Source organism: Myotis myotis, unplaced genomic scaffold (genome assembly GCF_014108235.1).
Source record: "Myotis myotis isolate mMyoMyo1 unplaced genomic scaffold, mMyoMyo1.p scaffold_m19_p_9, whole genome shotgun sequence".
Lineage (NCBI taxonomy): Eukaryota > Metazoa > Chordata > Mammalia > Chiroptera > Vespertilionidae > Myotis > Myotis myotis.
Window position 1 is genome coordinate 54,589,537 of NW_023416401.1, and position 144,179 is coordinate 54,733,715.

Sequence of the window (144,179 nt, forward strand, 5' to 3'; positions counted from 1 at the left end):
ATAAGGCAAGCTTTTCTTATAATCAATGTTTATGATGTGAAAAAAAATCTGCACTCGAGTGTCTGGTATGCATTAATAACTGAATATGTTTAAGACAGACCAAACTTTATGTCATCATTAATGTCCATTAAAACTCAGCATTCTGAGAAGATGAGAAATTAAATTTTTTGGCTTCTGGAGATGAGTAGAATAAGTAGTCCTTGGGGTATTTGATTACCAGAGAGAAGGCTACTGAGGGAATAAGTTTATCTCTCACCATTCAGGAAATCTCGAGTTAAAGAACTTTTAAAATGACAAATTCACGTGCTATTTGCCATTTAAAACAAAACACTGACTTTCCATTACTTTCACCTGGCAGAGACGTGGAATGATTAATCTCCGAGGAGACAGCATTTTGTGTATGTTGGGGAAGATCCTGATGGGTCTCTTTTGGTACAAATGATACTCCCACTGTCTTAAGAGATAGGATGACAAAAAGAGAGCTAAACTGCATTAGTCAAAAAATCAACTAGAATTTGGGAATTGGTCACTCATGCCTTATTGTTGGATAAAGAAGGCTGAGAAACTTGGCAAGGAGACTGAGAAGAAAGACAGCCAATGTGAAAGTCATGGTGGAATGGATGGTTGAGGGACTTTCAAGAATAGTGGTGATTACTGTTCAATTGTCAATTACTTCCCATTCTGTGCTGTGGTGAAACCACCTTTTCCTAACTTGAGAGCTTCAGTAAAGATCTGTTACAGTAATCGGGACCTGGAGGTGAGTTAGGGGTGTTGGGATAGAATGGCAGAGAAGGGCTGTGTTCAGCCAGGGTCAAAGAGTGAAGAAAGAAAATGTTGGTCACTGGAACTGAGAGAGCTAGTTTGGCGGGAGGTGGCACAGAGACTGACCCAGGAGAACACAAGCCTTCCTTTGGTAAGCCTCAGAGTGTCTGAGAAAATGTAAAGGACTTTCCACTGGTCATAGGACAGAGACTTGAACCATTTCACTTGGAAAAGGAAATTATCAGGCTTCTGACATATAGGTTACTTCTAGCCATGATAACCCACCTGGCTGAACAAAATAATAACAAAATACCCATCCATCCATCCATCCATCCAACCAACCAACCAACCAACCAACCATCCATCCAGTCAACCATCCATTCAGTAACTATGAAGAAACTACTATGTATGGAAGAACATACTACAAGAGACAGCGTTTCTTTCTTCCAGATGTTAAGCTTTAATGTATACACAAAGCACATTAAAAAAAAAATCGAAGCATTTGAGACTAGCGTGTGTGGCATGCACCCCACACGTCTAGAATGCGGAGGAGAAAGAGAGCTGTTGGCTGGAATGGTTATGAAAAGCTTCAAGAAGATTGGACTTTACATGGGTCTTGGTCAATGACTTGAATTTGGATAAGAATGAAAGGAGGGAGAATACCATTCATAGTAATTCTTCATATTTATGTTCTACTTTATAATTCACCATGCAATTTCATGTATAATATTCAATTTATCATCATAACTACCCTGCAAAGTAGGTAATATTAATCCCATCTCTCAGATGAAGACACTGAGGCTCACAGTTTAAGTGACATACTCAGAAACATAAAACTAGAGCATATGACTGGCTCAATAAACAGAGTAATTGTCATTATTAATTTCCTCTCAGATTCAGGAACATTCTTTGACTTGCCTATCATTTTAACAGTTTGTAATGGGACCCCTCACAGAAGATAGAAATTAGGAAATATTACCTATGAAATTATTCATTATCCATCTGAATGTCCAATTTCCTATTTTATATGAAGTGATTTCAGACATGTTATGAATGTGTCACTTTCCTGGAATGCATCATAGAGATTTAAAACGGGAAAATTCTTTGAAGATTCCCTGTCTAATGGCTCACATCTACAGCAAAAAGAGACACTTTGGGCCTTGCTAAATGAATCTACCACCTACCAGCTCTGCCCAATACTACCCTGATGTTATGCATAGGACCAAAGAATTACAGACTGTAGTCTCTGCCCACAGAAGCCTCGAATCTGCTCTGTGAACCTTCGCTCCTTTCATGAAAGAACTGTGATAATGTGGCTTCCACCTAAGCGCTCAAACATAGAAACATCATACCAAGTTAAAATAAGCAATTCCTAACATTACATTACTGAAAACAGAAGAAAAAGCAGCTAACTAATATAAGCATGTCCTTTCCCTATTCTCATTCCGGGTGTAAGAAGCCAGAGTTGAATTTCCAAATGCTTGAGTTGTCCTATCCCACACCTGTAGGGGAAGTGAAAACATCCGCCCCCTCACCACTGCACCCCCTCATCCGCTCTCCTTAGGCCCTTGCGTAGCATGAAGCTGGGTGAGGGGAGACAGAGTTTTGAAGAGTTTGAGATGAAGAGGTAGGAACAACTGGATCCATAGGAAATGCAGAATGCCTCAGGTGGCAGCAGAGGAAGCGATGGATTTTCCAGCAACAGGCCTCATGCAGGATGTGAGCCAGTGAGGGATTTGGTGAGATGCTGTGAGAGAGACCAACACCGTGCACCACACTGGCCAGGAAGGTATCAATGACCTTCCCAGTGGGTAGGCTGTGGTCAGTTGTGTTGACTGCTGAGAAAGCATCCCCTCTATGTCCTCCCAAATCACAGGCCTGAGTGATGCTAGAAGACCAGCACTTGGCCCAATAATAGGTAAGCAGGTGACTAAAGAAACAATGGCAATAATGGAGACCAACAGAAGCTAAGGAAAAAACTTCCCTTGAGTTTTCTCACAGCACACACACTAACCAACATTTTAAAAATGAGTGAACAGAACCTCCTGCCAATCAGGTGTGGGGGCTCTCAAAGCAGGTTTAATTTTATAATGAAGGAAACTTCACATGTGCTATTCCTTGCCCTAAGTGCTGAACAGTGATAGACACACACATTTACGTACAACGGATCCTCATTATGCACAGGTTCCATACTTGTGAATTTGCCTACCTGCAAAAGTGTATTTCTAACCCCCACATCAATACGAACGGTGCTTTCGTGGTCACCCTAGACATACAGAGAGCAGAAAACAATCGGGTCTTCTGACACCCACGGTTCCAGCTGAAGTCGAACAAGGCAGCACTGCCCTCCTGTTTTAGCTCATACTAGAAACAAGTGTCCTTTTCGTGGCCTGTTTAGTGCCATCTTTTTCAAGCAAATTTTTGTGCTTTTGGTTGGTGATTTTTCTATTTAAAATGGCCCCAATCGCAGTAATCAAGCGCTGTCTAGTGTCTGAAGCAGAAGAAGGCTGTGATGCACCTTATGGATAAAATAGTCCTGTTAGGTAAGCTTGGGTCAGCATGAATTATAGTGCTGTTGGCCATGAGTTCAATGTAATGAATCAACAAAGTGTAATAAGTAAGATGTCTTTAAACAAAAACATAAATAACACATAATGTATCAATTGGTTGGCCAAAATGTTGACCAGAGGCTCACAGGAACCTAGCCCTGTACTTTCTCTAGGAGCAATGATCTGGGACTCACCAATTCAGTGTCCAGGGTGACTACAGAACAATGAACAATGAGAACAGACTGCATTTATATACTCTTATGTGCAAAGCATTGTTCTAGGCATCAAAATAAAAATGGGAAATAAGGTCTGAAATTTTCACCAGATCCTAATATCCTGGGACTATACCCCAGGCTACAGAGCAGAATTCAAGACAGAATCTCACTCGGGAAGTGTCCTGGGCCTCATCCAGAGGGGGGTTATTTCTGGAAGTTAGGAAGACAGCTATAGGCAGTCTCATTTATAAAAAGGCCCCTAATAAGAACCCAGAGGACAGCTCTGAGGACATTTATAGTGTTGCTCCCGTGTGCTCGGGGTCACTGTTTCCTGCCATAAACACCACTCTAATTTTCCAGGAGGCTCTGCGAGCATCTGAACTTGGATGAGACTTGGCATGCTGTATCCCAGCATGGGAGTTTATGTAAACAGGTTGTAAAATAATCAGCTTGACCCTTTCCAAATGCAGGCAATGTTAAATAACAAACAAGCCAACAAGAAAATGCACACAGACCTATGCCTAAGAGAATGCTGGGTTTTGCACCTGTATAAATGAAAACTGACAAGTTTACAGAATGAATGTGGCAAATGATCAGTGATAATTGACTTACAAGGGAGGAGCCCCCCCAAAGTCAGCCATGTGCTATTGGGCCATCATTAAGTCCTGAAGCATTTGAACTCAAATTGGTATTTTTGCCACACTTATGAAATTACTAGAGGCCCAGTGCACTAATTCGTGCACCAGTGGGGTCCCTCAGCCTGGCCTGTGGGATCAGGCTGAAACTGGCTCTCCGACATCCTCCAAGGGGTCCCAGATTGCGAGAAGGTTCAGGCCAGGCCAAGGGACCCCATTGGTGCATGATCAGGGCCAGGGAGGGACACGGGAGGTTGGCCAGACAGGGAGGGACCATGGGAGGGCTCCAGGGTGTGTCGGGCCTGCCTCCTCACTCCTGATCGGCCAGACCCCAGCAACAAGCTAATCTATCGGTCAGAGTGTCTGCCCCCTGGTGGTCATAGTGAACAGCTGAGCGGCTTTAGCATATCATTAGCATATTATGCTTTCATTGGTTGAATGGCTGACCAGATGACCGGACACTTAGCATATTAGGCTTTTATTATATAGGATGTTGCCGAAGGAGTGATTGCTGTCCTCAGGGAACCTTATGGATGATTGGGGCTAAGTGCTAGCACATTTCCAAGGCCTGATAGCACACTAATAATTAAACGGTTATAAAGAAGGTAAGCACCTGAAGGATGAAGATTTGGGGCTGTTTTGCACACTGCTGGATCCTCACAGCTTAGAACAGTGCTTGGCATAGGGAAGTCACACTATAAACACTTATTGAATTAGGTCCACTTACCATTTTAATGCACTGTGACACAGCCAGTGCCCATGTTTCTGGATAGAGGGTATCCTATACTGTGCCTTCTCCCCGGTAATGTGCTCTTTCATGCCTGAGCCCAGTCTGCCCCCCCACCCCCCGCCCCCTGAGCTGGCAGTGACTTCAGCCCCAGAGGAAACCAGAGGAAGAGGTGAAAAACCCCGTCATTCAGCAGAAAGCACCAGGTATCCCTCCAGCAACATTACGTGGACCTCCATTCCCAGGGGTCCTGGTCCCCACCATTTCCAAAGGAGTTTCTGCAACATCTGGATTTTTGCCAATCTGATATGTGAGAAATTGTATCTCGGGTATTATAATTTGCATTTTTCTTATTAGGAGCAAGGCTGCACATATTTTCATACGGTGAAGAGCCATTTGCCTTTCCTTTTTTAGGGAACAGTCTGTTCATTTCCCTCGTCCATTTATCTACCAAGTTATAGTCTTTTCCTTCTCTATTTTTAGAGGCACTTTGTATATTTGATACATTAACCCTTTGTGACAAAAAATTTGCTAATTTTTCCAATTTGTCACTATTTTTACATTGTTTGGAGTATTTCTTGCTTAAAAAATTGTTTTAAATAATATCACATTTAACTATATATTTCTTTTCATGCTCCTGGACTTTGTTAAATAGTTGAGACAGTTTTCTTCATCCTGGTTATTGGAGGAGAGCACCCATCTTCTCTTCAAATATGTATAGCTTCATTCATTTCACAGTTAGATCTCCGAGCCTTTTGGAATTTATCCTGGTGCACAATGTGAGAAATGGATCCAATTTTATCCTTTTCCATATGGCTATCCACTTATCCCAACACCACTTATTTAAAAGTCCATCTTTTGCCACCAATTTGAAATGCCATCTTTATTGCGTATTAAAATTTCCATATGCAATTAGGTCTATTTCTGGATTTTTCTGTTCATTGATCATGTGCCTGTACCATCCTTTATTAATTACAGAGGCTCTATAACATGTTTTAATATCTGGTGGAGCCAATCCCCATCCTCATGGCTCTTCTTTTGCAAGAATTTCCTGACTACTCTAGCTTACTTTTTCTTCAAAATTATATATTTTGGAAGACATTCAATTTATAAATTAACTAAGAGTTTAACTGACTCCTGACTATCCAAGAAACTGATATGTGTTTCCATTTCTTCAAGTCTCCTTTTACAACCTTTAGGAGAGTTTCTAGTTTTCTCCATATAGCTTTGGCACAATTTTGGTTTCTTTTTATGCCTTGGTTTGTTACCATTATTATTATCTTAAACATATCTGCTATATATCTTCTAACTACTTTTAGTTTGAATATATGAAGGATGTCTTTCTCTATCTGTGACTTTACTAAATTATCTTTTACCTGTTGTGCTTTTTGCATTGAGTTGTTTGGACTTTCCAGAAATGTCTTCTGCAAAAAGAGTTATTTTTGCTCTTCCTTTCCATGCTTTGTGTAATGCAGGTGTTACCCTATTTGTTTTTTACTAACCATCGTATTTTGACTGTTATGTAGTATCATTAAATAGTCTTTAAGGCATCATTTTAATGCTTGTATATATTTTTTATCATATGGATATGTCATTATTTGGTTAGCCATTTTCAACTTGAAATTTGGTGTTTCTCCTTTTTGCTCTGCAAATAATGCAAACACCTTCAGTTAGTATGTATTTGTACACATTTCTGATTTTGTCTTCAGTGTAAACTGCTAGGAGGCAAATCATTAGGTCAAAAAGCATGACAGTTTTTAAGGCTTTTAAAATATAAAATGCACTCCAGAAAGGTGAGCCAGTGTATGCTCACACCAGCAAATTTTTTTTCCTTCACTCACCCTCACCAACTTTGTGCTTAAGGAGTTTGCCAAATCAACAGGCGAACAATATCGCATCTTTCTGTGACTAGTTTGTGGAGCAATCTCAATTGAGTGTAGGTACAGCTATGAAACAATTTTATTAAGAAGAAGAATGTGAAGGGGAAAGACCAGTATCTTTTTACTTACATGGACACAATAGCAATATTCTTTATTTGAAGTGTGACTATTTTTCTGACTTAGGTCAACTGGATATTGACATCTCTATATAGAAGGCTTGCAGGTTGGGAGGGCTGGCTCTACCTCTCTCTTCCTTCTCAGTGCCCACCCTGGCATGGCCTCATCTATTAGGCAAGCTTCTTGAGCATCTCAATACTAGCTACAGTCCAGGGGTCCATGCAGCCGACCAGGAACTTGCGCATCCTTGGGGGTACCAGTTGGCCGAAGTGCAGGCTGTGCCTCTGTCCTCTTGCCTTGTGACTGTCTTATAGTTCTCTTCCCTGATTAGACAGGCACAGGGGCAGAGTTCCAGGGAAGGAAGTGAATGCCTGCCTGCCTATTTGTCAGCACCTACAATCTCAATCGGTGATGCTCTGGGAAGCTCCTCTCTGTTTAGGTTGAGTAGAATTGTGGGAGGGAAAGCAGCTCGCTCCCTGGCCCCTGGGAGAGAGGAGTAACCTCTGGTGAGGGACATTCCCAACTTGGATTCCTATTCTCCTACCTCCTGCCTGTCCTTTGCTTATATAATGGTGATTGGGGCTGGGGGCTGGCTGTTCTTGCACGTGTCAAGTACTTAGCACTATTGTTGTTGGCTGGGGGCCTAGTGCTGATTCTAGAGCAAACGTAGAAGCCCCACGCCACATCCTGGGATTGCTGGGTTTTATTTGCTCCTCTTTACTTGGAAGTGATATTAAACATTTTTCATCTGTTTATTAACAATCTTATTTCTCTTTTTATGAATCTCTGTTTATGGCTTGTTCTTTAGTCTTCCGTTCCTTCCTCTTTATCTTTTGAAGCTTCCTCCTTGTAAAGCAGGGTGACCAGGCCGCATAACTTTATAGGCCCATTGATTCTGAATGTAACACAATTGCTCTCCAGTTGTAGTTTCTGCCTTCAGGGCGTCAGTATTAATATTCAAGATACAATGTGCTAAGAAACAGGATACACAGATTCGCTATTTGATATTCAGCAGCTGGTTTATAAATTTATGCTAAATATGCACAAACAGTGATGTACATATTTACATGTATGCATGAATACCTATTATATAAAGACATGACATGAGGTTCAGAATCAGTTCTTGCCTCCCGTTTAATTTTTCTGTAATCTCTCAGTCATTCATTCAGGCTAATGACAACAATCTGAATCAGAGAATCAATTTATAACCCTACCAGGTGGCAAAAGGCTTCTCTCTCCAAGTGACCTCTTGGGGATCCCTTCTGGCTATCTTCTGGAAAATAGGAGATTAAAAACATGTGTGTTCCCACAATACTGAATTCTGAAGATGTTTCACCTCTTAGTCCTGCCCCCATGTAAGTTATGTAAGACCTTTGAAATCAACAAAGAACAATTCATGCCTTCACTGGGATTATTGTTGTGGTGTTTTTAAGGACAGACCTAAAATCAGAAGAGCAACTCAAATGCAAGCAGTTCGTACGTACTGTCCAGCTCATAGAAAATTCACTTCTGTCTTTTCTGCAGAGGATATAAGTGGATAAGAATTCTTGGTATTTTGTGAGTTTGGGATAGAAATAAAATGAACTTAATTTAATATCCTGAAATCTCCAGCCGGCAGAGCTGAAACCTGGGCAGCTGCACCTGAAAGGTGGGGAGGGCTGGGAGACACGTCCAGAGCGCTTGAAGGATGAGTGTGCGTGGCAATTTGATGTTACTATGGGGATTGCTATAGTAACAATTCTGCTCACCCTTCATTTATTAAGTTATTTTGTTGTGGAACGAAAAGGTAAACCAAACACCCAAAGAAACAATGGCTTTAAAGAGATTTTGCTGTCCCTGCAGCCCATGCTGAATACTTCAATGAAAGTACTTTGAGTGAAAAGGACAACATTGGCAGATCATTTAATATAATTGAAGCAATGAGATTCCTCAAGGTTTCCTCTGAGACTGGAAAAATAACAGCTGATCTATGTCATAATGCAGTGTCAAATTTGAGAATTTACCAGTTCTGATAGGTGACCCTCTGAGACAACAATGGAATTATCCTCACTCCCCCACACCCTCCCTCACCCTCTTACTCTTCTCTCACCCAATCAGACAACAGCTTTTTTTTTCCATAAAGAGAATGGGAAAAATTAAGCTAAATAGAAAAATAACTATAATCTTGATGGGCTCAATGACTTTAAATGCAGTATTCCACCCACTGCAGGCCGACAGTCTGCATTGGAAACAACAGACCAGTTAAAATTGGGAGGAGGAAAAGGAGGAGGCAACCTTGGGGATATCTTGATGAGGAATTTCCTCCTTCCTGTCCTCTCCTTGTATCCTTTCTTCTTGGTCCCTTGGGGATCTCAACCCCAGTAGGTGAATTATCCTGGAAAATATTCACAGACTCTCTGAAAGCCAAAAGGGGCTTGAGAAAAAGCATGTCTGAGGGTCTGCCCTATTGTAATGGAACATTATAGTAAGAAACTACTGGGGGGAAGAGGTTTTATAAAGGAGACAAATGAAACAGAGTAGCTAGGAAAAACCAAACTGCATCCATATGAGACAATATGTGAAAAACTCAAGCAAGTAACCACGTGGCTACACACACACACACACACACACACACACACACACACACCTTAATTATGAGGAGAGTGCATCCGGAGTGCTTCTAAGAAGTTTCCACTGATTTTATGCTTGTCATCATGACAAGTCAATCCATCGATTGTTTTGGTGCAGTAAATTCCAGATTTGCGAATAGAGACAGTCACTGAGAGAAAAACAGAGGGGTAAGTGGAGACAAAATCCATGGAGACATGGGGAACCCAGGTTAGTCTAAAAAGGGATTTCAGGAAACAAAACAAGTGCTTTCCCAAGCTTGTCCATGTGTTAATTCAATGATTCACACAATAGTCCCTGGAGGTTGTTCCTATCAGTATTTTTAATTTTCAGAAGGGAAAACTACAACAGAGATGATAAATGACTTTATCTGTAACAAAACATTCTGTAAAGAGAAGTACCTGGTTTTGGACCCAAACAGCTGATTCCAGGGTCCATGCTCTGACCATGACCCTGGACGGCTCTCCCAAACCCCCTTGTGCAAATCAGATGAGGCAAACGCCAAAGTTGTTTTCTAATGACTTGGTGCACGAGCAGCATGAAGGGGAACAGAGACTGGACTAACAAGGACAGGTGTGCTCTGACTGTGGGTGAGCAGAGGCAGATAGCCTCCCAGGGGCTGGGAAGCCAGCTGGGCAGAGCACCTCACACCTCAGATGAGAAAAAGCAAGCCTAGGACAGCACCCTTAGGAAGCTCTAAAATGCACCGAGGTCTAAACCTTCTTTCTCTTAACACCAAACTAAATCCTTGGGGATCTAAATCCGTGGGTCTCAAATACCTTGTTTATAGGAACAGAACAAGGTGTGATTCCATTTGCTTGCTTTTTCACAGGCTGGAAAAGTGGAGTTCTACAGAAAGAAAGCATCCAGCATTTGAATTTTATATTGCAACCATGCAAACTACAGCTTAGAAACCTCCTTCTGCAAGTGGGGAATAGAAGCACATTTAAAACCTCACGTGCAAATTCCTGGCATCTTCAAAGAGAAGCAGGAAAAAAAAAACACCCAAAGATCTCAGCCTCTGTTATACTTCCATAAAAAGTTGAAGCAGCCCCTGGCCTCACGTTTAGCAAGCCCTCCATTTTTATTTGGATCATTTTGTTATATTTGCTCTTTAAAAGTTTCAAGGCTTTCTCCACCAGTGGCTGGGGAAAAATCAAAGCCAGGTAGGAATAGCTTGTTTGGGGAGCTGAAGACGGAGAAGATGTGGGTTGCCACTGTCACTCTTACAGTCCTCTAAGGGGAGGGAAGGAGATGAGCTTCCAAAAAGAAATCACATGTGGATGGTGCCTGAGGACATGTGTGTGCTTGCAAGCATGTACGTGTGTGCGCACATGGGCAGTGGCAGCTGCTGCTAAGGAAGGACTCCTCTCCCTTGACCATGATGCAGCTTCCTCTAGCCTGGGCGTTCGCTCACAAGGCACGTTTCCCTGACTCTCAGAACTCCACTCAACGTGTGAAGTCTTCTGTGCCTCAGAGACCCTGGCCCTCCTTCCCACGTGGCCAGCGCCTGGGGAGCCCATGCCACTGCCAGTAGGGAGTTCCTGATCTCCAAGAATGGCTTAATATGGAAAAACTATCCCAGCCCTTGGGAAGTCTCTAGAAACCACACATCCAAATGCCTTGGGTGGAGCGCTGGGGAGAGGGAAAGGCCTGAAGGAGGAAGACGAGAGAGCACTAGCCACGTGGAATGCCCCTCCACTTTACAAGGTGCAAACACGAAGCCGGCGCTGTTTCGCCGCCACATAGTAAACACACGATTACTAGGCAATTCTATTGAAAACATTACAGAACCTCTGAAAATAACTGCCATGTTTAGGGCAGCTTTTCAATCCCCTGACAACAGTATAGTTTAATGGATAGAAACAACTATATCATTTATTCCTCTGACATAAAACGCTGCCAACCATGTAAGTACATGATCAATAATCGGGGTTTACAGTGGGAGTCCCTGGAGCTGCAGCTTCATGCGAAGCCATAAGAGGTAAAGCGAGAAGCGAAATATACAGAAGGGAAGTGCTTCAGCAGAGCAGGGACCCCAAAGACTTCTCGAGGCATTTATTTTTATGGCGCACAAAGAACAGTGTCAGAGCCCGACGTGGCACTTTCAAAGGGTTTGTAAATCAGCCGTAAAACGTTACCTCTGGGTTGGATGTTTCCATCTGGGTATCATGGAAACGAGGACGGGGGCTGTAGGAGAGGCCAGGGTGTGGGTGGAGAGAAAGAGGCCGCTAGAGATGAGAACATTTGTCTTTTAACTTCTCCCCATTTGTCACATACCTGGGTATTACACACACACACAAAAAAAAGTAAAGTATTGGCTTGGAGGTGGGCTGGAACCCTCTGCAGGTATTTATTTTATTGAAAAAGATATTGCCAGGTCAACCATTATGTACCCTGAGCAGCTTATCTGAAATAGATGCAATAATTGACTGCTCTTCTGGAAAAAAAAAAAAAAAAAAAAAAAAAAAAAGACGGCAGAGCTACAGCAGGAGGTCAAGGGTGGGCTGCTTTGGAAGAAGCCAAGAAAGCAGAGGGGAGGAAGATGACCTGCTCCCTGACATGGGTCATTCATTTTCAGAGTGGTACAGACTCCCGGAGATTATCAGTCTTAAGGAGAGAAAGACTGAGCAGACAGCCTTTCTCTCCTCAAGAACCCTGAACAGTTACTGAGGGCTTCCCAGGTGCCCAGCATGGTGCGAGCCGTTATACTTGCATGAGCTCATTACATCATCACAATAATCCCATGAGGTATGTGATATAATTCCAGACTATGACAAGTGGGAACTGATGTTTCGTGAGGTTCCATGGCCAAGGGGACACAATGTTTCGGTGGCAGCCTGGGATCCAGCCCAGCCCTCAGAATTCACAGCCTTCACTCTTAACCACTGCTGTGTTCCTTCTTATCCACTCCAATCACTGATTCCATCCATGGCGGCCAAGAGGGACCAGGATGTACCTGGATCTACCTGGGGCCATCCTACCGTAGTGCTTGTTAGCTTATGTTTGTGAGCTTGTTTAAACTTAGAAATAGCCTAGGAAAAATCATTATCCCTACTGTATAGAAGAGAAAACTGAAGCTCATAGAGGTTAAGCCTCACATCTAGTAGAAGGTTCTAATCCAGCTCAGCTTGCTTCCAAGCCTCTCCTATTGGCACTGTAACAGGCCGACTTTTACAAGCTAAAGTAGCCAGCTCAGCTAACCATGGAGAGTCAAGCTGCCCAAACTAGACTGGCATGAAGGAAAATACAAATCTGCCTTCTTGACTTGTATTTTGGGGCATCAGTGAGATGCCAGCTAGTTCGGTGTGCTTAGCTGGGAAGGTTGATGTGCCTCTCAGCTCTGCGTCAGCCTCTCCTGTCAGGTGATGTAGCCATTGGTATTCCTAAGGACCTTCTTTGCTCTTCATATTCTATCAACCCAATGACCCAAATTACATTCACACAGCAAGGCTCAGCTCAAGTTTGCCTTGCTCCATGAAGCATTCCAGGATTGCTCTTCCCATGTCTCTTATATAATTCCTATTATTCCCTTGACCTCCTGAATCAGTGTTTATAGGAGCAGCATATTGTCCCTTATAACTCTGGTTTCTGTCTTCTGACTCCTCAAAGGTCCAGAAATTATGCTAATATGTCATTTTTTAAAATCCTATATGATGCCTATGACAAGGTTGTGTTCACACATGAATACTTGTTGAGTTAGGGTGGAATTAGGTTGGCATCCTCAGAGCCCTGAATATATATGGTATAGAACATACAAAAACAAAACAAGAAATTGGCATAGAACCAGTTGGTATTCCTCTACTCAGTGGTTCTCAGATACACTGGAATCACCTGCAAGGCTTCTTAAAACGTATCTCTGCCTTTCCCTCAGCCCACCAGAGTTTCTGATTCAATAAGTCTGGGATAGAGTCTGAGAATTTGCATTTTTAACAAGTTAACAGGAGAAGCTGGTGCTGTTGGTCCAAAGAGCATGATTTGATAACCACTGTGATTTTCCACCCTGACCGCACATTAGAATTGCCTGGGATGGAGGCTGAGCAACAGTGGCCTGTCCCACACCAGCCCCATGAAATCAGAACCTCTGGGGAGTGGTCTGCTCTATGAGCCATCCACAGAAATTATCACAGTTTTGTACAATAACTGTCTCCTTGCTCCACTAACTCACCTCCTAAAACTGAGATCTTTGAGACTTTCATGGCCATGTTCATTTTCTAGAAATGCACTTGGCAAGTAGAAGGAGCTCAATAACGGTTTATTGAAAAAATAAAAAAAGGAATATGCTGGGTCAGTGTGGCGGGCAAGATCACTCTGCAGAAATATGGCAACCAGGGCCCCACCCCTGAGATTGAGGTAAGAGATTTACCCGAAAGCAAAGCAGGCTCCATTTGTGTTTATGTTGTTTTCTCTGCAAATGTCATTGTGGTCTCCACATATAGGATTATAATTATACAGGTAAACTTAACACACATTCTGTCCATGCTACTCAAACCAAGGATCATACAATCAAAGGCATACAGAGTCACACAGGTACAAGTGAGCACCTGGATTGACATAAGGTTCATGGAGGACTGCAACCAAATGTGCACGTCCTGTACAGACTTGAACTAAATTACTGTTAAGTGTTGACTCAGATTCCCTCGGTACATTATTTGTATATCCTCCTGGGAAAACAACAGGAAGGTCAAAGTCATTGACACTCCAATATTTATTGAGCAGCTTCAAATACTTTTTGAGTATCTATTCTTATTAAGCACCTATAGACACTTACAGACCATGTGCCACACATAGTGCCAGGCAAGTTTCTTTTCTAACCAAATCAACTTGTTGGCCATCCCTCCTCAAGGCTCAAATGAACCTTAATTCATGTCTGTTATCTCATTGAAAGAGTATCTCCTAACCTTTCCCCAATCAGGCCACAGCATTATTTAGAGTCTGGATCAAAATAAATCTTCAGTAGAATCCTCCCCATCTTGACTTCTCTTCTTTCCTTTCCTGGCCCTTCCCTGAATACTTTTCCTTGGCAATTCCCTTAGCAATTAGCATTGAGCCCATGATTATTGCTTTGACTCATTGATGATTGTCTCTAAGGTTCCCTCCTATTCATGTGTATCCAATTTACTAGATCCTCCATATTTGTCCAATAGCACCAAATGCAGCGCATTGTGGTTGGTTAATAAACGTTTGTGAATGAAGTGAACTGCAAGCTCCTTGGGTGCCCTGTCACTTTTCTTACATGCATCGTCAGGAGTGAGTCGGTCATAACCCTTTTATGCTCTGGAAACTCTTTGAAGTAGCTTCCTCTGGAAGTTCAATGAAGATGGGTCCCTGAACTCTGTGATTCTCTCAGCTCTACTGGGATATGTCTCTTCAAATATGACTATTCCTTATTTCAGAATTACTTCCCGAATACATTTTGTTCATGGGTATATTGATATTTCTCAAAGCATTAGGACATTTTTTCATAAAGACCTGCAGCTTAAAAAGTGAACATTTTCTTTGACCCAGAACAGTGAACAATTTCTACCTAATTGATAGTCCTGCTTGGATATTTAAATTAAAATTACTTCCATAAAATCTGCAACATATTTCTTTTATTGGGTTCTATACTGATTGCTTTTGGCTACATTCACACCCTAAAATTCCAATGGGTGTGAGCCAAAGCTGCATAGTTTTGTGGCTAATAATAACAATAATAATGAGCACCTTTCAAAAGCGCTAATTACAAATTCAATTGGATTGTGTTCTCATTATAAATGCTACAGGTTTTCTGCCAGGTTGCTACTTCATGACAGTATGTTTTCAAACACCTGTTTACCTTTATTATCACTAGATATATTCAAAAAGAGAAACTTTTGAAAGTTGAGATGCATATTAAATTTCTCACGTCTTTGTAAAATTTGGAATCTTTTACCCAGAGTCCTTAACTGCACAAATTGAAGAAAAATGAATAATTATCTATACTTTGTGTAGACAAAGCACAGAAATTTCAACAGTTCTTCATTTATCTAATAGAATCCAACAACATTTCAGGGGTGGGGGCGGGGCTGAGAGTGCAGAAGAAAAAACAGAATTATCCTGGTAATTTTCTTTCAACAAACCAAACTTTACTAAATGTCCATTATGATTAACTCTACTCCACGTGTGGACAAGTAAGATTACAAAGGTGAATAAAACACAGTCCCTGTGTAGACTCTACAGGAGACGGTGTCCCTGTAGACAAATGCTCTAAGGTGGTAAAGTCAGGAGAAGGAAGGAGACGCCAAAGGGTAAGGCTGCGTGTGGACTTAAAATGTTAAACAGAGGCTTTAGGGTTAGGGTCAGACAATGCTTTTGCTTTTTAAAATTAAGTTCTGGTAATGTGTTTCGTGACAATCTTCCTGGATGATGGGCAGCCTTTTGGCCCAGCTCCAGGTGCAGTCACTGTGAGAGATTCTTACTTGCAGAAGACCAGGGCTTGTTTTCTAGAAAACCCTATCTCAGGAGCATGACAGACAGTGGCTCTCACTTATGGTTACACATCAGAATCACCTGGGGAGTTTTTAAAGCACATCAGTGCCTCCAGAGGAAGGAATTAGTACCTTTGGAAGTGGAGACCTGACAGGATTCCCATGTGATCCTACTCCAAAATGAGGATTGAGAGTTACTCTATTAACAGAAGGTAGATGTTAGCTTTCTTAAGTGTCTTCAGAGGTCTTCATTTTTGCCAAAAGTTTAAAAATAATTTTTTTTAGTATGTGTGTTACACAAAGGGGTCCGGGATGCAGGTTAGCGTTTCATGGGTGGTTCTTACTCTTCAAATCTGGGGAACCCCCTCTCAGCTCAGTTGCAGGCTTTATTTGGCTTTTAAAAAGCAGATCAAGCTTGGAGGTGCTCCCATGATTGAATACATGACAAATTGAGGATCATAAAAATGATGATGGCAATAAATCAAAACTTACCAGATATATGAAAACCTATGAGTCTACAATGATACTTTAAACAGGAACAAAAATGTTCATTGGTCACCTTGGAGGTTGCTAGGGCACTGATCCATTATTCTAAAAGTGTATAAATTAAGCATCTCTCCTGTCTTTCCTCACTTGGACTAGAACTGAGGCTAGTCAAGTACTTGAGGAAAAAAGTCTTTATAGAAGAACCGCATGTACCTAATGGAGAAAAAAATGACAGAATTAGAAACTGTTGTTTTCCACTCCCTAATGAAGTAATAGACCTGGGCAACAGCTATCAATGGCAGCTAAAATTATTGGAAAAGTGGAGGGGGAATTGTATAATGGATGGATCAGGCCGATAACACATGTATTAATTTCCTATGGCCACTGTAACAAATACCACAAACTCAGTGGCTGACAACAACAGGAATGTATTCTCTCATTGCTCTGGAGACAAGAAGTCCACAATCAGTTTCATTTGGTGGAAACGGAGGTGTTGGCAGGGCTATGCTCTCTCCTGAGGCTCTAGGGGAAGGATTTGTTCCTTGACTCTTCTATTTTCTGGCAGCTGCTGGTATCCCCTGGTTTGTGGCTGCATCACTCAAATCTCTGCCTCCTTAGTCAGATTGTGTCCACCTCTTCTGTCTGTGTGAAATGTAACTTCTGCTTCCTTCTTATGCAGACACATGTGATTGCATTTGGATACTAACCAGATAATCCCGGATAATCTCCCCATCTGGAGATCCTTAACTGAGTCATATCTGCAAAGATACCCACTCCTCTATTGTTTTATTTATTTACTAGGGGCCCAGTGCATGAAGTTCATGCATGGGTGTGGTCCCTGGGCCTGGCCGACAATCAAAGGTGCAAGTGTCTGGCATGGAAGGGCAGGTCCCAGCTGACCTCTAGACCCTGGGAAGCACCTAGGTCCCTAGGCCCCTGTGTGGTCTCCTTCATCTGAGTCATAGTGCCCAAGTCCCCACACAAAGATTCGGTGAGCACAGCCCGACGCCGCGGGTCAGGGCACAGCATGGGCCTCTGGGCTGCTCAGTGGCACTGCACTGAAGCGGGCAGGCAGCACGCTCTCTCCCAGCTGACGTCGCAGACTGATCTGTGCAAACTCATGGGAAGCCTGATGGACCCCTGCGGTACTGGCAGCTGTGGCCCGGCTCACCCGGGAGACACCACACAGGTGCACAGCAACTCCCTGTGGGCACCTGAGCGCAGGGGCTTCGCTGGTGCGTGAGCCCTGGTGTCCCGGGGGGAGGGTAGCAGGGGGAGTGAGAGTGAGCTGGGCAGACACCCCACATTCTCACTGCACCACTGTCACCCCCGCCCCCAGGTAGCCAGTGAGAGGTCCCAGCGCATCACTGACCCCAGCCATGTTCTGTGCCTCCCCCTGGTGGTCAGCGCATGTCATAGTGAGCAGTTGAACTCTCGGTTGAACAAACGCCTGAGGGGACAATTTGCATATTAGGTTTTTATTATATAGGATTTTTTTGCATGTGCCATATAATATAACATTCATTGATTTCAGGGGTTAGAACCTAGATATCTTTAGGGAGACTATCTTTCATCCTATCACAGTACTGAACCATTATTGATCAATCTTTATAACAAGTAAAATGGGATAAATAAATTATTCCTTACCTCCCCTCCCCCAAACCAACTCAATCTAGTCAAGCCTTTAGCTAAAACTGCTGATTTATGGGTAATGGAGGAATATATTAAATGACATGAAAGAGATATAATCAGCCAAACCCAGCCATTTTTCAAGACAAAAGACCCAATTCTCAATTTCTATAATAAATGCACCAAACAAAGAAGGGAAACTATTACACATCAAAAGAGATATACCAGCATATTAACTATAATCAATATTGATAGAATTTTGCTTGGTTGCTGAATTAAAACAACTATTAAAAAAGGTATATTTAAGGCAATTAGGAAAAATTGAATACAAATTGATAATACTTAGGAATCATTAGTTTTGGAAGGGTCTGGTAATAATATTGTGGTTATTTAAAAAAATGAAAGTTAGACATGCCTACTAAAATATGTCAGAGTAAAATGATATGTCTAGAACTAGCTTTAAAATACCCCAACAACAAATAAATTTTTTAAAAAGCAATAGAAAGAAGTGATGGTAGGGGAATAGATAAAATAAGAACAGCAGGTGTTATTGTTGAAGGTAGGTGATGAATGCGTGGCAGTCCACAAATGTAGCTTTTCTATTTTTATGCATGTTTGGAAATTTACCCGCTCAGTGTGCCAATGCCCTCAAGAATCCCACGGGTTCCCAATCTTCTGGAGGACTTGTAGGACTAGAAGTGTTAATATCCCACAGACTGCTCCAAAACACGAGAATATTTCAGTCAGCAGGAAAGATACGGTCTTAATGCCCTCCTGCTTCCCAATGCTCCAGAGCCTTATCCCAGGTGGGAGGGGAGAGTCCATCTGCAAAGTGTAAAGATGGTGGCTTGGGTCCCCTGGACCCGAATCTGAACCTGAACATTCCATGATGTTCTCCCATCCCACAAATTGTGTATTTCCTGAAATGGCAAGTGCCCAGCGGACAGTACGCATACCTACATATGTTTTATTAGTGTCTTAAAGTCTTCATTTGAGCCTAAACTGGGTTCAGACTTGACTGTACATATGTGGTTAAATGTTGAGTAGGATTACCCTTTTGGTAGACTGAAGGTCTCCAGGGAAATCCTTTATTCTAAGGTGAGAATGCAATCTGAACATCAGACCCCACTAAAATATAAAAGGCTTCAATACCTGCAGGAAGAAATGATTTTGAACCACTCAAATCTATTTTAGAATCCATCCCAGGGACTCACTCCTCGGTCTAAGTAAAATTGAAAGAGCTGATTTGCTAAAAGTAAAAAAGCAAGCAAACAATAGTATTGCATTGATATCCTGCAAACCAGGGATGGTTTCTAAACGTTTATAAAACCAGGCAACAGTATCACCCAATCAGAACAGAACAAATGCCAGCCATGAACTGTGATGAATTCAAGGTCATTACTACCAAAAGATATCACAAACGGTGAAGAAGAGCCATCCCACCCACTCGGTCAGCAATCACAGGCACTCTCAGCACAGCAGATGCTCACTTCAGTGTGATTCCCTTTGTAGCCGTGGTGGGAGGTCCGGGTTTCTGTGGGCCGGCGCAATGGCGTGCCTCCTTTGCTTGCTGGAACCTCCCTTTGAACAAATTGGGAGACAGCAGGCTGAGGGGTCCCCCTATGAACTAGTTCATGCAACTCACTCCAATGGAAGACCAAGGGTTGGGACATAGGATTAAGATTTTGAAACTGTAGGGAAGGCCTTTTGCTTTTCATGAAACAAAACGATTAAATTGGAAGCATGAAATAGCTGCATGCTCAGACGGTATAATTAATTGGGGCACTTAACTCATTGGGATGCAATGGTCGAGCTGCTTTTAAAGGTAAATCCAGAAGTGAATATTGAATTTAAAAATGCAATTGTTTGTTTTCACAATTTTAAATCAGGAGGCTGGACAGAATCACCCATCCTTCAGCCAAAGACAATTCCAAGCGAAGAAGACAAAAGACCTTATGCTCCTAGTATAATCACTTCCCTAACCCAGTGTTCTGAGATGCTCATAAGGGTTGGCACTGAATTTAAGCTCCAAATCACTCAAATCAAAAAGAGCTACTCTCAGTCTGTCATCAGGAGGCAAGCTCTCTAAGGTGTATTTTTATCCCAGACTCATCTAAGTTATGACAACTCACCTGGTTGGTTTCTGCCATGTGAGTGGAGAGAGGCATCAAAGTGACAGGACATCACTCTGTGTTCCTTGTGAGGTGTGATGGAGAAGAAAAACAAACCTGGGGAAACAGATTTCAAAGTATTTCTAACACGTCTCCAGATTGGAGAGATATGGGGCACTGTTTATGCTTTTTCTTACCCAGGTCTCTTCTGAAGTTGAAACTCCTGCCTCTTTCACAGCGTTTATTTATTGTCTATTTGTTCCTTTATTTTACTGCTTTGATTTTGACACATCCCCCTAGCCTTACAGATCTTAAAACTGGCAGCCTTAATATGCTGGGTCATTCCCTCAAACCAGGGATTTGTACAATGAGCACCCTCTTCCTCTGGCTTAGCCATGTTAAGACTGGGCTAATTTGCCTTTCTGTGGACCCATATTCTTAGGCCACATTGATTTTCTACTTTGGGAAGTGATGGAATCTAGTGCTTGCTTAATTGATAGATAGATAGATAGATAGATAGATAGATAGATAGATAGATGATAGATTTGATAGGTAAACAGCCAGATAAATATATAATATATATACCAAATATATATGTTTACATATAACATCTATATCTATAGAAATATCTATATATGTATCTATTATATATAATCGGAGATGTTATTGCTGTCAATGACCTCCTAATCTATGTATTAGATGGTTGTCGAGTGTAAAAATTCCTAATTTTCCAGATGAAGTATATTTTGCTGTCACTGCTGGTATTATTTTAGCCGGTTTAGATTATAACTGCACACATATTTAAACTTTTTTCATCTTATTTTTTGCTTTCTTGCTGTACTTTTTAATAATTCTTTTTTCCACTTTTCTAACTTCATTTGAAGTGATTGAGTTCCCTTTATTCTCATGTTTTCCTCTACTGATTTGAAAGATATATATCCTATTTTTATTATTTTAGTTATTATTTTTATTTATTTATTTATTTTTTTTAAAATATATTTTATTGATTTTTTACAGAGAGGAAGGGAGAGAGATAGAGAGTTAGAAACATCGATGAGAGAGAAACATCAATCAGCTGCCTCCTGCACACCTTCCACTGGGGATGTGCCCGCAACCCAGGTACATGCCCCCGACCGGAATCGAACCTGGGACCCCTCAGTCCGCAGGCCGACGCTCTATCCACTGAGCCAAACCGGTTCCGGCAATTTTAGTTATTATTTTTAAATTTTTAACATGGGTTGTGATGTGATAGGGCCTTAAGTTAATTTTGCTCTAATATGGCAGAGCCTTAAAACACTTCAACTCTAATCACCCCCTCCCATCAAACATGCTATTTTGTCCAATATTTTGTGTCTTAACTTGGGGTATTATTATGAGTGAAGTTTGATGCCATTGAAAGGTTTTAATGATCTTGCTTATCTTTCAGAAGACTACGGCTGATTGCTCTGTTGTAACCAGGAGAGAAAAATGGAGGCTAGTTAGGAAGCTGATGCAATTGTTAGGCAGATAAAGGTTGGTGACTTGAGAATAGTCACTTCCGAGGTGGAAAGAAGTGAGTGCATTCTGGATTTACTTTGAGGGTAGAGTTGGCTGGATTTGTTGACTATGTCACTCTATTTCATGGCTTTAGAGCCAATTCAACAGATAGCCTAGCGTTGTATTTGTTGAATGAACAAAGACAGAAAGAATGAATGAATAAGTGGATGACTATATAACGCTCAGGCCCTCTTTGACACCATTTCCACTGATAAAATAAAAATCATCAAATACTGAGAAAATGCATGCTTTGCTGTTGCAGCTAAAGTGGGTCTAACCATACTTTGTAATTAGCAGGTCTTCATTTCTGGCCCAGTGCTCTGATTTTGTTACAAATTTTATATTTATTGTCCAGCTTCTGCTGGAATTTGGAATTGTTCTATGTCAACTCTATGAATGACACTCAATTAGGCCATCAGTAAATTTGCCTCAGTAATACATTTGTTCTGAAATCCTTATTTATGTTTTCAAGACAAATGTAATCAGCCATATAAACAACATACATTTTGGTTGAATGAACAGGTTCAGTTACCATTTTCTGTCAATTTGTTTCAGAATCATGTTCAATGGAACTAACAAAGGTAACTGCTCAATGAAAGACAGTAAGACACACATTAAAAACGATTGGCCTCTTAAAACAATATGGTAACTGTGGACATACTTTCTCTAACTTTTAACAGATTTCAAAGAAATTTAAAAGTGACAGAGATAAGTGCCTTAAATGAATCTGTAAATTCATCGATAATTTTCTAATCAATCCTACTTTTATTAAATTATCTTTTGAAAATTTAATTAAAATTTTAATTAATTCCATTTATGAACCGCAATAATGCCTTCTAACTACACGATTATACCAAGTGAAGTCTGCTGTTCACAGAACTACTGGTCTAAGATGTCTAAAATCACCAAGGATATATTATCTTCTCCTTATTATATACATATCATAGAAAATTGCCCTTGTGATTAGTACTCTTTATGCTTCATATAGTATATTAACAGAATCTAAAGTGCTGAGCCGATAACAAGTGTATAGGCATCTAACCGTGCCAAGCAAATCGGTGCCAAATGGGTCCAGCTTTCAGGGTGGCACTTCACACAAGGCACAAAGTAGTTAAAGAATATTGAGAGGAAAACCTCAAATATCACATCTTGGGTTGGACGGAACTTGAAAGACTATCTATTTCCAGTCCTACGTCGATCTTAGACTGCACTTAATTTGGAATTATAGTCCCTTTGCTGCACTGACCTTGACAACATATTTTGATGCCAGCAGTCTGCTGGGCTCTGTACTGGGGCAATTATAGGAGAGGATCAGCAGGCTTCCTAGCCTTGGCAATCTCGGAAGCTACCTTCACTAAGTTTTCTGCAGGTTGCCCACAGATGGCAGTTTGCTCCCCCACAGAAGTCAAATAAGATCTATAAGACTTCATCTCATTTAAGCGCAAGAACATTAAGGATGGGGTTCACGTATTATGCTGCGCTCTCTCTGGGCTGAAGAGAGAGAGCAGAGGTGGCAGGACCATCTCCAGCATTCATTAACGGAACCGGCCTTCCAGGATAACGCCACAGGAAAGCGAATCACCCTTCTCTTCTGTCCTTGAGAGAAATGGAGTGGCCTCAGCCACAGCACATTTTCTTCTCTGTGCAAAGCCTTCGCCCCCACTCTGGTACTGTGAGCAGAGCTCCGGAGCCTGTCTTCTCTCTCCCTCCCCCTACCCACCCATCACCACTGATGCTGCCCACGATTTCACAGCAGTTAACTCTACCAAGAGAGAGATTGCCTGAAACCAGTTTTTCATTAATGACAATAATCGCTACATCAGCCTTTTGCTAATGACGATAATAGTTCATATTTATTCCGTGCTAATCATAGCATAATACTACATCCCTGAATTCTACAGCACCCCATGAATAGCCCCTTTCTACTGATGAAGAACGCAGGAGATTCAGAGAGGTCAAGAGACTTGTCCAAATTTCTCCAGCCAGTCAGCTCTGGAGCCAGAATTGAAATCGGTGTCTGATGCCTGAACCAGGCTTCTACCCTCTTCTGGAGCTGCATTGGATCGTAGCAGGAGGACGGGGATGGCTAGGATGGAGGCACAAGCACCTGCCCGTGCACCTGGCCCAAGTTCTTGGAATTCCAGACACCCCTTAAAGTACAAGCTTATGTCAACAGAGTTTTCTAGAGAAGCTGAGGTTATCTGGGAATCTGGCTGCCAGCGTTCGTCTTCTGATCTGCCCTGCTCCATGCAACAACATAGACCCCACTTTCTTGCCAGCAGCCAGCAGCGCAGGGCAGCCAAGACTAACAAGTGTAGGCACTGTGCAGGGTATGGGTGCATGAATAGCACTATTCTTTGCTGGCCAACACTGGCCCCATTGTTTCAAGCGATGAATAGAGCTGTGTGGGGGGAAAAATTCACACACGAAGCAAAAGCAGCAGAATTTGTCTCTTTGTGATGGTTTCAAGACTGGGTGAAAAAGTCATTCTTCACCTGGTGCTATTTTACATATTCTTTCACAAACAGAAAGCACTTTCTGGCAAGGGAAGAGCCTCTTTCTAAAAATTAAAAAGTTACAGGTTGCCGTGCAGGTGGGAGACGCGTGAGCCGACCTCGAAGTTTGACGGCACTCATTCACGACAATACTGGGAGACAAGAGCGATGATACATCATTTGGATTTAGTGTAGTTGAGCGCTATTCCCACAATCGTCTTGACCTATTCCAGACACGCAGCTTTCTCCTGCATGTTCCCAGATAACAGAGGGAAAGTGAATCACACGGCATTAACTGCTGTTTATGATCGGATTCTCCTTTCCAGGTAAATAATTGTCAAACTCCTATTTCCCTTTCATAGGGTTAGGCTCAACCACTCCCAGAACTATCTCGGGGGTTGCCAGGCAGGGCCACAGTAAATGACAATCCAGGGACCTATCCCTATCTTTGTCCTGTGTGTACCATTAGATGAAGTCAGACTCCCCCAAACCATGAGATTAATTTATTATTTACATGTGGAAAATTTATTCCTCTCTTAAGAGCAGGCACTAACAGAACTCTATACAGACTTGTGTCCTCTACACAGAACCTCCTTGTTTTCAAACCATTTGTAAAATCGCTCTTGGAGGTGGATGTCTATGACACAAAGAATCCTCAATTGAGTGCTGAATGAATTATTATTTTGTATGCCTTGGTGTCATATAGTTCAGTGGTTTTAATTTCTCCAAAATTGATATCCTTATTTTTGTAAAACTTTCAGAGGCAGCCTAATACAGTGCCAGGAAATGTTTGGGCTTTGGATGCAAGTTGATTTAAATCAGTCTTAAAAGAAGCTCTACAGCAGTGGTTCTCAACCTTCCTAATGCCGCGACCCTTTAATACAGTTCCTCATGTTGTGGTGACCCCCCACCATAAAATTATTTTCGTTGCTACTTCATAACTGTAATTTTGCTACTGTTATGAATCGTAATGTAAATATCTGATATGCAGGATGTATTTTCATTGTTACAAATTGAACATAATTAAAGCATAGTGATTAATCACAAAAACACATATCATTATATATGTGTTTTCCAATGGTCTTAGGCAACCCCTGTGAAAGGGTAGTTCGACCGCCAAAGGGGTCGCGACCCACAGGTTGAGAACCACTGCTCTACAGAGTGACTCTATGTCCAACGTTGTCTTGGAAAGAACCAGTTTATACCCAATGTCTTGGTGTAACTGTTACTATTCCCCCCTTTCACTCTAAGAGAGTGTCCTGTAAATGAGGGTGATATGGTCACCCTATATTTATGCCACCTTGGGCAAGCAACTTCTGTTAGCTTTTCTTTTCCTCATTTATTAAATAATAACAATACTATCTGCCTGCTAGGATTAGTGTCAGTGTTAGAGCAAATATATGTGCATCACCCTAAATATCGTCTGAGGCATAGCATGGACCCAATAAAAAGTGACTACAGTTAATATTTCCTCTGCAGACAGTGCCTTAGAGCAGTGTGTCCAAGTGTTCGAAAAATCATCAACCACTGAAATAAAATGTAAAAAAAAAAGAGGGAATGGCATTGAGTCACCAACATTTTATTTTGCCAAGTAAAGACATAGGGGAAAAAATAATGCTGACTATAAACGTACCATGAAATAAAGGTTACTTTAAAAGCTGAAAATAAAGAAAATAAAATCTTAGAATAAAAGACAGTCCATTTAATTTAAAGCATTTATAACTATTTTTTAAAACAATATTACCTTTTGAAGATAATCAGACTATGCCAAAATATGCCACTTTGGTATAATTATTATTTTTGTGCTGAAGGTAGCACAAAATTGAGAATTGTTGGGGAGGAAAAATTTTCCTTCTACCTTTCTAGATTCTTTGGCCTGTCTAATGATCTAATTAACATAAGACAGATCAACAGGAGAAAAAACAAGTTTAATTTTGTACATATGGGGACCTCCATATGAATAGGAGCTAAGGAGAAGGGGGTAAGGGTCTGGAACTTCAAAGGGAAGGGAGACAATTCACAAGAATATGGAGAGAGTAAATGTTTGGTAAACAACTATTTGTCATGTCATGCAGAGAAGTCTTTCTAATGTAAAAAGAAGTTCTCTTGGGTAATTGCTCTCTACCTGGAACAGGTGCGCTATCTAAATTCTTTTAGACAGTTAAGAGAGAGGTAAAAAGAAAAACTTTCAGAGTCTTCTATTTCTTAAAAATAATCAGCCTAAAATAATCCTCATGCTAAAGAGACACATTCTACAGTGGTAAGTTTTGCTCTCCAATAGAATCAACAGATCCAGGCAAAATTCTCTGCCTTCCCCTTATCTGCTTAAAAGCAGTGCATAAATTTTTCTTTGGGGAAGATGCCTTCCACCCAACCAGGGAGAGAAGAGAGACTCATCCCTGAGGATCGAGAGTCAACACCAAAATAAGTTTGCATAAACAGACCTTACTACAATAGCCATTACCTTCCATTAGTTCTTCCAGATATTCTATCACTTCCCTATAATGTATTGTTCCTTGAAGCCCAATCTCCTTTTCCTTTGCTAAGAAGGATATATAACTACAATCAAGATTACGCTACCCAGCAAAACTATATTTAGAATTGAAGGTCAGATAAAGATCTTCACAGACAGGAAAAGCTAAAGGAATTAATTCATCACTACCAAACTAGTATTACATGAAATGTTGAAGGTATTCTAGAAGAAGAAGACAAAGACGAAAAAGAAGAAGAAGAAGAAGGAGGAGGAGGAGGAGGAGGAGGAGGAGGAGGAGGAGGAGGAGGAGGAGGAGGAGGAGAAGAAGAAGAAGAAGAAGAAGAAGAAGAAGAAGAAGAAGAAGAAGAAGAAGAAGAAGAAGAAGAAGAAGGAGGCGGCGGCAATAAATACATATCTATCAACAACTGAATCTAAAAATAAAACTAAGTGAACAAGAAATCTAATGAACAAAAAAAACTGATGAATAAAATAGAACCATAAACATGGTACAGACTGATGAATCTCAGAGGGAAGGGGATGGGGGCGGGGTGCGCAGAAAGAGATTAACCAAAGATCTTATATGCATATATGCATTACCTATAGACACAGACAATAGGGTAGTGAAGGCCTGGGGTGGGGCCGGAACCACATAGAGGAGGAGTAATGGGGTGGGGAGGGGTCATCTGTAATACTCTCAACAATAAAGATTTTTCTCTTTTAAAGAAGGGTATATAAGCCCCAAGCCTAATCACTTCCTTGAGTATCACTTCTTTTCTGTGAACTCCCATGAATATAAAAATTAAGAAAAATTCTGTGCCTTTTCTCCTATTAATCTGTCTTCTGTAGTTTGATTTGCAGACCCCTGGCTACTAAATCTAAGAGGGCAGAGGAAAAGCTTTTCTCCCTAACACTTTCTTTTCTCTCTTTTAGTAGCAGCCCCATGAATGCTCATAGACTCATAGAGGTCAAAAGTTGGAAAACTGGAGAAATAGCGGCCTTGTAACATAATCTGTCCCTTTCTGCCTGCTACCTTCCTGACCACTATCCTCTTCTTCCTGTTGTTTTACGCTCATACTTCCGAAACATTACTTTTATCATTTGATACCTCCATGCTATTAAGCACTCCTCAATCTTTAAGCTCAGTGCTCAGGAGGCTATGGGTGCTTTAAAAATATGTGGCTAATTTCCAACTTCATGTCATCTTAGGTAAAAGTTTTAATTTTGCCAGCTTAGTTAAAGATAATTGCTACTCTAATTTGCCTGTGTATTTTTCTGTAAGTTTTACACACTACCGGAGATTCTAATCAATGTAGGAAAAATTTATGTGGTTCAATAAAGAAATCAAAAGAGATTTTTGCATCATGCCCTTAAGTAGCTACATGCTTCATGTTTTTACGTTTTCCACATAATATGGACTTAGTTTGACTTTCAATCTGTACGTGATTCAAAAGCATAAACTCCTTTTTTTTTCCCTTTAGGTTTCTAAAAAACTCACCTTTGTTAAACCATTGGGAAAAATTGATCCAAGTAAATGGCTTTGAGAAAGGAATGAGAAACCTCCAAGAGGCCTCCCCACCTCCATTCCATTTTCCCTCTGAATGCCATTTAATACCTACAATGACTTTCCTAGCACTTAACCTAACAATGCTTTTAAAGATTTAATATTACCCTCTTTTCCCTCAAATGATATTTGCATAAGCCATAATTAAGTTTTTGGAGACTTATAAAGAAAAAAACCTATTGAAAGAAATAAAGCAGTGAGGCAAACATTGTAAATTGGAGGAGCTAAGCACACACAAAATGATAATAGCTTCCAAACTGTAGAGTCAAAATTTACTTATATTTCCTGACTATTATGACTATTAATATTTTAAGATCTATTTATACTAAGATATATCTTTGCTTTCTAATTTGCTCTTTTATTCAAAATGATCTTTAACAAGGAAAATCTTGTAACCCAATATCATAATCAAGCTATTGAACTTTTAAAAATTGAAGCCAGGTTCTTTTTAAGCAACTCATTTTCAAACATCAGGAGATGAAAGAGCATTTCTTCTAAGATGCAAATTTTTTGTTGTTTAGAAAGTAGAAGCTTCTTTGGACCTGAAATACCACTATGAAATGTCCTTTAACAAACAGGAATCTTTTGAATAGATGCAAATTCATCCTTCTGACTTTAACTCTACCATTAATTTCCTGTTTAATACAAAATATTACATTTCATTGTATTACCAACTTGTAGTTTTCTTTGTTGAAGTCCTCAGCAACCTCACAAATTCTTTAAGGAATGGGAATGTGTAATTTGAGTTATGCCTGAAACAGAACTCACAGTTTATAATCGCACAATTCTGTTCACATGAGGTTGATGAGCAAATGACAAGAACTACTGTACATTTCAGCCACATCTACTTCCATCAATTCTCTGTGACTGAAATGTTTTTGCAGGGCTTCACAAAGTTCATTAGATGATGAAAATACAAAGATATGGTAGGGTGCACATGTGACCAGCAGAGATGTGAAACATGAATGAGGGAAAACCACAGAGGTTGAGGCAAGTTGGTTGCCCCTGGAGTTGGTCTCAATAAAGTCCTCCAGACACAATAGTTTCTCAGAACTTTGGACAAAAATTGCATTAGTGGCTTCTTTTTTTTAAAATATATTTTATTGATTTTTTACAGAGAGGAAGGGAGAGAAATAGAGAGTTAGAAACATCAATGAGAGAGAAACATCAATCAGCTGCCTCCCGCACATCTCCTACTGGGGATGTGCTCGCAACCCAGGTACATGCCCTTGACCAGAATCGAACCTGGGACCTTTCAGTCCGCAGGCCGATGCTCTATCCACTGAGCCAAACCAGTTTCAGCAGGTGGCTTCTTCTTGAAGGTGACAGTTATTTTCAATATTTTATACAACCGAGTGATAAAATGACAGAAACTTTAAATTAAACCTTAGCCTGCTACCACACTAAGCTTTGTGTGCAGGGCTAGGTTGGAAATAGCCCTGCAGACATTTTTCTTCTTCTTCTTTTTTTATATCAACTTAACAAATGTTTGTTTTCAATTTGTTTTTGACAATGAACTTAATAAACTCTTTTACCTAGTTAAGATTTATGAAAAGTGTTTCTACCCGCCCCCCCCCACACACACACTTATCTCATTTATAGAATGTGTAATTTGCATAATGGTAAGACTGGGGCATTTTCATTCTTGCCTTTCAAGCACTTCCATTCTAATTTTCATGGTAATAGTAAGTGCACTTAACAACAATGGTCCATTGATCCAGCCTGTCTCCTACCTGCCCTGGAGCAACTGGGCAATTGTTAACCATAGAAGCCACAAAACAGATAACGGAATCGCCCATTAGTGTAAAAGCCCTGCCTATAATGGTTTCAGTAATAATTAATATGCAGGATAGCTAGTCCTGTCACACACCATTTCAGACTAGAATTGCATCTGTCAGTCCAAATCCTGACTCCATTTGAGGCATCCAGCACTGAATCTAGTTAGACAGCTAACTGAATTAAAACAAAAATCTACAGATGCATGATAAATGCACAGGATGCGATGTCACACATGAATGACTCCTGTACAGGCCAAATGACAGATGTATTTCCGCGACTCCAGGCCAGGCTCCAGCACAAACCACTCTTCATTTATCAATAATTGGGCCTTAATTTCATTTGGCAGTGGTGGAGCAGCATGCTCAGCTTCCTCTCCAATAGACTAACACTAATTAGACTTTTTTGTGGGGGTGGGGTGGGGGAAGGGTGGGCACAAATCTTTTGATTTATTTCAAATAGTCAACCATAAGTAAAGTTAGAGCTTGTCCTTTGATGGGAAGGGTCTGTTTCACCCACAGCTCATTATTAGAAATAATATCTTGCAATGGGAACTCTTCAATTATTAATGTTCCATTTTGATAAAGATGAGGAACATTGAAGAGGCCAAGAGGGAAAAAAAATGAGGATGGGTAGAGTTTACACATTAAGCCTCTTAAGCACTTGCTAACTCTTCTTACTCCTGGCAGAGTTTACTTTTTAGGCCTCTCCCAGTCTCTGGTTCTCTCTCTCTGAGAAAGATTCACAAACTTCATAGCCAGGTGGAGGCAATATAAACAGGGAAATTGTAAAACAATTCTTAAAGTTGTCATTGCAAAAGGAGAAAACTATTAGGATTATTTTCTTAGGTTATGTGAATTTTCAGACTAATTTTAATGTGGTTGCTTTTATTTTAGGTGAATTCATTGAAAGAATTAGTAAAATGCCCAAGAGTTCCTAAAAGGATTAGTGGTCCCCACTACCATCCAACTAGGAAAGCCCCCAAAGGATTTCCAGTCATATATACAAGAGAGCACAGCAAGTTTGTACCACATAAACCAGCCCCAGAATTCCAAAGCCACCTGGTATTGGCCACGTTCCCCCTTATCTCTACATTATGGGGGTTAACATTCCCTATCTCAATGCCCACAGAGTCCACGTATTCATTTTTTCCCCTTTTTTAAGCAAGAGGCACATTGGCATAGCGGACAATTGACTGTGACTTTTTCCCTGGGTGGACTTTTCCCCATTTAAGTGGTCAATGCCAGTTGCTCTTTTGGACTTAGAACCAGTCATGCTTTTCTGGTTCTTTTGAGCTTGTCGTCTCTCCTTCCAAATGCTACAGTGAGTGACAAATGGGTGACCTGCTTCTCTCTCAACTTCCAAACACGAGTTTAATGTCAGCAAGGAGCCCTATTGACCCACTCTTGAGATTACACTATTCCCTGCCACTCAGACTCTCCTCAATACCACATTTATTATCCTTCATTGGCATAGGTGATGGCAGTGATGTTGTCCTGAGGACTGATTGCTATGCCCAGATGATCTGTTGAAGTTGGCTGCCTGATCCAACATACACCATAATTGAAGAAGACGAGGAACAGAATCCGTTCCCATTTCACCCCAGTAACTATGCCAAATTCAACAGAGAGATCTCCATATGGCCGAACACAAGTGAGGTAATGTGTATATTATGCCATAATAAATGAAGTCTCATAGGTTTCAATGGCTCATAGTAGCTATCAGGAATCTTTCCTAGTAACTCATGGGAAACTGAGCAGCATGCCATAAATGAGAAAGCCATAAATAATTTTGCAACTCAGCCACCAGGGTTGTGGTGAAATGCTGTGCTTGCATTATCCACTCTAAACACTGACAGGCATGTGAGCATGTGTGCCATTTTGTACTCAGGATCCCCTGCAGAACGCAGGGGCATGGAAGGACTGGGGATTTACTTGGGAAAGATCCGAAAGCTGAAAGGGGTTGTGAAGACGATGGCCTAGTAGTGTGCTACTTATAACTTTAGAGTAATACAATTTTTCAAGACTGCTGACAATTGTACTTCTCAGCAGATATTTAATAAGATAAAACTGAGTACTCATGGGGTATATTGTATTATTACTACAAACACTTATTGACCCTATCTGTGGGTGGATTCTACATTCCTACCCCATTGACATTCACCTCGGCCAAGTGACTTGGCCAGTGAAAGTATCATGTGTCAAGTCTCAGCAGGAACTTTAAAAACTATCATATGATTTTCCCATTCTTTTCTCCCTCTTCCATGAGGCCAGTAATAGCCCAGAGAGGAGCTGCTCCATCATCTGGATCTTGGACTGAAGCCATGTGGAACAGAGCCACAGCCAGCCCATGATGGACAAGTAACATGAGCATTCTTACACTGTTATTATTGTAGCCACAAGGATTTGGTGATAATTTATTACTGTAGAATAATTTATCTTAAGATGGCTGATATAGATAATAGCATGTGTTTAAGATAAAATGGACTACTTAATTCTAATTACTTTAATACTTAACAATGGCAATCCATGAACCTAAACAGATGATGATAGGAGAATTGGTTTTCAATTATATATATATAATATATACACATATATATATAATATATATACATATACATATATATACATATAATATATATACATACACACATACATATACTAGTTTCTGCTACCATTGACCTTCTCTTCTACTTGTACATGATTGGAATGACTATAGCAATTTGCATCCAGCATGTGCCTGCACTACTCTTACATGTGAAGCTATGGGTGTGTCCTTTTTTCCTACTTGTGTGACTTCCTATGCATGCCTCCTATATTTGTTTAGCAGTTTTCCTCCCTCTTGGCCCCAGCAAGGAAAGAATTCAGAAACCTTACAGAGTATTTCAAGGTATGCTGGTCTATACTAGAGTACCAGTACATTAGTGTATTGGGCATGGTGATAAGAGTAGTCATACTGAGCTCACAATCTGTCATGCCCAAAGGGATCAAATTAGTTGTCCCAAATACCTTCTTGGAAGATGCAGGCCTGGGGAAACTGTACTTGGGCCAAGGTTCCTGAAATGTAGATTGAGGTCAAGGGTGGAGCAGACTTGGCTAGAGGTGTATCGTAGGTCTGGCCATAGTTTGTGGAGATAGAGCCCAGGAATCAGCACCTATGTGAACACACTGAACAGAGACTGAATTCAGGCATAAAAAAGAAACAGGGGACCTGGGTTCAAAAGGAGGCTGGGAAAGGGCACTGAGAACATCTCCTTAACTATATCTGTACTGGTTAGAACTCTTTGTTGCTAGTGTAGAGGGGGGAAATAATTTTCCCTCTACCCTTCTGAGTTCTTAGCGGAGAACCTTATAACAAAAGACATAATAAGAGAAAAACAAACAAAAGTTTATGAGACTGACGCGCTACCTACTGCGCTAACGAGGCACCTAACAAAAGTTTATTAACATATATGTCATACATGCATGGGAGATACCCAGGGAAAAAATGAGTAACTCCCCATGGTGGCTTAGAACTCAGACTTGAATACCATTTTAATAGGGAAAGGGAGGGGAGATCTAGCCTTCTGAGGAGACAGCTAATGGCTTTTAGGGAAGATGAATGGGCCCGCTGAGGAACAGATGGGAAGCACGATAGTACGTCACAAAGTGTATCTGGGTGTGGTGTCCACTTCTAGTCTCCTCTCCTGTGATCAGAGTCCACCCTCCCTGGCTGATGATACTCCTGGGGAGGGGATCTAGGAGAACTGACTTCCTTTTGTAGGATCTGTCTTTAGGCAGACAAGGCAAGTTCAGAGAAAGCTCTCCCTGCAATGATTGTTTTTCAAGTGCCTACAGCTTAAAATAATGAATATACCAGAGTGGAATATTTGGCAGTACCATGTCCGGCTAAACTTTACTAGAATCAGAAAATGTGTGACTACCTTAAACAAAAGAAAATTTTTGAAAGTATATCATATCCTTCCATTACCTACCTTTGGGGAAGCTCCTAAAATTAAAGATATATGGAGAAAATAGGCCTTGGAAAGATAAGAGCAGCCTAGGGATCTAAGTGGCAGGAACTAAGTGACAGCCTTTGCAGCATGCCTGCGCTGGGATGAAGCAATTCCAATAGCAATAATCATTATTAGTGGCACGCCCTCAATATTTAAATCCCAATGAAAGCCTAACATCCTGGCTAGTGGCCTGAGGAGGGCAGGACATCTTTTTTTTTTTTTTTTTTTTTTTAGAGGTACTAATATCATTTTATTTCGCATGAGAGTACAAACTAGCTCTCTCTAAAGAGACAAACAAGGTTGCCTTTTGGGCAACTATTGCAGTTTATGCTATGTTGCTTAAATCAGAACACAGGCTGTTTTGAATAGCCACAGCATGTCAGCCAACTCCTTCAGAGAATCCAGTCCAATAAGCACATCCCAACATTTGAGCTCAATGCATCCTTCAGACTATGGCCAGTCAAGTACAACCTAAGCAACTTCCGTTATTCTCTAAGCCCATCTACTCACACATGTTGTAATACTCAGCTTCTCCATCCGTCCCTAAGTCTCCATGTGCTGTCACTCTTCTGGAGGTCTAAAGTTCATCTGGAAATAAATTATCTTTTTTTTTATTGCTTAAAGTATTACAAAGAGTATTACATATGTCTCCTTTTTTTCCCCCCCGGAGGGCAGGACATCTTGATGGACAGTTTCACCGGGACTGGAGGCAATGGGAGAGAGGAAGTCCCCAAAAGGGAGGCTGCAGGAGGGGCCTGTGACCAAAAGGCAAAGGGTAGATCCTGGACGGACAGAACAACAGATGTCCACTTTAGTCTCCCAAGAGATCTTTCTTCTCTGGATTGCAAACTTAGACTTCCAACATCCCCCCAAACCAAACTTATCATTAGTAAGATGGTATGATAGCTAGAAACTCATAAACTCTTCAACTCACTGGCCTGAGGGATGCTTGCAATTTTAGCAAGAATAACATTTTAACTTAAAAATCATTTAATACTATCAAAATTTGACTCTGTCTAAGAGTAAAGCCAATAATGCATGACAGGTGGAATTGCTTGGGTTTTACCATGAGGGAATTTAATAAATCAGACCGATGACCTTAATGCAAACCTTTGAATATTAATAGGAAACGAAATTCTGGCTTCTAATCATATTACCACTCCCAAATCACTCACCAAGCTGAGCATTTTAACTCACCAGGTCATTGTAGCTGAGGCTCATTAGGGCTTTTACCATTTGACATGGAGACACCAAAGGAAAAAAAATTGTCCTTTTGAAGACTCTCTAATGATAGTTAGCTATTTAACACAATATTCTGAATGTTATGTTGTATGGGAAAGCTAATATAGATTTTTATTTCTTATTACTGAAGACTCCAAAAATTATTCCATTTATCCTAGATCAACTTATACCAGCAAACCTGGTTCTACATATAACTTTAGCAGAGGATTTCTTAAATGTAACTACGGCAGTGCAAGAGTCTATCTCTTCTTGTTTAGTTTTTTATTATTTAAGAATATTTGGGTTTCACATTATTTTATAGTATTTTGTGCACTGCCACCAAAAAAAAATCTTAATGAGTTTTTAGTGCCATAGGCCTTCATTGTTTTTTATTTTGTATACATAGCCAATTTAATTTTCAGCATAGTAGAAAACATTTTTTTTCACATTGCAAAGTGGAAAAACAGTTTGCTGAAATTGGATGCGTGAACATTTACAAAAGGAAGTAGGTGCCTTGTTTAAATGTATTATAATGGAATATGGTAATAGATTAATTAGTTCTTTATTTTCTAGCAAATTATTTCACGCTCACAGTTCCTCACACAGGTCCCATAAAGCTTAAACAAAAGTCAAAACTGATATCAATAACCTTTGCCTTCTGTGCGCTTGATAGTCATCTGCTTTCTCTTGTATTGATTACCTCACCAACTTGTTAGCTCCTGGATGCCTTGTGAGAAAGATGAATAAGCTGACAGCCAGAAAGCAGGCAGGAAGGTGGACCATGGAGATGTTCGCAGAAATACTACCCTTGCCCCTAATAATCAATCTACTTCCTTTTAATACTGCCTTCCCTTCCCATTCCATCTCCTTAGTCATTATGGTGTTTTAAAAACTAGCACTTTTATCTGAGATTTGAGGGTCAAGCCAACCTTAGTTCAGTCCCAGCTCTTTTATGACCTGGCCCCATGGGAGGAATTGAGTCAATGACTCAAGTTCTCTCAACCTGAGTTTTCTTGCAGTGGAACTTTGAGGATTGAGTGCAATAATATATCAGAAGCTTTTGATCTCTAGAAATCGTTTCTTTAGTGGCTTTAAAATTAACGACCATTTAATGAGAGCCTACATGTCTCAGGCACTTTACATGTACTCAAACCAGATGTAATCTGATCTGAAGATGGTATCATTATAACAATTTATGGTTGATGGTTGAACACGGCTATTGTTGCTGCTACTGAACACAACGATGATGATTATGATGATGATGGACTGGTGCAGCAAGGCAAAGCCCAAGGAAGACTAATGAGAATGTTTCCAAGGGCAGCTTCTTGCATGTCGTACTTCTCCCTCTACTTCCATTAAGTTCATCTTCCATGCCTGACAGGGATCCAAGGCTATTAGAAAGCAATGGAAGTCATGACGTGACTCTGTCCAGACTCCAGAAAGACAGGCATAAATTTGCAAGGTTTTATTGTTTTCCTATAGATCTTAAATCTGGATCCTTGGATTGAAAGATGTAATTGCCATGAGTTAAACATTCTGAATTCCCTTTGTAAAATATATTTTTGTTTGTTTGTCTATTTTCTGGGTAGAATTGATTCTCTATAAAGCATCATCCTCTGAGACAAGTTTTCTTTCTAAAAATTAATTTTTATTCTTAGGAGACTTGTATTTGTTACTTTCCAAACACTCAGTATCCTGTATATATTAGAAGGCGGCAGGTTCGAAATAGAATCCATTTTATGTTATGGTGGAGGCACTGACTATGCTATAGGCCTGAACAAAACCCTTACTGTTCTTTGAAAGTCCTTGTGTAATGTTTTGGAACCCTGGAACACCCAGATTTGGAGTTATACATTGATGTCATATATAATTGGATTCTAGTGGATTGTGTTAAAGGGAAATGCACCAGGCCAAAATTAATTAATTAATTAAAAATAACAAAACAGAACTTTGAAGGCTTTCCTTTGGGAATCCTTACAAACTCATGGATCAAGGATCCTGGACATACTTTAGTGAAGTATATTGGCAGTTCATTCTAATGTGATTTGGACATTAAAAGAAGTATGATCTCACAAGACATCTGGGACAGGTAAGTAATACTTGGATTCAGTTATTTTCTCACAATTTCATGTTAGGAACTATTACATTAGTTTGGAGTCTTTGAGATTTGTGTTTAAACTATTCCTTTATATCTTTGGTTTCCATCCCCCAAAATTGGGTCTCTTCCCTTTTCTTTGTGTCCCTCACACAGTGAGTAGTTAATGAAGCCTTTTAAACACATAGTTGAAAGAAGAAGTCTCACCAGATTAGATTGAGATGCCAAGGTTTTGAGTACCTTTTCATATTCAAAATAAATGAATGTAAGAATTATAAAAATATTTCTTAACTCACTTAAACCTCAGATCACTTGCTCTTTGCTTCTATTTATCAACTGCAGAAAATATTTGTCATGAGTTTTGTCATCTATTTGCTGTTAAATTGCCTTGCCTGGTTACCTACAGCAATGATTCTGAGCAGTAGCTGTGGCTTTAAGTAAACTATATTTATAGTAAAAATACCAAGTTTTTGTATAATTGTCTCATAACTCCTTGTTAAGTCAATTATTAATGTTCTCATAGATATTAATTCAGAAGACATGACATAAATTTTGACATTGCACTGTATTTTATTAGCAAGTCTCTACTCTCTCAAACCTTTTAAAAGTAATGAGATAATAACTAACCAACCAAATAATTAGTGAACAGGCTAAGCCTGAAAACCAAGTCTCCTGAATTTCCAGTCCTGGGGCGGAGTTCCACTTATATAATATATTCTTAATAAATACATTAAGGACATAAATTAAAAAATGCTCATTATGGTGACAACAATATTGCCTGGGAGACAAATTGTCTAATCTGTTGCCCTATAAATCCTAGCCTTCTATTCTGGTTAGCAAAAAGTCCTCACCTGTGTTCTTATAGGTTTATATTTGCTTATTAATGCTGAGAGCATATTCAGTTCTTGCATAACCATTAGGTAACATGCTCAGTGAAATAGCATTTGCAAATTCTCCTTTATTCATGGGTTTTTATCTCCATACCTAATTGTCCAAAGTGATCACAAATGAAAACTGTTTTAAGACCTTCTATCCATGCCTTTAAAGTATTTAAAGAGAAAAGAGGAGTCGACATTTATTGAAGACATGATATGGCAGGCATTGTGATCTACAAATACATCTCAATTAATGGAACTCCTTGAATAAAAGAATAATGGAAGCAAAAAGCAACTTTGATGTGCAATGATTTAAACATGCTTATTTTCAGTGGTTCTCCTTTGCAGCACCTCAGGATAGCAACTAGATTTGAGATTCTTTTTAATTTACCTCCTGTTAAAAACTTCAACTTGCAAAATAAAAGGTTTAGTCATACACATAAATGTTAACAACTTCACTTTCAAGGAAGAGTCTCTGAAAAGGGATTTTCTCCTCAAAATGGGAAAAAAGGTTTTTGTATCCAGACACGCTCAAAGCTGATGGTTCTTACAATAATGTGGAAAAATTTTAACTTAGAGCCTGAAGTTGTTCACATGATTTTGTTGTGTTTTTAAAGTGGCTTTAGAAGAAACTCAGATAGTAACAATGTGGGTTAGACAGAGTTTTGAGGTATTCCAGGTAAATTAATCAACCCCATATGAAATAAATCATCAGAAAGTGTATACAAGTTTAAATGGTTTGAACCAAGTGAAAAAGGTGAAGGGGTTAAGCCAAAAAACCCACAAACAAAAAACTCACAGACACAGACAACAGCATGGTGATTACTAGAGGGGAAAGGGGTGGGGGAGGTAGAAGAGGGTAAAGGGAAGATGTATGGTGATGGAAGGAGATTTGACTTGGGGTGGTGAACATACAATACAATATACAAATGATGTATTACAGAATTATATACCTGAATTCTACATAATTTTATTAATCAATGTCACCCCAAAAATTTAATAACAAAGAAAAACAAGAAAGATAAATATCCATGGCAATTCTCTCCAAGGTCTCCATCCAGCTACGAGGTTTTAAAATCACATTTGAAATTGTATAAAATGTTCTTAAAATTAGTTCATAGTTTTACCAAAAATCCTTTAAGTTTCCGATAGCATCATTTTAGTCCTCCATCATCTCTAACAGAATTAACAGAATTCCATTCGATAAATAATCAACTCAGGTTTGCCATAGAAGTTGCTTTTTATAATGTGGGCTTCCAGGAAACTTACAGATTTCTGTGTCCACATTTTAAACATCAGAGGAGAATGCTTAACAAGGTCCTCTGGACCCTACCTCATACTGTGAACAACAATGAACTCAAAATGAATATTCTACCTTAATGTAAAAGTGAAAACTATAAAATCTCAAAGAGAATAGAGAAGCAATCCTTTCTGACTTTGGATTAAGTAATAGTTTCTTAGATATAACACCAAAAGCATAATAAACAAAAGAAAAACAATAGATAAATTGAACTTTGTCAAAATGTTTGTGCTTCAAAAGACAACATCAAGAAAGTGGAAGACAGCCCATAGAATGGAGAAAAATATTTGAAAATCATATGATTTATAAAGGACTTGTATCCAGAATACATAAAGAATGCTTACCTAATTTAAGAAAGATGGACCAACAGTTTGAATAGACATTTCTCCAAAGAAGATATTCAGATGGCTAATATGCACAGTAAAAGATTCTTAACATCATTATTCATTTGGTTAGGAAAATGTACATCAAACCCACAATGAGATACCATGGCAAACATACTATTAAAAAGACAGGTAGTAAGTGTTGGTGAGGATGTGGAGAAATTGCAACCCTCATACACTTCTGGTGGGAATGTAAAATGATGCAGGTACTTGAAAAAATAACAGAAAGAAAAAAGAAAGAAAGAAAGAAAGAAAGAAAGAAAGAAAGAAAGAAAGAAAGAAAGAAAGAAAGAAAGAAGGAAGGAAGGAAGGAAGGAAGGAAGGAAGGAAGGAAGGAAGGAAGGGAGGAAGAAAGGAAGGAAGAAAGGAAGAAAGGAAGAAAGGAAGAAAGGAAGAAAGAAAGAAAGAGAGAAAGAGAGAGAGGGAGGGAGGGAGGGAGGGAGGAAGGAAGGAAGGAAGGAAGGAAGGAAGGAAGGAAGGAAGGAAGAAAGAAAGGAAGGAAGGAAACCTGGCAGTTTCTTAAAATGTTAAGCATAGAGTTACCATAGGTCCCAGCAATTCCACTCCTAAGTATATACTTAAGAGAACTGAAAACATATGTCCACACAAAAACCTGTACATGAATGCTCACAGTAGTGTTATTTATAATAGTTAAAACTTGGGAACAACCCAAATGTTCATCAATTGTGAATGGATAAACCAAATGTTATATATCCCTGGAATGTAATACTTAGCAATAAAAGGAATGAGGTATGGATACCTGCTACAATATGAATAAACCTTGGATACATTACACTAGCTAAGTGAAAGAAACCTGTCATAAAAGGCCACTTACTAAATGATTCAATTTCATTTATATGAAACTAGAGGTCTGGTGCACGAATTCATGCATGGGTGGGATCCCGCGGCCTGGCTGGTGACCGGGGCCGATCGGGGCCAGCCGGCCGGGGGAGGGACTGCGGGAGGTTGGCCGGCTGCAGGAGGTTGGCTGTGGGAGCGCACTGACCACCAGAGGGCAACTCCTACATTGAGTGTATGCCCCCTGGTGGCCAGTGCGCGTCATAGAGAATGGTTGACCGGTTGTTTGGTCATTCGGTCGCTTATGCTTTTATATATATAGATACCCAGAATAGACAAATCCATGGAGATAGAAAGTACATTAATAGTTTCCAGGAACTGATGGGAGAAGAGAATGGAGAGTCACTGCTAGTGGCCATGAGGTGCTTCAGACGCTTTGAAATTACATAGTAATAATAGCTGTGCAACTAGGAAATATACTAAAAATTACTGAATGATATACTTTAAAGGGTTGAATTTTATAGTATATAAGTTATATTTTAATAAAGCTATTATTTTTATAAAAGAGCCTCTTGAAACACATAGTTCTTTCTATATTATATATTATATATTATGGAAGGTGGTGGGCCCACAGCTTTTCACAAAAGTCCTTCTTTAAACAATAAATTGGTTAATTCAGGGCAGAGGAAAGGTGTTTAATCAGTCAAGCATGATGCATGGCATTAAAACCATCAACTTATGAGCCAAATGTTCCCCTTATAATTGGTTGTCATTGTACTGTAGAGACAACATCTTTATTTTAAAGTCTATAGAAAGCCTCTGTTCTTAACATCTGCAGGGACACTAGTGAATGCCTCTGGTACTGCTATTTCCAAGTAGCCCCAAGAGAAGCCAAATCAGATAAAGATCAACTTCAATTAGTCTACACTGGATATACTTCAATCCATCCCAGCTTTCCTCTCATTGCATCATTTCACTGTGCAGAGAATTATACAAACAACCACTGAATTACCAAAGGAGATATCCAATAAATCAGAGCAATAATTTAAATAATTTTTAGGAAAACTTTTGTAATTATAATCATTCTTTTATGAAAATGGCTATTTTTATTTTAAATATTATTTTAGGCATTTGATAAAATACATGAATCTTTGAGAAAAACATAAAGAAACTGAGTTTTCATCCAACCCTAACATTCTCAGATTTTATAATTTTATATATACTGTATGAAGAAGCTGTTACATACTCCGCTATATGGAGTAAAGATAAGAATCTGAATATGTGGTCTCTTTAATCATGGAACTGAATTTGCATATAGCTGCAAAAGCAAGACTGCATGTGAGACCATAGGATATGTTATAAGTAGATGCTGAAATGACCAATGTAATACAAATTTATTTGCAAATATTAGCCACTAGTAGGTAATGGTATAAATCAAGCCCTTTATTACCTATTAAAACATCAGCCTTTGAATAAATCTCCACAATGTGGAGTTAATGTGTGTGAGTTTTGGTTCATCAAAGCAGGGCAGTGCAGAAATCATAGGCACTCTTAGGTCATCTCATATGAGTCAGAAATGCAGATGTAGAGCAAAATTGGTTGGGTTATTAATATAAATGTGCCTGCCTTTCTTCTTACAAACCTGCTGTTTGATCAAATGATGACCTAATGAACAGGTCCCAAAGAAACATAGGACTTTTTCTAAGGCTCAACTCTACCACTCAAAGGGGAAGCACTCTTCGAAGAGGAATGCCCAATAATGAGGGATCCTACATTTTTCCCAATAGCAACACATCAGATTCTCCCACTCCCTACTGAAGATTGCTGCTCACATGTTTCCTTCTTAGGTAACTCCTTGAAAGTGCATATACACAGCCAGTCTCCATGGCTAACACAACACATGCTTGGAACTGGGAAGCATAGAGATCTGAGGTCATTAGAAGCTAAAAATACAGAACCCTCACACTTGCCCCAGAGCAACTTACTCTAGCAGAAATGTTGAAGGGATTATAATAAAGTAAAACAAACAGCCAGTCTCCTCATTAGAATCCTGTGCTCCACAGATACCAAAAAAACAGGGTGATTGCTTCATGCCCCCTAATTTCAGAGAGAAAGGGGCTGCATTTATTTAGTCTTTTGTTTATTCCATAAGTATTTATTGAGTTCCTTCTGTGAGTCAGAATCTATGCTAGGCAATGGGGATGCAAAGATGAATAAGACAACAGCCTCACGTGGTTCACCACTGAGCAAGAAAGACAGACATGGCAATAATGATTAGTTTTAGTGCATTGTCATTAGGTCTCTGGTAAAGGTATGTGTAAGTGGTTAAGGACAGACGGTCTCACACTATTGTGGTTTAGGAAAGTCTTCCTAGAAGGAATAATGCTCTAATGCAGTTTTGAAGAATATGGAGATTTCCAAGTTGAACAATGAGAGGAGGACACTCATGCCAGGGAGAGAAAACTGCACATACCTGTACATAAGCATGCGGGCAAGAAAGGGCATGAGCAGGAACCAAAGGTTGCATGGGAGAAAATGAAGATTAGATTGAGAAGGCATAGATGAATCACATTGGAAAGTGCTTAACTTTGCCCAACGAATAAAAACTTTGCTTTGAAATCAACAAAGTAACGTTCAAAGAATTTTAAAGAGGAGAATGGCATAAATAAGGCATTTTCCCCTTTCATTTAATGTCATTTTGTTTTTAAAGTCTATCCTAATGACATGCAGGATTGGCAAGGATTACATTGGATGTGAGTGAGGCAAAAAATATTATGAAGAAGAGTCTGGTAACTCAGGGGAAAGGTAGTGAGAATAATAACAAAGGCCACCAGAAATGAAGTGAAAATAATTAGATGTGTTCAAGAAATAGGAGATAGGCCATGGAAGTAAAGGACAGAGGCCAAGAAAGTAAAAAAGAGAGAGGAAGGAATTAAGAAAAATTCCCAGTTTCCCTAATAAAGAGGGTGTATAGAAGGAAAAGTTTGGGGGAGAAAAGAAATTATATTATTGATATGTTGCCTTTGAGGTATACAATAATCAATCAGAAACATAACTCTAGACTTCAGAAAAATGTTTCATTAGAAATATGCATTTAAGACTTGCTAGCATATTTAAGCTATTGGAGTAAATAAAGAATTGCAGGGAATGTTAAGAATAGATGAACTCTAGGAAATATCAATAGGTAAGGAGAAGACAATGAGAAAGGAGCCAACGGAGGAGCCAGTGGAGAAGCCTGAAAACGTGTGGTCAGACCGTTTGAACAGAAGCAAGGGACAACATTGAAGAGGGACAAAAGAGAGTGGTGCCCTCAACACCAAGAGAATAGAGTGTCAAGTAGTGCTAAGTTTTACCTACACTTAGGAAGTGTGAAATCCAGTCCTCGAAAGAGGCAATGAAAGTAGGTGGGAAGGTAATGGAATGATTTTGTTCAGTTCATTGGTTTGTTATCTGAAGAGACTTATGTTTATAGGCTGGGAGGAAGAGGACACAGGAAATGGGAGAGGTTGAAGAAATTATGTGATTGAGAAGAAAAAAATATACAAATCCCATACGCTTAAAGAGCAATACAAAATAAGTCAATATAACAGGCACCACATAAATTGTGTAGATATAACAGAAGATGGTCTGCAGTGGTCAGACTAGTTTTCAGAAAGATATGAAGTGTAGGCAACCCTAATTAGGATTGGCTGTATCCTTTTTTCATGTCTACCTCCAAAATAAGTAGCTTTGGAGGTAATCATTTTTTGTCTTCCTTGGATTGAGCCTCCCTTCTTATTTATAACTAGAAGCCCGGCGCATGAAATTCATGTGCTGGTACGGTCCCTAGGCCTGGCCTGCAATCAGGGCAATCTTTCCCAGCTGCCTGCAGCTGGCCATGCCCCCAGCCACCACCCACCCCTGGTTTCCCATTTGCCATCAGGCAATCGAAGCCCTGCCGGATAGGGAAACAGACCAAGAGGTGGTCAGTGTGCCTCATAGTGACTGGTCCAGCAGTCATTCTGGTCCTTCTGCCATTAGGGTCAATTTGCATATTACCCTTTTATTATATAGAATCATATTTACACTAGAGGCTTGATGCACAAAATTCATGCAAGAGTAGACCTTTGCAGCCCCGACTGCCTTGGCCCTCGCAGCCCCGCGGCCCCACCCCCACCCACTGGTCGTTCTGGAAGGTTGTTCTGCAGTCCAGTCTAATTAGCATATTAGCTCTTTATTATATAGGATTGTAATAGTGATACCTCTGATGAATGCTTGTTGTAAGGATGAAAGGATTGAAAGCAAGTAGAAGTGTGGCAGTTAGTATTTCAAGCATGATGTTTTTATTGCCAGGTTTCCAATCAACATCTCTCTGTAAACCAGTCAACTTCACAGCAAGACCACTATCTATGCTACATTCCCTATGAGCGTTTCTATGATGGATTGTATGTGCTGGAAATGTAGAGATGCTCTCTTCAAGGCTATTTCAAGAATTGTTCTGATAACATGGTTCATCAGGTATTAAACTAGGTAGAATAAATATAAGAAATTTTTCTTGCCTGGAGTTTTTCCTCCTCTGTCTGTAAGCTTGGTGAAGAACATCATAAATCACCTGGACAGCTACAGTGACTGGGCCAGAGTTGTTCTGCCAAAATGGAGAGTTAAAAATTTGTTTGTAATTCACAAAATATTATCTCATTTCTACTCCTTGTGGTAATTGTACCCACATTTGCTAATGACACATAGTATATCCAAGCAACAGGGAAGTAAGGAAGAGGGAGCTTGTGTTGGCAAGGATACGTAGTTCTTTTCTGAATGTTGATGGGTCCTCTTAGTTAATAGAATAGGAGGTGCCAATATCATAAAAAAACAGTACAAATTAAATAGTATTGATACCACTATCATTAATAGTATTGATGCTATATTACAATTCTGATATTATAATACAGAACATTTTTATATAACACAATTCTTATAATTATCATGTCAAATCTGTATCAGGCATTTTTACCTATGATATAAAAATAGACACTGAGAATATCCAAGGTTCCATAGCCAAGCAGTGGACCTGGACTTGGACCACATTGTAGCTATCGCTTCCTTGGAAAGTGTACAATAAGGATACTCTTCTCTGATGGTTGCTGCCAGAGTGTGTATGTTGTGGCCTTTAATGCATTCAAATACTAACAATAGCTCAGAAAGACTGAGAACTTAAGATGTACCAGGCTCTGCTCTAAGCTCTTTATATCAAGTCTATGCAGTAAGAACTATTATGATCCCCATATTGGTGATGATGAATCAGAAGCATTGAGAGGTTAAGGAACTTTCCCACGGCCACCATGTACACTTACTATGAACCTTTATTACTTTGGGACTTTCTATTATAGCAGCTAAACATACACTCTAACTAATACATGGGGGTAATGGACGCCAGGCCCGGTACAAAATGGCTTTATATGGATTATTTTAATTTTTAACATAAACTATATTACTACCTTATTCGGTATTAGTATCCTCCCATTTTTCATAGATGTAAAAGATGGAATTTAAAGATATATAATAGTGCCAGAATCAAGTTAAAATAAGATTCTATACACCTGGAACTAACAATACCTAAACAGGTAGCGTACGTAGTATAATTAGGACACTGGAGGCATTTCCACATAATGAATGCCTTAGACCAGTGGTCGGCAAACCGCGGCTCGCGAGCCACATGCGGCTCTTTGGCCCCGTGAGTGTGGCTCTTCCACAAAATACCACGTGTGGGCGCACACGTACAGTGCGATTGAAACTTCATGGCCCATGCGCAGAAGTCGGTTTTCTGCCTGGGCGAGTCTATTTTGAAGAAGTCGTGTTAGAAGAAGTGGGGGTACGTTCGCTGAGGTCGACCCCTCAGATTGAGGATGTTTTTAGCAAAGGTCAGCTTAGGAGCACCCTAATTAAGTTAATAACAATGTACCTACCTATCTAGTTTAAGTTTAAAAAATGTGGCTTTCAAAAGAAATTTCAATCGTTGTCCTGTTGATATTTGGCCCTGTTGACTAATGAGTTTGCCGGCCACTGCCTTAGGCCATTGAATCTTACAGAGTTACTTTCTCAAACATTTCTTGGAAATTTAATTTATTTTGGAAGCGATATTACATAATATTTTTCTGAAGTACAGGTAATTCCTTGATTGTTAACATAGGTATATGGATTATTTTTGATTTGTGAGTTAGTTTTTAAAAACGTTAGCTGTATTGTTAAAACATGAGACCCTTAAAGATGCCTGGTCCTACTATAGCTTTCCGATGCTATAATACAGATTCTTCTCTTTACTTTCTAATTCTCATCCACAGGCTGCTAGCTATTGTTTGTAGTCTGCTATGGGCTTGAAAATCAGTTGGGCACTTCAGAATTATTAATATAGTGCAAATCAATGCCTAATAAAACTTGGGAACATATACATAAATAGAATATTTCTTAAAAACCTATAATTAATTAGTAAAGTTATTAACAAGATGCCTGCAAAAGATAAGAACAAATTTAAATGTTTCTACTGAAAGGAGAGAAAGTAAAGAGACCTCAATATCAGAACTGTTTGTCCAGTTAACATACATTTGTTGGCTGTCTCCAAAGAGACAGACAATCTTCTGATGGTAAACATACAAAGAAAGTCAACCCTTAAAAAGGGTTGAATTCCCTTATGAAAGACACAATATTCATATTTTAATAAAAATAAGAATCACTGATATTCTCTCCACTAAAGATACATACAATAGTAAGTACCTTGGAAACTGAAATGAAAGGAAAGTTGAGATATTTCAAGCAAAAGTTAAGATTAAGGAAGTCAGGGAGAACAATAATACTATTAGTCAAAGTAGAAAAGTCACTGAATAGAAATAACAGTGCAAATTTCTATTGAGGGCAGTTACAACTTACATAGCATGTACGAGAGTTATCAACCATTAAATATCAAGTAATGCTGTATCAGGAAGCATACGTGAAACCCAATTGCCTTCCTGAGCACCATTTGGATGGAGCAGTCAGAGGAAAATCTGCCTCCAGGCAAGATCCGTGAGTGCGGGAGCTTGCATTAGAGAATCAGGGCAGTGCCCCACGTGACCGGTAAACCAAAGAGCTTCCACATCCAGGATCCCTTACGTTAGGCTTCCTGACTGTCCTGATCTCCCTTTCAATAAGCAGTAGCACAAGGAGTCCTAGTCCTTTTCCACGGAGGCTGCATGAAAGACAGTCTTCAGGAAATCTAAACTACAGAGATGAACATACAGCCAAAAATCACCCAGCACTTGGGAAGGGAACACACAAAGATGTACTAAACACAACCCACAGAAAACTTACAAAGGAAGAAACAATGTTGATAAAATTAATATATGTATTATCCTCAGAATGACATATAAAAAGTATTGAATTCATCAGAAAGAAGCATCTAGATATCATGGGAATTAGAAACTTTATTGTTGACATTTAAGCTCAATCTCTGGACAGAATAGAATAAGGTATATTTCTGAAGAACTAATTAGAGAGCTAGAAAATCGAAATGAAGACTACTATAAACTTAGTTCAAGAGGAAAGAAAATTAAGGAGAGAAAGAATAATTAAGAGACATGTATAATATATCCAGAAGCTTTAACATTTATCAAATAAGAAATCTAGAGAAATAACAAGAATGAAAATGGACATTAAGCAAAAAAAAATAGATAATTTCCCAGAATTTAAGAAAGACATGAGTTCTTAGAGTGAAAGTCTCTACCAAATGTTTAACAGAGTGAATTAAAAGCAAACAAATTTCTAAGCCTAGTCACAATGTAGTGAATTCAGAACAATAAAGAGAAAGTCTAAAAGTTTCCCAAGAGAAGAAAACAAACCCACAGCATTTCAAAATATCTGATTTTCATTTGTAATACCAGATGCCAAAAGGAAATGGGATAAAGGTCTTCCAGAATGGCAGAGTAAGGACATCTGAGAATCCACTCCTCCATAGGCAATGAGAACTCTGGAAAAAAAGGTCAAAATCAACTTTTACAGAAATATGGGTATTAACCAAATACTTGCAACATTCAGCAGCATTATGTTTTTTTAATGGTTGGATCTCAGTAATAATAGTGTACCAGTTTTGCTATCGCTGTTGTAACAAATTACCATAAATTTAGTGGCTTAAAACAACACAAATTTATTATCTTATAGTTTTATAGATTAGCAGTCCAATGCTGGGCTAAAATCAAGGTGTCCACTGGGCTGCATTCCTTTCTGGAGGCTGTAAGGGAGAATCTGTTTTTCTGCCTTTTCCAGCCCACTTTTCTTGGCTCATGGCCCCTATTCCATCTTCAAAACCAATCACACCTCATCCCTCTGACCCGCTCCCATAGGCATGTCTCCGTCTGATGGGAGGTGAGACAAGCTCTCTGCTTTTAAGGACTTGTGTGATTAAACCGCGCAACTAGAAAAACCGGGATCGTTTCCCCATCTCACATTGCATAATCTTAATCACACCTGCAAAATTTCTTGTCATATAAGGTAATACATTCACAGATTCTAGGGATTACAGCATGGACATTTTTGGAAGGACCTTATTCTGTGTAGCATAAACTGAACTTTGGGATGTTTTAGCTTACCCTATAGCCATCCTCTTCTGTAGCCTTGAAGCCTCACAACTTCTATAGCTGTAGTAGGATAGTGAACTCCCCTTCAGCTTTATTTCCTTCCTAGTAACTGAAATACAACCATGATGGCAGTAGCTGAAATGTGAGGTTATGAGATAGAAGCTGTGTGTTTTCCAGGGCAGAGCAGCAAGACAATGATACACTCTGATGATGGCAGACATAAGCCACTATAACAACCTGTACTGCTTACACACAGACTTACTGGGAACCATTATTACTTTGGGTCTTTCTATTACAACAGCCAAACCTACATTCTAACTAATACACATAATTACCAAAAACCTACAGCAAACATTACCATATCATTTGTCAAAAATCCTTATTAAAGTATCCTCAGTAAAGGAAGGATGCCTGCTAATTATGCTAAAAATTAGTATTATACTAGTAAACTTATTTGTGATAAGAAAATAAAAAGAATGAGGAAGAAATGAAAGAAACTAAATTATCATTATATTCTAATATATGATGGTCCATCAAAAAATTTAGAAAAAAATCAACTGTTAAGTATTTAAAACTTTAGAAGCTTCTCCCCAAATCCAAGGAAAGGTCCATATATAAGTGTCTATACATAACAACAAGCAAATTTAAAATGTAATGGTAAAACAAGATATAAGCTGTCATTACAAAAGAAATTTAAATATCTAGAAATAATTCAAAGAAGAATGATGCAAGAGCTTTATAAAGAGAAATATAAGAAATTATAAAAATATATTTTTATTGATTTCAGAGAGAAAGGGACAGGGAGAGAGAGATAGAAACATCAATGATGAGAGAGAATCATTGATTGGCTGCCACCTGCATGTCCCCCACTGGGGATCAAGTCCGCAACCCGGGCATGTGCCCTGACCGGGAATCAAACTGGGACCTTCTAGTTCATAGGTCAGTGCTCAACCACTGAGCCACACTGGCCAGACAAGAAATATAAAATTGTTTTGAGAGAACTTGATGACCAGAGTGAATGAGCAAACATGTATGTGCCTTGCCTAAAGACATAATATTATAAAAAGGTCAAATTTCCCAAATTAGGATAAATGTACAAAACAATCAAAATCCTCCAAAAATGTAAAGGAGCTCTACAATCTGATTTGGGAGAGAAAATACAAAAACTGGCTGTGAAATTAAAAAAAAAATTAAAAGAGACATTCCCTATAACCTGTCAAAATATTAAATACAATAATTAATATGATGGTTATTTTAGTTTTAAATCATGTTTATTTTAATCTATTTTATTATAGGTGATTAATTATTTTATTATTAATACAGTAATTAATACAATGTCACATTAACAGGGATGGACAAATAAATCTTGGACAAAATAAAGTCCAAGGATATGTATGTGTGTATACACACACAAACACACACACACAAACACACATATGATTTTAGTATATGGTAGTAGAGATATTTCCTATGAAAAATAAACTATTCACTTACTGGAACTAGGACAACTGGATACTCAGAAAGAAAAACAAACTTAGATTTGTTTTTCTCTCACACCACACATAAAAGTTAGATTCTACATAGCTTAAGTTTAAACACTTTTAATTTATAAAATTATGAAACATAAAAATTAGAAGACAAAATTAAAATTAGGACAAAAATTTTACCACATGAAAATAACTTCTTTATAAGGAAAGAAGGTAAAACATTATTAAGAGATAAGGAAGCAATTAAAAGAAAATATATGCAAAATATGTAGCACAAGAAGGCTAAACCTTTGCAATGTATAAGGTGATGAATTAAATAAGACCAACTTAAAATTAAGAAACAAATTTTAAGAGGCAGTTCAAAGAAAAAGAAGTGCAAATGGCCACATACATCAGAAAATATGTTCCACTTCAATAATAATTAGAGAAATACAAATTAAAAACAACATTGAGCTTGTATTTTTCACCAGATTGGAAAATATTGTAAATTTTCATAACATGCAGTGTGAGAAAACAGAATTTCTTATTCGCTGTTAATAGGAGTGTAAATTGGGCAGCCTTATTCAAGGACAGTTTGGCAGGAACTATCAAAATTAAAATTATGAATACCCTTTCACCCACATTCTAGGAGCTTATCTCAGAGAAATACTTGCAAATAAGCACAAAGATATGTTCACAGATTTATTTTGGCATCATTTTCATCTTAGTAAAATTTTTAAATTGACCCAAATAACCTTCCAAACAGGAATTTACTGGCATGAGAAGTTTTTGCCTTTCACGCCATTTTTCAAAATGAGAATACAGTCATGTACCTAAAAGCATTTAAGAACAATAAGTAACATAAAGTGAGAATGTGAATGAAAAAAAAATGATTATATGCTGTGACCTGCCATGTTCTTTGATAATGAAATTAGTCTACGTGAAATTCTTAATCAAATGCAGTCATAATGAAAATGTCATTTTAAAAGGAATTCTAGGGCCTTAAAATAATTCTAAAATTCACCTGGAGTATAAACAGCAGTGACAGGAAATTTTGTTTTTGAGAATTTTTATAAGAGTTTATTTGAGCCAAACGGATGACATATGCTGGGAAGCAAGATCTCAAATGCGTTGACAGTTAAGAAATTTTTGACAAAGATGAGAACTTCTCCCACTAGAGGCTGAAGCATATAATAAAGTGATATAAGCAAAGTACATAACATTTAAAATAAAAAATTACAAGTACATTCATGAAACAAAGCAGAAATTGAATTTAAAACCTAGATCGAACACCCGCCTCATGGGGACAGTGAAAGCAGCCGCTGGAGAAGGGGTGCATTAATGTGGAATTTGGTTAGATGACTGCAGAATGGCTGATATGAGATCGGGTCATACTGCCCACCATTCCTGAAAATACATTTCAAAAAATTAAAGCTATATGAAAAATTTCAAACCATAGGAAATCTAAAAGAAAATTCCTAGAGGGTGAGCCATTTCTAAACAATCAGTAGAGGAATGTAATCAGTAGAGGAAACCACCACGGAAAAGATCAACCACCTGACTTCTATAAAATCATATTTCTATGTTTTAAAACATAATTAAAATGGACAGGAGGAAAAGTACAAAGCAGCAAATATGTTAAGCAAAAGGTTGATGTCTTTTACGTGAATAAAGAGCTCATATAAATTGATAAGAAAACAAATCCTAAAATAAAAATAGGCAAACGGTTAAAAATAAAAAAAGAAGAGATTGGGGGGAAAGGAGACCTGTAATACTTTAAACAATTAAAAAAAGAAAAAAGAAAAATCAAAGGAATGCAGAGTTTAAAAAAATTCAATTATATTTTTATCTACCCTGTTAGATAAAAATCAATGACTTACTAATTAATGAAAGAACTACCTCGTTCCAGATAGCAGAGTGAAAAGTTTAGAAATCAATTTGGCATTTTGCTTCAGAAGCCAATATGAATTCCAACATTGGAGTTTATTTCTGGGAATCTTTCTTAAGAAAATAATTCTTAATACACATACCAAAGCTGTGTGTACAATGACTTTGTGGCAGCATTATTTATAACAGCAAAAATTTGAGATCATTTTGGAAAATTTGGAATAATTCAGCAATAATGGGTTAATTAAATTATAGTACTTCTACGCAGTGCTAAGTGATGTTTATGCAGTTTGCACTAAAAGGATAAAATGCTTAAAATAGTATCTTAAATGAAAAAGCCAGAAAGACACTTCTATAGACAATGAAGTCTCAACTCTGTATAAAATGCAAGATTTAAAATATATACAAAGACTGCAAAGAAATACACCAAAGAAGTGATTTTATATGAATGAAGAGTTTTGGATAGTTCTTTTTCTGTATTTTCCAAACTTTGTACAATTAAATGTTTATGAAACAAAACTTTATTTTATGGAACTGTTTGGAAAATTTTGATGGCATATTCTGCAACCTAAGCTGCCCATGCACAGGGCTCTGGGGATGCTAATTAGAAAATGATGAGTTAATTAAAGTTGTGTGCTTGGTCTCCATGGCAAGGATTTCCTTTAATCCAACAGTGGTTTTCTCTCCATTTGCAGAATGTGGTTTCTGGATGAAAAACTGAGAACAGACTGACCCTCTGGCCACAGCTACTCACGTCAGAGACGTGCAGCTGCAGGTGCACGCTGTTTGGTTTGGTTTGCCAAGTCAAAATAGCTGTGCTTCCCACTGTGGTGAGAGTTTCCAGCTTCAGAAGGGGCAGGAGAAACTCTAAACTGTTTGCCCTTTGCAGATGTATTGAAATATTACTGAAATTTACGGATTTTCCCTGATGTTTTTTTTCCGCGCTTTTATCACTGCCCTGAAAGTAAACAAGGAGGAGAAGGCTAGCATACCAAATGTGCTCTCAGTTACCAGGCAAAAGGATGTTTGCCCGAGCCGTCCTGGAGCGCCGGTGCTCCTGGCTGGACATGAGAGCAAATACAGAGACATAGAAAAGCCACATTTTCCCCTCCAAACTTTATTATACACTTGAATGAGATAGTAGGCCCTGTACCAACCTCATACAGGGCTGGGGCACTGTTTCACAGGGAGCAGCAGGAAGCCAGAGAAAACGGGCCATAATCCCATCCCAACTCCTGCCAGGGCGGGGGCTCCAGACCACCACTTTGTTCTCCAGTTCAGTTTCCTCTCTCCCAGGCCCCACCAAAGTATTTGAGGTTTAATTAGCTATTGCTAATTAGGGCCACAACGCTGAAAAGCACCCCTGCCTATAGTAGTGGAGAGATAAATCCGTTCGTGATCTCTCACTGAAGTTTCCGTGAGGATCACAGAACACAAGCCTTCCGGAAGTCAGTACCTCACACACCCCTACAGTCTTGCACACGCCCGCCCTTCCTCCTGCGCTGTGGCTATTCTCACCCACAGAGAACCCAGAGCCCAGGACACAGAGGTAAGCAAGAGCATCTCCAAAGCATCCCAAAATAATTTGGGGGAAAGAATCCTAAGTGAGTACATCTTGTGGATTTGTGTTTTAGCCCTTAAGAAAAAAAAAATTCACCCCCTTCCTGCTCTTGGAGTGGAGTCACTTCCAGTCATTTCTGAAGAAGAAGGGGGCTGGGGAGACCACACTAACCATCAGTCTTAAGGACTCCCCAAAGCATTAAAGAGCTCTCACCTGTTCATGGTTTTTCTCGAGCACCCCAGGCCTTACACACTGCAATAAACAGAAAACAGTGCCTGCAGTGACTATGATAATAAAAAGAGCCAAGGAGAGGAAGATTAACAGGAACGTACCCTAAAGAAGAAAACAGTTGAGGAAACCACCGAAGGCCCTTGGAATGCAATGCAATCCCTTGAGTTTGGCATTTGGGAAGCACTCACCACTCCTTTAAAGCCCGTCTTGGTCTAATAATGCTTTGATGGAGTCTTTAGGGTTCTCTATGTACAGTATCATGTCATCTGCAAATAAGGACAGTTTTACTTCTTCTTTTCCAATCTGGATGCCTTTTATTTCTTCTTCTTGTCTGATCGCAACGGCTAGTACTTCCAGTACTATGTTGAACAGGGGTGGTGAGAGGGGGCATCCTTGTCTTGTTCCTGTTTTTAGGGGGAATGGTTTTAGTTTTTGCCCATAGAGTATGATGTTTGCTGTGGGTTTGTCATATATGGCTTTTATTATGTTGAGGTATGATCCCTCAATTCCTATCTTGCTGAGAGTTTTTATCAAGAAAGGGTGTTGGATTTTGTCAAATGCTTTTTCTGCATCAATTGATATGACTATGTGGTTTTTTTCTCTCAATTTGTTTATGTGATGTATCACATTTATTGATTTTCGGATATTGTACCATCCTTGCATCCCTGGGATAAATCCTATTTAGTCATGGTGTATGATGTACTGCTGGATCCGATTTGCTAGGATTTTGTTGAGGATTTTGGCATCTATGTTCATGAGGGATATTGGCCTATAATTCTCTTTCATTGTATTGTCTTTATCTGGTTTTGGGATTAGGGTGATGTTGGCTTCATAGAATGAGCTGGGAAGTGTTCCTTCCTCTTGGATCTTTTGACATAGTCTGAGGAGGATAGGTTTTAGGTCTTCCTTGAATGTTTAAAACAGCCTAAGTGCCCATCAGCAGATGAGTGGATTAGAAAACTGTGGTACATCTACACAATGGAATACTATGCTGCAGTAAAAAAAAGGAACTCTTGCCTTTTGCAACAGCGTGGATGGAAATGGAGAGCATTATGCTAAGTGAAATAAGCCAGTCAGAGAAAGATAAATACCACATGATCTCACTCATTTGTGGATTATAGAGAACAACATAGACTGATGAAAAGGGACTGATCCAAAGACGGAGAAACAGCCATCAGGCTATCAATCCCCAGAAGGAAAGTAGGGGAGGGCGGGGGTAAGGGGAAGAGATCAACTGAAGGACTTGTATACATGTATATAAGCCAAACCAATGGACATGGACAACAGGGAGATGGGATCGTGAGTGTGTGGGCGGGGGGGGGGGGGGGGGGTTGGGGGTTAATGGGGGGGATGAGGACACATTTGTAATACCTTAACTAATAATAAAAAAATAAATAAACAAAGCCTGTCTTGGTCAAGAGACAGAGGTATGGGCAGCCTTTCTGCTATTTAGCTTCCAGAATCACAACCAATTAGGAATGTCTGTGTGCCTCACGTCGCTTGCTCTTGCATGGGAGGGTCTTCTAAAAGGCTTTTGCCTGATAGAGGGGTTGTGATTCACCAGGTAACATTGCTGTTCCCAGTTCTAGGCCCTGGGGACACTGAAGGACCCTCAGTCCCCAAATAATAACTATAATAATAACTGCTTTCTCTACACAACATCAAGTAGCTCTTTGGACGGAGAACAATATATGAACTCCAGCTTTAGCACCTTGTGGTCAGAATTTAAAGTGTACTCACAAGATGCAGTTCCAAGGAGAGTAAATTCCTGTAATTCATTCCACAGTCAGGTTGGCAGTCTTTTGTTGCTCTGTGGTAGGACCATCATATCAGGATAGTAGTCCCAGGACAAACTAACCAGCAACTCAGATCCTGGGAAAACAGTCATCCAGGACATATGACGTGCTGCCTGGTGGATGCTATGTGGCTCATAAATAAAAGTAAATAAGTAAATTATTTATTATTTTAATTATTTATTACATGGGTCATACATAAATAAATATAAATCATCAATGATGTGTGACTAAGAAATAAATGCTAATTGTATAAAATGCGAGCTCTATAGAAAATAAGTGACACTAGAGATGATGATGATGATGAACAGATAAAACTGCATTATTCAGATATTAGCTAACTTAATTGTCATTGTAACTCTAAGGGCTATTACTACTAGAATCTCCATTTTGCAGACAAGGAGGCTAAGCTATGAGGAAGTTCATTCTGGATATTTTATATAAGTGAAATCATACAGTATGTGACCTTTGTGTCCAGCTCATTTCACTTAGCATAAGGTTTTCAAGGTTCATTCACGTTGTGGCATGTACCCATACTTCATTCTTTTTTATTACTGAATAGGAGTCTATTGTATGGACATAACACATTTTTGCATATCCATTCATCTGTTATGGACATTTGGGCTGTTTCCACTTTGGGGCTATTGTGAATAACACTGCTATGGCTATTCGTGTGTAAGTTTTTGTGTTAACATATGTTTTCACTTCTCTTGGGTATGTACCTAGGAGTGGAATTGCTGGGTCATAGAGTAACTTAGTTTAACTTTTTGAAATAGAGTTGACATTTTTAAAGGTAACTTTCAAAATGTCCAAATTCACTTTTTGCAAGTAAATTATATACAAACTTTGATATTTTAGAATTATTTTTCAAACAACTTGCTGAACATGAAAGTGCCTACAGTGCAATGGTTCAAAGAATAAAGAGACCCGAAGGAGAACAGAGTAGTGTGCATATGATGCCTGTTAATTTCTCAGCAGAAGAGTTAACATGTATATCCAACAAAATTGAGCAAAAACAGCTGCCTGGTTCACTCTTCCTTTGGAGAGGAATGCCGAAGAGGCTGAAACATCTGAGCTGACTTCTTGTTAGACAGCTTTGCTGGAAGGCAATGTGGATTCTATATCACTCCAAGGAGTTGTGCTTTCCATCTTTTTACCTTGATTTAAATTAAAGCAAACAGGGGGGCAAAAGGATTGTAGGGGCCTGGAGTTTTTCGAGTGTCATGAATGGTTTTTCCCATTGTTTGTGTTCAAAGGTGATTTCCTTGCCCAAGGCTAGCTTGGATATTTTCTTGTTGGAAGTTTTATGGTAAAAATATAATCATGGCCTGTCTACCTTCATACAGATGGTGTGAACGATCATCTATCTTTCCAAAACAATCTCAAATGTCTCCATCAAGTGAGCAGCCTGAGCACGGAGGGAGGATGCGGCCTCTGCTAAGTTCATACATGGTGACGAAGAAAACCATCACTGTCTCCCTGCTCACTCCTTGATTGTTCTTTAAAGAGGGTCAGTCCTCAAAAGGATAAATACATGAATCCCTTAGTGTAGTTATCCCATTGGAATTAGGGGATGAAATTACCTATTGTCAGATTATTATTTGTTTTCAGCAGATTCTGCTGTGACCAGAAATCTGTATTGTGTGGTCTGAGAGAAGATTCCTTCTGCAATATGATTTTTAAAAATATATATTTTCATTGATTTCAGAGAGGAAGGGACAGGGATAGAGAGATAGAGACAGCAATGATAAGAGAGAATCATTGATTGGCTGCCTCCTGCACACCCCCTACTGAGGATCGAGCCTGCAACCCAGGCATGTGCCCTTGGTCGGAATCAAACCCAGGACCAAACCCGGGACCCTTCAGTCTGCAGGCCGACGCTCTAGCCACTGAGCCAAAACAGCTAGGGCTGGTTTCTTTTTTATTAGCTGTCTGCCAGGGTTGTTGCAGGGAGCAGAAACAGAAAACTTCAATCTGTGACCATATGACCAATGTCTGGCCCTCTCTTTAGCTGCCAAGGAATATTCTGTCTTTAATTTCCAAACAAACTGATTTTGGTTCACTTTGCTTTCTTGACCCTCAGGGCCATAGTTTATAAATTCACAAATTCTTATAAAGTACCTGCTTTGAAAATGAGAGGCTGTATGCATGGCCTAGTGGGTGAAATTTTGTCTTGGAAGTCAGGGAGAGCTACATTTGCAGTCTGACTGCCATTCAATACTTATGCGCCTGCGTGTACCTACCCACCCACTCATATATCTCTTTGGGAAAGTCACTTAACCTCTGAGTCTGGATTAAATGAAATGATGTATGTTAAACTCCCATAACAGTGCCTGTACATAGTAAAATGAAAGATATTCTTTTTATTACCTTATCTTTGTGTGAGAAGGGCTATCACTAATATGGACAAGTTGCTGAGGTAACACAGAGGAGGGATCAACCAACCAGCTCCCCTCATTCACCCAGGGCCTTTTTACTTTGGTTTCATTTCTTCTTCTGACATAAAGCTTTTGTGCCTACTCCACTGCAGACACTGGTCTAGGTAATGTCACTACTCTCCTTTAACATATCCGGTCTGATTTTAACAGCTCTCCGGCTCTACAATTAGCACCCCCAATTCGCCCAGCGGTAATGAGAATGAAACCCCAGCTGTTGAAGGCTGTATTCACTCTGGGGCTTTTCTCAGAGTTAAAGAAGAGCTCCTTTTGTCTCTCCCCCCTGGCATTAGGCATTAGCTGGGTTGGCTCTCACCACCTCCCACTGCCGACTCAGGTGCCCGTGGCGCTGGCTTACTGGGGTAGAGCCTGCATTAGCTCTCGGTCTGTAGCAGAGCCGCAGTTGCAGTTCATCTGATTGATTTGCTCCTGAGCACTAGAAAGCTCAATGAGCTCGCAGCTCTTTATGACATCTGGCACATACAGCAAATTCCTTCCAGCTCAGCTCCTGGAGCTGGGCTCTGTCCTGCCTTAAAACCAGCCCCAGCTCCTCAATTACCTTCTGCCCTTATTCATGCCCTGCCAATTCCTCTTTGCTGGAATCTGGATGAGGCTGCTACGTATGCCAAGGCTGAGAATCATTTATGAGGATTTATGGGCCTCCTCCTTGTAAGGATGGCACTTGGAGCATGGCTGATAGAAGCATCCTTCATATATTGTGGATTGTAGGTAAGAGGAAGAGGGAAATCTTCAGAAGAAATCTTTCTGTAAGTCTTCTATGACTGGAAAAGGAGACAGAGCTGTCTACTTTTTGATTTAGGGTGGCCCAGTACCCAAACCAAAGGATCACAGGGTGCAGCTTTGAAGAAAGGTTGTCTAAATGTGCCCACTGAGAAAGCGCACTCACCTCAAATGACTGAGGCCATTGCATTCTTGCCTTGTGAGATCATGCCACCCAGAAAGGGGCATTTTCTCGCTTTTAGTCCTGAACTCAGACAGTTGTGTACTTGGGGAAGCCACTCCTATTGGACAGCTTGCTTCCCCTTCTTGGTTGTAGAAGAAACTGCCATAAGCGGAACACAGTGAAAAATAAACCGTGAAATCGAATAGGTGGAGATGTTTACCTTGAGCTTGAGAGAAGTTCTGCAGAAGGCGTTTTTGAGTATGCCCAGCTTTATTTCTTTAATCCCTTGGTTCTCTGTGGTTTTGCTGCATGCTTGCCTAGGCCCTTATAACTAGAAAAGTCTCTGGCCTCACAGGAACAAGGAGATCTCCCTGAAAATACTCCCCAAAGGGTTGGCAGGGAGTAGGAAATGGGAGTCAAAGGGCACATCTGTAGGAGTAATTCCTTTTGCTCACACTCAGACTGTCTTCTGCCCCCTCCTCTCCTCTTTGATGATAGGAAGTGCACACACTCCATGCTCCATTTCCTCACACCCTGAGGTGAACTCATCCAGATGAGAAGTATCCCCATAGAAAGGGGTAAACTTAACATTAAAATGTGTATGCATGGTTCGACATTCCAAACAATACTCAGCTCAAACAACTCTTTGGACACCTGAGCCATAATACACCATGAGATTAAGAAGAGGATGGGAAACAGTAACATCCAAGGAGCCAGCTAATATCAAGTTCTACAGGTTTGAACATCTCTCATTAGCATATTTCCATTGATCCCCCCACTCAGAGCCACTCCACTGAAAATCAACCCACAGTTCATTGCCCTGTCCAAGCTCTGCCTTAGAAATGGAAACTTCTTGTATGATGTCATATATATTATGACTGGATTATCAGTAGAAGTTCTTGTAAATTTATTACCAAAGACAAAGGATGCCCTTGTTTATAATTATTTGATGGGACAAAGATTGAATACCATGACCAGAAACATTTTGTTGGTCTCCATCCAAGATCGATGGGATATCTAGTGTGTTAGCTCATCAGTATTACTCAAGTGATTTTAGATCCAGACAGATGTCATGGGTGGCTTTGAGGATGAAAGGAAACTACAAATGGGAGACTCAAGGGAAAGGTGGAGGTTGTTGTGGAAATTTCATCCAACAGGCGCTCTAGGACCAGGAGACCCAAACACAACCCTGACCCTGTCCCTGTTCTTGAGACACCAACAATGTAGTAAGGGCTCAATCATGAATTTCAATTTAGCAAAAATTACATACATTCCATTAGTATATGTGCATGCACACACACACACACACACACACACACACACACACACACAGTGATGCTGCTGAGGTTGTACACAACCTCAATTGAGGTTGCGATGAAATCTGAAATCGATATATCAACATGTTGGTAGGAGAAGAATTGCTGAAACCCTTTGGAAATTAATTTCACACTAGGATAGAATAATCTTAGAAGATTTTAGTTACTCTTAGAAGAAAGCCAACTCAATTGATTTAAACAAAACAAACAGATGAAAACACCTGTAGTCTCACTTGACAATAATTCCAGAAGGAGGCTTAGGGCTTGCCTTATTTAGTGGTTCCATGTGCTATAGGCTAGAATTTCTGTCTTTCTGCTCTGTCATCTGGATGTTAGCTAGTTCTCCTCATCATCACATAATGACTGCTATAGCCACATGCATCACATCTTTACTCATCACTAACCAGAAATAGAAAAAGAAGACTATCTCTTCCTGTAATGTTTTTAAAATCGAAAACTCCTGAATCTAAATTTCTGAATCACCCCTGCAGATTTCCACTGTCCTACATTGAAAATGTTGTAAAATATATCTACATTTGTTGGATTAAAAAGTGCCCTTATGCTGGTAATTTTTTTTTGTATTGGAATTCCACATGACCCTCTCAGAGAAAACATTTTTTAAATCATTTCTTTCTGACTTCTACTGAGCTTTGAAGATATCTTTGGCATATTTGTTTTCCTTGATTACTTTGGGAAAAGGAGTCAACTAATCCAGCTTTTTATGCCTGAGGCTCAGAAGATATACACCTGGGAAAGGTCACTGAACTGTAATCAGTCCTTCCTGTTTCTTAGTCTCCTTGCACAACAGTCTTCCTCCTGTGCGTGACCCTGTTGTCAACTGTCATCCTGAAGTGTTTATAAATACAACGTGGAAAGAAGTATGAGGTCACAGTCCAGGATAAGCCATAAGCCATGTCTTTAGAACTGTTGCCATAGCAGAAATGTATCCAGGATCAAAACACACCATGAAATCATAGGGTTCCTAGATGGTCCATAAGCTCCAGAGCACCTGGTGCGTGGAACGCATGCATCACGGCACATGGTCACCATGCTCAACCAGAAGCCCCTGAAAAGAGGGGCAGCTTCTCTTTTTGGTGATAGCCTTACATCCAATGTCACTCATTTTGTCCTCAGGAGGAAAAAAACAACAACAAAAAAACAGGCAAGGAGGAGAGATAGATTTGGTAAAGAGCCAGAGAGAACCCACAAATGTAAAAATATATATTACTCATAATGTTCAATTTTAGAAATAGGAGACAGTTAATGCCTCCGTGTAGGACAGAATGAGGTTGTTGATATTCTTCCTTTTTCACTCCTGCTGTGTAAACAGTTTCTAAAGACATCTGGAAGAGCTGAACAGGCTTTTGAGGGGAGAGGGCTGTTCCAGGAAAAAGAGGAAATGGTTTGGGGGTTGTCATGCTTCCTGTGCCCTCCCTTGTCCTCTCTCCTCTGGGTTGGGGTGTATTCTGTCTGCAAGCTTCATTGACTCCAGAGCAGTGGTCCTTATTCCCTTTTGAATGACAGGCAGATCTGATAATCTGGTGAGAGGATAGAACTTCTCCCCAGATAAATGTCCATATACATATGAACACACAATTTTGTCTATGTTTTTGAGGTAGTTGAGGGGCCCCCTGACACCCATAATGTCATGAAACCCCAGACTGAGATTCCTTCCCTAGAAGAGGGTTGAGATTCTCAGCTGAAGAAGCAGTGAACAAGCTGGTGAGTATTGGCCCTTGGCCCAAAGGATAGCTAAGGGAAAACTGAGATTCCTCTCTGTGGTGTCCCTACCCACAAAAAGAAGAAAACACTAAACTCAACCCTAGACATTCTGGCATCTTTCCACTTCAACCATTGGCCAGAATGTACACAAATTCTTTTATTATTCTACTAGGAGCCTGGTGCACAAAATTTGAACACTGGCAGGGGGAGAAAGGTCCCTCAGCCCGGCCTGCACCCTCTCGCAGTCAGGGACTCCTCACTCCTTACCATCCTCTTGCTAGCTGCTCCTTAGTGCTACCACTGCTGCGCTTGACAGCTGTAAGCCTGGCTTCTGGTTGAGTGGCGCGCCCCCTGTGGGAGCACACTGACCACCAGGAGGCAGCTCCTGAGTTGAGCGTCTGCCCCTGATGGTCAATGCGCATCATAGCGACCAGTCTTTCTACCAGTCAGTCAATTTGCATATTAGGCTTTTATTATATAGGATTGGGCTTAAAATCTACACAGTATTCATATGTCCAGATGTGTAATATTTTCCCATCTTTCATTGATTGCAAGTCACAATTTTTTTTTTTACATTTTACATTCTTGCAATAGGAGTAAACTAATCCATTAATATAGTCACAGATTCTAGCTTATCTTTCTCAGTAACATCAAAAAAGCAGGCAAGATAATGAATAAGTATATGAAAGATGTAAACTACAAGATTAACAAATCTGACCTATTAGGCATTTTTGGAAAAATGAAACAAATGACTGCAGAGTATATAATTTTTTTTCAAATATACATGTAGTACTCACTAAAATTTACCAAATGCTGTGTGATAAAAACAAGTTTCAACAAATTTCATAATATTGACAACAAACAACGTGTGTTTCCTGACCATAGTGGAATTAAGCTAGAAATCAAAAATTAAAATATAACTAGAAAATTACCAAATTTAAAAATTGAATAAAATTATGAATAACCCATGTCTCCAAGAAGAAGTCACTCCCAAACAAAAAAATGTCTCTCTGGCCTTCAAGGCTCCCCCCTATCTGAATCCTCCCTATCCATCCACCTGTATTTTTCACCTCCTTCCAAGTTTATGTTCAGACTTTATTTTTATTCACCAGCAACAAAATATACAGAATAATGTATTGCTTCTATAGTCTATTATAATACTAACTTTTACTTATACAATATTATGAAAAAGTGCTACTTCTATGCTCTAGGAGAATAGCAGAATTCTTCTTAGGGGTAGATGCCTCTGAGAGAACACTTAAATGGACTGTTAGACAAAGCTGGGTCACAGGGTTTTGTCTGGAGTAGAAGCAGTTGAGACAAGTTTAATTATACAGACAGTTGTTCTATCTTCCCACCGTGCTCACCTGTAATGAACTGAGACATGGCATTTTGGGGAGTTCTGAAAGAAAGGTGGGAGAAAGAGCTGAATTAAGAAGATAAGATGATCTGTGAAATCATGGCAGCCAATCAGGATCTGAGTAGGGACCATCGCTGGATGGATACATGGATAACAAGGGTAATGAGTTCTTACTCAGCTGGGGGAGCAGAAGCAGGTCTGCCTGGCTGCCACCAGGATGTGCAGAGAATGGCATTACACAGAGAAAGAAGGGGAGAGTGAGAGAGACCTGGGACAGATATCATTTGATACCCAGGGAATGATTCACAGGGATGAGGGTGGGATGTGGGATGGGGGCGCAGTTGGTACAGAGAAGGCAGCAGACATGGGCAGGAGAAAGACCAGGAATAAGGGATTCGAGAATGGAGAGCACCTGGAAGAAGTGCCTTTCCCTTCACCTCTCTAGAGAACTCCCAGTGGTGTTGGGATATAAAGGGAAGCATGGCCCAAAAGGTTGACGGGCTTAGAGACAACAGAGGTACGTACAATTTGCAGTTACACCTCATTTTGAATTCTCTACTTTTGCTTCATGTATCAGTTTTATTTCTCTATATACACTTTCAGCTCCTAAAAGAAGACCAGATTTGCCACATATGTATCTTGTTTATATACATACATGCATATATATGTATATATTAGATATGTATGTGCTGTATATGTACATATATACATATGTATAGAAACATATAGACAAATACATGTTACATGTATTTGTATGAGTAACAGTCATAATTAATTAAAGCTTCCAGTCATAATTAATGCACCTTGCACATGGAAGGCCCTCCCAGATATCTTGCTGTATAGCTCAGAATTAGAAGATTCAACAACCATGACTTGTTTTGTTTTCACATACTTGTTATTGTGAGGCAAATCTTTCTAGTTTTGTGGTCAGTCTTCGATATGTGATGATTTTTAAATAAAGAGATCCAATCACTATGACTGCACTTCACAGTTTATATTTCATGTGTAATTTCTTATTAAGCATAAATATAGATTTTCTTTGAAATGTGCTATGTAGCTTTTAAACAGGTACGATACACCTCTTAGTTTAAAAAATGCCTTTTTTGGCAAGCAGATTAAGAGCTGTTCTTTTGGCATTTTCACAGCCGTGTGGTCTTCATGTTCACAATTGAGATAATGTGTTTGTCAAATAAGAGTTTGATGCTTCATCCAAACTGGCATTCAAGGTTATCTTGATAATTAATGTTACTACTAACCTCTATTCAATGTCATCAAAATTGTTAATTTCCAATGCAAACTGGAAAAAAATGATATCTAAATACAGTAAGAACTAATGTTTGCCAAATATAATCAACTGTTATTTATTTTCAAAAACATTACATAAAGACAAAAGAATAATAAGTACTAAGTATTCTTGGGCTTAGCAACCAGAGAGAAAGAAAGAACTCATAGTCTTAGAGACTGGGAACTAAAATTGTAAGAGGCCTTTCTACTGCCCTGATGAATGGGCCTGAATGAGGCACTTTACTTTCCTGCACCTAAGTTTTGAGTTTTTGTCATAAAAATAAGGCAGTTTTTTGTTTTTGATGTTTCACAGAGAGATAACATCTCTTCAAAGTCTTTCCTCTTCCTGGAAGCTCTGCTGGTGCTGGTCCCTACTGAACTTCTGGGAATTATTTTCCATCTTGGTGTGCATTACATTTGAGCAATGTTTAGAGACCTTTCAAAAAAAAAAAAAAAAGGAATTTCAGGGCTATCCTAAATGATATGTACTAATAATGTTCCATAAACATTCACTAAAATAAAACTTGCTATACATTTCCACAAAATAATAATAGCTAATCTTTATTGAATGCTATAATATGCCAGACACTGTACCAAGCCCTCCACACACTTATCTTTATGTTTTAGCATTAATGCATTTATATCACTGGAACCACAACTCTTCCCTATTCTGTTTTATAATCCAGCTCTCTTGACCTTATCTATCTCTCAGCTCTGCCTCACCAACTCAGGGATTCTGCTAGAATCTTCTTTGGGTTCCATTCCCTGTACTGCAATCTAGAAATTCTGGCAAGGTGGTAATCTTGGAGCAATTGCATAGCTGGCTTACATAATTTGTTTTAGATTTTTTCAACAGTTGTTGGCCAACATCTTGATACCCATTGTTGTACATATTTGGGCAGTATTTTTCTTTGGTTATTTCAGGCAGCAAGGTAAATCTGGCTCCAGTTATTCCACCTTGGCCAAAAGCAGAATTCTTGTTATTATTTTTTAATTTGCTTATTTCCCCAGCAACACCTATAATTGATTTCCTGGGAGGTAATAGAGAATTCTGGATCTTAGCACATCTCCAAAATAATAGCTTGAGCATGCCAATTCACTCCAAGGTTAGCTGAGTAGTGATATAAAAATCTGAGCATTTTCACTATTGAACTGACAGAGAGAAATATAAAGTTTCTGGTGAGTTTCCATGCAATATCATCTTTCCAGGTGTACTGGAGTAAAAGATTATTGATTCAAAACCTTCTAATTGATAAGAAAAATCATACAAATGATAATAGAATAAATTTATCTTTACTCAGTTGATTCTGTATTTATAAAAAAAAAGAGATAAGTATTCAGTGCAAAGGATGGCAACAAAAAAACTTTTAAAATATCTAAAAGAAAAACTACTTTGCTCAGCCAGTGTTGCTCAGTGGTTGAGCATTGACCTAGGAACCAGGAGGTCATGGTTCAATTTCCAGTCAGGGCACATGTCTGGGTTGCGGGCTCAATCCCCACTGTGGGGCATGCAGGAGGCAGCCGATCAATGATTCTCTCTCATTATTGATATTTCTATCTCTTTCTCCCTCCCCTTTCCTCTCTGAAATCAATAAGAATATATATAAAAATGAAAAACTACTTTTAACATAAGCCAATATTTATGTACAAAAAGCTTTAAATTGAGCACTGTCTTTTTATTTGAGTAAGTTGCTTAAATGAAATAAATGAATGAGATTTTTAAAAGCCTACTGTAGCAGTTAACTGAATGAGATTTAGAAAGCCCACTTGAGTTATTCTGTCTCAGCACTGCTTTTCTTTTTTTTCATCACTGCTTTTCCATAAATTCTTTTAGCTACCAGAGCAAACACAGATAAGAACCTCTAAATGGCAAATGGCCTCTTTCCCTTTTATACCTTAAATTGACAATTTTTTCCATTAAGATATATTCTCCAATTCAACCAGTTTTTCTCTTTTTCAAGTCTCAATGATATACTAATAAATGGGCAGTGTTTTTAAATAAATGGAGTCCTTTTTTGTGTGTGCAGATACCAATATTCTTTCATGTAGGAAATATAAGTTTTCATAAAAGAAGATCTTCACTGAGCTCAGGGTGGCAGGCCTCATTTGCCAAAATAGCATCCTATGATTTTCATTTTAGTCTTTCAGCAGAAAGAAGATTATAAACTGAGAAAAATTACCCTCAAATAAAAGTCTATCTATCTTAAAAAAGAGAGAGAGAAAAAGATGGCTTTCAGAAATATATAGTTTGCTTTAGTTTATTAAGCTCTTATGATAAAATTTCATAAATTTTTGTTACCTCACTACAGTGACCCAAATACACATTTCTCTGACTCTCCTGTTGTGAGTGTAGAGGAGAGAGAAGTGTAGACTGGGATTGGAAAAGGCTCCATTGGGATGAAGTATTAAGATGGCAATGAATCATAGATTGCATTTCAGATGTGGTGCCAAAGGGAACAGTCAGAACACGAGTTGAGAGATGGAAAGTAAGGTGATGCATTTAGAAAGGAGTGAGTGGGTGGGTGATTTTGCTAAGGCATCAGGTTTATGTTGAAGAATGATGACAGCTAAAACTGAAAAGGGAAGTTTGACTTCATGTTGAAAGGGCTTGTGGACTAAGCTGGCGCACTTGTTCTTAATTCACTAGCTACTCCTAATTGTCAGACATGCCTGAGTCAAGAAATGATGAGAAGGGATATGCTTTAGGAAGATTAATCTAAAAATAATGGTTAGGATTATTTAGGAAGATTAATCTAAAAATAATGGTTTAGGATGGTGGATAGGATGAGGAGAATGAGGCCCAGGAAACCAGAAAAGAAGCCATGGTTCCCTAAATCTGCATGGCCTTTGACAATTTACAATGTGCTTTCACACACAGTATCTTATCTATATATATAAAAGCCCAGCGACCAGAATGGTGGAACAGAATGACCAGAACAACCAGTGGCTATGACATGCACTGAGGCAGCCAACCAGCCTGATCCAGGCCCTGATTGGCCCCCAACACCCCGATCGAGGGCGGGGCTGGCTGGCCAACTGCCCTCAACCCCTCCCCCACGCTGTCCCAGTCCAATGGGCCCCCATCAGGGCAGGCCTGCCAGACCCCACCCGTGCATGAATTTGTGCACCAGGCCTCTAGTTTTTTATAATAACCCTGTGATGTAAGTAATATAGGTATTCTGTTTCAGACTTAAGAAAATCAAGGCTCAGTTAAGATCCTTTGATTCATGCCACTGTTCTTTTCACCATACCACTGTGTTGCTTTGGGGCAAATTAGAGGTCAACTATGGGCTTTCAAGTAGTGCTCAGCCTCAGAGACTCGGGGAGTCCTTTCAAGGGCTACAGTTGTAGGCTCAAGACTCTTAGTTCAGCCTCTTCTTAACCAAACTGTTGGGCTTTTATATGAGATTTCCTTTGGCAAATGGGTTATAGAGGCAAACAAATAAATCAAATAAAAAACAATTTTTAAAGTTCCCAATCTATAGAATTTTGCAATTGATTCACTATGGGATGTGATGGAACAGGAAAATCTTGTAAGACTTGTGGTTGAGTATTTGGAATAATAGTAGCAACAATAAAAAGGAAAGCAGTGGGCTGGTTTCAGAAGGCAAATATGACAAGTTTGGCTCTGGATAAAGATATCTTTTAAGGATCTGGAGCATAATTAAGACCTAATATTCACTCACAAAATTTTGACATTTTTACAAGCGATCCTAGTAATTAATGTTTAACAGTTAAACTGAAATGAATAATTTAATCAAAAGTCCTTCAAAGAGGGAAACTACTGAGAAGTGGTTGGAGAACTCGTCATGGAAAGTCTGGATTGAGCTGGGCCACAAATACGGTTTGGGTGGTTAATAGAAGATTTTGGTCAGTAGAGAGTTGGGCAATTACATAACTTGCCAACTTTGGGTGCCATTAATTTGGTAAAAGGTAGTGGTTTATAATTTTGTAAAGATGTTAGGATACGTTCATTTTATGCCATGAGCATAGAAGAATGTAGAGGGAAGAGAGAGATTGTTCTGAACCCCAGAGAACTACCCATGGACCCAGAGAAACTGGATGATGAAAGCTGGGTGTGAGATTGGTATTGATGAAAGCAGCCAAATCAGGATTTTGGAAGCTGATCACTGGCTTTCCCATCATGTCAAGTGATGAGACTGACTCTAGGTCAAACCACACAGTAGGATGTGAGCATTTGGCCTCATGGAAGCTTCCACAACATCACAAATAGGATCAGGTATGAATCAACCTCATCCAGGGAAAAGCAGTAAAGAATCTAGCAGCTGTTGCCACAAAGGGCAGGAGACATAACAAAAGCAGAAGACAAAGAAGTTATGAATTCCTGTCTATTCTTACTTCTACATGGCAAATGAAAAATGGCTTCATCTGCAGACGTGGCTGGCAATTCTTTCAAGCCAGTTCTTTGTGTGGGATTTCAAATGGACTCTTGTTCATAAGATGCCATTTAAAAGGCCCAGAGAAAACAGTAGAAATGCAAATATGTATGTCCACCAAACACAAAACTTTGCCTCCTGGAAACATGTCAACCTAGAATTCAGCCTGAACAAAGAACCCTAAAAATTTCCTTTTCCATTGTTCTAAAAGATTATAAAAGTTTTCTAAATGTAATTTTTATCACCTTCCTTTTTTTACCATTTATGAACATATGTGTTTTTTATGATATTCACAACATGCTTGTGTCACAAGATTCAAATTTAATTTCCTGCAATTACTGCACAATATGCATGGCAAAAAATCATATAAAAATGACAGAAAATAATGAACAGTTACTCCATTTCTGCTAAGTTACTGTTTGGAAATAAAACTCAAGCATAACCCAGCCAAAGCTTTTGATTGGCTGTCTCCAATCCATGTTGTTTAGATGGCATTGGTAATAATCGTTAGACAGTTTCAAATCTTCCGATAGTAGCAGGATTTAGTTTATTGGGAAATTATCATCCTGTACACCCAGAGATTTAAGAGAGGTTGTAACTTCCTTCTTATACTCAGGAAATGTGACGTTAGGGTGGTTAACTGGTGGTTTATCAACAATGCTTTTCATCTTCTAATTTGGAGTCAAATGTACTTGAGTTAATTTATTCACGTCATTCTGTATCTCATTTCTTACAGGTAGCAACAATAAACTTGTAGGCAAAAGCATATTTATGGCAGGTGGAGGAGAAATCCTTCCTCTTGCTATTTTCATAGAGGCACTAAAGCACAGTGATAAAGAATGCGGGATCTGGGGCCAGCAGACCTGGTTTAAAACCCTTCTCCACCACTTGGTGACTGTGACACTGGGACAGGATTTTTAACCATTCTAAGCTACAATGTTCCCATCACTAAATAAACATTTGAAAAGCTTCAACATCATAGGGTTGTTCGCAATGAAGTGAGGTAATACATGTAACGTGCCTGGTATATGGTAAACACTCATACATGTTAACTATTGTTACAGTGATGATGATGCCACCCACCATGATGAAGATGCGTGTTCAAGGCCTTTTCCAATGTAGAAAATAATAGCTATAATATACTGAGGTAGATGTCAGAGTACAGTAATTTCTGTTGCATGAGTGACACCTCCCACCTGTGTTTATTTGCTTCGTTCTAATTCAGGCAGCCAAAAAAGGGACAAAATATGTTTTGTCTTACTAGGTGTAATTTTCATGAAATGTCATCCCTGAATTGGCTTAACTTCTCCCAAATGTTCATGAGTGGGAGAAAATTCTCAAGTAAATAGGTAAAGAAAGGAAGAAGGGAGGGAGGGCTGGAGGGAGAGACCAGAAGGAGGAGGAGGAACAGGAAAGAGAAAGAGAGAGAAGTAGGGAGGGAGAGAGAGAGAATTGCAACAGATAGCTGACTTTAAAGTAAATTTCTTTGAAGAGCAAAACAAGATTAACTGACATGATCGCCTGCTAAGTAAGGTACACTGACATCCATCATGTTGGCATTTGATGGACTACAGTTCTTCAAGGATGAGCCCTGCTTTAGTGTTTTTACTTAATTAAAGCATAGAAAAGACTTTCCCTGACTGGCAATTGGCCTCCCTGTTCCAACTATTTGCTTTCTTTAGCAAATTCACTGACAATAAAACACCCAGCTATTGAGACATAAAATGACATAATGGAGGATATTGAGGATTATTTAAGACTCCTTCCTGTTGCCTTCATTCCCTGGCTGCCCATTGTTTCTTTATATTTCACCTATTACTCTAGTTTTACATAGTCTTTCAGCCCTTGAATCAGAGTTGACAGGAATTCAGGAGTCCTGAATGAGTACAGATTCCTTGGAAGTCTCTGCTCAAAGAGAACAAAGGTGGAGAAGGGAGAGCACTAAAAGGGGATGGGTTTTCTGAATGGAATGGAATTAGAATACCAAATCCATAGATCAGTTCTTTATCCTGGCTGCCCAGAACGCTAGGTTGAGAGTGAGTGTAATAGGAATGAGTATCAGTCAAGAAAGGTTATTGAAGTTAGCCATAGGCCCAGTACAAGAAGCATGTTTATGTCATCCTTGGTCCAAAAGTTAGGGGTTCACCTTGATTATAAAGGCAAGCTAGAGGGTGCAGGCACAGTAGTAATAAAGGAATTAAGGAAAGTAGGGCCACCAAATCCTATTTTTCATGGAGATCTCACTCCTGTAGGTGACCCATGGGCAACAGGTAGTATCGTCTCCTCTCTGCAGTAGATACAGTTGAACAACTGTGACATTTAAACAACTGTAAATTGATTGTGGATTCATTCAACCACCACATTAACCCTTGCATACATATACCCTCTCTTTTCATTAAATGAGAAATCAAGTAATTTGTCATGAAAATCCAGGTCACCTTGCTTCCTTGGAATTTTGGATACATGTTTATCATCCAGATATTTTTTAATGTTCAATAACATTGGTTATTGAAACATTTTAATGAGAAAACAGCCATAATAATTTTTAAGTGATTGAACATGTGTATGTCTTACCTAGCATGGAATACATTTTTAAATCTTAGTAATAAGCCACTGGCATGGAAACAGCAGGTTTTCAGCAACAAGCCATCTTGAAATCACATTTTGCACGTAAACAGAAGTCTCTCGTCAATCAGAATTTCCACTTCAGTTAACAGCATTGAAACAATCCACTGGTCTCTGCTTTAGTCCAAGGTCTTTCTGTGAGCAAGTGCCCCCAAGCTAGTTCCCCTCAACGAATTAAGGGCCTATGTATGAGAAACATACAGAGCTCTGTTGTAATGTACATGTAAACATTCACAGAAGTTGATTTATTGTGACCCCTGTTTTCTTGTGAATTAATACCAAATGTAAAAGAAAATGCTTTAAAATTAAATGTTTCATAACAGTCACTCATTGAAAACAGTACTGGCAGATGTGGGCTGAGTATTATAATGTTGGTTCAAAACTGTGAAAAGTATCAGCCAGTAACCTCTTTACAGGAGTGGGGGTTTAAGACTTGAAGAATTCTCTCCTTAGGCTGCATTAATGCAAACAGAGTGTCTATATTCTGCTCTGAGCTCTGCAGAACACACTTGTTAGATATACCTTTTACTTCCGGTCCCCCAGATATAAAAGGGACAGTGACACATTAGCACAGTATTGTCCAGCAGAAGACCACTGTGAAGAAAGGGGGTGTTTTGAAACCATGTTTTATGAGAAACAGTCAAAGGAAATAAATAGGATTTTTTAAAGAGTCTACGTTTGCTAGCGCTCCTTCTCGAGTCTTCATGTAATTATCAGAATGGTTCAAGAAGGAAGGACGCCTGCTCTCTGATGCTCCCTAGAGCAGAACAAAGAATGGGTGGAGATATTAAAAAAGGAAATTTTGCCAAAATATGAACTGGATGTTTGTAAAGAGCAGAGATCTGGTTTGCCCATCATGAGACTTGTTCCAGCAAAGGCTGGTCTCTGTGCGGCAACTGTTTTAAAAGGCTTCCCTGCCCTGGGAGGAAGGGGGGATGCCCTTTAAAGGACTCTCAAATTCTCTCATGCCTTCCTATCACTCTTTGATCTGTCAGTTTGGTTCCATTCAGTCTCATATATGCAGTTTATCTCAAAACAATCAATAAATGGATCCATTTGGAAATGGTGTCAATCAAATCTCTTTGTAGATAAAATCACAAATGCACATAAGTAACTCACTATTTAGAGGAAAACAAAATGCTAATCCTTTGTTAAGAATCCATTTGCAGTGCAAATAATTATTTCTGAAATGAAACATTTTTATTATCTTGGATGGGTTTTTCTTACAAGGAGACAGACCTCTGTGTATCCCAGCAGTGGAGGGTGCCCCACAAGTCATTAAATGAGGGAATTCTGATGTCTCAGTGTTGGGGATAGGACAGAAGGCTCCATCCTACTCCTCCTCTCATTGAATAAACACTTCATTAAAATGTTTCACACTGGAAATATTAACACCAAATTAATGAAATTCGGTGCCATCGGGAGCTACGATGCTAACTTCTTGTGCCTTCAGTGGGAGTTGAAGGCCTCTTTACTAGTGCTCCTTCTCAAGTCTCCAACTAACTAGCAGTGGGACTTGCTTCACCTGCTTGAACTTCAATGTCCTCATCTGTAAAACAGTGCTCACAGCACTATATGCCCTTGGCCAGGAGTACTGCATCCAAATATGCTACCACATGCAAAATACGTAACTTCATGATGTGTGGGTGGGGGGCAGCCTCTGTTCAACCTAGGTTGACCATATCAGAAATATGTGAAGACAGGGGGATCTTTTTAAAATATATATGTTTTTATTGATTTCAGAGAGGAAGGGAGAAGGAGAGAGGGATGGGAACATCAATGATTAGAGAGAATCATTGATTAGCTGCCTCCTACACACGACCACTGGGGATTGAGCCTGGCGAAACCGTGATCTGGTTCATAGGTGGACATTCAACCACTGAGCCATGCCAGTCGGGCAAGACAGAGAGATCTTTAAAGGAATCATTAATCCAATGTCAGGCAGCATCACAGCTGCCAAAGTACTAATAGACCAGTAATGGCGAACCTATGATACGCGTGTCAGAGGTGACACACGAACTCATTTTTTTGGTTGATTTTTCTTTGTTAAATGGCATTTATATATAAAATAAATATTAAATATAAAAAATATAAATCTTTGTTTTACTACGGTTGCAAATATCAAAAAATTTCTATATGTGACACGGCACCAGAGTTAAGTTAGAGTTTTTCAAAATGCTGACACGCCGAGCTCAAAAGGTTCGCCATCACTGAACTAGACACATACTTTGGGGCAGCCATTCACATCTACTTTCTCTAAAATGATTAGGAATTAAGAGAGATATTCCAGTTTCTTGGGATATATTCTTAGAAGTGGGATCACTGGGTCAAATGGAAGTTCCATTTTTAGTTTTTTGAGGAAACTCCATACTGTTCTCCACAGTGGCTGCACCAGTATGCATTCCCACCAGCAGTGCACGAGGGTTCCTTTTTCTCCGCATCCTCGCCAGCATTTGTCATTTGTAGATTTGTTGATGATAGCCATTCTGACAGGTGTGAGATGATACCTCATTGTCGTTTTGATTTACATCTCTCAGATGATTAGTGACTTTGAGCATGTTTTCATATGTCTCTCAGCCTTCTGTATGACCTCTTTTGAAAAGTATATATTTAGGTGCATTGCCCATTTTTTGATTGGGTTATTTATCTTCCTTTTGTTAAGTTGTATGAGTCCCCTGTAAATGTTGGAGATTAAACCCTTATCTGAAATAGCATTGGCAAATATGTTATTCCATGCAGTGGGCTTTTTTGTTGTTTTGTTGATGGTTTCTTTTGCTGTGCAGAAGCTTTTTATTTTGATGTAGTCCCATTTGTTTATTTTCTTTTTAGTTTCCATTGCCCTAGGAGCTGTATCGGTGAAGATATTGCTTTAGCATATGTCTGAGATATTGCTGCCTATGGATTCCTCTAAGATTTTTATCATTTCCCATCTTACAAATATATCCCAAGAAACTAGAAACACCAATCAGAAAGGATATATGCACCCCTATATCCATAGCAGCACAATTTACAATAGCTAAGGTTTGGAAACAGCCTAAGTGCCCATCAGCAGATGAGTGGATTAGAAAACTGTGGTACATCTACACTGCTGTAAAAAGGAAAGAACTCTTACCATTTGCAACAGTATGGATGAACCTGGAGAGCATTATGCTAAGTAAAATAAGTCAGTCAGAGAAAGATAAATATCACATGATCTCACTCATTTATGGAATATAATCAACAACATAAACTGATGAACAAAAATAGATCCAGAGACAGAGAAGCATTGATCAGACTTTCAAACCTCAGAGGGAAGGTAGGGGAGGGTGGGGAAAGGGGGAGAGATCAACCAAAGGACTTGTATGCATTCATAAGCAATGGACACAGACACTAGGGGGGTGAGGGCACAAGCGGTGGGGTGGATAATGGGGAGATAAGGACACATATGTAATACCTTAATCAATAAAGAAAAAAATAAAATGTCTCACAGACTGCTGCAAGAGAGAGAGAGAGAGAGGGAGAAAGAAAGATTCCATCTGAGGCAACAAATGACAAAAGTATACATTTAACAATACTCAAAAGGATTTACATAAAATTAGAGGAAATTATATAAAACCATTTGATAATTTACAAAATCTTTTTTTCAGGGGTTAAATCTAGGAATTTTCTTAGGGACAGAATCACATTTTGTATATTCTTGGCACCATTTAAAAAAAAGAACTCTCTGCTAAAAGTTTTGCTTGCATGATCTTGAAGCTGCTATCTTGGTGAGGTTTCTAGTGAGTGGTGGGTAACGGTATTCCCATAAACATTAATAGTATTCTCACAAACAGATCAATGCCCAGTTGGTCTCTGGAAGGTTCATAATCACAAGTACATCCCAGAATGTACAATTATGTCCTCCTGTCTAACACTTTATATGTTCAACAATACAACACTGAGAGCTATTCTCCATTAATGATGTTTTTTTTTTTTCTTTCCTGAAATGAAATGAAAAAAAGCAAGTCTGGTCAGAAAAAGAAGTGTCCCTGACATTTGATGTGTAACTTTAGGCAAGTCATCCCCACCTCTAGTCTCCAGTCTGTGTTTGTAAATAAAGACATTGGATGAGGCCAAGAGGTGGCAAACTACCGGTCTATGTGCAAATCGGGCCAGCTGCTGGCTCCGTGTGATCTGGAAAATGACTTTTACATTTTTAGGTCATTGATAGAAGACCAAAAGAAGAAAAATATGTTGTGACATGTAAAAATGATAACTTCAAATTTTAGTTCCACAGATAAAGTTTCATTGGAACACAGCCAAACCCATGCATTGCCTGTGGCTGCTTTTGCACTGGACTGGCAGAGTGGAGTCATTATAACAGAGATACAGCACCCAAAAGCCTTGTAGTTGCCGTCTGGCCCTTTGCACGAAAAGTGTGCTGACCCCCTACACAATTACTAAGGTTGTTGCCAATGTAAATAATTTATAATTTCTTTCCACTAACTTGACCTTAACTCCTTTTCCTCCCCTAATCTTTAGACTTCAAGAATTATGGAAAGAAAATCTGAAATAAGTGAAATGGTCTCAACAAAGTGAAATGGCAAAACCAGGGATGGAATGTGGGCCTCATCCGAGCTCTCTCCACAGACTTTTGCTTTTATTATCTCCATGAGGACAGCTTTTTGTCTGAACCTCTGCTCCTCCCCTTTGACCTCTCTTGTTTACACTCACCAAGGTCACTTCTGTCTACCTCCCCTACAGTATTGCAATGATGATAGATCTTCGATTTATATTAACATGTCAAACAAGATAAGGAAACATTACCTAATTTCATAGATATAACAACCAAAAATGCCAATGGATTGGAGGTAGAACTGAAACCCTAATCTTATGACTCTTGATCTGTGGCCCCTTTTGTCCGTGGCCCCTTCCAGCAATTCAAGTGATTATTGTTAACATTTATTGAGCATTTACTCTTAAATGGAGACAGTCTTGAACCTGAAAAGCAGTCATTTTGGATGTTGTCACAGTCACAGCCAGAGAAGCTTTCTCTCTTCTATCACTTTCAATCCCTCTGCTGTTTGCTTTATCTAGTTACTGCTGCCTACAAGGCATGCGCTTGTAGCATGTATAATCAAATACAAACTATTGCCTAGAATCTTCTTTCTGTTATACACAAAAAAATATATAATAATTCTCACATTTATAGACTTGCACTCTGAAAATAAGATTTCATAAACTATGGAAAGGTTTTAGGGTAAGTTCCTCTAAATATTAACTCCTATTAAGGCTGTGTTAAAAACTACTCTTACTCAGTCTTTGAGAGCATTTTTGAAGTTGTTAACAAACTCAGAAAATGTTAATTTGTGCCTTCTGTGTTCAGAATACTGCCCATACCATGGAGTGTAGAAAATTTAATACACAGTAGAGGGCAGGGCAATGAGAGACACAGAGTAAAGTCACACCGTAATGTGTGACTTTAAGGGGCCCAGTGAACATATGCATGTGGGAGTGTAGAGTTCCATTTTCTGGGTTGTACACTGATAACTTCTAGGAGAAGATGACATATGACCTGAACCTTGAAGACTTAGGAGCATTCCATTGGGAAATACAGGAGATATTCTTGCCCTGGATGGAGATATAAAACCTGAACAGAGGCCAACTGAAATATATTTCCAAAAATTCCTCTAGCAAATATAGTATTTTCTGGGTTTATCACAGAAGAGAGGAGAGAAGAGGAGGGGAGGGGAGGGGAGGGGAGGGGAGGGGAGGGGAGGGGAGGGGAGGGGAGGGGAGGGGAGGGGAGGAGAGGAGAGGAGAGGAGAGGAGAGGAGAGGAGAGGAGAGGAGAGGAGAGGAGAGGAGAGGAGAGGAGAGGAGGAGAGGGGAGGAGAGGAGCAAAAAGATAAAATGTAATTTTAAAGTCAGGAGTTTTCTACTTTGCTCTTTTTCACTTCATATCTTAAAGTTCAAGTGCCCTTTGAAGACACTGCTCTGAAGCCTTTACAGCTAATCTGAAAACATTTGTACCTAATTTAAACAGAGATGATAGGTTCTTGTACTACACACATGGTCTGCATATTCTGGACCAGGAAAGCCATTCTGATGACTATTTTTATTGGTTTTATGATGGTGATAAAAAGAAAGTGTGTTGCATTTGCAAAGGTTTTAAAACATTATTTATACCTAGGCTATCAGGTTGCATGCCCCTAAATAATAAAAACAAACGGATTTGTCTAAATTTGTGGCATAATATGGAAGTAATAGAAGAACCTTTGTCTGTCATCATGAGTGCTAGGGCAAGAGAATTAAGGGGGGAAAAACTTTGAAAATCAGAGTTCTTGTTAGTGCCTCTTAATGGACTAACAATTTAGATCTAATTGATCACAGCTTTAATTGTCCATAATCTCTATATACCAGGGTAGCCTTGTGGGATATTACTAGTCAAATTAAAACTAATTCAAAACAATCTCCAATTACAGAATGTTTTGTGTCTTTTTCAAGCTTGGGGAGTCAGGGGCAATATAGTGTTGATGATAGGCTGAGCCACGTGTCTTCACCGTTTAAATGGTGTTCAAAGACTCATTTTCATGGAGCTGTACTGTGTAGAAGGTTAGCGCAACTGAATTTTTTAAAATATATTTTATTGATTTTTACAGAGAGGAAGGGAGAGGGATAGAGAGTTGGAAACACTGATGAGAGAGAAACATCAGTCAGCTGCTTCCTGCACACCCCCTACTGGGGATGTGCCCGCAACCAAGGTACATGCCCTTGACCAGAATGGAACCTGGGACCCTTCAGTCTACAGGCAGATGCTCTATCCCCTGAGCCAAACCACTTAGGGCGAAACTGAATTTAACAAAAACAACAAAAAGGTAATTTTAAATACTTTGAATTAAGAAAACTTGATGACATGCTTATGTTTCAGTTCAAATATATGAATTTGCCAAACTTTTCACATCCAGTTTCTGTGGTGACACCTCCTTCATTAACAAAACACAGAGTCAAGGAGAGTGTTACAACTGAAGATCTGTGACCCCAAAAGTTCATATGTTGAAACACTACCACCCCACCCCCACCACACACACAATATAATGGTATTAGGAAGTAGGGTCTTTGAAAGGTACTTAGAATTAGGTAAGGTAATGAGGGTGGAGCACTGATTAATGGGATTGGTGACTTGCTTCTCTCTGCCATCCACCATGGGAGGAGGAAGTGAGAAGGCAGCCAGGAAGGGGCCCTTCTCTAGAACTCTGATCTGCCAGCACCTTGATTTTGAAACTCCCAAACCCAAGAACTATAAGATATAAATGTTTGTTAAGTCACTCAGTCTATGGTAATTTGTTACAGCAGTCTGAACTAAGACAGGGAGGGATGAAAATCCTTGTGACCCTTGGTGTAGATATTTTTGCTTCTTGTCATTATTGAATCATGTGATTTCACAGTGTGTTATCGACCAAAGAGAAGAGGAGTGGGCTTTCATGACTCTTCTTTGACGGAACAAACCTAAGCCTAAAATCCCTCGGTCACCATCATGAGAAAACACAAGGAAAACAAATCAGCCTTCCCTACCCCTACCCAATGGCCTAGTCCATCCACATATCCTCTTTGGGCACATGGAAAATTCCTCCCTATTAAAAGCACTTTTTAACCAACACGGTGAGGGACATTATTTTACAAATCTCCTCTGTGGTTGCTGAAGGCTGCTAAAAAATGTCAGAAGAGTGCAAATTCGTGCCACCCATCAGTTAAGTCTTCTTCTGGGGCTAGTTGCAATTCTTCTATCTGTTACTGGTTGTTCTGATTCTCAGAGATAGTAATTTTAGAACATCAGTCCCCCAAGGCCTCCAAATCTACCACCAACCTCTTTGTTTTCAGAGAGGCTGCCCATGTAGATACAGTCTCTGGCCATTAAAGTTCGAATTTCCTGCTTCTGTCTGTTACTAGGGGCGTGGCACCCTTCACTGATGTCCCCAAACACCTTGTATTTTTCTACTTCTTAACCCTTCATGAGTTGCATTAAATTTGCCTATTTATGTGACCATGTTCCCCACATGACTATAAATTTCTTGAGGACACAATGTCTTAGTCTCACAGTATCTCCAGTGTCTAGCACAGACAGAGTAGGCACCGAATAAATGTTAAATGAACTTGTAATGCCTGTGTATATGGCTCATTCTGAGCAACCTCTGTTCTTGCCCTGCACCTGGTTTGAAGCAGCAGTCAGAGCATGAGGGCACTTTAAAGCTCCAACTACATAATATATGGGACAAAAGTTTTAACTTCTCATGTAGAGGTGGGAAGAATACCACCACCCAGAGCACAACATTCTTTTTCTGATTAGATGTCTCTGTTCTTCCCATCAAATTAGGTTTTCTGCACCAATTTTTCATCTTTTACCACCTATTATCCTCACAGCCTCAAAAAGGTCCCCACCACCCCTCACTGTCCATCACCCATTGTCTCTGCAATTCAGCTCTTCTCTGCTTATGTACCCCATTCGAAACAAGTTGGCAAATTAGCTAAACAAGGATGATCTCTGTTTCCTCAGCAAATTAGAATGTGTTGTGAGAAAGGAAGGAGAATTGGAAGGGATCTGAGTTGACCACAAATAATGAATTAATGAATGACCAATAGTATGCTAGAAGATACTTGGAGAACACGTTATATATTCAAGCTACTTGATCTTTTTTAAAATAAATAAATAAATAAATAAATGAGTTCCACTTCTTGCCTGTTCTCTGACTTCCTATTGTAAATTTTCCTGATCCTCAGCAAATATCTTGAGATATCTGTTAACATTTCCTCTCGTTGGACACTTCTAACAATTTTAAAGAACTAACTTCTTTGAAATTATTTAAAGTTATTGCTTTGGATAAGTAGCTTCTAAGCTTGGGGACCAGTCTCTTAACAAACCTCTTTTGTTCCTTAATGAAAATGAAAGATATTTTTCTGTAAGAAACCAACAGTAGGCATTCTGGTGGAAGGTGTGGCCACAGTAATGTACAGGCTTAATACCATCTTCCTCGTAGGTTAACTATGAGGACAAAATGAAATAGTACAGTTTATAACACATAGTAATATAATATAAGTATTATATTTTAATATAAGTATTAATAACCTTGTAGCCTGAGGCATCTTGCCCTAGATCTTCTAAAAATGCTTAATTGTAAAATACATCAAATTCTCAATTCTCTAACAAAAAAATTCAGTTGTTATTTTTCTGTTAAATAGAAAAATCACATGGTTTTCTTTCTTCCTTCCTTCTATGCTATTTTATTGTAGGCTCAAAAGCAAGGATGAGAGTTTTAGAAGGAATGGATGCATCAATAGCTAATCATGTTGCTATGGACATGACTAGCTTTTTGCAAGAAACTTTGGGAAGAAAATTAGATAGAATGTTGAAGAAATGGAGAATTGAGTTCAAGGACAAGATGTTTCGTAGTTAATCCTGCAAAGCTAAGAATGTCTAGATGTAATGGAGATTGAATTTACAGAAAAAAAAAAAAAAATGACCAGTGCAAAGGTAAAGAGAGAGTTTCAATTTTGTGATATTGCATCACGTCAGAGAAGCCCAGGAACATCTGGGAGACGTTCCCTGGGAAACCCAGGACGAGGAATCCTGAGGTTGTTATTTGAGGCTGAAATTCAGCAGAGAACCTTACAAGATGAGACATCCTACTTCAAGGAAAGAAGGCACTTTAAAATCCCATAAACAGAAGCGTCCCAAAGCTTCTAGGAAATCAAATAGCTCTTACCAAACATTTGATGAATTAAGTGCAAATGATTTAAAAACATGTGTATTAAATTTCCTTTAAAGTGCACATGGGTTTAAAAGTAAAAAGGGAAAAATGTGCTTTGTGGAAGTCACTTTGGGTTTTGTTATGCCCGATAAAAGAAGGCAGACCCGGTTCCTCCATGAATGTATTAAGTACTCCAGTAATAATCAGTTATTGTTCAAATTCTACATTACTCCTTGGGGCATAGATGAGAATGAAATTCTGTCTTATGTATAAGGCAAGGCTTAAGGGGTATCTAAACTGGCTACAGGCCTATTTGGGTTTCTCTTATATATATCGCAGGATTACAATAAACACAACTTCAGGCAAGTTCTGAAATAGCGTAAAAGCTATACATTCTCCTCTTTAATCTTTTGAAGAGTGATTGTAATGGGAAGGATACAAAATGTACAATCAAAGTCCTAAGATTAGCCCCAGCCCAGGGGCCCAGTTTGTTGGAGTGTCATCAAAAGGTTGTGGGTTTGATTCCCCATACCGTGGTGGGCAAACTGCGGCTTGCGAGCCACATGCGGCTCTTTGGCCCCTTGAGTGTGGCTCTTCCTAAGCCTTAGGAGTACCCTAATTAAGTTAATAACAATGTACCTACCTATATAGTATAAGTTTAAAAAATTTGGCTCTCAAAAGAAATTTCAATCGTTGTACTGTTGATATTTGGCTCTGTTGACTAATGAGTTTGCCGACCACTGCCAGAACACATACCTAGGTTGCATGTTCCATACCCAGTATAAGGAAGGCAACAGATCAATGTCTCACATCTCTCTCTCTCTTTCTCTCTCTTTCTCTCTATCTCTCTCTCTACCTCTCTCCCTTCCTCCCTTCCTCCCTCCCTCTCTTTCTCCTCCCCCTCTTTCTTCTCTCTCTAAAATCAGTAAACAGATCCTTGAGTGTGTATGGGGCAGGGGGTGGGGGGAGAAGGTCCTCAGATTAGTTTCTGGCCTCTCCACTTACAAACTGTAATCTTGGGAAAATAACTGCCCATCTCTGAATCATAATTTAATGATATCTACATAAAAGAGTGTATGAGGATACTACATGATGTGTGTGCAAAGGCACTAGGTAAGCTAACAGTTAAAAATGTATTTTTCCCCTGAGATCTCAGTGATTCATAAAAGAATCTAAATATATACCTAAATCTAAATATATAATTTCTGACCCATTGGAAACATTTAACCTAATGCCAAAGAGGGGTAGTTTTCCCCACAAGTTAATGATCTAATAAAACCTCACAACATTCTCCTTTGAACTGTTCTGTATTTATCATTTTTATCTAAGAACATTTTCCAAAATTTCTTGAATGTGATATGGTCTCTAAACGACACTGTGATCACAGCAGTTTACAAAATACTGTATATTCTTGTAGAGAGTAGATGCTCTGTAGCATTTCAAGGTCACTGAAAGTGAATGCCAAATGGGTGGATCTTGGATTCCTTTTTTTAGCTTCAGACTTATTAATACCATGGAACAGAACTTGACAAATCCTTTAGGAAAATGGAATTTTAGGTATATATTAATTTGTGTAAATAAGTGTTTTCTTTATTTTCTTCAAATAATTGCTTCAAGCTCCAAGAAATGATACAATAGGAGAAAGTGTTTCCTATTCAAGGATTTAGTGTGAAAACTGATGTTCACTATGCATATTTTTAGGATTTTATTTTAGCTCAAGGCCTGCATATAACAAGTATTTTCTAAATATTGACATATATTTTTTGGTCTTCTTTCTCCTCTAAATATTTTTTTTTTCATTCATGCCTTACACAAAGTTGTTCTATGCTCTTGACAATTCCATTCACCTTCTTCTCAATCTTCTCCAGCATTTTTTCTCTTCCTCTCATAGATAGATCAGAACAGCCCTTGAAATATTACAATTGTGGATGCACTATATGTGAGGTAAGATTTGCTATTCCGCCCTGGATGGGTAGCTCAGTTTGTTACAGCATTGTCCCAATACATGAAGGTTTCGGGTTTGCTCTCCAGTCAAGGCACATATAGGAAGCAACCAATGAATGCATAAATAAGTAGAACAACAAATCAATGTTTCTCACTCTTTCTCTCTCTCTAAAAATCATCAATCAATAAATCAATTGGTCAATCAAAAGAATTGCTATTTTGTTTCTGACGATGACCAGCACCTTGTAGACCTTCTTGGTGTAAAATCAGGAGGCAAGTGAATTTCCATATTGGACACTAGTCTGTAATTTACAGCTGCTTCCTACTTGTTCTTTATTGAAATATTATATTAAAAATGAGGCATATTGAGATCCAATATGCTGATTTAAGAATACTCTGTAAAATTTCTTTTGGGGAAGTTTTTGCTACATATTGCTGTGGCTGTAATTTGAAGCAAACTTTTGTAAAAACTTTGACTTTACTGATCTGCCTTCTCAGAGTTCAGCTCATTCCCCCACTGACTTCTGCCTTTCGGCCTTTCCCCACACCTATTTAAAATTCTACTGCCTTGATCAAATTATTCCTCCCTTTTCTTTCATTTCTAGTTTCTATTGTGATTCCAGCATTCCCTTTTACATTTAATTAGACATTATTCACAAAGACAATCCTCAAAAAAAGGTTCCACATTATATAAATTTTGAAATTGCTACAGACTATCTCTCTTTTTTAAGATTCCTTACACATAAGTATATTTAAAGGCTCTGAGAAGTCCTGCAGAAAAAGAAACCTGGTGAGCCCAAGGATTAGACCGTGTTTTCAAACAATTTGATCATTGTACCCTCTTTCTTAATTAATATCCAACTCAAGAAGAGACCAGTTGGAAAGACTCCATAAGTTTCTGATCTCCTAGTGTACAGCACAGTTCCTGGCACCCAATAAACACATGTGGAGCTTTTCTAAGTACTTCTGGAGTTCAGTGAGGACTTGAAGCAGCAAGCGGAGGACCTGAACCATGCTTTCAGGATGCTATGTAACAAACAATGGAAACCAACCTTGTAAAATTTAAGCAGCAAAAAATATATTTAAGGATAGTGACTAGCTTCCAGCATCTCTGGGATAAAAGTTTGGAGACAACACAGGCAGGAATGCCCTAGAATGACAATGCTGCTCTCTAAAGCTGTGATCAAGAGAGGATTTTTATTGTTTACTTTTTTAAAAATATATTTTATTGATTTTTTTACAGAGAGGAAGGGAGAGGGATAGAGAGTTAGAAACATCAATGAGAGAGAAACATCGATCAGCTGCCTCCTGCACACCCCCTACTGGGGATGTGCCCACAACCAAGGTACATGCCCATGACCAGAATCGAACCTGGGACCCCTCAGTCCGCAGGCCGACGCTCTATCCACTGAGCCAAACCGGTCAGGGCATATTGTTTACTTTTTTTTAAAGGGTAGCACTACTGTGCTATGGCAGAGAGACCTGGGTTTGAATCCCAGACCTTCCTAAGCCTCTTGACCTAAGAAAGTCAGCCATCCTAACTGGGTTTTATAAAAAAAAAAAAAAAAAAAAGATAAGAAAACTTACTTTGGAAGGTTCTTATGAGGTTGAAATAAGGAAATACATGTTAAGCTCTTGGTACACATAAATGATTCATAAAAGATAGCTATTTTATAGTCGAAAGAGAAGTGGAAATTCAGGAAATAACCCTTTAATCACTTGGGGACCCTGAAAGAAGAGGGGATAGGTTAAAAGGCACGGGCTTTTGCTGGGCAGCTGCACTTGCCACCCCATCTGCTCTTGACCCAAAGACAGTACCTTGGAGGCCAAGGTCTCGCCTTTTACCCAAACCTGAAGGAGTCCTCAACCGTCTCTCTCCTTTCATGGAAATGGCTCCATGTTTGGACTGGAACACTGATATTATTTGTTTAAATGATTTATTGATTCTAATTTTAAAAATTTAAATGTATAGCAGAAACTAGTTAACTTTAATTTAGGACTGACATTTATATCCTGCCTAAGAAGTGAGTATTCAAGGTGGACAATTCATTTTCATTATGGTGAAAAGCATCATTTAAATGCCAGAAAACTGCATATTTAACATTTGCAGTAATTAAGGGACTTTAATTTAATAATAAATCTCTTTGTCTTTATCTATTTACACACTTTCCTCTGTCCTGGTCTGGCACTTTCCTTAGTGAATCAACTATCTCTAATTACTTCTTTTTGAAGTGTAAATATGTTCTAATTCTTCTTACAGGCCAAGTAGCACGTTTACTGTTTAATTGGTAATTACCTTTTCCATGAATTACTTCCTTTTGGGGGCTCCTCTCAGGGGAGCAGAGAATTTTGTTTACACTTTGCCTCCATGGAAATCAATCTCTAATTCTAAGGGAGGCAGTTCCATGACATCCATAGCTTGGTGCTATATTTTAGCTCAGGGAGGCCTGCACTCATGTCAACTCCACATGGGGACCATACAGCTTCCCATAGGGATACACTGTGGATGAGGATTGAAAGACTATGAAAATACTTTCAGATGTTAATTTGCCTTAGTGTACTGTGCATAGGTGTTTAATATTTTAAAATATTTTGTTGAATTATGGTTGATTTACATGTAATCTGGGTTCAGGTCCTTGATGTATGTCCTAAGTTAGATGAACCAAAATGATGGTTTCCATAACCCACTGTTAAGCAACTTCAACTTGAATGAAGTCATGGGAGGAATAGAGCTTGGTTGCCATTTGGAGAGCCAAGGTTAACTTGCACGTTCTGGATACAGCACCCGCACGAGATAATATCTTTATACTAAAAACAAATGTATTAAGTATCAAGGTAATTTATACACATTATTTTCTGATATTCTGGGATATACAATAAAAGAGGAGCAATATCATTTAGTCTAGTGTGACCATTACTCTTTAGGCTATTAATTTACATGATTTTTTTCTAATTTGATAATGCATGCATATGACACAAAATTCAAGAGAAGCAGACAAATGTTTTGTGAAATTAATCTCTGGCTGAAGTCTCACAGCCACCCAGATCCCCTCACCAGAGCTAACGACTGTCCCGTTTTCCTTCCAGGGCTAATCTTGATACATATAAGTAGATATGATTGCATATTCTTTTGTTTTTCACAAATGGTAGCGTACTACACACATTGCCTCATGTCTTTTTTCTTTTTCCACTTGACAATGTTTCTCAGCTATAGCATTACATATGGATTATACTCATTGTTCTAAATGGCCGTCCAGAATCACATTGCATGGACTTACCATAATTTATTAAAACTGTGTTAAACTTATTGAACAAGGAGATCATTAGACTGAAGGGGCTCTAATACATGGTGGCCTAGGTACACAAATCAACATCTAAGCCTGTAAACGCTTCAGGTTCTCAAAATTGAAACCTAAGGATAAACAGCCAACTAGGCTTTAAGTTTAGTCAATAATTTCCTTAATTTGCGTCTGCCTTTTCTCTATAAAAGTCTCTCCCCAGCCCAGCCACGGTTGCTCAGTGATTGAGCATCAACTTATGAACCAGGAGTTCAGGGTTCAATTCCTAGTCAGGTACATGCCCAGGTTGCAGTTTTGATCCCCAGTGTGGGGCATGCAGGAGGCAGCCCATCAATGATTCTCTCTCATCATTGATATTTCTATCTCGCTCTACCTCTCCCTTCCTCTCTGAAATCAATAAAATATATATATATATATATATATATATATATATATATATATATATATATAAAAGTCTCTCCCCAGCCCTGTTGGTAAAGCATTCCTAACCACTCACTTCCTGTTCCCCTTCAAATAAACTCTTAAAAATTTTAATATGCCTTCATTTATCTTTTAACAACTATTCTATATCTTGGTAATTCACTTTATTCCCAGCCAATTTCTATTTAAAAATACTATAATAATTATTCTCAATTTTAAATTAAGTCAACCCTGTGGAAGTGTATCTGCAGAATATCCAAAAGTAGAGTTGCCAGATCACAGGGAATATGCTTTCAAAATTCTGATTGATATTGTTTTATTGCCCTCCATGGAAGTTGTTGGCATTTATATTCTCACTAACACTTTTATGCTTCTTTCCCCACAAGGGAGCTTAGCTGTCAGTCATGTGCCAGTCCCATACTGTTTTTTGGGTGTGTGTGTTTCTTCAAGAAAAATTATCTTAAAAATAATAATATTATATGAAGTAAACATTAATATTTAAAGAAAAACAGGATTTTAAGTATAATAATGTCAAAACTGTACAAACATAGTATATCACAAAAGTTGTAGGAAATATTAAAAATCTGCAAATAACAGGATTACTTCTATTATATTCTAAAATATTTTTCCCCTCTGGCTCTATTTTTGTTCATCAGTTTATGTTGTTCATTATATTCCACAAATGAGTGCAATCATGTGATCTTTATCTTTCTCTGACTGGCTTATTTTGCTTAGCATGATGCTCTCCAGGTCCATCAATGCTGTTGCAAATGCTAGGAGTGCCTTCTTTTTTACAACAGCATAGTATTCCATTGAATAGTTGTACCACAGTTTTCTAATCGACTCATCTGCTGATGGGCACTTAGGCTGTTTCCAAATCTTAGCTATTGTAAATTGTGCTGCTATGAACATAGGGGTGCATATATCCTTTCTGATTGGTGTTTCTAGTTTCTTGGGATATATTCCTAGAAGCGGGATTATTGGGTCAAATGGGAGTTCCATTTTTAGTTTTTTGAGGAAACTCCATACTGTTCTCCACAGTGGCTGCACCAGTCTGCATTCCCACCAGCAGTGCACAAGGGTTCCTTTTTCTCCACATCCTCGCCAGCATTTGTTGTTTGTTGATGATAGCCATTCTGACAGGTGTGAGATGGTACCTCATTGTTGTTTTGATGTGTATCTCTCAGATGATTAGTGACTTTGAGCATGTTTTCATATATCTCTTGGCCTTCTTTATGTCCTCTTTCGAAAAGTGTCTACTTAGGTCCTTTGCCCATTTAATTGGATTGTTTATCTTCCTTTTGTTAAGTTGTATGAGTTCCCTGTAAATTTTGGAGATTAAACCCTTATCTGAAATAGCACTGGCAAATATATTCTCCCATGCAGTGGGCTTTTTTGTTGTTTTGTTGATGGTTTCTTTTGCTGTGCAGAAGCTTTTTATTTTGATGTAGTCCCATTTGTTTATTTTCTCTTAAGTTTCCATTGCCCTAAGAGCTGTATCGGTAAAGATATTGCTACGACATATGTGTGATATTTTTCTGCCTATGGATTCTTCTATGATTTTTATGGTTTCCCATCTTACATTTAAGTCCTTTATCCATTTTGAGTTTATTTTTCTGTATGGTGTAAGTTGGTGGTCTAGTTTCATTTTTTTGCATGTATCTGTCCAATTTTCCCAACACCATTGATTGAAGAGACTGTCTTGACTCCATTGTATGCTCTTGCCTCCTTTTGTCAAATATTAATTGATCATAATGGCTTGGGTCAATATCTGGGCTCTCTATTTGGTTCCATTGGTCTATATGTCTGTTCTTGTGCCAATACCAGGCAGTTTTGAGAACAGTGACTTTGTAATATAGCTTGATATCTGGTGTTGTGGTCCCTCCAACTTTGTTCTTCTTTCTCAGGATTGCTGCAGCTACTTGGGGTCTTTTTTATTCCAGATGAATTTTTGGAGAGTTGGTTCTAAGTCTGTGAAACATTCCGTTGGTATTTTAATGGGGATTGCATTGAATCTGTAGATTGCTTTGGGTGGTATGGACATTTTAATGATGTTGACTCTACCAATCCATGAATATGGTATATTCTTCCATTTGTTTATGTCTTCCTCTATCTCTTTTTTCAGTACCATACTGTTTTAATCATGGGGATTGATCATTGTATCTTTGGATTGATAACTAGTAAATCTAGTCTTCCTTAATTACTTTCCTTTTCCTGCCTATTCATGCCAAATCTTTTTTTTCATATAAACTTTAGTTTATCACATTATTTGCATATACCCCATGTTGTACATAACTGGCAATCCTATTTGGGGAAGGGAGTGAGTGCAACAGAATGGTCTTGTCCTCTCATCAAGAGGAAGACACTCAGATAAAGGGTCAGACTTCAAAACTTTTCTTTCAGACTTCAAAACTTTTCACTAATAATTTTTAATAAGAAAATAATCAGACCAAGAAGAGGTATGCCATTAAAGCTGAAGAATGTCTTGCTCAAAGCTAAGCCCAACTGCCATTGCCACAATAATTTACAATTACTTAATGATCATCTTTCTCCCCCCCCCCATTTAAATTTTGAATTTGGAATAGAATAAAAGATCAAGGGTTACAGAAAAATCAAGATGTATCCAAATTTATCCTTAAGAGCAATCCACCATTAGAGCTATTCAGAGATTGTAATAGCTTTATTGTCTTAAAGGAACTTCATCAAAATGATATGATGCTTTGCTGTCAAACCCATATATTTCCAAAACATGACTGTACTATCTAAGAGATAGAAAACCCTAAATTTTCTCCTGGGTAAAGATCGGACTAATTCCACCACCAGATGGGAGGCCCAACTTATCATACCAGGATAATTAAATCATAATCTCAAAGATATTTCAATAACCTAATGTAAATAAGTACAAGATGGCTACACACTAATTTTCTGGTATGAATTTCATAGTGTGGAAGTTATAATTATGGAGATGATATATTTATTGGGCAATGACTTTTAAAGAGGAGCTCTAAAAAGAGATTTGGCTTCTAGAAATGCTTTCAGGATTCCTATGGAGCATGGGTGGGGCTAAAAACTCAACTGTTGAAAGTCTTCGAGAGATGGAAGAATGGATTAGGATATACCATTGTAGATAAGAGGATGTTTTGAATCTATTCTCAGAGTTGATTAGCTCCATCTTTGCTTCCTGCTTATGTAAAACGTTTCTAAGACATAAGCAACATATTTTAGAAATTTTAGCTTTGCAGAAAGTTATTTTATTCATCTTCCAGTACAGTTCTGTAGAACTAAAACTGTTCTGGGACACATATATGACAAGGCATGGTGTTGCATATGATACTGCTGGCAGATCTGAGTAAATGAGAACTGACTCTACCTACTGGCAGAGTGGCCATAGACCTGTGAGGCTGTATTTCCTGCCATTGTGCTGAAGAACAGGCTGGCTGACTTACAGTCAGTCATTCAGTCAGAAGCACAGGTAACAACCCAGACTTGCAATTGGCATCTGAAATAGAGGACTTAACCTGTGCAATCTGATGCTGTCTCTGGGTAGTGTCAGGATTGAGTTGTATTCCAGGACAGCCAGCTAGTGTCAGAGAGTTTCTTGGTGGTGTGAAGGCCACTCACCCTCCATCCCCCCCAACCCCCGCCAGACACACACACTCACATAGGTTGAAATTGGGTGCAGAAGCCTTATTGGCACATGTTATACACATTATATACTCTTACTCTCTAGAATTATTTCAATGTTTAACTTCTGTGATAGTTTCCAATGGATCCCACCATTCTCTATAGTTGCAACACCTTCTCAGATCTTGTATTTATGGTACCTAATGCCTTGAAGCAATTCAAAATAGAGTGTTTTTTATTAATATATATATATTTATCACCTGGATCAATAAATACTCTTTCAAAATTGTAACTCGCTTGAGAAAATATACAGAAGAAATCAAATACACCACCTCAAAATTGTTCACATTACCAAAGAACCTATAGAGCATGTTGTATGTATCGTGGATGCCACCAATGAATATGTAATCACCTATTCACTTATTTGTTCACTCAGAAAACAGATATTTGCTATGTAGACACAGTGCTTATGGTAAAGTTCTTATAATGACCCAAATGTTTCTGAATTATTTCCCTTACTAGCCTGCCTATCCTGAGTACAATTTTTGAGCAATAGTCAAAGAAAAAGAATGGAAGAAGGGAATCAAAAAAAGGAAAATCAATAGGAAGACAGAAGAGGAGTGGAAAGGAGGGCAAGGGAGAAGAAGGAAGAGGAGGGTATACAAGAGTCTATGCAAATGTGTCTCTGAAGGTGGCTAGCTGTCTTCAGGAGGACGTATAAGCTGGAAGTGGATCCCTGAACTAGTTTGACCCATGCTTCTCTATCAAACTGGCACATTACTGCATCAGATACATTTAATTGCTAATTATGTAGATTGATTATAGAACCAGGCCACAGTAAACCGATTAGATCACATTTAACTGTCTGTTCATTAAAAATTGCCCTTTATAATGTATGCTTGGTGTCAATAGTCAAAAAGACAAAATCTATTATTATAAAATACTCAGTACCCAGAGTGGGAATCCAAATAATAGGTGCTGGGAAGGTGAGTATAAGTAAACTATAAACAGTGACACTTCACAAATCAGACCATTGGCAGGTGAGATTGATTTATTATTAATAGACACTTGCCTTCTTAAATCATTAATCATTAACCATAAATAGAGTTTATATTATGCATTTGCTTTGAAGTCAGATATTGCCTCTGCAACTTGACATGATTTTATTGTCTTGAGTTATTGATTTATTAATCCTGAGCCTCAGTTTCCCTATCTGTAAAACAGAGGTTATAATATCTATTGTGAATATTTTAATAAGAAAAAAAGACAAAAGAGTAAGAATGCCAAACTGAATTAATGTGGAAGGACACACCCTAACCTCTCCCCGAATCCACACACACTATTCTATCTAACTCATAGAAATGCCAGTTAAAGTACTATTTGATTAGCCACAATAAAAATAAATTGTTAAAACATAGCCAAGGGACTTCTGGTTAAATATAAAATAATGGATATGTGCATTCCATGTCAATTCTTCCCAAAATTCCATCAAAATAAAGAAATAAAATGATATAAACATTAAAGACAAATTGAACAGGAAAAGGTTCAACAAAGAACAAGAAGTATTAACAAATGTTAGAACATAGAAGGTAGGATGGTGAGAGCTGAGAAAATTATAGAGAGACATAAATGCAGGAGTGTGATATCATGCAAAGCAAGCTCATTTGTCAGGTAGAAACCTAGAAGGCATAAAGAAACACAAATACTGATTTTTGGTGGAACATGATAGGAAAGGAATGAGGCAAGGGCTAAAAATAGGAAGATTGGTTAAAAAATATGTATATCCACCAACCTTCTCCCACTTGCCCCAGCCAGACAATGACTCCATTGACACATTTGGCATGTATTCATGTCTTGGGGGTGGGAGGAGGGAGAGGTTGGAAGGCTTCAGAGACCCAAGGCTCAGTGAGTCCACAGAATAGTAATATGCCTACCCTATCCCTCCTACTCTTTTCCCAGAACTTTAGCTACCAGGTAGGAGACTAGAGGAGTCTTCTCCCAAGAAGCTCTAAAACCTCAGAGGGAAAGAAAATAAATGTATGCTACCATTTGGTGATCTCCCAAAAGCTATTTTACCCTACAATCAGATTATAATGAAGCCCACCTTGTAAGTATGAAATTATAGTCAAAGGTCTCCAGAAATTTAAAGATGACTAGTAACATGAAAGATAGAACCTAAAACAAACAGGAAAGAGGAACTTGGAGGTAAACAATGGAGGAAGCAGGAGCAAAAATTAAAAAGCTATTATTAATGTTCACTATATGATAAAGACAGTGTATACATGAAATAATAACAGGACTCTATAGTTCAAAAAGGAAGACAGAACACGAAGGAGCTTTGAAAATTAAAAATGGGATCGTGAAAACATAAGCTACCAATAAAAATGAATAAAATATAAAGTCCCAGAGGTAGAATAAAAGGACATGCACCATGACATTTTACAATACTGATCTCTTCTAAAAAGGTAAAAGAACTAATTGAATACAAAGAATGAGTCAGATAGCGTGAGGTTTTCAGGAACAACACTGGAAGCTAGAAGACAGTGGAGCGATTCAAAATGCAAAGGGACAATGATTTCTATACTCAACCAATCAATCTAACAAGTTAAAATAAAGCCATTTTAAAATATATGAAGTACCAAATAGCTTACTCCTTATATGACTATCTATAAGAAGCTACTGGAAGATACAAGTCAACAAAACAAGGAAATAAATTTAGAAGTAAATGTGACATCCAACAATAAATAAATCTTGAGAATTCCTTTTCTAAAATAAAGAAAATTAAACACAGATGAGAGAAAATAATAGGTGTGTAAAGTAGGGGGGTTACCTGGGGAAAAATTCGGTTGATGATTTGCTGTGTTTAAGAGCTTGAATTAAAATATATATATATAAAAAATATGTATGCTGGTTAAATAAAATACTTCTACAATTAAGTAACACAAAATTTCAAAATGAGAGATGATTGTTAAAGATATTTCATATAAGTTGAAAGAAAACTGCTCTAAATATATCGATAGCAAACAAATATAATTATGGCCCAAAAAAAGTACCAAGAAAGGGACATGCTAAAAAATAAAAGGTGAAAAAAATAAAAATACATAAAAGGTGCTTTTCATTGATGAGCTGTAAAAATCACGTTTGTGTTCACTTAAAGCCTTAACCTAACGAATTAAAGCAAAAATGGACAGAATTCTAAGCAGAACATGATATATCCATGGTAGGAAACTTCAGCACATTTCTCTCAGAAACTTTCTTAATCAGATCAAAAATGGGTAAGACTGTAGAAAATTTAGTAACAACACACTAATTCAGGCTAATGAATTTTTGTTTGTTTTCTTGTTCACTATTAATCCCCATTTCCTAGAAAAGTATTTGGCACAAAATAGATACTAAACATTTCATGAATGAATGAACGAATGAATGAATGAATATATCGACCCCTGAACCCAACACATAGAAAATATACATTTTTAAGTACATGCAACACATTTATAAAAATTGACCAGGTAGCAGGCACAAAGAAAATCTGAAATAAATGAGAAATGATGGAATCCATGTCACATGAGAATGACTGATATACTGATATACAGTTAGTTAGTTGGTGTTTATAGTCATCATCTCATTTCTTTGCAGAGAATGTAAATCAACCCCTTCTGAATTTTTTAAAGACATCTGTATTTGTGGGGAGTGAAATATTGTCATAATAGAGAGGAAACATGTTGAAGTTCTTAGTAGTTCCTGCTCTGCTGGTAAGTAGAATTATGAGTAGGCCCAAAGGAAGCAAGTCACATAACTCTAAGCTTCAGTGCCCCCTTTTGTGAAATTTGGGAATGGGATTGTTTGTGTCTACAATCCATTCCAAGTATAAGACTTAACTGCATATTAGTAAAAAAAAAAAAAAAAAAAAAAAAGCCCCACACATTTTTCCTTCTCTTCCTCCCTAAATTTGTTAACTGAAGAATGTAATCTGGCATATCTGTAAGTAACAGAAAGCATCCTGACCCATCCTAACATAGGTTAAAAAGGCAATGTCGGCAAGTTTTCACATTGAGTGTGTACGAAACGTTGCCCGGAACAGAGGGAAGCCTAAAGGGCGAGGAGCTAGCAAGTGGAGGAGAATCCACGTGTGCGTGGAATACAGATGTAAACAAGAGCGTCATTTCTGAAACGCCGCTCAGTCATTACAGATGGCCTCCCTCGTGTGGTCTGCGATTTCGCCAGAAGGTCAAGAAGCATCCTACCTTGGTCAGGAATAGTCCTGGCACTTGCCCATGCTTCCCCCCCAAGTTTAAAGCCTTAATATCCCTTCAGACGGTCACAGTACTCTGATTATCTCTGGTACACAACACACCACAGCTCGGCACTGAAAGACACCGGGTGGCTTATAAATGACCAAGTTTCGCCCTGACTGATAACATTGTCCCGAAGTCAAAGACTCCGCTTCTGTCTCCCTGCTTTTCTCAGTAGCTGCACTCTATTTCAATACTTCTCTTGTAATTGAGCAATTCCACAAAATCAAATAAAATGATTTATAATGGAATGATTACTCCAGGGTAGCATTTCAAGTGAAATTAAGATTGAAATCTAATTTAAAAGCTTTAATGTAAATGGGTCATTAGAGGAGGCTCTCTGGGGAATTTGCAATTAAACTAAAGTGACAAGGGTTTTGGAGGGGTGACGGACCTAAAGGTGTTACGACACTGATACATGCTCATTTCGGATGCAGCTAGCCTTATCGCACTGCTCAACAAGATCAGAGTTGCTAAGTGAAAGCTGCACTCAGAATCTAACAAAAACATTCCAATCACAACAAGAATATCTCATGAAAAGAGAAGTTCTGATTTATATAAGGGCTTTAATGAGTTCAGTATGCTTAATTGACATTAATTAATCTACTTAACTACTGTTAGCCATCTCCATATTATCTTCATATCAATATCCTAATTTTATTAACGACAACTCTTCATTGGACAATAACTAAGGTTTCTACTGATGCAATCTTTAGTATATAATTTGCTACTGTGTAATCTCTACACACAAAAAGGGAATTCTCCTTTCCTCCCAGTCTTTTTGAATCTTACACATCTTCTTTCTGAGGTTTCCTTGCCAACTCTGGTCCTGTGACAATTAATCATTTACTTTATTTCTAAATTCCTTGTATTTTTTGTTCTTATTGATAGTTAATCTTCCGTATGAATAGGTCCCAGTTCTCCCAACAGAAACTATTGAATTCATTTCGAGTCCCTACAATGCCTGGAATACTGCATTGCACATAATAAGAGAAATGACTGTTTGATCTTATTGACAGTAATAATTATACTAATAGTAAACTTGAATTGATCATTTAAAATGAGTAAGGCATTGTTAAGCCCTTTAAATTATCTCATTTAATCTTCACAATCATTCTAGACAAACGAAATGTTATCATCCCCATTTTAAAGTTCTATAAACTTAAGATTAGAAATGTTTCAGTAAACTGTCCAAGGTCACAGAGTTAATAAGTGGCAGATCCAGAACTTAAAACCACAACTATGTCTCTTCAAGCCCACTGCTGTACTTACAGTACAACTGAAGGCCAACATTGGATATGATCAACAGGAGAACCAAGGTTATCGTGGTCTCTTCCTGTTGTGTATATCTGTACATCTGACTGATTTTGTATATTGCCAGATTTAATTGGTCCCAGTTCTTCAAAGCTGGACTCATTCAAAAACAATAAAAATAAAATTCCTGAGCCATCCAACAGATGTTTTCAAATGTTTAGATTTATTTTTATGAAGGTTTTATAAAAATCAATTTCAATTCATACGCTTTATTTTTGTGGATGACAGAGATTTGAAGGGCTCTATTGAGAGAGGTGGCTGAAGTTTTACTTATTGGTTTTGAGACTCTCCAATTTTATATATATAACAGCTTTTTCAGAAGAAACAGCAGGAATGGCTCACAAACCACTCTTTTTCTTTCTTTCCTTTTTTTTTTTTTTTTTGCTATCACATATAAGACAAGATTCCAGTGATTCGAGAATTTGAGAGGTATTCAGATCATGAATATAGCTCCATAGCAGAAAATTAAGAGATTGCACAAACCACTTATAGAAAGGGAATTTGGAAAGAAAATAAACAGTCTGAGGATGCACACATTCTTGCACTTCTTTTATAAGAGATACAATCTTTTCTTCAGACCATGGGAGTAATTATATCATTGTCATGTTTGGCAACTTGCATAGATTTGACTGAAAGAACAGGCAGGGTGTGATGGTGGTGGTGGTGGTGGTGGTGATGGCGGTGGTAGTGGTGGTGGTGGTGGTGGTGGTGGTAGTGGTGGTAGTGGTGGTGGTAGTGGTGGTAGTGGTGGTGGTGGTGGTGGTGGTGGTGGTGATACATTAGTTTCCAGGGACAGGGAAAGATCCGGCAACTAACAGATCATCAAGCACTGAGACAGAAATACTGACGACTCCGTTTAGCTTGTTCTGCCAGCACCTCATATGGCCAAGAAGGTACTGTTAGACTCTCTCAGAGATTAGTAGGCTATCTGCTGGCCCTCTCAGAATGAACATGGATTGGTTCTGATGATCAAAGAAATGTTGTCTGGATATGAGTAGTTGTAGGTTAATACCATTTGTGGAGGGTTATGTTTTATATTGTGAAAGACACAAAGGAAATCTTTCAGGAAATATATTTCACTTACAACCATGATTTCCAAGCCACATATGATCTGGACCTCTTTAAACCCTTCCCTAACATCTCCTCTCTGGCCACTTGACTCTATGCTGGCTTCCATGGCCCATCAAACACATCAAACTTCTTCCTGCCTCCCTGCCACAGGGCCTTTGGATGTGCTTCTCATTCTAACTGAAACCATCTTTCCAAAGTTGTCTTCATCCCTTGATTCTTATCATTAGTTACTAGTAAATACAGGTCTCTGCTCCGATGTCACCTCCAGAGAACCTTCCCTGACCATCTTGTGTACACATACAAGCATGCATGCATGCATGCACACGCGCGAGTGCACACACACACACACACACACACACACACACACTGGTTTGATACATATACAGAATTGCCTTTCCTTTTCAAAGTTAGCTGCTAGTGAAAAACAAGTAAAGATGGAGAAACTGTCCCAGGTTGGAGACAAGACTACATGCAGTGTTATCTCCCATATTACGCCAGGGAAAAGAAAAGAATATTAGTAACAAACCTGGTGAAACACAAATAAAGCCTTTAGTCTAGTCCAAAGTATTTTGACAATATTCATGTCTTCATTTTGACCAATGTGCTATGGTTATGTTACCATATTAGCTTTAGGGGGAACTGGGTGGAACGTGTACAGGAATGCTCTGTCCTCTCTTTGTAACTTTCCTGCAAATCTAAATTATTCCCAAATAAAGGTGCATTAAACACTAACTTCTACAGGTTTGAAATAACTTCTAAAACTTCCTGTGTCACGAAGCATGACATTAACCTAGCCTAGAGCTCCTCAAACTTTTTAAACAGGGGGCCAGTTCACTGTCCCTCAGACATTCCACACATGTGCACCGCGGGCCCGGGACGAGTCGGCTGCTAAGCAGGACAGGCAATAGCGGCAAAAACACCCGGCGGGCCGGATAAATGTTTTCGGCGGGCCGCATGTGGCCCGCAGGCCGTAGTTTGAGGACCCCTGAGTCTTCCCGTTGCCTTCATTTTCTTTTTCTTTCCTTGCTTTTACTGTGTCTGGAGCTTGGTTTTCCATCATAAGACTTTCAGGTGAGGACTTACATCCTTGGAGGGATGATGGGAAGCACCGTGAGAAGTTACAGCTCCACCGAATTCCAGGCCCTGCTTCAGTGCCTTCATTCATTTCCAGCGTGTGCTCTCCAGACCCTCTATACAGATGTGTGAAGACTTCCTTGCTCCCTCTCTCGGATGGCCTACACGGGCCAGGTGTTCCAACCCACTCAGACACTTACTGAAAACTGTAAACATCACATTCCTGGTCATGAATTCTGCTCTCTGTGAATGTACAGACATTTTTTCACTGGATATTAAAGAAAGTAGGATTTGCTTATAGTGACAACTATGGGCAAGGTACTTGCTTAGCCCTTTGGGGACACAAAGCTGAATCAGACAGAGACAGTACCCCAGAGAGCCTATTAGGGAGCAGCCTATATCTAGAGAGGGCCAGCTCTTGAGCTATGTTTATGACACAAAAATCATAGAATGAGTGACTCTTTCAAATAACTTATATTTTAAGTAAAAGCTTTGCAATACAGACTCTGCTATTTACCAGCTGAATAATGTTGGACAAGTTTCTTGTGTACTCAAGTTTGTTCATCTGTAAAATACGAATAATGATGAGATAGATCTACATGTGTGGATTTAATGAGTGAACTTTTATAAAGTACCAACAACAGTGTCTGGTAAATGCTGAGGCCTCAATAAATGTTAGTTATTATTTTTATGACTTAAATATGTAAATAGCAAATATTGCTAATGGTAAAAATTAGGTTGAAAAACTACCATATATTACGGCTCATTAATAATTTATTGTAAATTATTCTTGTTCCTTATTATATTTGATGGAACCTACAATTAAGAATATTGTTTTGTCTGCTGCCTTGTTCAAAGAGTAAGCAGAAAAGTAACATACACATACATATCTTCCCAATAGAATACAATACAGTTCCTCACTTTGCCCAAAATATGTTTTTCAAAGTAGAGTGCAAAATAATTTTGTAATTTGACAAAAATTCTCATTAATTTACCCTATTCATTTCATATTTGGTTAATCTTAAATGGGCCACCATTCTTGAGATGTGAAATTTTGGAATTTCTTGCTCTGCTTAGCTTTGATATCAGGTAGCTAGTGATATATACAATTTTATAAGGCATTTGTACACTACCATTTTATTGATTCCAATCTCCTGGATCAATGAGATGGAGGAGTTGATGATTTGGGTTAATCTCTATGTATTGTTAGGTAAACTTTTATGTTCTAATTGGTAGGTTATTCCTGATGATGTTGATTATAGGATGGAGTGAAGCTAATGACTTCATATGAGACAGAATCTCTCAACCTCACAGTGCTATTAGAAAGAAAACAAGATCTCTTCAATTGTAACATCCATCTGTCAGTCCTGCCCCCAGCATTACATTCTGCCATCTAACTTCCTATGGGGGCTTAAGGAAGAGAGAACAAAGGAAGAACAAGGAGCAAAAGATTTAGAGGGCTTTCTGTATGGTTTGCCTATGCTCAGAACTGCAAAAGCAGAGATCAGGTCTCCGGAATATTGTCTTTCATGAACACAACCCTTTACTTTAACTTCATGCTCTAACTTCATGATTCTGGAGAGACTTCCACATTGCAGATGGAAAATTCTCCAACAAAGAAATAATACCAGTTCTCATAATAAGGTTTTGGCTCTTAACAATCTTGACAAAACTATCAACATTACTTTCTTTTCTTTTTTTTTTTTTAAATATATTTTATTGATTTTTTACAGAGAGGAAGGGAGAGAGAGATAGAGAGTTAGAAACATCGATGGGAGAGAAACATCGATCAGCTGCCTCCTGCACATCTCCTACTGGGGATGTGCCCGCAACTTAGGTACATGCTCTTGACCGGAATCGAACCTGGGACCTTTCAGTCTGCAGGCCGACGCTCTATCCACTGAGCCAAACCGGTTTCGGCAACATTACTCTCTTGTTCTTTGTTTGTATTGTTTGCATTCATTGTCTTCTTAAAAAGCAGTAGCAAGAACATGAACTATTTCGTCAGAGGAGCCGAGTTCAAATCTTTGGCGAATTACACTTTTGTGACTTTGGGCAAGTTACCTCATCACCTGTAAAACAGGTGGCATTGCATGTATTAATGCCTCGAAGACCCCTAGGTGCCACAGTTAGAGGACGTGATGTTTACATAATCCTCACAGCGATTCTGAGAGGACTTCTAAGAGATGAGGACATTGAGGTTGGGGAGGGGAGGGCTTTGCTCCAGTTTGAGCTAGAAATCAAATCTAAGTCTAGTCTGAATTTAATCAATAAAATTAGTGCCACCAACTGTGCTCCTACACCCAACCAGTACAGTACCTTATATGCATTAACTAATTTAAACACTGCATCAATTCTAGGATACTAATACTATTAGTAGCTTTATTTCACAGACTATAAAATCCAATATGCTGTTTTTCATTGTGGACACACTTCTCATCATGTAATCCCCACATTTATATGTATATCCATGACATTTTCATAATTTCTTTGTGACACATTTAAACTCAAAATGCTAATGAAATCCATGCACATGTTTCCCTAAACGTTTTGAGTTGCTCTTCCCTTTCACTGTAACTTCCAATCTAACGTGCCTTCTCCAGGCTCCCTTGTGGCATATGGAGAAGGACATAATTTAGCCTCAATTTATAGAGCTTGTTTTAGTCTATGTATATGTGGGTTGAAATACCAACTGCATTTATAATTTATAAGATATCACCATTAATTTAAAACCCTTTCTAATTTTCTCCTGGAAAAAAAAAACACACCCCACAATATTTTATTGTTTCAAAAGCCAACAAAAAGCTACAACTTCAACGAAAAATTAGTGATCAGAATTATTCAGTCAAATTCTGAACCAAGTTGAACCTTAGAGTTTTAAAATGTTCAATCAAATATCACCATTCTGGTGTGGGAATTTTTTTTTTCTTGGCATCATGTAACTTCCCGTTTCTAAGAAAAAAGGATTAAAGTGTCCCATAAAAAAAAAAAATCTCCAAAAGCTTCTTGGACATCAAAGAGACCTTACACAACAACATTTTGATGAGTTAAGTGTAAAGGAATCAAAAACACATGGATTAAATTTCCCATAAAACCCACATGTGTTTAAAAATCAAGGGAAAACGTGCTTGGCCAAATGCGTTTGGGGTTTTGTCAAACCCCAAACATTTGAGGAATAGTGTGAGATGTTTAAGGAACCCAAAACACAGCTGGGTCAGCCTATATCATTCCAACAGCATATGCCAGGGGGAGACAATAAAGGAGATAAACCCACGAAACTGTAGTTTGGGCCGAAAACCATATCCCCGTTTATTGATAAAAAAAAAAGTTGTGCCTTTCCAATATATAACTTCTTAATTGCCTGCAAATTTAAAAAATTACAATTTCTATAACCTGCTAGAAGTCACATGTTTAAGAGCTCTTGTATCTCTTACAAAAGCAAAAAGGAGTCCTCATTTCCAACCCTGAGATTTTTCAAGTTAGCCAGATGGGATCTTTGCCACAGCTTTCAAACCTTGATCAAATTGCCCATGTTTTTTATTATCCTTGATTTAGCTTTGCTAGACTAAGCACATTATTAATTGGTTCTCCTTTTATTTACAATACGATTGCTTGAAATATATACTAGGGTGTATAATTGAATTTTGGGTTTACTGTAATTAAAAAAGTCAAAGGAGTAATAAACATAAGGGTTCGTAAATAATTGCCTCTGAGAACAGGCATAAATCATCAAGATTAAATGGTTTTATATCATATTTAAACTCCTTAATTTTAATTTATGATTGCCAACCTAGTTCCAGTCATTGTTGACTAGAATTACTTGTCACTGCTTTACATCTTTAGAGGTGATGGCAAGGGACTTCAGAAGATTCCCTTTTTATGGGGGTCTACATTATTAGGCTAAAATAATTGACCGCTGGCTTTTCCTTCTTATCACTTTCCTGGTGCACTCTATTTATTTTTAAAATTAGCCCAAGCAGAGGCAAGGGCAATTTGATCGTGGATTTAAGTACTTTTCCAAATCTACTTTCTAATTTAATCAGATTTTGATCTTTTGGAAAGATCTACTTTATAGATATATAAATAAATAGATGTTTCCTGTAGCTAAGCAATACTGCACCTTACTTTTTGGGGTGATAAAGTAATTTTTGCTAGCACTGTCATGATTTCCAAGAGGGTACAGAGGTTAACGAAGCCATCAGTGTGCCTCCTTGACTGCCCAAATACTAATCAGCAATATTGTAAAATCCTTTTTTCTCCTTTCCAACATAGACAACATACAACCTCCTGCAAAAGTACAATGCGATGAAACCATAAATAAACAAAAGTATTTTTCCCTAATGAAAGTGGCAATGATATGGGAATGTTTTTCCACTCTCAGCCTCAAGCACTGCAATATGAATTCGCAGTTTCTGCACTCTCAAATCCAAGCTCTGGTCACCACATGGTAATTTACGATGCATAGCAAGGTCACATCTCAAAAGCCAACCCTGTACCTTAGTAAAAACAGCAATAGCAACCAGAATACCATTTATTGGGGCCTATGATTTGCTTAAGTCTGAGTCAGACATTATAGACATTACCCCAAAGTTCACAACAACCTGGACAGGTAGGTTCTGCTGTTTCCATTTTACCACTGAGGCTGTGGAACCTGGAAGAGGTGAAGTCACTTGCCCATGAATGCACAGACAGAATAAGAAGCTGGCAGCCTCACCTCAACCCTGTTGCATCATATATGTAAACAAAACAGTGACGGTCTCTCAGGAGACTGAAGAATCAGACCACAGGAGATAGAAGAGTTATATAATCCTGTCTTAAGAGGTTGGCAGGCTCTCACATCGATATGGTTTGTAGTTCTTGAAATCACAGATCCAGTTCTGTTGCCCACCCTAATGGCTCTTCCATGTCCCAACGTGATACATCTTTCACTCCAGACATGACTTGGATTGGTTTGCTGCATTTATACTCTTTTAAATTTCCCTTGCACATGCTCAGGGCATCCTTTTGGAGAGCAGTCAATTGCTCGTGGAGCTGATTCCATGATGCTTTCAAGGCCGTCACCTGCTTCTCATTATTCCTTTCCTGAGCTTAGCTAACAGACATGACTGTTATACCTTGGGAATGAAAAGTCCGAGGCCAAAAAAACAAAATCACATCCACCATTACTGTGCTCTTCCTGTTATAGTTTCATCTCAAGGGTCAGTGTGATGTGTTGGGATGAAGAGAAAACCTGCTAATTGGCAAGATTTTATATTCACCTCAGCCTACAGATCTTTCCATTAATGCCTGGGGTCAGCAACTAGGTTGATGGGTAACATTAGATTGCTAGTGCAAGGTAAAGTAATCAGGAGGTGATCCCACACTCAAACAGGTGCTGTCCTGTGAATGAGAACTACAGATAGTCTACAGCAGGCCGAGACTATGAAGAATATTGCCAAAACCCCAAATCACTAGATGAGAACAAATCAGCAGAGTAAAGTCATGAAGGAGGTTCAGCTCCTCAAACAGAGACAAGAAAAATGTGCTGTCTTAACAATCAGAATATTTTAAATGAAGGTAAACTAAAATTGGGGGGGAAACGGTAGAAAAGAAGATGGAAAAAGCAAATATATTCAACTTATTAAAGACTGAGTATATGCATTTTAGGTGATGTAAAAAATTGGAAGCAAACATTTTTAAAGCCTAATATAAGTAATTAATAGATAAATGAACAAATAGAATAGATAATTTACAAAGAAGAAACCTTTTTAAAAACCCATTATCAAAAAAGGTATTCATTACAGTATAATAATCAAAATATAAAAACAACCCCTAATTGTCCTAAAATAGAAAAATGGTACATTACTTCAAGAAAATATTATTGCAAAAGTGATATAAAAAGACTGAAAGGAAATATACTAAAAGAATAGCTGGATTTGTACTAGCATAGTGGGACTCATGCTGATTATATGTTTTTCTCTATTTGTCATGGCTTCCTCAATGGGATTGCATTACTTTTATTAATATAATTTTTAAGGAATGTAGCTAATATTTAAAAAATCAACCTTTTAAAAATAAGTTATTGTAGGGTCAGACCCCCAAACCTTGCAAGACAATAAAATAGACAAGTGCAAATACACATGGCATTCATATTTAAGAGAAAGGTGACAGGAAAGCGTAGGTTCTATATCTGATGAAGAGAGGAGCCTCTTTTTTCTAGAAGACAACAATATATTGAAACATTCAAAAAAGAGGAATTTATGCCAAATGAAATGAGTTTCCTTCTAAAATAGGTTGCAGTGTACATAGATAAGGGAGGAAAGAACAGATTTCTATAAGATAGCCTGAGCCGGAGAATTATGTTCTTGCCATCTTAGTCTACATGAAGTCAATCAATAATCCTATTTGACATAGTTTCAGAGTGTCTTCCCTGAGGCCAGAGGGCTCTACTATACTTCTGGAATGCTCTTCCAACTCTATAATTCTACAAACTGTATTAAATAATAAATAAACAATAAAGTATGCCAGCAAGCTGCTCTGATATTTGATTCCAGTTGGTGAATTTAGTGAGACCCAAACACTCACTAAGGGGAAAAATCTTTGTTTCTTGCTAAGGTCTGATCACCGCTCATTAAAATAATCTTTCCACAGGTTACTCACTGGCTGGCTGCTCAATCAAGAAACAGAGAAACCCTTTTTATTAGCAATTTAAATTTGTTTATTGGTCTTAACTGTTTGTAACTGTAGAACAATGACTACTCAAACAGAGAAGACATGGCTATATGGCCGCGAGGAGGCAAGGAACTAGGCTAAGGTAATAGTGATGAACTTGCCACAGATGGTATAAATAGTTTCTCTCTATCTGTAGTTCCCATCTTGAAGAAAAATCAGCAATTTTTGTACTTTCATAGAACAATAGATTAGGATTTAATTTTCACACTTTGTGTAGCTCATTTTCTATAGCACCATGTTCCATGTTTTACCACGTATCTGGCCTTTATACATTTTGGCTTTCCCTGAAGGGGATTTGAGATGTCACACACTGTCATATTGGGTAGGTGGTACTGGTGGCCTAGTGAAGCAGGCGGTAACATCTCTCTCCAGTGCTCTCAGAAATAACTCCCTCCTGTAGTGTAGAGCCCACATCAGGACAAAATTCCATCTGGCTCCAGAAATTGGGCACAAAAACACAGGCATTTTCAATGGAGGTGGAGCAGACAGGAAACAGAATCAGTTTTATGGAGTGTATGCTCTTTGCAGAGCATGCCATTGTCATAGACAAAGGTCAGTAAGAGTTTAGATATCGCCTATTGTCTTCTGGAGACCTAATGATGTAGATGGGAAGATAAGCATACATGGATAAAAGACAAGAGACTTAATTTCTATATAAAAAAATTGAAGAGCAAATGAGGAGGCAAGAAGCATAATTTAATAAAGACCTTGGTTGGTGTAAAATTTTTCTCTGAAGCATACAGTCTAAGATCTTTGTACAAGGAAAGCACTATAGAAACTTTACTGACAACAGCAAGATTTGCCAGTTGGGAGGTCATTTGCTGCTCTGGTTGCAGGCATTTGTTCATGAAATACACACCCAAATGATAAGGCACTCTTATTTTTTTAAGTATATTTTTACAAACATCATGACTCATTAATTTTACATCTCCAATGGTGTTTTGTCAATTACATTGATAAGATTCAATATGCTCTTAAGAAGTTGCATTTCACAGACACTACCTCAGTGCCAGTGTCAATCATTTCTCTTTGGCCGATTATGGACCAACCAGGGGATAACAGAAACCCTGAGATCCAATGCAGTAAAGTGCAACGCCCTTCTCACATTCACAGGAGGACTCATTAAACTGTGCTGTCCATCCTTCACTGAATGCCACATCATTTAGGTGGTTGGGTGGGAGAAATGCTGTACAGGGATAAAAGAAGAAAGGTTGACTTTAGGCTATTTCTTTGTAAAGCTGGTCTATTTGTTTGCTTTCTTGCTCTTAAATTTCAAAATCTTGCCATAACTGGAATGTGCTTAACCATGTGCTTACCAGAGGGGATTAAAGCAATAATAAAAGGCGACCGAGACTCAGTCTGAAGAATGTCTGCCTGTGTTGGCATTGTGAATATGTTGTTTTATGAAAAGATATAGGTACAACCCTTGTTGCTTAAAGATGGTGTGTTTTGCTATGAAGGTAAATATGCCACCTTTTCATGTGGGCCTGCTGTGCATTTGCTTAGTGTGTTAGCAGAGAGGACAGAGTTTACTTTCATCCCAAAGATAAAGTCCCAAATTCATGAGACTTTGCAAATGAGAGCATATGGAAGTCTATTAGAAATATTGTTATTGTCCCTGGAAATAGGAGTAGACAACTCCTCTTCATCTAGGCTTTCAAAGCATCTATTGTTCCTGAATGACTCTACTGACCTTGAATTTACAGGGTCTGAAGCTAGTGATTGAATGTGCTGCAGCCACACCTGCAATTCTAAGTAAGGTGAAAGTAATATTTCCAACAAACAGTAATGGGCTTCAACCATTCACCCTGCTTTCCACTACCAAAGAATCCTCCTCAGACAAGAAAATGTACTGTAAGATATATCAATTAACTGAATATATACTAGAATGATAGATCTACGTGTGAACTGGTCACTTACCTTCTAACCAAGCTTGCTTTTGTCCAGAAAATGTCATAAACAATTATAAAACTTGGGCCAGAGTAGGCCCTTCATTTAATCTATATCAAACATTATTTCTTGAAATCCAAGTGACAGGAACTGGCATTTGCTGGGAACTCTGTGACAGAGACTGTGTCAAATAATTTATATCTATTCTCTTAGTTGATCCTCATGGCCTATCTATAAGATGTGTCATTATCCCTATTGTACATATGAGAAAACTGATGCAGAGAAAATTTATGTAATATTCTTAAAGTTTTTCCACTGATAAGTGAAGAATCCAATATTGAACCTCGAACTTTATACCACTTACTATATCCTATGCAATAATCATCATGTAAATGTTGGTAACTTAAAAAATTTATTAACCCATCTTTCCTTTAAGACAAATTATGAATATATGAGCACAACAATGGGAATTTTTAGAAGATAAAGAACAAGGATAATGAATAAGGGGAAAGCCAGCAAAAGATTCCTAAAACAGCAGCGGGCAGGTTTAGTAGGTGTTAGTGCAGGATGCAATTAAGACATACATTATGATAAGCACCAACTGTTGCATTTTTGAAACATTTCAGGAAATGATTTACCTAGATTAAGATATTGATAAGAAAATTATCTGTATGAGGCAAGTTATACTGAGATATCCGAAGTGTCCAGTCGTCCAGTTGACCGGTCGACCGTTCAACCAATCAAAGCGTAATATGCTAATGATATGCTAAGGCCTCTCAACTGCTCACTATGACGTGCACTGACCACCAGGGGGCAGACAGTCAACCAGTTGATCAGTCACTATGATATGCACTGACCACCAGGGGGCAGATGCTCCAACCTGTAGGTTAGCTTGCTGCTGGGATTCTGTCAATCGGTACTGAGTGAGATGGGCTGGACATGCCCTGGAATCATCTCACAGTCCCTCCCCAGCTGGCCAACCTCCCGTGTCCCTCCCCGGTTGGCCAACCACAATTGGCCCCAATCGGGACTGGGTGAGATGGGGCAGGACATGCCCTGGAGCCCTCCCACAGTCCCTCCTCAGCCCCAATCGTGCACAGTGGGGTCCCTCAGCCTGGCCTGTGCCCACTCGCAATCTGGGACCCCTTGGGGGATGTCAGAGAGCCAGTTTCTGCCCGATTCGATAGGCCACTCCCCTCAGGAGAGCACCAGATGCAGGGCTCACAGCTGGCAAGTGCTGCTGTGGCAGCACGAGCCTCTCCTGATCTGGACTGGTTGGGCACGAGCCGGTGGCAGGTGCAGTGGGGCCAGGATGAGCGGGAGCGGCAGGTATGAGCTGCAGGCAGCATTGGACTGCGGGTTTCAGCCCGAACCCCGCAGGCCTCCCCAAGGGACCCCACCCGTGCATGAATTCGTGCACTGGGCCTCTAGTATGTATGTGTGTGTGTGTGTGTGTGTGTGTGTGTGTGTGTGTGTGTAGTATTGGGTTTTATTGAAATGGAATTTTCCTGCCACTGACTGTCTGAGGTCACTGCTTGGGGTCAGAGAACACACTTGATTGATTTTTGATAGAGCAACTGATAGGGCCATCTTGTTGATTTGGGGGCAGGCCCTGACATGCTCGTGCAACCACAGAGAGACTGCTTTGACTTTGAGATTTGGTGCAAAAATGTATGATCTGAGAATGGTCCTATTCTGAAAGTAAGAGACATGTTGGGCCTGATGGCCTTGTCTCAGTGTCAAAGTCAGCTTCTCTCTATCTTTCTGTGTTGATTTCTGCTCACCTGAATCCTCACCTGGCTTAAACAGGTGCCCACCTCCTTGGTGAGTGCTGGGTCCCAATACCGCAGTCTACTCCCATCCCCTAGTTCAGTGATGGCAAGCCTTTTGAGCTCAGCGTGTCAGCATTTTGAAAAACCCTAACTTAACTCTGGTGCCGTGTCACATATAGAAATTTTTTGATATTTGCAACCATAGTAAAACAAAGATTTATGTTTTTGATATTTATTTTATATATTTAAATGCCATTTAACAAAGAAAAATCAACCAAAAAAATGAGTTCGCGTGTCAGAAGTTCGCCATCACTGCCCTAGTTCCTCCCCTTTCCCCAAGTTCATGTTTAGACTGTTATGCAGTCCTGACAAGCCAGGCAAGATACACCAAATAGCAGCACACAACCCAATGGCATTTTAGGATATTTCTCTGCCTAGATTATGCAATTCATAGCAAGGTGGGTGTAGAGGTGGGAGGGGTAGAAGTGGGGAAGCATTCCTATCATTCTCTTTCTACAGCACCCTTTGGAGTTTCTGGTTTTTTTTTGCTGTTTTGTTTTTACATTGTTGTGACTGATTATAAATAAGGAAGCTTTCTCAATATTTTAACTTACATTTTCTTACACAGGGACTGTCACAATGTGTTCGATGACAGACGGGTTTTTTCTTTTCCTTTTTTAACGATAACTTCACCCTTTTCTCTAAATCACAGATAATCATGAGCAGGGTTGGTGGTTTTTCAAATGGTGGCAAATCCCCAGCCCATGCGATAAAAGATGCTGACATTAATATTTTGGTGTGCAGGCTAATGCCGTCAGCCCAGCTGTGAGGCAGAGGCTCAGGGACCAGGGTGAGACTGGCACAATGTGCAGCGTGTGCAGGGTCCTCCGAAGGGCTGATCTGCTTCTCGCACCTTGTGCAAACTGTGGGAGCCTGACTGTGTCCATGGTGAGCAGGACTGGCTCTGTTTTCTCGCCACTGTGTTCAGTGTACTGGCTGCCTCACAGGCTCAGAGCGGGCCCAGCGTTTGACTTTTAACTGTTTATATCATTTCAGTTTCCAGACTTCATCCATTCTTAAACCCCAGGGCTTTTCAAAGGGAGATGAGAAAACATAATAACATGAAATCTAACAGTACTTAGCTTCCCTGTCTGCGGCGTGTTCATTAAGCAAATCTTCATCTTGCTCCTGGCCCCACTGAGCAGCCTGTGAAAAATAACGCGGGGTTATGTGCAAAAACTTCTTCTCGAAGAGGAAGTGTACCCCTACCCACCTTGTTACCTTTAGGATGTGCCAACAATCAGCCCTATCCTTTCTTAGATCGCCATCTCATTCATTCTTACATGGTTTCTTATCTTCCCATATAGATTTTCAGGTCCTTGAGTTTAAAAATTAATGTCTCCTTTGCATCCTTTCCAGCTTCTAAAGATACAGCTGGTGAAAGCACAGCCCTTCCTGTGTGTGAAGAGCTAAGCACAGTGTCAGACGCACAGTAAATGCTCCATAAGTGTTTGTTGTTGAAATTCAAAATCGGAATTATTGAAAAAGCAACAAGTGCTGACAAAACCAAAGAGATTCAGGGTCATTTTGGCACAGTCCTCATTTTCTTTCCCCCCTCCTGGCCCCCTGCACTGATGCAGGGATCCAGGGCTGCCCTGGGCTCTGGCTACAGCTAAACAAAGGTCCTCCGCAAACAGCTCTGCCCGTCAATACCTTCCACACAATCTTTGTGCCTCCACCTGCCAACAGCACCTTGTGCTCCAGCTGAAACCAACTCTGCAAGTTCCCGCTGCCGGCCATCTGTGCCAGGTCTGCTTCCTGTTTTCATGCTCTCACGGGAATGTCCTCCCAGCCCATAGCTTGAAGATACCTCCAACCACTCCTTGCTGAAGGCTTTCCTGACCTACTCCATAAGTTGATCACTCCTTTTGTATCCTCAGGGTAGTCTGTACTCTCTTTGCATTGTTGATATTGTTTATATAGCTCTCTCCCCTCCCAGATATAAGCCCTCAGAAAACAGGGCTGTGTCTTGTTTAGCCTGATAGCTCAGTGCTTGACCTATACAATGTGGTAAATAAATGTTTTTAAATAAAAGCATGAACATCTGTCCCCATGTGTCCATTTCTAGGGTACACATGCTCCACCCCAACTTCTGTCCATCCTCACCTGGTGGCCTGGCCCTGGTCTCCTTGAATGGCATTTTCCTGACCCCCTTTTCCATAAAAAGTCACTTTTTCTGACTTTCTGGATTTACTGTCTAACTCTTGATAGATATCTGTGCATTATTGTTGTTTTGCACCACAATTCTTTCTTCATTTGAGAGGGAGATGTGTTTCTGAGAGGTGCTGAGGGATAAAATGAAAGTTAATAGCAATCCTGAGATAATGTAGTTCAATCCAACTATCTAATACTGTGTTGTTTCAGATTCACAAGAGGCTGTCCTGCCTAAAGGAGTGTGGAGTCTTAGTAGAAGACAGGGAGGATCTGTGACAGTGAAGAGCCTATGCATAGGACATCACAACTTCTGAAAAGAGTGAGCTGTAGAGTGTGAAAAATAAAAAAGCTGCATGTACCGGCAAAGAGAAGAGAAACAAAAAACAAACATCTGATCCCCTAGCTCAGAGATGGTCACCCAGTGTATAGGTGGCTAACCTTCCATCAGAAATAAGGTCTCTGGAAGACTTGTCCTATCAGCCTTTAGTCTGAAAGAAAATCCTGCACTGCTGAGCTTGACCATTCTTCTGGTTATAGACATGGTTGTTGGGTTTAGTCCTTAATGACCCCAAATCTTAACACTGGCCCTTATGGGTGGAGAGCAGAAGACAGAAAAGTTTGTTATTGTTGTTTTGGGGATCTTGTTGTTGTTGTTTGACAACCACAGCCAAGGAAACAGGATGGCTAAGAAAGAAACTCTGGGGCCACATTGCCTAGATTTGAGTCCTGGCTCAGTCCCCTGTTAGCTGTATGAACTTGGGCATGTTACCAAGCAGCAATTTCCCCATTTGAAACATGTGGATAATAATGATACCTAACTGCTAGGTTTGCTGAGGGGATTTTAAGTAAAATAAGGGCTTCGATGCTTTCAGCACAAAAGCTGACATGGAGTAAGTGCTCAGTAAATGTTATCTATTAACAATTGTCACATTTTATTTGATTTCCTAGAAAAGAGATTCCCACATTCAACTGCTCTTTCAGATGTATTGATATTCTACTGAATATTTAAGACCACTGTGATTTACAAGATCATGCAAAGAAAATATTCTAATGTATCACATTTATTCACGTCCATAAATCTATGAACATACTGCTTTCAACAAAGACATTGATAATTGTACATATAGGTGAACATACACCTTCCTCTACGGACAAAAAGGATAACTTGCTCTAACAGCCATAGATGAAGTAGGACAAAGGCAAATGAGGCAAAAACAGAAAAAGAAAATACTAATGCCTGTGGAAGTAAGGGCAGGTATAATGCGTTAAGAAGGGTCAAGCACAGAACTAACCTGCCTCTTGTTCCTGCTCTGTTCATCTAATGTTAGTCCATTGTAGAGGGGCAGCCTCTAAGTGGGTGCTCATGGGCTCCTCTCCTTCTAGGACAAGATAATCATCACTCTTCAGTCTAGACTCTTTGAGAGAAGACACTTCTGGAGAGCATTATGCTAAGTGAAATAAGCCAGTCAGAGAAAGATAAATATCACACAATCTCACTCATTTGTGGAATATAATGAACAACATAAACTGATGAACAAAAATAGATCCAGAGACAGAGAAGCATCGATCAGATTGTCAAACCTCAGAGGGAAGGTAGGGGAGGGTGGGGAAAGGGGGAGAGATCAACCAAAGGACTTGTTATGCATGCATATAAGCCTAACCAATGGACACAGACACCAGTGGGGTGAGGATTTGAGTGGGGGGTGGGAGGGCAATGGAGGGATAAGGACACATATGTAATACCTTAATCAATAAAAAAAATATGAAAAAAAATAACTGCTCATAGCCCTACAGCATACCATGAGCAGAACAGATAAGTAATTCATGTGTCTTATGGACTGATGGAAGGAATGAAGGGAGTAAGTACAAATTCATGAGGGGAAAAAGCCCCCAGGCCAGAATGATAGCAGAAAGAAGAATCCATATGGTAAGTTTCACAAGGATACCAGCCAATCCTGAGGAACTCAGCTATCCATGGAGGCTGATAGATAACCATGGTCAAGTCCAACATAAAATAATCTCAAATTGTATCTCTGGCCCAACTTTACCTGATAAAGTTCCATAAGCAAACTCTTTATTAGTGATCATCCAGGCCCTCTGAAGAATGATCACCTTGGTGTTCCCTGCCTTTAGACTGCAGGGTTCCATAAACAAAAACAGGAAACATCTCAGCTTCCTCAGAATGGAGTAGCAGCAAACTAGACAAGGAGAAAAACCTAACTGGAGATGACAGTCGGGCTCTTGCAAAGGGCTCATTCTGCTGGGTAAATCAAATGAGATTTGCTTGAAGCAGAATCACTGCAATCTGCAAATCTGTGGAAATGGCACAGCACCACACGTGAAAAAAGTGCTGGCAATATTCTGGTTGCAACCAAAAGATGAGTTTTAATAAAATGTTAACCTGGTATCAAAAGAGCTGATGCTTTCTTATTGATAGACTAGAGCAAGAGAGATATAAAGCAGAATGGCTTAAGTTATCTCTGTGTAATCTTGGACAATTTATTTTATTGTTTTATTGTTGGATTTTTTTCTTTTTTAAAAATATATTTTGATTTTTTACAGAGAGGAAGGGAGAGAATTAGAAACACTGATGAGAGAGAAACATCGATCAGCTGCCTCCTGCACACCCCCTACTGGGGATGTGCCCACAACCAAGGTACATGCCCTTGACCGGAATCGAACCTGGGATCCTTCAGTTTGCAGGCTGACACTCTATCCACTGAGCCAAACCGGGTAGGGCTAATCTTGGACAATTTAATTAACAACTCTGAAACTTTCTCATGCAAACAATGAAGATCATTCCATCCACCTTGTAAGGTTCTCATGGAGAATTAAATACCAAAAACTATGGATTCAATGAATGTTAATTCCCTTCCTTAACCTCATCCTGAGTTTCCTCACTATCAACAGACATTGAGTGGAGATAATCCCATTGTTAAAGGGATTATTAAAAATGATGACTTTGTAGATGGCCTGCAAAGTATATGCTGTGGGCACAGTGTAATGTTCCTGGGGAAATTTAGTGATACTCTGGTAATGTACAACTTTATCAGAATTTAAGATGCTTTTTTTTATTCAATAATTCAGAGAGGTTTAAATTTAGTTATCTTTTCATCTGAAAAATAATGCTGCATCAATCTAAACCACATGATTTTGATGCAACACAAATCTGCATAGGTTAGCTGCTGTGGGAATACATCATGTCAACTCATCCTACTTTCACAGATTTCCATACAATGCTTCATCACTAAGTCAGCCAGCTGACACTGAAAGCCTATTAGGTACCAAGGCCAAAGGGTACAAAGAGGTATCGTAATTTCTCAGAGACTACATGAGCTCATTGGAGAGAAAAATATTACAGGATAGCTAACAATGCCAGGCTATGCAGGATGCATTCCCAATTAATGCTAAAGACCACTTGTGCTGTAGGAGGTCAGAAGAGAGCACGGCCCCAGCGTGCAGCACTGCAGGCCCAGGTCACAGCAAGAATGGGAGCTTTACATTAGACCGGAAATGAGAGATGGCATGTAAGAAATGGCAAAGGAGAAGAAAGGGCATTACTAAAAAGCCAGCAGCGTGAGAGTGGGTGTGCATGGGGATGTATAAAGTTTCACGCAGACACTGTGAGAATGCACATCTGCCTGGGCCATGCATTACCCTCAGGCACAAAGAGAGAGTCGGGTACCAGGCTAGGAATCCTTGAATACCTAGAGCAACAGGCCCCAGCTAGAAACTCCTGGGGACAAAAGAATTTGGGATCCAGAGAATGACATGTGTCAAATGTTTTAAGTGAATCTTGATTTATTGCACCACCCCCATTAAATGTACCTTAAATGTTGACTTAAAAATGACAGCTTCTGTTATGAGCAGATTGCTGAGCACCTAGCACAAAACCCGGTGTCGTGGTGACCTGTATTTCCTGCCGAGCTGCACTGAACAGCAGTATGACTAAAACAGCATTCTATAACTTGTCTTGCAGAGCCCTATCAAAGAAGTTTCTAAGCCACCATCATTTTACTCCTCTTCCTAGAAATGTGATTTCTTTTCCCCTTGGCCAAGTTGGGAGACCAAACAGTGGCCTAAGTCATCAGTGAAAAGAACCAGAAAAACAGGAAAGTTAATCAATGAAATTTTAATATAAATATCTTCCTCAATCATAGATATAAGAAAATATGTACAAAATACCGAGAAACAGGGAAGGCGCCCTATGAGTAGATTCCTATTCCGCATGTGACCTGAGGCCATTGAGAATCTTCATCACCAGTGTAGGCCCTGCATCCAGGGTCCTGGACCCTTTTGCACTGAATCTCTTTCAATCTGAGCAGACGAATTGACTAAATGTTTACTCTTGAACTTCTCTGAACACTAACTTCTGCTTTTCAGTTTCTTGTGTCAATTTGTCTAAGCACTGAAATGGAAAGCTGAATAGTTATTTCAAAAGTACAGATGGAGCCCCTTGTTTATAGTATAATTCTTTACACCAAATGGAACTGCAGGAGGTTCAAAATTTGTAAAGGTCTTCCAAAAATCCAAACACATTATTCATTTCAACAAATCTGACAATTTTTGAACTACATAAAATTTTGAACAATTTTTTCAGTCCATTCGTGTTAACTGAGGTTAATTTGAAGATACTGCTACTTTCCAAAAGAAGTAGTTGAATTCCAGAAGGCAATTTATGCCAGAACATAATTCAGTTGGACTCCTCTATCTTGGGTGAACAAAGAAATTACCTGTAGGAAGGACATTAACTTTAAAAAAAACCACTAGTCTAACTCATTTTACAGTTAGCAGATAAATGCTTTTAACAAAATGGTAATGGGTTTTAATCCCCTTGCATGAAAGATAAAATACAGACATTAGCTTTTCCAATCTTCCATTCATTCTTATACTGTTGTAATTACATTTGTTATAAACATTTAGTTTTGTGCTTAAAAAACATTTTTTGAGATGTGGAGAGTGATATTTAATGGGAAAATATAATGATTTTAATTTATTTGAGCAAACTGTATTGGCTAGGGAGATTATGGCTTAAACTAGCTGGTGTGTTGACAATTTTCCATTAACAAGGTCTTCCCATTGTAGGTGATTTTTCAAAGCATGCTTTCAGACAGGGCACTGTAAATGTATGTTCTTCTGGTGTATTTTTAAGTCTTGAATGCTAAAATTGCTACCTATAAAGAAAGATGAACAGAGAACAGTGAAAGCTGGAAGTCTGGCCAATTGTTGGGCTTTTAGACTCTCTTTTTTTTTTTCCAACAGAAAAATACAAATCGCTGCTTGAAATAAAATTAATTTCTATCTTTGGACACTCTCAATAAGATGTTAGTATTCAATTTGATTTAGATAGGAGTGAAATCCAAACCTGAGTTTTCCAAATCACCTTTGCATTTTACTGCTGATTGACACTTTAAGAGAGCTCTGCCCCCAAAAACAGGTTCCCAAAGGAAAAGTAGATGATATGCAAAGTGATCTGCATAATTAGGTAAGCTGGCCATCCAAGCCCCCCTTTCTGATGCCACTAGAGATAGGGCGAAGAGGACAAAACTTAACCCCTCTCCTTTAAATAATGACTCTCCTTCAAAACAACAAAAGAGAAATTTGGAATTTCATGAGGATTACTCAGAATCCTCCCAAAATAGTCTTAGCTTTGTCAAATCTGGATTTAAATGTCAGTAATTTAAGGCTAGCTTTATGAATACAATGCCTATCTCCTGCAGCTGGGCCATATTATTTCAGCGACTTTTTTTATGCTGAAGTTGGCTATAAGTTCTATGCTTGATTTATGAAGCAAAACACTCTATTTACTGTACAATGCTATAGTGCTGACATGCGGGGTCACTCCATAAGGCATTTGGAGTGGAGCGTGGGAACAGGGTTAAATGAGCAACATGCAATGGTTTATGAATGTAAAATGTGGCTTTTACAAAAAAGAAAGCAAAATTCTAAGGTCCCAAATGAAAATTGTGACAAACAGTAGCAAGCTGTTTGAATTTATTTGTAAGCACAAAGATTACATTTGACTAGGCAACTTTGGGCTGAACTGAAAAATACAAAATGTAAAAAAATAAATAAAAATGGAAGTACAGATTTTCTAGCAAACCTGAAGGCGGTAGGGTTCTATATACCTAGAAACTTCTCAGGTTCACATGGATCCTCCATTACAACGATTGCTGTTTTTTAGGAAATCAGGAATATGGGACATAAACAGGGAAATGTTTACAATACAACTATTTTTAGAATTGATTACAATTGTCAAATTTGGATGGCTCATAAGCTGAAAACTCTCAGACAAAGGCACTGATACAACACAGAGGTCATCTCATCATATTCTGAATTTTAATTCTAAAATGAAACCTCAACATTCATGTAGGTTCTTTCTTATAGAATCAACAAAAGACAAAATAAATGGATGACTGGTAGAGAGGGCAAATGATTCCCTCTTCCGGTAGGTTTGCAGGGGCCAGGGGGTGGGGGGTGAGGAGGGGGAAGCAACTTTCCTCATTTTATCAACTGGTCATGAACACCATGTGGAATTCAGGTATAAGATGGAGAATAGAAACTCAGAAAGAGCCAGTCAAATGATTTGCTAGTTCTTTAGTCAATTTGTGATTCCTCGCCCCACCCCCACCCCCGGCCCTGCCACCCCGCCCCGCCAATTTGAATCCTTCTAAAATCACTTTTCTAAGTAGAGACAGCAGAACTTTAGAATGAAACATTGCAAATTTGTACCACGCAGAAACTAGAGAATGCTTTCCCTCATGTGTCGCATGTTAGAGAAAATACATACCAATAGTGTCTTGACTTGTTTTAAGAAAATGCCACGGGAAGATGTGAGTCCCAGATACTCAACAGGGTAAAAAGAAAAACGGGCAAGAATCACGCCAGACCTGAGTGACAAATGGAAAGTAATTGGTGAAAAGGAAAGAGAAAGTGAATGAGGAAGACGCATTGGGAGAGAGCAATCATTTTGGAGGCAGATTAATCTTCGTGTTTCCATTTAAGATTAGGCTGCCACTACTATTTAACACCTGTCGGAGCTGGATACCCTTTTACAGTTAAAACAATAGCCACTTGAAAAAATAAAAGTGACTGCTTTTGAGAAAACATTCATACAATTTTTTCCAGATTCTCCTCTGACATTAGGGGAGATGTTGCAGCGTTACCACATGACCACAATGATGCCAATCCTGGAAGTGGAACAGCTGTGTAAAATATTAAAGCCACCTTGAACATGTTGGTTCTATGAAAAAAGTGGTCTAAAGGTAATGCCCTAAAGCAACTGAATACTGTAAAGTTATCTTACAGGGAGATCATTCTTAGATACTAAGGGTGAGACCCAAATGCTTCAGTGAAACTTAATTTCCTGCTAGCTAGGGAAAGAATGACAAATATCTAATTTGATTAACTCAGGATGAGAGCTGGTAGGTCCTGCCACCCTTGTGACTGATAAGATTTCAACTTAATAGCTGCAGTCAGGGTCTATCCCCTGCCTTTATTTGGGGCAACGCTTTTGCTATCAGACCGATGGAGTATTTTATCAGTCTAAAAGAGGAAGGGAAATAAAATTATCTGTGCTCCCAAGAGTCTTGGAAAGCCTCCACATTTTGTCTTGAACTGAGACGGTTTGATTTGGCGGGGTCTGAAGCATCAACAGCTCAGTAGATAACCCAGTATCAATGAGACTGATGCTAACCCAAGCCAAAGGGCCATTACATAACCGTTCTTTCTATTGAAACAAAGTAGGGAGCACAATGACAATGCTGTAATATTAAAATATGTGATTGCTGTCCCTTCCTTGACTCCCTCCCCCCGACATTATGAAAAGCTATTTGGAACTTTGCACGGAGTAAAAAGAAGGTTGAAAGTGTACAAACCCACAAATCAGTACAATTCAGTGCAATGTGAATGTTGACTCTGCTTAACTGTGTATTACCAAGTGTCAGTACAGCAAACTGCTAAGAGGAGTACAGTAAAATCCTACCTTCAAGGGGATATTAGGAATTTTAAAATTCAACTCTTGGTCTTTCTTCCCCAACCACCACTGCTATCTGGAATCAACTCGCTTGCCTTTATCAAGGTTTAACCTTGGAGTCCCCTTCGACTTCTAGTTAATCATACTCTCCATGTCATGAACATTTTTAACCACATTGCTCTTGTGTTCCCTCCTTTTCCCCTACTATCTTTGTTGAGACTCTCATCACTTCTCATCTTGTCTCCTTGTTTCCTGTCTCTTTTCTATTTTCAGTTCAATTCACGCTATCAACTAGTGCCAGATACACATCTGAGTGTACCATGCTCCTGCTCTGAAATCTGCAGTTACTACCTTTGCCTAAGAAATGAGATGGCTAACTCCCCATTAGTGCTTTCACGGGTCTGTACACTACAGCTCCAGCTTACTTTGGAACCTCCCTCTACTCTAGACTCCCCAGTTCAATAATATTTAACACAGTTCCCTGGACCTAAAGTTTAATGCTTATAATTGAAAGAATATTCAATTATAACAGAAAGAATATTTGAAATGGATCTTAATAGTGAATAAAATTGCACTATTAAGATCCATTTCAAATATTATTTCTGTCTTATACAATTCTTCCTATTCATCAGTTAGATGCATATCCCTTCTTTATCCTATTTTCTTTGTGGCAATTATGTTATGTTACTGGTCCTTAAAGCTATTTGGCACTTACCTCATTGAACCTAAGTTTAAGCTCCTGGAGGGCAGGGAATCTCATGCATTTTTGGCATTCCCTCCGGCACTCTGAATAGTGACTTAGACACAATAGCTACTCTATAAAATGTACTGTTTTGCATAGAAAAAAATATAGAATTCAATAAGGAGAAAAATAAAATTTTATGACATTTCAATTAAAAAAGCAGGTAGATTTTGAAAGGCATTATATTCCACAATAGCTTATAAAATTTATAGAATATGCAGTACAAAAAAGTAGGTAGAAAAACTCATTTTCAGGAAAAACTTTAACAAATATACATCATTCACATTCTACAATGAGTAGCTCACCCTTCAGAAATGGAAAGTATTACCATTATTCCCAAACACAAATTCATAGAAATTGTTCTTCACCCTGTCAAATCAAGATCTCTATTTACTTCATCCCAATCTTTACCATGGCTGGAAGGAAAACTCAATTTTAGTCTATTCTCCAGTTTTCTCACAAATAGATATTAATTGATTTTTCCGAAGGATGCTAGTTTCAGCAACAAGTAATACTTGACTCTGCTTGTGAATAAAATCTTCCCAATATCTTACAGGTCACTAGTTGCACAATGGGGGTTGCCACTTTAACTGTGCTTCCCTTGAATGAACTGGTCTGGTTTTCAACCCTATCCTTTCTTTTCTAGAACATATAGAATAAGAAATCTTCAAAAAACACCTTGAGATGTTCATCTTTGAGTGGTGAGTTTTATTTACCTCAAGATGTCATCTAGAGAAAAATGTTAAAAACATATTGCTTCATACCTACTGGAATTTTGTGCCAGTGGCAACTGAGAAGTTTTGTGCCAGGGCATAAGAAATTGGATGCATCAAGGAACCTGCTAGGATGACAGACTTATCGTTTGCTCAGGACATTTTAGTTTTATTTTATTTTTTTTTTAATTAAATCTTTATTGTTCAGATTATTACATTTGTTCCTTTTTTTTCCCCCCCATAACTCCCCTCCTCCCAGTTCCCGCCCCACCCTCCGCCCTCACTCCCCACCCACTGTCCTCATCCATAGGTGCACGATTTTTGTCCAGTCTCTTCCCGAATCTCCCACACCCCTTTCCCCCCCAGGAATAGTCAGTCCATTCCCTTTCTATGTCCCTGATTCTATTATAATCAACAGTTCATTCTGTTCATCAGATTATTTATTCACTTGATTCTTAGATTCACTTGTTGATAGATGCATATTTGTTGTTCATAATTTGTATCTTTACCTTTTTCTTCCTCTTCCTCTTCTTAAAGGATACCTTTCAGCATTTCATATAATCCTGGTTTGGTGGTGATGAACTCCTTTAGCTTTTCCTTATCTGTGAAGCTCTTTATCTGACCTTCAATTCTGAATGATAGCTTTGCTGGATAAAGTAATCTTGGTTGTAGGTTCTTGGTATTCATCACTTTGAATATTTCTTGCCACTCCCTTCTGGCCTGCAAAGTTTCTGTTGAGAAATCAGCTGACAGTCGTATGGGTATTCCCTTGTAGGTAACTGAGTTTCTTTCTCTTGCTGTTTTTAAGATTCTCTCTTTGTCTTTTGCTCTTGGCATTTTAATTATGATGTGTCTTGGTGTGGTCCTCTTTGGATTCCTTTTGTTTGGGGTTCTCCGCGCTTCTTGGACCTGTAAGTCCATTTCTTTCACCAGGTGGGGGAAATTTTTTGTCATTATTTCTTCAAATAGGTTTTCAATATCTTGCTCTCTCTCATCTTCTGGCACCCCTATAATTTGGATGTTGGTACGCTTGAAGCTGTCCCAGAGGCTCCTTACACTATCCTCGCATTTTTGGATTCTTTTTTCATTTTGCTTTTCCGGTTGGGTGTTTTTTGCTTCCTCGCATTTCAAATCATTGACTTGATTCTTGTGCTCCTCTGGTCTGCTGTCGGGAGTCTGTATAATTTTTGTTATTTCAGTCCGTGTATGCTTAATTTCTAGTTGGTTCCCCAATATAAGATCGAGGGTCTCATTAGTTTTCTTGTAGATCTCATTAAGTTTATCGGCGGCTTCTAAACAGTTCTTGAGAGACCTTAAAAGTGTGGTTCTGAACTCTATATCTTCCATTGACAATTTTGTCCTGTTTCTTTGTCTCCGCATTTTGTTATGCTTCCTTGGTGCACCCCCTAGTGGTCTTTGTTCGAAGTCTTATAGTTAAATCTTGATTGTTGTAGCTAATTCCAGGGAGGGTTTGACCTCCAGGCCAAGTGGCTATGAGAATCAGCTGTGTCAGCAGTGAGAGAACTTCTGTCCTCTAGGGAGGTGCTAATCTAGCCTTTGCCTGAGGCTATCCAGCAAATGCCTCTGTGCAGGGCTTGGGCGGGGCGGGTCGCACAGGATCAACAGGGTGGGCCGGAGAGAGCAGTTATGGCGGCTCTCAGTCCTATCCCCAGGGGCTCTGCCTCTCTGAGTCCCAGCACCCGCTGCAAAGCTCGGAGAGAAAGCTGCACTCGCTCTGACCGAAGCCAGACAGTCCCGCTTCTCCCGTTTGAGTCTGGGTCCCTAAAGACTCGCCCGGATCTGGAGCTCAGAGTCTGCGACTCCCTCCCAATTGAAAACGCCAACCGCGCCCTCCGCCGCCAGCTCCGCGCACTCCGCACCTCAGAATTTGACTGCAGCACTGTGCCTCCTCTGAGTGTCCGTATGAGTTTCTCTTTCCTCCTAGTTGTAGGACTTCCACTCAGCCAGCGTTCCTGTGGTTCTGGGTGATGTCCCTTCCGTTTTTTGGTTTCACTTTTGAAGTAGTTGTTCAAAGCAGCAAACTCCGGCGTTAACCTATGCCGCCATCTTGGTTCTCAGAACAGGACATTTTAGTTTTAGTACTGAAAGTCCCATGTCCCAGAAAACCCCTCAGTCCAGGACAAATCCTATGGCGTTGATCTTATTGTTAACAGTAGTGCTTGGGGACAGTTCTTTTCATAGCATACCCTTCTGTAACTCTGAATATTGTATTGTTCATTGAGTACTTATTCAAAAAAGACTTACGTATGCCAGATAATAAAAAAAAAAAAATGTTGGTCGATTCCATCTTTGTCCCAAGAGAAAAGGCCTCCCTAGACCGGCACTACTAACCTGGGGATTCCGGGCCCTTCTGGAGCTACGGAGTAACCAGAAGGATCCTGCAGATCCATATGTACACCAGACAGTATCTGCAGACAGAATATGACTCACACATATATGTATCATTGCTCTTCAAATATTTGCAAGAACTACTCTCATAAATAAAATAGGAATTCATTTACAATATTTAAAAATTCAGTGCATGCGTCTTAGAATTACAGACTTTCAGATCTGGATGGGACCTTGGAGACTGACTCATCCAACCCCAGTCTTTTACAAAAGTGGAAGCTGAATTGCACAGCTAGTTAATGGAATGTGTGCTCCATGAATGAATCTACCTCATGGTGCTAAGCTAATTACAGTAGGGTTTATATAGCTTTTATAGAATTGTGATTAAGTCCTGTGGGGATATGTGATCACTGATTTGCTATCTATCTTCAAGGGCATTAAGCAGTGACTCCCCCACCCTTGAGTTATACAGTGGCAGCATGGACTAAAGTGCAAAGGGACAAAGACCTGAGCCTGAGGCCAAATTCTGTCACCAACTAGTCTAGCGACCTTGGGCAAGTCATTTACCAGCTCCAGGTTTCCAAAGCCTCATGTAGGGAAAAAAAAAAAGAGGACTGGTCAAGATGATACCTTAGGTCCCTTTTCTCACTAACATTTTATGAGCCTGTAAACTATTAAGAGAACTTCCTTGGTCAAAGCTTAAAGAAAATTGGCTCCTGGAGGTTTAGTGGGAGCCAAGATTACACAATTAGTCAATGGCAGAGTTACAATTAGAATCTAATTCTCTGGACTCCCTGCCTTTTTATCTATTTTGGTCCCCCCCCATAGTATACATAATTAAGCTCACAATGACTTCCATCTGCCCCAAGGAAGTGTGGAATCACAGATCAACACAACTATGGAAAAGAGAAGAGTAGGAGATAATGATAAAGTCCAAGCTTAGTAACTTGAGTCTTTCTACTTTGTGGGTTATGTCCAAGCAATGACCATTGTTGGTATCATTCTTGCTGTTGTTATTATTGTTATAATTAATAACTTATAATTGATGGATGCCTTAGAGCTTATAAATCACATTATAAGGATGATGGTATTTAAGTCCACAGCTATACTCTAAAATATTTAGAGGTCGTTTTTATCATTATTTTATAAGCATGATGGTTGATGGTCTAAGACTGACTCTCTAAAAGTTAGCTATTAGCCACATGTAGCTATTTAAATTTAAATGTATTAAAATTAAATGAAATTTAAAATTTTGGTATTTGATAGCACAGATATGTAGCATTTCTATTATTGCAGAGCATTCCAGTCAACCCTAAGAAGCTGTGACTTGCCTGACTCCACATAGCTAGTAAGTGGCAGAGCCAGGGCCTTAGTTTCCAGGCCTCAGGTGTAGTGGCCTCATCTGATTACAGCTTCTTCTTGCCTTCTAGTCCACATATGGTTCATGTGCCCTTTAATTAGTTGTGTCCACTAAAAAAGTCCAACCCTTATGGGATGCATAACAAGGAAGAAACATTCAGTTTACAGAATGCACTGCACTCTCAGGTAAAAGAACAGACGAACAAAGTCTGAGCAGAGAGCTAACAGGCACGTCCATTAATATTTATTGCTCTGTGCCTTTTAAACACCAAAGAATTTACAAATATTATCAGTGTTAAGCCTCTACTTTTCAAAGACAAATTCTGATTCTTGAATCAGCCAAAAAGAGACAAAAGCAGGACTGAAATTCATATTACTTGGAATTCCAGACAGAGTGATTTTACCCACTTTTTCTTAAAAAAAAAAAGAAAAGAAAAATCTATTAATAAACATATATTAAGGAAGAAATCTGAACATTACCATACTTTTGCTTACGTTGGTTCTCACAGTTGTCATAGAAAGACTAATAATTACCTAGTTCCACATCTAAACTTAATTCAAAACTGGGAGAATATATTGGAGCTATTACCAAAAGGGCAATGAAACCTAGGGCCTTGTTTTCAAACCCACTTTTTAATAGATCAAGGATGTATAGCCTACAAAGGAAACAGCATGATATCTGCAAAGTCTGAGCGTTGAGGCCACGCTAGGACTTGGTTATATTCATTGCTGACTCTTTCCTAATTTGTGGCCTCAAGTGAATCCCTTAAATGCTCTGAGATTCAGTTATCCATCTGGAAATGGATAAAATATTGCCCTCCTTGCTCTGAGGACTGATAATAATGCATGCATAATATCTGGCATAGCACCTGGTGAAATGCGGGTATTTAATAAGGAAGAGGTATTATTATTAATTTCCCTCAGGAAGACACATGAACATACTGCTTGGTATAGCTACTTTCATCATTACTTCAGTTGAAAACAAAAAATCAAACTACTAAGAAGTGAAAATTTTCACCTAAGAAAATTCTAGGTTACCAATCTAAATTGTTACCTAATTGCTATCACTATCCCATCTCACCCTAACTATATTTATTTATAATAAACCTCTCATTGAATGGTTAACAAAACAGTGAATCTAGAAAAGCATGGTTTGGGATATCTATTACATATGTGCATGTTCATAGATTTCACTCCGGGGGAAAAATACAAATACTCATCTTGTACCTATGTTTTATAAGAACAAGTTCTATGATAACTTCTAAATTCATTATTAGCAAAGGTTGTATTTAAGATTCCTATGTCTACTGCTTAGTAACACCCAAATTAGTCTCGATGGAATTAGCTGTAATTAAGGACATTGTGAAATATGGTGGGGCAAACAGAATTACACTGTATTACTTTATTAATAATATTCTTTAACTACACTGTAAATTGCTATTAGGCCTGCATATTACTGCCTGGATATGGAAATAGTCTTTTGCTATGCTAATCTAACACAATTTTCTTTTAAATGTAAACAAATTATACTCTATTAATATGCTGTTCTACTTGCATAGATAATTATTGTAACAGTAAGGAATAAAATTGTTCTGCTTTCTCTGTTTCTGATGGAAAAGGGGCTACATAAATAGTTTAATAGGGAACTAATTATGCAAAAAATTTAGATGCCTAAAATGTGTTTGTAATTACATTAAAATGGTCTTCTGTTCAAATATTGGAAAGCCTGCTAATTGGAGGCTAGCTGAAAATTTAAATATTGTGAATCAATGATTTAATACAGTACATGTTTAGTTGTGTTTCTGTTCATATTTGTCTTGAAAATGAAGAGAATATTTAACAGTGTTTAATAAGAAGGGGTCTGAATTTCATACCAATGAAGTTAGTCTGCGGCAGACTGGAATTTTAAACATGTACTTTACAGCATTATCTTTAATTTACTCAAGGGTATGGGCAACTTTTGGCTCAGTAACAAGAACAACAAAAGTTTACTGCTTGGAGGATAAGTTGATATGAAAAGAAAATCTGATATAGACCAAATCAAAGAGTTCTGGAAAATTCCCCACGACAGGCGAACCAGAATTGATACGGTGTAAATTGCTAAATTGTTTTAGATAAATAAACACATGTAGCAGATCACCTGCCTACTCTCCAAGGATTTCCAAGTGCGTCCCCTTATCCAGTGGTAATTAAGGAGTGTTAAAGACGGAGCACCTTGTTCTAAATGATTCTTCCTGGCATCCAAGCTTTTATTTTGATGTGGAACGGAGGTTCTAAATCTGAGACAAATGCAATGCTAAAATAAGCCCACTCTTTTGGAGAGAATTTCAACAACCTGTCCTGAATTTTAAACTATTTTGGAAAAAAATAAAAAGAAGGGCAAACTGTTCATTATAATTTTTAAGACAATACAAATGAGAGCACTGCATATGTAACCAGGATTAATTGCACAGATAATTGGGAGCCTAGAAATAACCTTATAATTTAAAATTCTTGCTTACTTAACAGAGCAGTTGTAAGGATCAAGAGAAATAATGTATTTGAAAGCGTGTTGAAGGGTTTCAAACTAGAAAGCCCATAAGGAAGGTAGCAAGACAATCGCCATGGTTATTAATAATGATGAAAATAGAATGTAACTTGTCCTATAATATAATCCCCCCTGGATAGTTCCTTCCACTCAGACTCTTTGTGGTACAAGGCGGTGGTCAAGATCCTGCAATGGAAGTAACAGACCACAGTGCGACTCCTTGGCTCTACCTACTAGGGCCTGATGAACTGAGAGATGATGTTTCATGGACCTGTTTCAAACTCTACGCTAGGAAACAGTCACAACCAGTCAACTCATTTCTCATAAACCACTGCCATGTTCTTTGACCTAAGTGATATCTTTACTGCTTTTGAAAGATTTAAAAAAAAAAAAAAGACTCCAAAATCAGTTGTAAACACTTTTGAAGACACTCACTGTTTATTAGGCAAAGTCCAAAATCGTAGCCTGGTTCAAGACCGTCTGCCCTTTCAGCACTACCTACCTATCACCTCTGTGAGCTCTCTACTCAGCCCTGGGGGATCCTTCCCTTCCCCAATGCCATGCCCCTTTCCACGTCTTGGCCACTATGCCTGCCACTCTCCTTTCTGGAAAGCTTCCTCCTCTTTCCCATTAGTCTTCCTTTCAGGCCAAACTCAAATTCTCTCTCTTCCTCTAACAACCTTTGTTGAACACTCTAGTACTCAATGACATCTCCTTCCTTTACAATTCCACAAGCACATGATGTCTGTGCCTTTCCCTTGGTACTTGGCGTGTTACTTATTTTTCTTAGTATTTTCCTCTAATTTGATAATATGTTCTTCCAAGTAGTTTATACACCTGCATGTTTCTAAGAGTACACGTATTAGGCTTTGTGCAGAACCTTGCATTTACGTGAGGGCAGAAGCAAAAGGCACTCAAAGAATTTGTGGGAATGTTCTCCAATCAGCTTGGCCAGTTCATCACAAGTCATCCATTCGAAAGTACAAGGTGAGGCTGGTAGTCTGAACATATTGACAGTTCTATCTGCCACATGATTGGCTGCTGGGTTTGCCTGAAAAGGCTTCTTGGATTATGGTAAAACAGAAGAGTTCACAACAAGTACTTTGGTGAGAGGGTACCTGGTCTAATTCTAGCCTACCATTAACCACAGTTACCCACCCCTGTCTATGCATAGTACTGACACTGGAGCTAGACAGATGACATACCTGAAAACTCTCAATTCTGTTTCTGCTCTACTAAAACTATTTTGCATGTCTATTTTCAAAATAAAAATGTCAAAGATATGATTTCTATTTTCTATAAATGTTTAGTTGGGGTATTAATTATGCCTCATAAAAGCCACATGACCATCACATTCTCTGCTAATGGGCAAGAATAATCACAAACACAGTCCCCATCTCCCGCTGGTAGTTCTGCCATCAGTATCTACCTTTTAAAAAATAACACCAGGACTTTTATACTAGTGGAAAATCATATATTGATTGAGGCAGTCATCGAGTAATGTATTCCCTTTTTCTTCCCATAATTATTAATGAGCAGTGAAATGCCAACATGGTAGAGACAGAAGGGAGAAGAAAGAACAGCAAAGACACTGATCATTCAAAACTAAAGAAGCAGCTCATGAATAATGGAGAACTATGTGCATGCAAATTGCCAGGGGAAATAATTTCTAATTTTCAATGATATTGCCCTTAGTCTTCTCTACTTCATTCAGAAAGGTTCTATTCCAAAGGCCAAGAGGATACAATGTGTGTATTCTACACAAATACTCATGAGAATGAAAAATGGCTATATTCTCTTTGATAAGTGGAACAGTCAACCTAATAAAGTACTTTCCCTAAATTAAAATTCTCATTACAGAGAGGAGACCATTCTTGTCCACACTTAGCCTTTATTCTTTGCCATCTGCTATGTTCCTAGCTGCAGAAACCTGGAAGAACCTCATTCAATGTATTGCCACAGAGAGAACCCAAAGGTAGGTCCGATGGAAAGTGGGTCACTGGGAAAGCTGGGCTCACTAATTTCTCTTTCCTTTTTCAATCGAGATATATATTATGCTTCCTTGATTTTTGCAATTTTTTCCACTGGTTGTATTATACATACCATTAAAGATGACCAGTCAAAATATAATCTGTGCCAGACTAGTTCATTGTCACATCTTCTGATCTCCCAGGATATGATTTACAGCCAGAATATTAAAATCCAAGAAGGATTTAGCTCATGCACATGTTGTCACTGGTAACCCGCGATAATAAGGTAACCTTGTATATTCACAGTGCCATATGTCACATGCATAAATACTTATGTAGACAGAGAAACTGATTTTCAGAAAACCCATGCCTTCCAATAAAAAAAATGTATTCCCTGGAGTACTTTGCCAGAGCTTTAGGTTATTGATTCAATTTACTGTCTAACTTTCAGAGCTTTATTTCTGGTTTTACAGGAATTACCGGAAAATCAGATTATAAAAGTTTTCAGGAAACAAAGAATGAGTATTTACTAAAAAGTCCAAGTAAAATGAAATCTATCAGTAGAAGCCCAAATGTAAGCCACTTAAAGATTTAGATTCAAGACAGATAAAGGTGTGTTTTTTTTTTTAAAAAAGGACATTCATTTTCTAGTGTGTGTGTGTGTGTGTGTGTGTGTGTGTCTGCATGCGCACACAATCTCTAACATACATTTTTCTATAAAATAAGGTATTATAACCACTAAAAATGACTATGGAGTTCTGTTTTTATTGCCTTGGAAACAATGTCCATGATATTTTGAGTTAAAAAAACATATTTACAAAGCTGTATGTAGACTATGATCCTCATTTTTTTATTAAAAATTTGCATATGTAAAGGAAATAAAAGGCATGAAAAATGTTTGCCTACATGTGATTATCACTAGAGTGAGATTATGGCTAATTTTATGTTAATTTTTATATGTCTTTCATCCTTTCTCCATAAATGGGGAAGTAGACATTAAGGTCAATATTAACCATTGGATGAAATGCATAAAAATCAGAAACTGAACTACATGCCGTGAGCATGGTAGGTGCCAAAACCTATCGATTAATTATTTGTTTGATTGATTGAAAAGGTGTCACTAAAGGGAAGTGAGAATAAAGCTTAAGGGATTACAGAGGAAGAGTGGTGTGGCTAAAGGCTACAGTTGGTTTTATTTTGTTGGCAGCTGTAGAATGATTCCTATTCTGCTTTCTATAATTTAAGTTGTGGAGCTCTAAGTGGCTGCCCTCAATTTGCTACAGAGATAGTAATAACAGCACCTTACAGTTTACAAAGCACCTTTTTTTTCTACATCTCATTGGAGACCTGCATTTCTCCTGTAGGAACCCAGAAGCTATTATCCTCTTTTCAGATAAGGAAACTAAGCACTGAAGAGTGAACGACATATTAAAAGTCTCCGAGTTTGTACACTAGTTAGGGTTATACTAGCGACTATAACAAAGTCTACTTAGTACAATAAATCGTTTTTATTTTCTTTGACACCCATCCAGGTGTTCCTGATTGGTGGAGAGTCATCCATGAGATGCTATTTATTCACAGATCTAGTCACCTTGCATCTGTGACTTCACCTTCCTGTAGTCTTTGAATAGTCTATATCCAGTAAGCAGATGGGGAAGGAAGGAGTGGAATTAAACATGTGCATTTAAGCTCCTTGGTTGAGAAGTGACATCCATAATTTCTGCTGGTAATCTATAACTAGAACAAGAGACATGGACCCCACTAGGACACAAGAAGATGATGCTGAGAAATAATCCCAGCCTGGGCAGATGCTTTGCAGTGCAACTCTCTTCCATGGAAGATGAAGACACTACTACAAGCCTGTAAGTACAGCCTCTATGACTATAAAACAGATATGACTATAAAACAGATATATAACTTTGAATCCAGTGTTCTGGCTACCCCCACACATGGCGTCTGCATCCACAGTTGACTCAGCCTGCATCAGAGCTTCTGAGGGAGTCAGAGGCTGACACCAACACTAGGCAGCACTAGAGAAGGGACTGTCACCAATGGAAAGAATGCTTGAACCATCCATAAGGAGAACCAGGCTGGAGCCCTGGCCCTGCCATATCTGACTGAATGGGCCTGAATAAATCATGAAATATCTCTACATTTCTTCATTCAGATGCAAACCTGTATTTCCCAAACTGTCCCATTCAAGCTTCTGGACTCTTCTATTCTTTTTCCCAAAGATGTTCAAACACTTCTATAATGTCATAAGAGTCCATGAGAACCTCTTAAGAATGAGAGGCAGCCAGTAAAACCACGTCATTGACATGTTCCAGGCAAATGTTTTAAAAAAGGCAACCTTACTTAGCCTTGGTAGGACTAGTTTGAATAACTGTTTCATTTCTATTAGGCTATTAGAAAAACATTTTTTTAATTGCGCACTCCTATTAACTACCTCTGTGGATCAATTGGGAAACGCAGAACTCCATCTCCTAAAGCCCCACACAGTTAATCTGAAAATGCCTTTTGTTTCTGTAATCTTGACAAATGCATTCCAGTCACACACACCTTTCCTATAAAGAGCGTGTGCCTGGAAAGACTGTTTCTTTCCTTCTCCACTTGTCTGATTCCAGAAGTGTATATTGAGCTGGAAGTGGCTGGAGGTGATGGACAGGGAGCGACATTGAAAAGCACACTTGGTGAAGCAGAGCAACAAGTCAATCAGGAGCCTTGATGTCTGTCATACTGTTTCTCAACTCTATTGCTTTCTTCATCATAAATAAATGCATAATCGGCACTCCATCTTGAACAGCTCACTCTTAACCTCTTCTCCATCATCTCCATGAAATATATCAGAGAGAAAAAATATAGAGAATTAACATAAGGAACTCCCATGTGCCCCTTCCTTCTACCAACTTTGTTAAATCTTAATACTTTTGTACACTTGTTTCTGGTTCTTTAGGAAATAATGTAAATAATCTTTTAAATGGTAAAACCTGACTAAATACTGTTTCTCTATTCCACTACCCTCTTTTCTTAGCCAGAGGTAACCATTATCTGAATGTTACTAACCTCAATATTCCCAATCTAGTGTTTATCATTTCCATGCATAAATTTTCAAAAACTATAGCACTTTCTTTGCGTAATGTCAAACTTCATAAACTTTATATATAAATTAGGGGCCCAGTGCACGAATTCCTGCACCTTGAAAGGAACTGTGGGTCGCAAGGCTGCGGTGGGCACAAAAGTGGGTCTCAGCCCATCCTCCGTGCCCCGCCCAGCCCCTCTCTCAATGGCCCCTGGTGCCCTGTCTGCCAACAGCCCCGCTCCCACTGCTGCCACTCCCATGCTCTGACAGTGCTGGCCCTGCTTGCACCCGCTGCTGGCGCCAGCCCCAATCGCTCCACTCCGTCCGTGCATGCAAGCAGCAACTGCTGCCCTGATGGCCCGTCAGGAGCAGAGGGAGGTAGAGAAGCCCTCAGGGGCAATTGGGGCTGGTAGCCTCTGCTCACACCCACTGACAGCGTCAAGTAATTAGAGCCAGAACCAGGTGCTGGCAGTGGGTGTGAGTGGGGCTGGCGCCAGCAGCAGGTGCAAGTGCTGAGCAGGACTGTGGCACGTGGGAACAAAGAATTTTCAGTAATTACCAGAGGCTCCTCCGATGACATGGACCAGCACCCTGCCTTGGTCTGGCACCCCCGCTCATCTGCTCCACCAAACCACCACAGCCGATGCCCACTATGTTCAGCACTCTACCACCTGCTGCTGATGCCCACCATGTTCCGCACACACCCCCTGGTGGTCAGCGCACATAATAGCGACCAGTTGTTCTGCTGTTCCACCATTCAGTCTATTTGCATATTAGGGCTTTATATATATAGATGGTATCTTACAGTATATATTATTCTATACTTATTTCTTTTGTTGTTAAAAGTGTTTCTGAAATTTAATTATTAAGTGTACTGTACTCTAGGACATTCATTTTGAGAGCTAGAAAGCCACCTTTATGTATAAATACACCAAATTTTAAAGCCCATTCTCCCTTTATAGATGTAGGTGACAGATAATGTTACATTAACATTCTTGTACGTGTTTTATTGTGGAAAAGTATGAGTGTATTTGTGGTTATATATATGTAGAAATGGGTCAGATATGGCATTCTGGTTTTAAAGAGTCCTAAAAATACCTGTTATTTCACTTAACTTGCCAAGTGCCATTTTAGCTATCTGATTGGTTTTTATTTGTATATCAATAATTCTTGGTGTGATTAGTATGTTCCCATGGCCATTTGGGTTACTTAGTCTGTTAATTTATCACTTATGTCTATTTTTATATTATATTGTATCATTTTAATGATTCATAGGACCTCATTATATGTCCTGAGTAATAATTCCTTATTAGTTTGGATTGCAAATATGTTCACCCAAGGCTTGCTTGGTTGTTTGTTGTTGTTGCTGTTTTTACTTCTGGGGGGCGGGGGGGATTCTTTGTTTATAATAATTTTAATTTTTAGTATAGCGAAAGTCATAACTATTTTTCTTTATGATTTATGCTTGTTGCATTTTGTTTAATGATAATATCTGTGCTCACAAAGATATTTTCCTATTTTTTTTCCTCAAAGTATTTCTTTTCCTTAATCCCCTGGAATATGCTCTTAAGCATTAGTATGATTAGGCAGCTAATATCCTGGAAAACCAATTATTCCAGAATTATTTATTGAACTAGTAGAGCTAGTTCCACTCTTATTATTCTTCCGAGTTACGTTAATTTTCTTGGCTCCTTGTATCTTAGTAATAACTTTAGAATCACATGATGAGATTTTTTTTATTGAATTTGCATTGAATTCATAGATTAATTGTGGAGATAGAGATTAATATCTTTGTAATGATAACTTTTCTCACCCAGGATCTTGGTTTATCTTTTTAGTCTGGCATTCTTCTTTGTCTTCCAGTAATGTTTGTAACGTTCTCCACAAAAATCTTGCTCATTTTTAGTTAAATTTGTTTCTAGTATCCATGTAAGAATGTCAAACCTGTAGAGAATTTTTATGAGTTATTTGAGCCAAACTGATGACATGCTGGGAAGTAAGATCTCTTCCAGAAAATGACAGCTTTGCACATCCTTTTATGTATTTGGAATTAAGGAGGGAACTAATGAAGGTGGAGGAAAGCAAGGCAGGTATGTCTCTATGATTTGATTACAGGATCCTTAACAAAATTATGTGCTCACTTGAAGGTGCTGATGCCTCCAGGGGTCTGAAAAAGTGGATTACTCTTGACATTTCAAAGCTGTTTTATGCTAGATGCACAAGAACAAAGGGCTTGCTTTAGGCAGAGACAAACCTATAGGCCTGGGGCATTACTACCATGGCCTGCCCAGTTAGGGATTTAGGATATGATCACCCTGTGAAGTCACTAAACTTGTTGGATTATGGAACCCCTTTTTTTGTTCACAATAGGTGTCTTACAGAATTTAATATTTGGAACATCTCACTTTTAATATTTTAATTGGTTATTTCATGTGAGGAAAAACACTATTTAATGTTGTATGTTGATGCTTTATCCAACAACCTTTCTTAATTTTCCTGTTAGTTCTAATGATTTGTCTATGGAGTTTCTTAATTTGTCAATGCAAACAATAATAATATCTAAAATAAAAACGGGTTTTTCTCTTTATTTCAAATGTGTTTACTTATATTTCTTTTTCTTGTCTTATTGCACTTGCTAGGACTACCAATAAAGAGTACTGAGGAATACACTGATAGTGGGCATCCACTCCTGTTTTTTTCCTAATCAAAATGGGATGCGTCTAATTAATGATGTTTGCTCCACGTTTTTCATGGTTCACTTTTCAGGTTTGGAAAATATTTTCTATTTCTAACTTGCTCTGAGTTTAATATTTGTTCTTATTTTTTAATTATCAAGTTTTGCCCAAGTTTGTCTGCATATATTAAGATAATCATATTCTTTTCCTCTGTTCATCAGCTAATGCAAATCATATTAGCATATTTCCTGATGTTAAATTATTCTTACATTCCTGAAATAAACCCATATTTGTTCATGTTTTTAAAAATACACTGGTAGAGATAATTTGATATTATTTTATTTAGGCTGATGCAACTATGTTTGTAAGTATGAGTAATCTATATTTCTTTCTTTAACTATCTTTTAAAATTTTTACCTAGGTTACAGTTTTTCTTCCTTCTCTATGCTCTGAAGTAGAGAAAGAAAGATATGATGCAACTGTTTTCTAAAGCTTTGGTTGGTACTAAGATATGGGATATTACTCAGTATTATAACCTAAAATATTTCTAAATATTACCACATTTTATTAAGCTCTTAATAGCTATATTTTTATTTCTAAGATCCCTATTTTTATAACTTTCTATCCCTGCTTCAACTCTACCTGCCTGTTTCATAAACTTTTTCTTTTCAATTAATATAATATTTTCATTTATCTCTTTAAACATTCTAAATATTGTCACTTTAGTCTTTTCTGACTACACCATTTTGTTTAGAATTATATTTTTTTCTCTTGTTTTAGATTTTTTTCCTGCAAAATTTTTCTATTCTCTCTACTCCTATCTCCTTTTCTCTTTTTATCTATCCTCCTAGGTTTTCCTTTCTCAACCTGTGACATTCGGTCAACAGGCAGATCATATAAAAACATCAGTTTTCCTTCTCCATCATAATTTGAGAGATATCACAATTCCAATCATCAGATGGTTGGCTCAGTTCCTTGTTTTGAGGCAGTGTTTTTGTCTGCTTGTCTGCCTGGGCCCACAGAGTCCTATAAAGCTCTGACTTCAGGCAGTGAGTCAGCAATAACTTTTTTTCAAACTCATTTCAGGAGGTGGTGGGCCTACCTCAGTTCCTGGCTTCAAGCTGTAAACTTGGCTTGATCTGCCCTCTGTCTTGATAGAGCAGACTCCAAGCTGCCACTGCCTGCTTCCGGGGTTGGAATATGCACTTTCATCTCGGCTCACACTTTATGTTCCTGTTTTAATTGTGATCCACAGATATGTTTACTCATTTCTGTACCTAGCTACATCATTTTTGTTATCTCTTTTTAAAAAATCCCATCTGTAGCTGCCAAGTATTTAAAATAGAGGATTTTGTGAAAGCACAAATTCACTTTGCAATTTTACCAAAAATTGCTGAAAATTCACTTGAAATTTATTTTTTACCTTTCCTAATGTTTGGTAAAAATTTATCCACACTATTGACACTCATGTAATCATATTAGGTGAACAAATGAATAAGTAAATGAATGAGGAAGGAGGTCATAAAATAAATAGTGGAAATAATTAAAGGAAAATGAATACATATAATGCTGACGCAAAGATCCTTAAATGATTAAAACAACTGATTCAAAGTTCACGGATAGAGTAGGCTTTAGGCAAGGTCCTACCAGGACTGCAGTTTTATTTCTCTTTGTTTTCCTATTTCAACCTTTCTCTGACCCCAGAGTTGCAGGATACCTACTAACAGTAACCAAGACAGCTTACTTCTCCATTCATATTTAGTAAAATGGTTTTCCACAACTCTCTCAGGAGTAGAAAAACATTGCTGGAGGCTTCCAATAACCTTTAGTTAGGTCTCATTATATAAAACCACCTTACACATTCATTCCCAAAAGACTAACAAAAAAGATGGGATTATTTTATTCCAACCTGGCCCATTCTTTAAGCAGTGGTCAATTTCTCTAGCTACACTGCTGCCTCTTACTAAGAAGGTATAGAATGAGTCCTGAAGAGTCAACAATATCATATCCACTATTAGATAATTAACTTGTCCCCTTTAATGCCAGTGGGTAAATTACTTGATTGAGTACAGAAGAAAACAGAGGTTTAAATTAAATTTCATTATCCAGAGTAGGATAAGGAAATGTGTTTTTCACAGTTTGGCCTCCTCATAAAGTAGTAAGTACAGATGTAGAATATTCCTTAAAATAATTAAAATCATTTTACCCATTTGGTATATTTTATTTTTTTAAACAGCCCCCCTTTTTAAGATCTGATATAATCCTAAAGTAATCCTTTGAAGCAGGCATTATTAGCATTATTCTCATTTTACAAGGGAACATTGAGCATATCAAGTAGATGACAACTATTGTGAGAAGATGGTTAATAGAGAGTGTGGAAAACAATTATACGATTGTTTGGCAAACATTCACTCTTTCCTTGCACCTCCGTGGGAGGAGCATAATATCCTATTCCAATGATGCTGGGTGTGGTCATGGGACTTGACTTACCCAGTGAAATATCAGCCGACATGAAATTAACAGAGACTTGAAGGGTACTTGTGCAGATTGACTTGCTCCTTTGCACTTCTGCCATCACCATGAAAACAACATGCCCACGCTGGCCCACAGGGGCCAGCAGCATGAAAGGCACAAGGAGCAAATGTGGACTAACTTCCAGCTTGGTGCCAACGCCAGTTAAGCTCAGCCTTGATCTACTAAGCACCTGCAATTTGGACAAAGTCAGGTGCGTGGACAAGAAGTAATGATATAGTGTCACTGAGTTTTGTGGAGGTTTTTATGCAGCACTCATGAGTTGGTAGCTAACAAATACAGAGAGAAAGAGAAAATAAAAGGCAAGCTGGCAATATAAAAGAAGAAAATAACAAACTCAAACAATATTTTTAAATGTCCAAGGTCACTCAGAAAATGGTAGAGCCAAACGCGAATCTAAGTCCTCTGCCCCTAGATGCTTTGGTTCTCTGAGACATGCCTTGACTCTATACAATAATAGAAATGTGGCAAAGGGGTTTTATGATTTGACTGCAGCCCTGTAGTTGCAATGAGTAATTCAGCCTTGTTATAACACATGGATCATTATTACTCACCTCATTACATAGATTTATTAATGAGGACATATCAGACAGTTATTAAATATAAGAAAAATGGGAAATAACTATCAACCATTTAGAAAGCTTTTGTTCCTATAACATTTCAAACACATATTTATCAGAAAGCTGCTCTGTCCAGTAAGGCAGTCACTAATCTCATGTGACTATTTAAATTAAATAAAATTTAAACTTCAGTTCCTCAGTCACACTAGCTACATTTCAAGTGCTCGATAGCCACAGGTTGCTAATGGTTACCATATTGGACAGCACTAACATAGGATGCTTCCATCAGAAATTTCTATTGGAAAACACTGTTACAAAGAATATGCAAAGTAACACCTCCTTTTCAATTAAGTCCCGTTGACTCATGGATGGAGTTTTGTGATACTTTCAACATGCTGCACTTCACCGGGAATCCCTGGTTAAATAAGTCTCTCTGGAATTAGGACATGTGGAGTCATACAATCCTGTCAGCAGGGCTGGCTGGAGAAGTTAAAGAAAATGTGTACAGGTAGTCCTGACCTCTGGCCCCTGATCCAGCTGGAGTTATAGGATAAAAGAGCTTCAGTCTCCATATGACAGCATCTGGTAGCCTGCTCAGCAGTCATGCAGCTGTGCTTACCTCCAACTTGCTGCCAAGCTCAGAAGGGAACAAAATCAATTAAAGGGATAGATCACAGTGTTTACCAAGGAGGAAACCCACCCCCCTCAAATCTATAACAGTGAGAAGAATGAGCTGGTAATAAAAAAAACTGGGCATCGAGAACATTATAGCTCTGGGCCCAAATGGGCCTCTGTCTAGAGAAGTTATTGTCATTCTCTGGATTTTGTATTCCTATCTGTAAGATAAACTGAGCATGAGTTCATACTGCCAAGTGTCATAATGCAGAATTTCCAGGATGGTAAGGCTAAAATAATCCTCCATTTTTACCTCCAAAGTCATCAGAGAACTCTTTTCCATTTACAGGCCAACCGACAATGTCCACCTGCCTTTTGTAGAAACCTGACATCAGACATGTGCTAGAATAACTCCTTGGGGCACTATAAAATTTTACATACAGAGTGAGACTCTATATGTAAAGTGCTTGGGGCTTTTGCATCTTGGGATGGAGCCACCAGCCTATATTCAGAATCTCAGCCTTAGTCACACACACACACACACACACACACACACACACACACACACACACACAATAAGTATTTAAAATATTATAGTTGCAATAGCAACTCTTAAAGTGCATGAAATATAAAAAAATGAATAAATGCCTGGTGTGAACAGTGTTTTACAATTTCTCTTCCAAATGAAAGAGACCCCCTGTTTCTTTTCATTTGGTAGCTTGGCTTAAACTTTCATTTTTACAGTCTAGACAACCAGCAAAGTTAAATTCAAGCCTAATTTTGTTCTTTACAAAAGGAGCTTGTTTCAAAATAAAAAGGTTAATAAAAAATAAAGAAAGAAACTTGTTTGACCTTTTCTGAAAAGTAGATTATTGCCATGGGGAATGAGGTCATCACTTATCTGCAGGTATTATACTCCACCTGAGTTCCCAAACTTAAATAAAAGCCCCAACACTAAAGGTATTATTATACTTACCATACAGAGACTGTTCAATTCTAAACTGTCTTTGATTCCAAAAAAGAATCTAAAGTTTAAATATCAAACTTTTCCCCTCATTAGTCAATCTATTGTATGCAGAAAAAATTGACAGAGATAATTCATTCAAATCTGCCAACCATTCAATGCTTCATCAATTAAACACATTAACTTATGATTCCTAATCAGAATTTTCTGAAGTTATTTATTTATCCTACGAATACAATTCTCATTAAAGTATATTATACATCCGAAGGTGTGATTAAACTTATCATAAGGCAATTAACTGCTGTGTGAAAAGCAATATGAGACGACACGATGCAAAGAGATATAAACATAATGGTGATATGGTTTCCATTTTCAAGAAGTACAAAGGCAATCTGGTAGAACCAAAAATACAAGCTACTCATCATAGGTCTAGGCACAGTGAAGTAAAGGGGTACCACAAAGATACAAAGAAATGCAATACATTCTAACTGAAAGGATCAGAGAAGGCTTAGTAGAGAACTGAACAAGGGAGCTGAGCCTAGAACAATAGAAAGAATTTGACAGGCAAAAAAGGGAGGAAGAATACCACTGTCTGTAGCCTTTTCCCGATGGGGTGAAATTTGTCATGAGACTAAGCACAGGACATGCGGTGGGAGGTGAGAGAAAAGGGAGCTGAGCCGGTACATTGAGAGCAGATGATTAAGAGCATTGAATGACAGACTAAGGCATTTGAATTTTATGTGTAAACCATCAGGGGTTCACTTTGTGAGTCATCAAAGATTTCTAAGCAGGAAGTTGACATACTGCTATCTACATATTAGGGAGATCAGAGGTCATTGTGACAGCCTATGAAAGATGGGATAAAGTTGGAATCAAAGAGAACAGATACAAAAAATTTTTGCTGTTAAGAGATGGTGCAGGCCTAACATGGGGCAGAAAGGGCAGGGGCAGATATGTATGACATTTCAGATACATTCCTATGAAGGGGACAAGGTTGGCATTTCTAGCCTTGATGACTATGAAGCCTGACCCACTAACGCAAATCAATTTTGCTTTCATTATACTTTTTTCCCCAAAATGTTATCTACTTTTGAATTGGCTAAAATTTCTAAGGATATAGTGTTAAATATATGTTATGTATCTACATTACCAGTTTTCTGTGGCATTGTTTGTTATCTCTTGCTGATTCAAATAGAAAGCATAAATCCCAGTACAGATGTCTCCAGTAGTAGATATTTCTTCATTCATCTATTTCTGTGATCCATACACCTTCATTGAGTACCTTCTTAGTATACAGGGCATGGATAATAGAAAAAAAAATTATTTTCAACGTTCATGGGAAATAACTTGTTTCTATAGGGAGGATCATTTTTTGGAGGTGGTGGTATTTGAACTGAGCTTGGGACAATGGGAAGAATTTGTTTAAAGATAGTTTATGAGAAAACACAAGAGTGCGGGAAAGTCAGGTGTGTGTGAGAAATGGCTGGGAGTCTCAGTTTGCAGTAGAACTCATAAAGAGCAGCCGTGAAAGCTTGCAGTATTAGAGGTAAGCTGGGAACAGATTTTGGAGCACCTTGAAAATTAGGACTTTATCTAGAAGACAAAAGTCACGACTGAGGATTTTAATCAGGGATTTGACATCTTTAAAATATTATTTGAAATAATGCTGGAATCAAATTCTCACATATGCTAGAAAGTTTGTCTTCATTTTCTGTTTTAAAGCTATCATAAAATATAAGGAAATTTTTCTCTCTATAATTTGAGTAACTAATTAGCATATGGAGGATTAAAATGTTTGGGGTGTCATCAATCCTAGCTTCCATGTCTGCCACAGAAACATCATCATGCTGTTATGGATAAAGGGCAAATGAAAATAGATTACCAAGGTATTAACTACAGCCTCTACTGCTTCTGTGAAATGGCCAAACTTAATTTAACAAAGGAAACTCTCACAATTATCACTATTAATTTGCTTTCATTCATCCAGAACATTTAAATTCTGTTTATTAATTTAAAAGAAGTAAATACAAATATCTGGTTTGGGAGCCAGTCCTAGAATTTCATAAATGATCCTGTCTAAAAATTGTTATGGCTGAGCAATAAATCCCTGGAAAATGATGCTTATATTTGTAATAGAAATGTCACCAGAGCCTTAAATATAGCAGTGCAACCTGTCTCTATTACTGTGCAGCAAAGTCAAATTTGTAATTGATTTTGACTTGCACCTCCTACAATGTGTATGTGCTGAGTTTTGTGGCACTGGACAGGTTTGTTTTAAAAAGTAAAATCCTAATTATAGTCTAATTAGATTAATCTGCTTACCAGTTTCCCCCATTTATAATTTTTACATTCCCACCTTTCTCTTTTGAGAGCAGGTGAATGTCTTCTTAGCGCATTTTATTAGTAAATAATGGATGCAGTCGCTGTTACAATAGCTATTGGCACTCTTAAGATATTCCAGCTACATTTCCATGATGAGAGGTAAAAATGAAGAAACCTCCAAGTCAAATTTTCATTTATACAGAACTGTATGTCTGATTGTAAGGGCACTGATGGACATTGTACAGCTGTTGTGAAACCATGTGTCAACATTACTTCTCAAAGTGATGTGATGGTAATTGTGGTCTTCATGCTGGTATAGAAGCAAGCAAGCCAAACAGACACACATACTTGATGACTTTAGCATCCAGCATTTAAAATCTAGTTATTTGTTGATGGAGACATGTGGAAACAGCAGTGCAGGCTGCCTGTGCAGAGTACCATAATAGCTGTCTTTGGCAGTATGGATTCAAAGTTTAAAAAATTAATTTATAAGTGGTTTCAGAGATTCTACCAGCAGAGAGAACAACAGAGCTATGCTTAACCCTTGATCTGGCAGACTATGGCAGGAACATTGCCAGCTATAAAAAATAATAATCAGAGGCCCATGAACTGCTCTTTTAAAATGGTTACATTAAAACCCAGACACCTGTAGTTTTACTAGTTGCTAAAATGGCTTGTAAGCGCACATGCGTGAAACAGATGTGTAACCAGAGCTGCAGTAACTGGTATCCATTTGATGAACACAGGTGAATGGTAAACGGAAGGAGGGATGGAAAACTAAGATGTGTACACATTAAACTCTAATATTTGTATACATTAAAATCTAACATTGGAGATTGCATGTAAACCACTGTCAGCATTTTTTATTAAATATATAGTGGGCTATCTCTTTGCCATTTTAAATCATGGATAATATATGTTTCCCAAAATGATCTGTTTAAATTTGGGGAAGATAATGACTGATATCCATTCCCTAAGACCTGTTCTTCAAAACATTAGTCTTACTGAAATGATTACCAATGCTATGAGGGAAACTTAACAGACTTGAAATTTTTAGAATTTTTTTCTGGGGTATATTTTTAAGCAACAATGCTTAAAGATCTTATAAAAATCAACATTAAGGTATGCTTTCAGAATTTTAGTGTCTCAACTCCCCCCCCCACCCCCCCACCAAAAAAAACCCACAACAACAACAAAACCATGAAGCAGGGCCTCATTTCTCGCATCCTGATGTTTGGTTGTTATAAAATTTACAATATGGTGGGTCAGTGCATTGGGGACTGAGTCACACAGGCCAGGATGCAGTGCTCCGAAAAAGTCCTGTGAACCGTTGCACAAATACATTTTTGTCCGAGTTTGGTTTGAGAGCTGGGACTCAGCTAAACCATAGGGGATTGAATTTTAGTTCAAATGTTCCAAAATTCTGGTTTACAACAACATCTGGGATGTGGAGAGTGGATCACTCGCTTTGGAATTCCTTAGAAAGGAAAAATGAAATGCAGACAATAGTAACATTCAGCAAGAACTGTCCTTCCAGAAATCCTCATCACACCTGGGATGGAAACTGTGAGCCAGTGTTTCCTCTCAGATGTCTTAGGGAAAGAAGTGCAAACGGAATGAACGAGTTGGAGCAAACAGGCATCTATGTGAAAACCTCTCTGAATTGAGAAGGAAAACAGGATATGTGTTCATGCTCCCATAACTCATCAGGAAAACTCATTCCAAGTCATTCCCAGGGATGATCTACTCCCCCAGAAGACCTTATCTTTCCACATTTTTTTCCATTCTGAAAAAATATTATAAAAAAAAAAAAGTCGTTCTTGGACTGGGAATGCAGCCTCTTGCAAAATGTGAATGAAAGACATTTTGACCTGAAGGTTGGTACAGTGTTTTTAAAGGGCTATATAGCTGTTCATTCTGCAGCCCCAGCACTTCCTGGGACTCAAATGTTTCTTCAGGGACTTAAGTGCCATTGATGGTGAGGAAAGTGAGGTGTAGAAAGCACCTGCTAAGTCTTCAAAGCAGAGAGTCAATGGGGCAAAGCTGTTTGGACAGATTGCAAGGTCATTTTGGATATTTACACTCTATCTGTTAAATATTCATTTATATTCTGACAACTATGTTCTTGTTTCAGGGGCTTGCAATTACTGGGCACTCCTAGGAGTGTTATTAATTCTTTGTGACAAATGGTATAGCATTTACTGCATGAGTCTTCCATGGTCGATTGGTGCA